The sequence below is a fragment of the Gymnodraco acuticeps genome, unplaced genomic scaffold, assembly GCF_902827175.1.
Source record: "Gymnodraco acuticeps unplaced genomic scaffold, fGymAcu1.1, whole genome shotgun sequence".
Lineage (NCBI taxonomy): Eukaryota > Metazoa > Chordata > Actinopteri > Perciformes > Bathydraconidae > Gymnodraco > Gymnodraco acuticeps.
The window spans coordinates 5,161,529-5,278,251 of record NW_022990441.1 but is presented as its reverse complement, the minus strand read 5'-3'; the positions used below and the strand labels follow the sequence as shown (position 1 = coordinate 5,278,251).

At 42.3% G+C, this 116,723-nt stretch overlaps 4 protein-coding genes across 4 annotated transcripts; 2 read left to right on the top strand and 2 right to left on the bottom strand.

Moving 5' to 3' along the window:
- Positions 1-13,789: 13,789 nt before the first annotated feature.
- npas1 (neuronal PAS domain protein 1) lies at positions 13,790-52,675 on the top strand. Its single transcript, XM_034225367.1, is given in 15 exon segments — positions 13,790-13,899; positions 22,801-22,968; positions 24,565-24,803; positions 35,487-35,554; positions 37,606-37,695; positions 45,373-45,547; positions 46,321-46,433; positions 46,799-46,903; positions 46,905-46,996; positions 47,090-47,196; positions 47,420-47,567; positions 49,150-49,262; positions 49,367-49,692; positions 49,694-49,945; positions 49,947-52,675. Coding segments are annotated over 14 exon segments (2,415 nt in total). The 5' UTR covers positions 13,790-13,899; positions 22,801-22,873; the 3' UTR covers positions 50,439-52,675.
- A 6,181-nt stretch (positions 52,676-58,856) lies between these two features.
- tmem160 (transmembrane protein 160) lies at positions 58,857-64,733 on the bottom strand. Its single transcript, XM_034225353.1, has 4 exons — positions 64,392-64,733; positions 63,644-63,668; positions 60,986-61,078; positions 58,857-60,148 (listed from the first exon to the last, which is right to left on the bottom strand). Exons 1-4 carry the CDS (start codon positions 64,611-64,613, stop codon positions 59,811-59,813), a joined length of 678 nt encoding a protein of 225 aa, XP_034081244.1. The 5' UTR covers positions 64,614-64,733; the 3' UTR covers positions 58,857-59,810.
- Positions 64,734-75,399: 10,666 nt separating this feature from the next.
- Positions 75,400-88,717, top strand: egln2 (egl-9 family hypoxia-inducible factor 2). Its single transcript, XM_034225615.1, has 6 exons — positions 75,400-75,666; positions 76,180-77,661; positions 85,615-85,734; positions 86,068-86,204; positions 86,997-87,064; positions 87,177-88,717. The coding sequence occupies exons 2-6, from the start codon at positions 76,408-76,410 to the stop codon at positions 87,227-87,229; spliced, it is 1,632 nt and encodes a 543-aa protein (XP_034081506.1). The 5' UTR covers positions 75,400-75,666; positions 76,180-76,407; the 3' UTR covers positions 87,230-88,717.
- Positions 88,718-96,208: 7,491 nt separating this feature from the next.
- LOC117552139 lies at positions 96,209-101,482 on the bottom strand. The gene has a single exon (XM_034225391.1). It carries the CDS (start codon positions 100,798-100,800, stop codon positions 98,071-98,073), a length of 2,730 nt encoding a protein of 909 aa, XP_034081282.1. The 5' UTR covers positions 100,801-101,482; the 3' UTR covers positions 96,209-98,070.
- Positions 101,483-116,723: the final 15,241 nt, after the last annotated feature.

Genomic DNA, 116,723 nt, shown 5'->3' with positions numbered 1-116,723 from the left:
CGGACGACTGGCGTGGTCATCTTCAGAGGACAGGAGGTTGGGGTGGGGTCTGGAGTTGAAGGTAGAGGTTTTAGAGGAGAAGAGATAAAAAAAAAAGGAAGGATATAAGCGAGATGAAAAGTGAGAAGAAAGCATTCGAGGTCCGTAAGTGGGTGGAGGTGAGAAGGGAGCACCGGGGTCTGAGGAGGTGGGGTGTAGATGTTAGATGCTCAATCAAGCTGTGTGAGGACAGTGTAATTAATCCATTGAAGATGTCTGATTGCAGATGACTTTGGGAATACCAGAGTGGTGGCTGGGCCGCGGGAAAGGGGGAGGGCAGGAACAAGATGGATGCAGGGATGCGGGGAGTGGAAAAGCGGAAGGGCAAACAGAGGGAGAGAGTGAGATTAATTGAGACAAGAGAGATACAGTACCTTTTTAAATGAGAGGAATGAGTTTCAGTGACAATGTAAGAAAAGGAAAGAACGGTGGAGAAAAAAGAAAGAATTGATCATGTATGGATTAGGTCCAAGCATCCCTCACAGCACTGTGGGGATAAAGACCTGCAGCAGATTTCACATGTATGTAAAGAAATAATCACAAGGCTTACTAATTCATCCCAGAGTTTCCCACTGCTAAAACACTCTCATAAGAGACAAATGAGTGTCTATCCTGTTCTAATGCTAATATGCTTTTAAGGCACTATAAGCTGGCAGAGTTTTGCTTTTATTTAATGGACTATTAATTTGTTTGAATGCATTTTGTCTCGGTGGCTACACTACAGAGTTGCCTTGGCTTTAGCTCAGCTCCTGAATGGCACATGATTTACTTACCCACAGCTATTTGGGCTAAGCCTTCATAATCTAATTAAATTTGATAAAGCAGAGTAATCATCAGAGTATTATGGCGAGTACTCATCATACTGATATGGTAATTTAGTTCTATCCTGATTGAATGTTTTCATTAAGTTTTTTTGCATTCATGTTTGAATGTGTTTTAAGAATCATTCACTTTGTTGCGCGTTGCGGTTGATAGTGGAGCAAATGTTCAAGAGAATTACAGTAAACTATGCTGGATATTCACAAGGCGCTACCTTGCACGCATACAGGTAGAAAATGCTGACAAAAGTTGAATCCTTTAAAGTGTTTTGACTTCTTTCATGGCAGAGAAAACAGACTGGATATTGACAAGTCAAAAAACACTGTTTTCTCTCCTAAAAATACGAGTCAAATGGATGCACACACCTGCGTCAAGTCATTGCGCAGTGACACGTTTTTAGTTTTCTTTGCTCCGAACTGGTTTAGTTTTTTATATCCTATAATATTTATTTATTTTCATATTGTGTCTATGTCTGTTATACAGTACGCCTTGCATTTTAATTATTAATGTAAAGCATCTTATGGCGTCTGCTCAATACAGGTGCTGTTTCAGATCAATTTACTTAATCCAACAAATTGGATTTTAAACGAAACTATTACTATCCGATCAAAGCGGCGTTCAACTATACAGTATGTATATATAAAATCATTATATTTGGGCCTGAATTGGACAGGGTCCCTCCTCTCCTTAATGTTAATCTTAATTGAATATATTTAGCAAATACATTAGACAGTTTTTGGACTGTGCTGCTTTGGTCTGAGATTGTGCCCCCGGTCTTTAAATCATGCCTTAAACAGCTGCCATGGTTCGGGCTTTGGTCATGCTCAGACAGAAACTGTGCAGGTTCATGACAGGTTGGTGACGGTCGGACGGTCCTGAGTTTGCATGACTCATCAGTCCACTCCAACTACCTCGCTGTGCAGACTCTTAGGGACTGTGATTAGAAATACAATATAAGAGATTAGAGAAACAATGTCGATTTGTTGTATAGGAACATCATTTTTAGGAGACCAGGCTGAAAACCAGCTTGACTTTGTGTCTGTTGGGGAGTTTCTGTCGATAATAGTCCACATGGCTAGCACCTTCAAATAAAGATAAGGTAGTACATTGTTCCAAACAGTTTGAGAGAAAACATATTGGTTCGGCTGCGCTCTTCCATTTTCCATCTTCTATTCATTTACAGAAGGAATTACATTAAATTATTAATGCAAAAAAAGCAACCTTTAATACATTCAATGAATAATTGAAAAAAGAACATGATACTATTTAATGGATTGCTTTTGATGTATCTGCATGCCTACAACGGTCAAGGTTTGTGTGTATTAAAATCACCATGGCAACAAAGAGGTGGTTTGCACTGAGGTGACATCCTGCAACACTGACCTGCATGCCTGCATTTACAGTGTGACGGAGAATTTAATTTTAAATTCACATGAATCCTCACAATTTGTCTACATTACATCCACCATTTTAATGGAATAATCTAATGACGTGATTACAGCAGAAATGTATTGCGAAACAGCATCTGTGCAAACGTGTTGTAGTGTTTGATAGCAGCAGAACAACTGTGCACAACATGCTTGTTTGTGCACGTGTTACGATGTATGTATTTACTGTATGTCTGCCATTATTGAAAGGTAAATCTGTTCCGTTACTAAGTGCACACACGTTCCTGCCAAAATCATTATAGACTACCCCGCTTCATGACTCACTTCTGGAAATCGAGGCTCATGATGGTTTCCTCAGGAGTGAACGGTATAACCAAGAGTGACACATGAGGTCTTGAATGAAAATAACGTGAACGGGGAGGCGGCGAGGAAAAAAAATTAGTGGGGAGAAAGATAAACAGAAAGATGACAGTCTGAGATAGAGTGATGGGGAGATCTGGGAAGACTGCAGAGAAAATTGTCCAGAGTGTAGAAAAACAGTGACAGACAGTGGCAGAGTGGAGGGAGAAATGTAACAGACAGACTCGGGGAGAGCGGGAGAGAGAGAGACAGACAGAGGGAGAGATAGACAGTGACAGAGGGAGAGATAGACGAGCTGTGTGAGGATGCAGAGTGTGTCCCCCTCTCTCGGCTGCTGCCAGAGGCAAACAGACAGCCTCTCTGCTGGTGGAATGCTAATGCAACAAGCTGCTGCTCTCTTGTCTCCCCCTCCTTCTTACCTTTCTTCTTCTTTAACTCTCCTCTGTGCAGAAAGTTTAGAGACACAAGCACATACTTTGATAATGGAGACTTTTTTATTTTATTTTATATAATTTGCTGTTCCGCCATGCACATGCTTGTTCTACAAATTACACACGCGGAGCATCTTTCCGAGGGGAAATAATGATCATTTAATGGGAGATTAGTTGTGAATGTGTGTGTTGAAGGGAGTCATAGGTGAGTTATTGTTTGACCTTTCCCCCGCACCTCCTCCACGTCTTATACTGACATCATGTTTGTCTGCAGCTCAGTAGCCATGGCTACCGTGGTGTCAGTGGGGGGGGGTCGCCATGACAGGGGCCAATAGCAGGTCAGTCGGGCGACCTGTCTGTGTCGCAGTCAGGTGACCTTTGACCCCCAGCCCAAAAGAGGGTGACGATAAAATGTCGCCTGGCGATCGTCCAGACAGGTTTGCAAACTTCCATCATTTCAGACATTCACACCACATCACACGGAGAAATGCCCGCAAGGAAATACGACAGTTCTTTTTTTCTTCTGATTTTCTTGCTGTGGCGACAGTCATCAGTTCTCAACTTCAGGCAGGACATAACCTTGAGTGGAGCAAGCCGGCTGAGACTGTCTGCCCCCCCCTGTCTGTCTGTCTGCCCCCCCTGTCTGTCTGTCTGCCTGCCTGCCTGCCTGCCTGCATGGAGATGGCAGCTTCTGAGAAATGGCGGCACACTCTGAAGTGTGATCCATTTAGATAGTGGCAAGGTTCTCTCCGTGCACACGCACACACGGTGCACACGCACACACGGTGCACACTTACGGTAAACACACACCGCGCAACAAACAAACATGGGTGCGCTCGCTAACACACTAACCTGTGTGCACACGGACTCAAAGAAACAGATCTCTCTTTTCCACACACACACACACACACACACACACACACACACACACACACACACACACACACAGAGACACACAGAGACACACAGAGACACACACCCACACACCCGTCTCTTGACACACACTTGCTTGGTTGACAAGTCGTCTCAGATAAGCGTGAGTGACAGGTAGGGAGTGTTGACTACTAGTGTGTGTAGAACACTCCTGGAGATATCACCACCTTATGATTATTGAATTATACAGTATTTCCTTAATCAGATTTAAGTTATTTACTTAAAAAACAACTGAAATAAATTCATAGCAGATTCATATTTTCTCTTTCTGTTGTGTTAATCCTGTATCAGACTTTTCTTTTAAGACGCTGCCTTCGTCCATTTCATTTTTGTTGTTAATTTCCCTGCCACCTTTTTCTATCTCTGTTCAAACATATTGCACTGCCTCCGTCATCTAGAGAGAATCTTGTCCCTTTTTTGGCAGCAGATGTATGTTCAAGCTATATTTTGAGGATTCAGGCCTTGTATACCCGCTCCCTTCCTCCACTGCCTCTATATCCCCAGGCCTCCCCATGCTCCATTCCTCTATTTTCTTATCTACTTTCTCCTCCTACTTGCTCCTCTATGTCATTGCCAAATCTCTCCTGTCTGCTTTTCTCTGTCTTCTCCTATCCTTCCTCTCCTACCTCTCTGTTTCTTTTACACACCCTCTTCTCTCTCTATCAGTCTCTCTATTCTGTGACTGCTCTGGCTGGTCCCCCTGTGGCACACCGTGTCGTGTCCCTAATTTATTTATAATTAGTGCTCTTTGTCGGGATGCGTGGGGAATGTTAAAGTACACGCCACCTCGCTCTGGGTACAAATGGGCTGGTGTTCCTCCATCCTCTCCGCCCGCCCCAACTGCCCAGCCGACACGGCCACTGGGATGGACAGACCTTACATCGCAAACCCAAACCCTTAAAATGATAACGACTCCAGGGAGAAGAAGGCTGTGCACTTCAAGAAATCTCCATCTCATGAAGTCTATAACAAAACTACTTTTTTTAGAATGTGCACAAATCATGTTATGAATAGTGTTATTTATTTTTTTAGAAGCGAGGGGCTGTATAACAGAAGGTTAGGCAGGTGTCTGCACTATAATCAAGATCAATGCAGTTTGATTTTTGAAAACACTTAGAGCAAAGTAAAAAATCTGTCAAAAAAATATATCTCCATCATCCGCACCTGCATCGTTTTCACCTGTTTAAAGAAAATAAGGTTTCAGGGCGAAAATAACTTAATAAACAAGAGTTTACACACTGACTGACACATCCTGAGATACAGATACACATTGTCAGTGTGCTCACCTGTGCAACGCCTGAATGCAAAACAGAATAACAAGATGGGACAACATTGTAATCTGAAAGTGTAATTTATTAAAACATCCTGTTGAATTGTTAATGGACATCACTTGTAAGTTGAGTTGTTTTGGGGGTTTGAGCTGCAGGAAAAAATTGTGTTTTTCTTTTCACACAACATTAATGTCAGCAATGTATTTAAACATAACGTAAATGACCAGAGATGACGGCGATGAAAGGGACTTGGTGTGTGTGTGTGTGTGGGTGTGTGTGTGTGTGTGTGGTGTGGTGTGTGTGTTGTGTTGTGTGGTGTGTGTGTGTGTGTAGTGTGTGTGTGTGTGTGTGTGTGTGGGTGTGTGTGTGTGTGTGTGTGTGTGTGTGTGTGTGTGTGTGTGTGTGTGTGTGTGTGTGTGTGTGTGTGTGTGTGTGTGTGTGTGTGTGTGTGTGTGTGTGTGTGTGTGTGTGTAGTGTGTGTGTGATGTGTTGTGTGTGTGTGTTGTGTGTGTGTGTGTGTGTGTGTGTGTGTGTAGTGTGTGTGTGTGTGTGTGTGTGTGTGTGTGTGTGTGTGTGTGTGTGTGTGTGTGTGTGTGTGTGTGTGTGTGTGTGTGTGTGTGTGTGTGTGTGTGTGTGTGTGTGTGTGTGTGTGTGTGTGTGAGATCAGCCAGGAAGAGCTTTTGTCCTTGGGCTGAGAGGGCACCTGGCTCCTCTTCCCGTCCTTGTGATCTCTCTGTTCCCTCTCTCTCGTGCCGCTCTATCCCTTCTCTATCTGTCTCTTCCTCTCTTCGCTCAGCGCCGATCCCTTCATCCCCCCATCTCGCGCTCTCCCTCTCCTCTGCCCAAGGCGATGCCGTCCTGCAGGCTTTGATCAGGGGGCCAGGGAGGAGAGAGGAAGTGGGTCAGAAAGTTGTGCTGGAGACTGCAGGAGAACAAGGCTGGAATATCGAGTAGGTGAGGGAGAGGGAGAGATGGGGTAATCTAGTGAGAAAGTGATAGAGTGAGAGAGGGGGAGATAGTGGGGGTAAAGAAGAGGGAGAGAGTAGGTAAAGAGGAAGAGAGGGGGGTGAAATGGGGCTACCGTGAGAGGTAGAGGCAGGGAGGAGGGGGGGGGGGCTGCCTGAACCAAAAGAGTAGAAGGAGATAAAAAGAAAATGAAGAGAGCAACAGGAGGAGATAGAGGAGAAAGATGTGGGAAAGGAGAGGTGTCTTCATTTACTGAGAGGAAAAAGAAGACAACACATTTGTCTTGAACGTGATGCTCGGCATTTAAACAGCAGGTTGGAGGATAAGGCCCTGTTTTAACTAATCTACACATTGCAGGACAGATAGTTCAGTCTGTGTGTGTGTGTGTCTGTGCGTGTGCCAGCAGTATAGCGCTCAACTGTGGCCCTTTGTTTTTTTTTAAGATCATTAAGATGCATGGTTTATTAATATTCAGATCAAACCATTAATATTCGCAGAGTGTTTCTGCTCTCCTTGTGTCGTCAGCTCACCTGGGACTGGGGAGGGCAGAGGGGGAGAGAATGGAGGAGTGCGGTGGGGGGGATATTTGTGAGTAAAAGGGAGTGGTGGGGGCAAAAGATAGAGTAATTTAGTGGGACTTCTGGAGAAGAGGGGAGCAGAAGGTACAGTAGAGGTGGTTGAGGTCCTGTGAGGGGTCGGGTGTATTGTGATGGACAATCTGGCGGGGAGGGGGGCTGAAGGCTTGGGTGTTTGGGGGGTCCACCGCTGGGACTGTGAGGTGAGGGGTGAGGGATTTTAGGGGGAAGCAGGGAAGCAGAGGGGTTTTGGTTCTAGAGTAATTGGGCCAATGGGAGGCTAATCATAAACACACACACATTAAATAACACAAAAAACACACATTCATATGCACTTTTAAGAACACACATGTACAGATTGTTATGCACAGTTACACAAATATATATTTTTTGTGATTATATATACACTTTCTTATATGTCTACCCACATGCAAATTTGAACATTCAAAAACACTAATTGCAACACACAAAACCTTAATATCCTCCATTTTGAGCCGGCAACTAATCAACATTTTCATTTTTAGTTAATTTTCTCAATTATAATTTCAATTCAGCAAACTCTTTCGTCTGGAATATGTCAAAAATATCATTTAAATTACATTTAAGGTAATATTTAAGTGGTAACAATCCTCCTTTGAGATGCTGTGACCAGTGACTGTAGATGACAATCTTTTTCATTTTCTGTCGATCTAATAAATTATAAACTCATTGTTTCACCTCCCCACACATTTATATGAACACACACTCTTCATTGTTCCTGTTTGCATACATGTGCCCACACACACACACACGCACACACACACACACACACACACACGCACACGCACACGCACACACACACAGCGAGCTCTCCAGCCGCAGATACACTCAGGCATGCACAAAAGCGGACAGCAAATTAAAGTGGTAATTACTTTTAAGCCCAGAAAGGTGAAGGATTGTATGGCAGGGAGCAATGGGTCACTGTTGAATAGAGAATAGCGGAGCAGGCAGACAGTGTGAAAGGCAGATATGCATCTCAATGAAATATGGAGGAGCATACTCAACAAAAGGCGAAATGGCTTCTTAATGGCCACATGCCCTCAAAGAATTATTGTCTGATAGATTTGGAATATTATCTACTCTATAGCAGTTCTCTTTAAACACCCTTTTATACTCATCATTTGTGTGAGCTGCTGAGGGGACGGTGAAAAAACCGCTGTGTTCTGCCATGCTACATTTTTATAGTCTTACATACTACACTGACAGCTAGAGTATTATGGTAAGCATTTCATTTTCGACTAACAGATGTCAGGTAAAAACAAGTCATTTTAATTGTTTAATTTCAACGACATCAATAGGTAAACATGATAAATAATAGCTATTATCGTGGTTACAGTTCCCTCTGATTTAAGGGTATTTTAGCCGGCTATCCTTGCTTTTTCTTCCCGGTATAGGTCCAACTGAATCCTAAATCTTTATATGATACAACTTGTTGATGTCTTGTCGAGCAAGCTCCTCCTAAGAATGCTAAACTGAGTTTGAGTCAAATTGGCTGACTACATCTCCATTTGGCCTCTGGGAAAATTAAGCAATTACTCGGTGACTTTCAAGGTCAAATCATCTCTTAACTATTCTAGAGTTTGAATAATATTGTGGAAAATTGGCCCATTTAAACTTGATGATAAGAAAACATGACGTGAGTACCCAGGTGATAAATCATTTTCCTCAGCATTCATTTTATTGTCAGTGTTATCCAAAGAAACATTATACAAAAGACAAAGGCTATATATTAATTAATTGTTTGTTGACTTTTCTTTTTCTTTGGGTCTTATGCATGTTTAGTTTACTGTTTGTTAAAATCAAATACCAATATAGTTAATCTGTGATTTAGCTTTGTCTCTTTTGGGAAGTATTTCAGCCGAGCAACTTCATTTTTCATTCACTGCACAAACACATTGTGTGTAAGCGTTAAAGAGTGTGCCAGTTTTCACCGTGTTTACTTCCCTCTGACACAGAAAGCAGTCTGTGGTAGTTCAGATCAGTAAATCTGATCGATCCTTAACATCAAACTTGTATATCTTATTACAGCTCTCAGTATTTGTTTCAGAAAATGCTAGTCATCTACTGTATGAACAATGAAAAAAGCTTTGCATGGATGTGACATAGAAAATCTTAACGCCAATTTATAGCGTCTATTTAAATCTCATGGTATAATGATCTTGCCAGTGTGGGTGTCAATTAAGACTGTTTTGTTAAACTGCTACTTTCAATACAAACAATGAACATTTATGCTTGATTTGTATTCATTCTTTCAAGCTCATTTACATTTTGAGCCTTCAGTCAGAGATAAACTACAGTATAACTTCCGGATATCTGTTTAATCTAGTTTATACTTCTTTTCCACTACATGTTGTAAGGATATATAGTAGTTTTTACTCTTCTACACATCCTATACATAATTCATATAATTGACAATTATAGGGCACTTTACAGTTTATATTGTACATACAAAACAAGTTATTGTCTTCGAATATATGATGATTGTTATGTATGGAATTACCTAACAGTATTTACAGCAGTGGAAATTAGCTATAGCTCATTCAACAACAAATACATTATTAATAATTCAAAAAAGGCTCACTTCACTTTTTAAGTGTATTTAGCTAGTACTAATGATATGCTTTTACCTGAATAAGATTTTAAAAGGTGCACTTTAGTGTACATTTGTATTGATCCTGAAGAAAAGATAATCTGAGTGTTTCTTGTATCGCTGTTCTCTTTGAACTGTGTTTTTGAAAAGGTAGTTTTTCTGTCACTATCAAACTGACCACAGCCGATAGCATGTGTAGACAGGCGGAGAAACAAGGCCAGACATGGGTGTGACTGTCTCGCTGACTGAAACAGCCGTCACACGCTACTCCACATGTACACACACAAACACACTGACTAAGGATTGTTACTCTCATTCACCCATCAATTCAATTACATTTCTCATCTATCAGGCCGGGTAACTTCTCCAGCCTGAGGTAGTAGTTTTTTTGTTACTTCCAAGAGCACCCTGAATTGTGACGGGAACACCTGTAATACTACTCCGTGAGGCAAGCCTCCGGTAAACTAAGACTGTGAGGGCTCAAACACACACTATATGACACACACACTCACACAGTCAGATATTCCCTGCAAGTCTCCTTCAAGGACGCCTGGGGAAGACTTGGAGGACAAAAACACACACTCCCTCTCCCAGTGTCTCAGACGTGCTGCACTTCTAATGCAGACAGAAAGCCTCCTCCAAAGAGACTAGGCACACACCAACTCTCTCCCACGCAGACACACTCTTACACTTACACTTTAAAACACAAATACCCTGAAAAACCCTTCCACCTTCCCATCCATGTGAGGAAAGCACGACAATTTCTGTCTGTGTTTTTTCTCTTGTTGTTGCTCCCTCCTGCTCTCAGCTGTTTCAATCTTGTGTGTGTGTGTGTGTGTGTGTGTGTGTGTGTGTGTGTGTGTGTGTGTGTGTGTGTGTGTGTGTGTGTGTGTGTGTGTGTGTGTGTGTGTGTGTGTGTGTGTGTGTGTGTGTGTGTGTGTGTGTGTGTGTGTGTGTGTGTGTGTGTGTGTGTGTGTGTGTGTGTGTGTGTGTGTGTGTGTGTGTGTGTGTGTGTGTGTGTGTGTGTGTGTGTGTGTGTGTGTGTGTGTGTGTGTGTGTGTGTGTGTGTGTGTGCACTGTAGGGGGCTCACTGGGACTCTTTGACGACCTCATTCACTCCCTTCTTCTCCCCCCCGGCCGCACTATGGCCGACATGCCCAACAATGAGGCGGGAGGGTGGGAGTCGGACAAAAACACTGAATGCGTCTTCATTTGCCTGAACTTTTCACACGTCTTTTTCCTTTTGTTGCCAGCCGCCCCTTCACTACAGTGCAGCGGGCCGCTCCGCTAGTTTCCGCTGGCAAGACAGCCAACCAAAGCAGCACTTCCCCCCCCCCCCACCTCTCTCCCCCCCCTCCCCTCCTTTCCACAATGTTAAGCCCATTTTTAGCTTGACATAATCTGAAATGGTGCTTAAGTGAATTTATGTCTACCTCACTGCATTAACTTCTGCTGTTTCCTCTTTTATGTTGCTGTTTTTTTGTAGTAGGCGCAGCGATTGGAGGGAGGAAGAGGGAGGGAGAGATTTGAAACTCAGACCACGGAGTAGACAGCCTATCAGTATTCAGTAGAGAAAGTGAGTGATGGAGGGAGAGAGACGGAGAGAGAGAGAGAGAAAAAGGAGGAGGGGTGATGTATCAATATTCTGAGTAGTGTTTGAGGGCAAGGGGAACGAACAGAGGAGAGGGGGAAGGAGGGAGCGAGATTGGTGGGAGAGAGAGTACTTGAGTGAGTCTCTGAGTGTGATTATTTGTTCACGTATACGCTCTCATGTGTGTGTGTGTGTGTCTGTCTGTGGGTGTGAGCACATGTTGACTATAGGTTGTACATACAGTACATACATACTTTATAGACTTCTTTGGAGATGGTACGCAGCAGAATTCAAACATCTATTAGCAGATTCCATGTTAAATTTAGACCATTCATTTGACACTCCCACCCCCATCACTAAGAGAGGCCAAACATTTTGTAATTCTTAAGTAAGGGCAGCACCCAGAAGATTTTGCCTCCGACAGCCTCATCTCATTATCCAATGTTTTTCCTTAAAATCGAAAGACGGCAGCTCATCTATTAAGATCATAATATTTCTAAATGTTTTAGATATGTTTGCAACAAGCAGTGGGAGGTTTTATGGTTTCTTTAGATGTGGAGAAACCTTTGACAATATCAAATTGCTAGGCCCCAATTCCCAGCAGCATGTTTAGAGTAAAATCTCAGCCTTTTACAACCGAACTAAGATGATCTTAGCCTTAAAGGTGCCCTGCGGAGTTTTCTTACAAACAATTATAAGTGAGAACACATTGTATCGCTGAAGTAAGTTCTGACAATTGTGTTGAAAATGTATTTCCTTCCTCGAAGTATTTTAAATTCAGCATTGTTTACATTTACTAGCTCAGTCGTCTTCCTTGCCTTTGTTGGGGCATTACTGCATATCTGAGAAAGTGTTACAAACAAAACAACCCACTAGTAAAAAAAACAAAGCGTTTTTAGAGGTGAACATCTCTGCAGGGTGCTTTAGGGAAAAGGTGTTTCTTTCTTTATCTTGGTGTCTTTGATTTAAACAGTACATTCATTAAGTTGTTTGATTTTACATAAATCAGATGGCAGTGATGAACGAACAAAGTGACAATCTAGTTAGCAGTGTTTATAACTTTTCTTTGGTTCTTAGAAACAAAGGCAGATGTAGTGTGATTAATATAATGCATGGGTAGGACAACACATGTTATAACTATGACCCAAGAGCCCACTAGTCACATCACATTCCCCACATGGCAGCCAAACAATTATTTACCCTCCTCTCATAAGTATCTGTTGTGCCTTAACCTAACCAAACCTTAACATTAGTGGTGACAGAGTAGATGGATTTAAAGGCACTGTAATTCACCGTGTTTTTATGGATGATGAATTGAACCTTAAAAAGATTTTTAAAAAACGGTTTATAAGAGTTATGACTGTTAAGTTCAGTACTAGTGACTGACAAACCTCAGACTTTGTTTGTTTTTTCAGTGGAACTTTGAGTATTTTTGATGAAAATGAAAGGCTACCCAAAAGGGTAAAACTTTTATATTTAAAACATGTTTTTTTGTTTAAGGGTAGGATAGGGTAGGTCTCCAGGAATGTCCTTGGTGTCCTCCTTACTGGCACGTTACTCTCTGTGTGTGTGTGTGTGTGTGTGTGTGTGTGTGTGTGTGTGTGTGTGTGTGTGTGTGTGTGTGTGTGTGTGTGTGTGTGTGTGTGTGTGTGTGTGTGTGTGTGTGTGTGTGTGTGTGTGTGTGTGTGTGTGTGTGTGTGTGTGTGTGTGTGTGTGTGTGTGTGTGTGTGTGTGTGTGTGTGTGTGTGTGTGTGTGTGTGTGTGTGTGTGTGTGTGTGTGTGTGTGTGTGTGTGTTTGCACGGGACAGGAGTCACAGTTTACAATGCGTGTGGATGTGATGGAATCTCCCACTTGTTTCAGTCATCCCTCCTCTCTCTCTCTCTCTCTCTCTCTCTCTCTCTCTCTCTCTCTCTCTCTCTCTCTCTCTCTCTCAGTCTTTTACTCCGGCTGCTAATCAGCATTTGAAAGGCAGCTTTGACAGTGAGAAAGAAAGTGAGGGGGGGCACAGGGAGGTGGGGGTAAACGAAAGCATGAGACACAGTGAGTTAGGGAGCGAGAGCCAGAGAGAGACTGAGGCGAGGGGCTGTACAAGCATGCCTTTTATATTTACTAGTGACTGAGAGAGAGAGGGAGAGAGAGAGGGATAGCGCAGCTGAAGGCAGAGACAACTGGTGTGCACGGCTTTCCCAAGAGGAAATGAAAAGAAAGAAGCTCAGCAAGGAGAGTGAATGAGTGAGCGGGAGAGAGGAGGGGTGGGAGGGAGGGAGCATGCCGGCTGGAGAGAGAGAGCCGTAGTGAGGGGAGAGAGAGCGAGAAAGAGATTCTCACACTGGCTGTGTCCTAATCCGAGTCCATCTCCAAGAAGCAGCGGAGCAGAGTGTTGGTGAAGTGAGTCTGAGAGCCAGGGAGAGCTACACCAGCTAGCTCCACTCACACACACTGACACACACACACACACACACACACACACACACACACACACACACACACACTCACTCTCACACTCACTCTCACACACACACACACACACCACACACACACACACACACACATACATACACGCACACACACAGAGACACACACTCTCTCTTGCAACGGGAGTCCGAGATGTGTCCGGCTGCACGGCCACCTCTTTTGTGAAAGTGAGGGGATTGACGCTGCCCCCGTCCCAGCCCCCTTGGCTCACACACACAGTGTTTGTTTGCTGTGTTTAAGCTCGAGGTGCTGGTGGAGGTGCTGGTGTGGTGGGGGGGCACCGCCAGGGCAGAGCAGGGGCTCCGGAGGGGAGAAGAAAAAGAAGAAGAAGAGGAGGAGGAGGAGGAGGAGGAGGAGGAGGGAGACAGACAAAGTGGATCAGATCAACAGCAGCACACTGAATGCTGGAAATGCCCGTCAGGTGAGTAGATAATGGATCTAACAACTTACGGTCATCATACACATACACACATGCATGAGTGTACACACACTTTCTCACTCTCTTGCTTGGTAATCTCACACACACGCTGGACACGCGCATATGTACGCATAGTCATAAAGTTGTCATCCTTTATCTGATTTTTGCTGTCAGCTCAGCAAATCTAGTGATATTTTAAATCTCAGTGTCGATGGAACCGTGTGGAAGACCGTTCTGTTGTAACTTTGTTTGAATTTAAACCTTGAGTCGTTTTTTTCCTTTTTCTCTGTGATTAGATATCAGCATGCAGCGCTGATAACTTTTTGCTGAGTCTTATAAGGGACAGAATAGAAATATTGCACAATTATTGCATTTATTCAACAAAATTAGCACAATAGTAAAAAGTCATTTTTTCTTATAAAAAACAAAAAAACGAAGAGCTTTGTTTTAAATGGATCAGTCCTACCTCTTTTTGTGACTTGAATGTAATAAGCATAAAAGCAAAATTGTTATAGAGTTAATGAACATTAATGTTGAACTTGTTTACCTAATTAGACTACATGTTGTTTTCTTCTTTAAAGAACCAGTCTTGCTTTTACACAAAGTATTAGATCCAAACATTTTAGCTGCAAATATTCCCATCTTTGCTTTTTCAGAAAGGACAAATAAATATGTTAATTTTTGCTCTTTTCTAAATGACGGCATTATTAATGACGCACCACTTTCTGATAAATTGTGTGTATTTGTGTGTGTTTGCATGTGTGGTGTAGTTTGAGATATGGAGGCAGAGTGAGCGCCTGCGTGTCCGTCTCCACCTGCAGAGGCAGAATTGGTCACAGTTTACTGGCTTGGTAACATTCGGTGCCTTCAGGGTGTTTGCAGCAGGTGGTCCAAATTGACAGAATGACTGTGACAAACACATAGTGTTCGTACTGCTTTAAAGTACATAACATCTCAACATCACATAGGATTTCTGCTTTTCTTTTTTGTAATTTGTAGATATTGTGGTCCGGCTTGTCACTTGTGGTTAGTCAGAATAGATTAACAGTTACTTAAAAAAGGAGAAAATGTGGGTGCAAATTAAGAGGTAATTTGCAAATATGTAAATATTTGTGTTCCATATGTTTCTCGAAAATCTGTGCTATAGTTATTGCTGTGTTTTGGGCACTTTCAGCAGCATCATTTGCACACACACCTGCTGAGATAGCAGGTGCTTCAGATACACCCAAACCAAATAGCTACCTGCAGTACAGACTCAGTCTTTTTTACACGTCAACCTGATTCTATTAGTAAAAAGTGTTACTGTCTATACTTTTGTGTAATTCAACAGTTTTTTTAGTAATTTACTCAAATCAAGCAAACCATTTATTTTTAGATCTTATTTTATTTGTATTTTATTTATCCTAAACCGTTGGCATTGCTTCAATAAAGATTGCATTCAGAAGCAACTTACATAGCAGCAGTGACACGAAAACAGGCTCCTCTCGTGTCATCAAATGTCCGTGGTACAGTTCATACCCGGCCCACTGAGCCTCTCCATCCGTTCCAGGTCCTGCATGTGCAGGGCGCTTTGGTCGTGACCCACGTTTAGGCCTTTTTATTGGACCCAGACGTGGGTTTCTTCTTCAGCTTTTGGGGTTTAAGGAGCTGTGGTCTGTGCCAGCAGGCAGCTGTGTGACAGAGCCTGACTTGGATTACTTTTGGAAATTGAGAATGTCGGCAAAAAAGTTTCCCCGTTTGAAGGCGGCAGACAAAACCAAGTTGAATGAATTTACAGTAATAAAAGGTAGTATAAAATACTTTTATATTGCTGCCCGTCACAGATGTGCGCTGATGTGTGTTTCTGATTATGCTGTTATTTTAACATCTGGTTTTCTTTACTAGTAGGTTATTTTTCTGTATCAATTTTTGCATGAATAATGCTCCCATGATAGTACATTCATATCAGTAATGTGTAAATGGTTGGTAGACAGAAGTAGTCACTTTTCCTGACTCATTGACAAGTTCTCAGGTAGACAAACTCCTCACATCTCCCTCCCTTCCTTCTTCCCTTCTTCTCTTGATATGTTTGTCTCTCTCTGTTGCTCTCTTGCACACACACTAAGGTGGTCAGTGTCTGGCGTATTGACAGACAGCCGCTCACACACGTCTTGCTCTGGCCGTGCGTGTGCGTGTGTGTGTGTGAGGAGTGTTGACAGACAGTGTGTGGGTCTGTGACAGAGGGTGTCAGCGCAGTGTCAGGGAGATGTGTTTAGTGTCACACTCTGCTGACCTGATCTCCGGTCGGACTGTCCACTCTGGCCCCGCTGTGGCTCCTTACATAACCCCCGCTGTCATTCACACGCCGGCCTGAAGGGATCCTCCAGGCTGCGTGCACGCACTCACACACCCACGCAGTCACTTTGTGGCGTGCACGTGATGTATAGGCATCCACACTCAGTCACTTTCCCTCTAAATCGAAAAATCAGGTGCAAGACTTCCTCACATTGACTCTTTATTCTTCTCCTCCTCTGTAATGTATGCCATGACATAAAGCAGAAGTTACACAAATGAACAGTATGTGTGGAAATAGTCAAAGTGTCAAGCTTTGAGTATTTTTGGATAAATAAATAATGCGGCCAGCGTGTATCCTTGTTTTTCCCCAGTGAGCTTCAAGACACCTACACAATTTGTACAACTTTTATGAAGAGTTTGACTGCTCTGAACTCTGACATTTGCACCATGCTAATTAATGTGTCTGTATTAGCATGTGGACATTTCTGTGCTGGTGTGCAGAGATAGTGTTCTTTCAAGACCTGCTATTCAGCACACACGTGTGTGTGTGTGTGTGTGTGTGTGTGGTGTGTGTGTGTGGTGTGTGGTGTGTGTGTGTGGTGTGTGTGTGGTGTGTGTGTGTGGTGTGTGTGTGTGTGTGTGTGTGTGTGTGTGTGTGTGTGTGTGTGTGTGTGTGTGTGTGTGTGTGTGTGTGTGTGTGTGTGTGTGTGTTGTAGAGAGTGAGTGAGTGACCCTGTGTGCTGTGCTTTGGCCTGTGGTTATTTGGAGGTCAGTGCTGATGTGGTCTCTGCCTGCGGGAGTGGATTTACCATCCTCTGCCTTATAGAGACCTGCATCCACTTAGCTGACTCTTCTGCAGTCAGAGGGAGAAGTTTCTGCCTTCCTTTTACTCTTTTTCTTTGTTCACCACTATTTTTGGGAACACTGTATATGAGTATTATCAGTATTCTCCGTACATACCACCACATCCGAGTTCTTTTGGTGAAAGCACTCAAAAAAAGAAGCTTTTATCAGTGACTTTCCTCTAAGACCTGCTTTAGTCACCTTTAGCCTATGCCTTACATGGAGGTTGGATATTTAACCTCAGGATAGATTGCAGTGCACTACATTTTATTTAGATTCTTAAAGTAATCTACTGTAAGATGTTTTACTTTTTTTTTTTAGTTGCTCTGGTTGAAGTTCTTCATATTGTAGTTTAAAGTATTCCCTATTATGCTATAACTCTTACTGTTGATTCTGCATCTCTATTTTCCTTTTTGAGTCAGTGGTAAACTATTTAAGATATTTGGAAATCACTTGTATTGCGTATTATTTAAATTACTTGACTGTTATTTTTAGTTTGTTTTATAGATGTGCTCCCTCCAAAAGCGACAAGAGCGGCATTTATGGTAAACAAAATATAATTGATGGGATAAAGCATGCATCCTTCTTGAAGTTATTATACTCTGTGTGCTGTCAAATCTTTTTTTAACTATTTTCAATATTGAAAGTGGAATACATCCAGTGAACCACTGGAGAGCACTCCTAAGAGAAAAGGGACTTTTCCTGATAAATATTTGGGAATCTTTTCACAGATACGATCAGCGTCCTGTTTCTTAGAGCCCATGGGAAGTGGAACATTTCTTTGGTGTATATACTGTAGGTTGAGGTAGATGGTTATTATGACAGGCACGGATTGAATTCTGCATAGCTCCACACCCGTGAGGAGTGGACATCAAAGCAATGCTCACCAAAGCCCTCTGTAATAAAAGAGGAGAAGGATATTGATTACCAAGGGTGAACATTAGCAAATCTCTTTCTCCCTCCTTTTTTTCATCTATGTCTTTATCTGTCCATCATTTCTCTCCCTCTCTTACCATCAGATTTGCCTCCCTCTGCCTCAACTTATGCTCTCTCCCTCCCCCATCCGCCCTCCATCCACCCCTCTCCCCCTCTCTAATCATTTATTTATTGCTGATCTCTTTATTCTCCATTCTTACAGTTTAAGGGACGGTCCACACTGTGACTGTCGGACGCTCCTACGCTCGCACAGGCTGTTATCATCATTCCTTTACACCCTTTGCCGAACCCTCCTCTTCCTCCTCATCACCGCGGAGATACCTGGGGGCGGGCGGGGTCACTCTGGTCCAATCTAACGCTGTATTGATTCCATTAGATAATTAATGACCCAGGCAAGGGCCAGGGGGAGCAAAGAGGGGGTGAGGATGATGGGAGAGGTGAAGGGGGTGGAGGAGGGAGAGGGGGAGAAGGCAGGGACACCAAGGCCCTTGAGAGTTAGAGAGAACCTTGGGTTGGGAATGATCCAGAGTAGTCAAGGTCAACCGCAGCCGGCGCTCCGATACGGAAGCAGAATGCCGAGCGAGTCAGAATATGGAATACTGATAGAAAGAGAGGGGGGGGGGGGGGGGGCGTGGGGGTCTTCATGTCCAGCAGCTGTCGATTGATCAGCGGCTGAAAAATTGTGCATTAAAAAGTCTTTTGACTTCCAAATCCTGAGGTCCAACCAGGGCCGTAATGCATGATAAGTAGTATTCAGCCCTCCAAGCAGAATACCAAACTTCATCTCCCTGGATGCATCAGACACTCATTTACAACTACTCAACAACATGAAAGGCAAAGATAGAAAACTAGCTACATCAAATATTCTGTCCGTGTTATTTCAAACCATGTTTTCTACATTTTCCATGATATCGAACGTTCTCAGTTTGATAAAATATTATTCACAGGAATAACTTACATCGCTGTTGGATTTGTTCTCCACTTTTACCTTTAGATAGAGTAAAGACTGGTGGGGGTTGGAAGGAGAGAAAGAGCTGTCTACAAACTGTTATCAGATGCGCTATCACTTGATTGAACACTGAAAAATGACCTGAGTGACTGCTTTATACAGTTTTGTTGTAAGGTGGAAGCTGATGCAAGATTTTTCAGCTGCACCAAACGTTCTTAACCATCCAAATCTGCTCTCACCTAGCAATTCTTTGTGAGAAATGCTACTTGATTGTGTATTGGAGGTGTGGCCGATTGATTATTATTAGCATAGATAAAAAGCAAATAAGAGATTAAATATCAGATATCTCCTTCTCCATGAGGCATTAACAGTGCCTTAAGGCATATTGCAAATGATGACAATATTATTCTATCAATCACTTGAGAAGCCTATGACAGTTTTAAGTATGGGTCCCAAGCATGAAGTTAGTTTCAATTAGTGACGCGTTATAATTATCAGGAGCGAAATTATTCAAAATGATTTGGCCCAAAGGACATTATGATATTAAATACGAAACAATTCCCACTGTATTTCTTCACACTGTTAACTGAAAGACAAAGTGGTATATGTTTGATATTCTTAAAATGACATTGTTAGATTTTTCTCAGATCAGTTATGCCTTAAAATGTGTCAAAATTCAGAAAAATCTTCCTTACTGAGACAAGTCTCTCACCTTCCCTCTGTTTTAAACTGAACATTGCGAAGGCCCCGCCCTGCTCTTCACCTCTGTATGATGGCTGTGTGCATATGGTCTCCAGTGGGCCATGAGAGCTCCTCTGCCTCCACATTCTCAGTCTTGGCCAGCCTCTCTATGAGCCCCAGGGGTTGGGGAGATGAGGCATAAAACAACCATGTCTCTACCTAGGGGAGCTGGTGGCATGGCACTGAGGCTATTGTCTGTATGCGTGCTGTTTGACTTAAATGTGTTCATTTGCCTGATGCCCCTGACTCCCTACGGGGAGGGGCGGCACGCGGAGAGGAGGGGCACGCTAACGAACCTCTGACAGCTGGAGGCCCTAATTAAACGTCCCTGCTGAAAATAAACAGAGTGAGAGCCAAGCATGCAGCCAGAGAAAAACGCACGGCAAACAGCGACTGCGAGCGCTCGACGCAGTGCCCTCCGCTCTGTTACTGCTGAGACCGTGCCAAGAGAGCACGGCTCTATAGGGTAGGGGTCTCAAGCACACACTCTTATACACACAACATACACCACACTTATGAATATGTAGCACTGCAGCAACACATTGCAAACACCTGCGGTCACACTTGATACAGGTTGATCCCTCCAGCTGTGGGCGCTGTATATTTTTACCCAAGTGCTTTCAAAAGTCACACTTTCCTTTCTCTATATATATTTCCCACTGTGCCGTTACAGAATAAGTCGACTCAGCTCTATTGAGCGAATTGTTTCACACTCTGTCTAGATGACACTTCTGACATTCAGTCTGTTGTGCTGCTAGCTAGCCGGAGCATTAGCAGTCAAAGTAACGGGGTCCATTTGGGTGAGTGCATTAATGGGCCGCCCAACCTGCGACAAGGTTATGAGGTTGATTGAATAATTACTGTGGAGGCCCCTGTCCATTACGCCCCTGTGTCTGCCCAGATAGAGGGAGACGCAGAGAGAGATGCCGAGATAGTTTGTGACCGAACGATGTAGGGAGAGATTAGATAAGCACAGATAGGGTCAATTAAGAGATAAACATTAAGGTATGGAACGAGAAAAAGGCTGTGCATGTGTGTGGGTTTGTAAGGCAGTGACAATTGAAGAGTAAATTGTTTCCTGCCTTGTTTCTCCCTTTGATCTCTCCGTTGGACTGTATGCAGCCTAATTTGGCATGTAGTGCATTTATCCAGGTGAGATAGAGAAGGTGACAAAGGTGAAGTTGTTAGACAGAGGTGAGCTGCCCTCTCCTCGACCCTGTCTTCTCTTCAGCAGACTCTCTGAAAAGAGGACTGTCAATGATGCGGGCTGCAAGCTTGAGAGGAAAAGATATAGGTTTCGTATAGTTGAGTGAAGCCTTAGTGTTAAACATAAACCTTGGACAAAATATTCTGTCAATGAGAGGATCATGGGAAGAGGTTAAATGTAAGGCTGGAATATTAACTAGATTGATCATGTATCTTACTGACTTAAGTGCGCAATCAATTGTTAAGTAAATCATCCGAATCCCATATAATACAACTTTAAAGAGCTACAACAACCTCTGATGTCTGGACATATATTAATCAACAACAGAGCAACCGTTTCAAAAGTCCAGTCTTTAATTAAGCCTCATGTAAATAATAAAATACTGGTGTTTTTTTGAAGAGAAGTTATATTTATCTATGACTGATTCTTTTTTATTTAGATTTTACTTTATTCATTGCCCTGCCCCAAATTTTGTTTTATGATTAAGTACTTTTCAAACTGATTTGGCTTGCAATTGTTAAAATGCTATCATGTAAAACTAAGATGTTGAACATGCTATATATTATACCTGCTAAGCATCAGCATGTTGTCATTGTGAGCATGTTTGCATTTTGCAATAAGCTGTCAGGTCTAAGCATCACTTTGTCTAACAGCCACACTGAGTTGCTACGTAGTGTAGTTTAGTGAGCATTGAGTACACTTTAAAGATCCATTGATGCATGTTTTCTGATCAAATGTTTAATTCTGGAAAGAGATATTGGCAGGAAGTTATTCATATTATAAACTCTTTGTCAGTTCCCATTGAGGCCAAACTTTTCCGCCTTAACTTCTGAAGATAATTGAATGACCCAATCTCTCCTTTCAACAACTATTCTGTCTGTGTCAAATCCCTCATTGACTCTGCTGCCTTTGAAATTGATCTAAGAAGTTTTCATGCATACATTTAATGTTTGCTGTTTTAGCTCAGATTTGTGAAATGATATCTGCCGAACCTGCGTAGCTTCTGCTGACCCCTCTTAGCCAAGGTCAGCATAGCCATGCTCAAACTCTAGACATAATCCATTTTCTACTGCCCCAGCAAAGCTCTGCCGACTTGATTGTGCTGACCCAGGCGGGCCAAAGAAAGAATGAGTTAAAGAGTGAGGGGCAGCTAGAGAGAGAGAGAGGGCATCTCAGGCCCAAGGGCATGACACTGCGGTGCTCGGGGCCACGCTAGCCCTTTAAATGTCAACACAGCACAGAGGAGAGGGAGGGAGGGAGAGAAACGGGTGAGGAGCAGCGCTCTGTTTGAGGACAGGGAGGAATATTGGCAACTTCCACTACAGGAGGGTAGTGCTGGAGGCTGGCAGGAGGCGGCCGTATGTGTGGAGGAGTATTCAGTGCTTTGTCTGTGGAGATGTTTGCTTCAACTTCCACTGCAGACAGGTTTAAATCCTCTCTCAGGGATAAGAGGAGATCTGGTGACTTTCATTTTAATTGTGACCTAATAGGAGGATCATGTTTTGTCTAATGTCTATTACCGTGGGAACAGTCTCTGACCTTTATGTGGGGAAGTACAGTACCTAATTGCTCTCTCTCAACCTCACCGCCTTCTTATTTCTTTATTTTTCTCTGTCTCTGATAGATGAATTAAGAAATCATAGGATGGGTTTTCATCCACGCATTTCAATGCAAATTGTATTCTTTCAAATGTAAAGCCCTTAATGGAAAGGAGATAACATTTCATAATGTTTTTGTTATTGAAAAAAGGCATAAGCTCACACCAAATTAAAAAAGTATTATGTCGTTAAATACATTTTGCTGGAAACATGTTTGATTATCAAAATGCCCCTTTAAACGTTATCATCAAAATGCCATGTGTGCTGCCCTTTTACTGTTTTATGGCCATTATTGGTGATCATTCACTAACACCTTTTCCTAACTTTTTTTTGTGTGTTTCTCCTCTGCTATCCAGGTCTGAGTCCGTCACTTCCTCAACCAATCAGAGCCTTCGTTAACAGCGGCGTCGGCACTTGATTGGGAGAAGGATGGCAACCATGCCGTTTGTCAGCGAAGGGAAGTGTGTGAGTGTGGAGTGGGATTTCCTACAAGGACTACTGGCCAAGCCTCCCACCCTTCCCTGGTGAGACAGGACACACACACACACACACACACACACACACACACACACACACACACACACACACACACACACACACACACTCACAACACACACACTGGCTGATACTGTATAAGCCTGCGTGCATGGCGATGAATTAATCTCCGCAAGGTGAAATCCATGCATTAACACTCTTGCTCACACTGACAGCCTGAAGAAGAATTTCCTATCAATGAAACACAATCCAGAAGACATAAGTCTGATCTCCTCAGTGCTACACATAACCTGTATTGTTGCCCACCTGCCAATCCTGTCAGCGCTGTGAATCCCCTCCCCTTAGTGGGAGATTAAGTACATTTGGCTGGAATTATTAATGGGCAGTCATTTATAGGCGGATATAAAAACTAAGCAGAATCAATGTGTGTGTATTGATTGTTCTCGGTGGCTGGGGTCGAGGCAGTATAATAATGAGATGTTACAGAGGGCTAGCAGCATGAGTCCACAACACACACACACACACACACACACACACACACACACACACGCACTGTTTTCACTTATTAGGAAATAGCAGGGAGAAACACAACAGCTGTGTCAGCTGATTAAGATATAAACATGTACACACACTATGTACATCCCTTTTCTTTGTTCTATTTTTTCTTTCACACACACACACACACACACACACACACACACACACACACACGCATACACACATACACACACACACACACACACACACACACACACGCATACACACATACACACACACACACACACACACACACACACACACACACATACATACCACTGGTGGTCTTTCTTAGGATGAGAATCAACAACACAGACATGAGGGAGAAAGAGTGGTTCTTCTTTCTCCTCTAGATCTCATTCTCACTCTCTCTCAAATGCAGACACACACACACACACACACACACACACACACACACACACACACACACACACACACACACACACACACACACACACACACTTTATTCCAGCGCAGCACCGGCACAAATTGTGAAGTGGCTGTGACAACATAATTCCACCACTCAGGCCCCATTGAAGAGAGTCAATACCCAATCAGAGAGACAGGCTACCTGAGCCCCGGCCCCCCTCTGTCACTCTGCCCCTCCCTCTCCTATTGATCCCTCAATCACGGCTTCAGCTCACTAGCCCGGGACCAGATGAGAGAGAGAGAGGGTGAGAGCGGGGGGTTTGAGGGAGAAAGGGGTGAAGAGGGAAAAATATACAGCGAGAGATCGTGTGTGTGTTCACATATGGATTGTGTTGCAAATTGTGTTGCAAAAGGACTTTTCCCTGCCATATAGAAGAAGGTGATCTGGCGGTAATTACCAGGCCAATCTGCAAGAGAGATTATTTCACTTGAATTGCAAGAGCCATTACTTTATACGTACTGTATTTATGAAATGAGTTTTCTGGATTGATGCTCAGGTGATTTAAACAGGGCATGAATCAATCAACAGGTGGTCAGTACTAGTTTCTCCCTCTACAGTGCTGATCCAGAGTATTTTCTCTGTCCTTCTCTTCTTTTCTCTCCACCCTTTGTTCATATATTTCTTCCATTAACACACCTTCCTCTTGTTCACCTCTCAGTCTCCAGAACTTGCGTAAAGAGAAGTCTCGCAATGCGGCTCGTTCGCGGCGGGGGAAGGAGAATTTTGAGTTCTTCGAGCTGGCTAAGATGCTGCCTCTGCCCGGGGCGATCACCAGCCAGCTGGACAAGGCCTCGGTCATCCGGCTGACCATCACCTACCTGCACATGCGCACCTTTGCCAACCAGGGAGACCCGCCCTGGATCTCTCGGATGGACGGAGACATAAACTGCAGCAAAGGTGAGCGAATGGGGAAAGTAAGACCACTGTAAAGCAATACTGCAAAGAAAACTGCATTTAAAGGTGGGGTAGGTAAGTTTGAGAAAACGGCTCGAGATACACTTTTTGTTATATTCCATGGAATGCTCTTAACATCCCGATAGCAATGTATATCTTAAGAGCTTTGACAAAAAATCCATAAAAAAATGTCATCTGTGGAAGCCGTAGTACTGTAAAAATCAGTTTTCCGGCTAAACGGATTGGATTGCCGCCCTGTCTGTCAGCCTTCCATCTCGTGCACGCACAAATGTATCTCGTGCCCTCATTGGGCATGCATTGCAGCAGTACTTCAATGACTCGCCAGCAACAGGCGGCCACTTTCACCAGTCTGCTGACGTCATGTGCGCGTTCATGTGTGTTGGAGGAGGTGCTCTGTAAGGAAGTCTGAAGGAAGGGGCGGATTCTTTTCGGCTGTGTACTTTCAAATTTTAGTGCACTCGAGCCGGTTTCTGAAACTTACCTACCCCACCTTTAATTGCATTGGAACCAAAGAAAACATGTCTTATTGAACAACTTTTTTAAAGATGGTGTTTAGAAAAATGGTGTCTGCACTTAACACTTTTTTGTTTCTTGCTTTACATTGACTTTGACTGCAGTCATGCGGCCCCTACATTGTATTTGAGCTCTGTCTAAACTATATGATGAAATATATGGTAGGAGACGGGTCGTAGCTACTGCTTAGGTCACTGAGGTTATGTCCTTGTTACATTCCTTGAGAATTTGAGGCTTTAGCAACCTAGGAAGTTAGCATTCTACATTTTATTGACTTGCATAAAAATCTAAATAATAAAATATATTCAGCCTTTTCTCTGGGTGAGGGAGACATGGACTTATCGCCAAAGTATTTTTTAAAAAAAATGTTGCTACAGAAAATTATTTGTCAAATATTTAAACCTTTAATTGACTTTGCAAATGGCTGTAAGTAAGTAGGTAAATGAAACACAACTCTAATTGATCACTTTCAGCTCAGGTTTTACACAGTTCAGCCCAGTAGTATAGGCAGAAATGTACTTTAGGGCGGGCCTGTATAAAATAGGGTGGGCCAGCTTTTTCCAGGGGGAAAAATGACTTTAAAGTAGGCCTGGCCTATAATAATAATATATAATAATGCCCATTGCCAAGCATCGTTGTAGCATTTCCCTCCGAATAATGGTCGAAGACTTGACTGATGATATGAATTTATTGAAATCTCCAATATCAACGTAAGAGCTATAAAGACACAAAAATAACAAATACATTTAGGCTCCATTCGTATTAGAATCACTTTAGCATACTACCAAAAGTGAACTGGAAACAGACAGCAAAGCTACAAAACAGCATACAAACGAATTAGGACAAAACCTACGTTTTTATATTATAGTTAATACCAACCTTGTTCCTCTTCGGGGGTGCTAAACTTAACATAAACTTTATCCTTTACTTTCTCCGTCTTTATATGTAGATTAATCTCCGCTCCTTTTCTCCGTCACGTTGTTTCCATAGCAACAACAACTTCCTGTCAACAGCGTAAACTCGCCTTCAAAATAAAAGCATCTAAATAACATAGGAAGTTAACCTAAATGACATTTAAGACATATTTACAACTGCAACGAAAGTAACAAAAACAATGTAATATCCTTTTCAGTTTCACAGAACACAAATTGGGTTATTTACAATCGTTATGTAACTCTTTTATTGCACTAGGTAACAGGAACAATAGGTTGTAGCATTCAAACCTGCTCATGGACTTGCCGTGGTCCTCGCTTTTTTTATGTCTCTCCAACGAGTTACGCAGGTGCTTCCAGTCTACATATCCATCCCTTGTAAATGTACCTTCAGCTCCTGGGCTGGGGAAATGTCTGCACATTTGACAGAAAAGCGCATCCCTGCAGGCAGCTCTCTGCCTCTCTCACGTTACTATGGCGCGCGCCGGAACCAACAACCAGTTTTTACCATAAATGAGTTCGGTTCAGAGGATAAAACACATACAACATTAATTCAACTCGATATTTGTTCACTTGAATTTCACTTTGAATGCTTGGATATTCTCAATGGTTGAATACATTTTTTTATAATAATAATAAAAAAATTAAAATGTACACCCAAGCTTTCTCAGCTTTTTTACCCAATTAGTAAACTGGGTGGGCCTGGGCCACCCTATGGTGGCTACGCCACTGGTTCAGCCTCTAATAAAATTATAAACTAGAGATAAATACGCTGATGTTTTTTGATAATTGACACAAACCACTGAAATCTATGCATCCATCTAACATCTCCAAACCCTCAGCAGTCTGATACACCCACTAACTCCCACCCACAGACACCCAATGCCACAAAAATCCTGTTCGGACCAGGACGATTATCCAGTCCTCTAATGGCGACGATAATTACATGTGCTGTGTATGTGATGTAAACATGTGTCACAAGCCTGTAAACATACATGTTCATATAATCATACAAAGACTTCCCATAGGCTACTGTGGGTTTGAATTCATGTGTTGCGTGTGAGTTTGTGTGTGTTGGATAGAGGATAAACAAAGAGGGAGGAAACTATTGGTGTGATTTGTAATTACGGAAATTAACTATATAACGAGGACAGTGTAATTATAGTGCCCGTCTAATTGCTACTATTACTGAGGGGAAACGATGCAGCTACAGTACAATTAGAGGTTTGTGTGTGTGTGTGTTCATGCCTGTTCTTGTCTAATTTGAGGAAATATGAGCAAAAAACATGTGGCTTGATGTACCACACAATCCTGTTAAGAATAATGGCTTGATATATGAGTTGGGATGGTATTACCAAAACAAAAGTCATTTTTTTAACAGACTACCCAGGTTTAAACTTGTGGTAGAGAGTTTGAAATACATGGTATTTACCAGATAGGGATTCTGTAGCGTAACATAAATTAAAAGTCAGAATATATGCTGCTTGGATTTCGACCAACATTTTTTAATCTTTCTTCTGTAAGCCATTCCAGTATGACCGCAGCTGTCGTGCACATGACCCCGAAACGGAAGCAGCTATAGGGAATTCAGCCACATTAGTTTTATTATTCACACATTTAAAAATGTCTGAATTGAAAAGTACACATGCACTGTATTGATTTATTTGCCAGGATCAAGTAAGGTAAATAGATTGTTTGCTTAATGCAAATATGACAAAATTGAATGTGTAGTATTAGTATACTTTAAAGGTGGGGTAGGTAATTTTGGAGAAACCAGCTCGAGTGCGCTAGAATTTGAGAATATACAGCCGGAACAAATCTGCCACTTCCTTACAGAGCCCCTCCTCCAACACACATGAACGCGCACATGACCAATGAGGGCACGAGATAAGTTTGTGCACAGATGGAAGGCTGACAGGCAGGTAGGCCATCCAGTTATTTTAGCCGGGCCGGCTAAAATGATTGGTCGTGCTTTTTACAGCGCCACGGCTTCCACAGATGACTTGTTTTTATGGATTTTTTGTCAAAGCACTTAAGATATTCATTGCTATCGGCATGTTAAGAGCATTCCGTGGAATATAACAAAAAGTGTATCTCGAGCCGGTTTCTCAAATTTACCTACCCCGCCTTTAAGTACAAAGTACACAATTAGTAGTTAAACTGGACCTGAGACAAAGTAAAACAAATCTCCTTAAGCTTTTGGTTTTTACATTATTTTTAAATATTTGGCATTTTTGAATATTCAGTGCTCCTTTCTCATTTCAGTCTTTGCTTAGAAATGATTGGGGTTTAATATCCAGCTATACATATCTGACCATTATAAGCAAGACCTCACTGTAAACCAAGAGCGTTTTTATATTGTATAACATTAACACGGTGAGCCCTGATCTTTAGCTACAGTATTTGAAAATATACATCATTAAGAGAGAATTCATTGAGATCCATCAATATTTAATTATCCATGCAGCACTGCACAATCTGGATGTTGGAGTGATATCTATGCACTATGCACTATCACACGTACGGACAGCCGCGGCCTTGACTGGGCTCTGCAAGTAGTGAATTGTTTTGCCTTGGTTTTCCACGCTTTGCTTTGGCCTTGATATAAAATATCTGTTTAGTAAAGAAGGTGTGCAGGTAGCCGTGCTGTCCTGTTGGTGCTAGAAAGACAATTGTGAGTTATGCTGCTTACACTACAATGACAAACACCTCTGGTACAAATGTGAACCATAACTGTAAATATATAGATTCCTGCAGCAGCCACGAGAAGGTCAAGGAAAATTCTGAGGTACTTGAAAAACACAACACATCTCTGCTCAGCTACAATAGCTATTACCGTCTGAATTATCCTCAACATTTCTTCCACTCGAGCGAGATCTGATATCTTGGAGTATTTTATGAAATGTTTGGTGATTTTTACAAGCAGGTCACACAGTCTCAGCGATGCCAAGGCTGAAAAATGCCATGCTAATTTGGACATCAGTTCGAACAAGTCTACCCAGAATGCATTGGCAGGGTTTTAAGTGTGATGCATGACTTTAATTCCGTTAGTGGAATTTGGTCAGAGATCCAGCTGAAAGAGAGAGGAGGAGGGAAAGGAGGGGAAGGGACAAATGCAGAAGGAATAAGGAATAGAAAGGAGGAGAGGAAGGAGAGGGGTGTGGGGAGAGAGGGGGTGGGGTGAGTTGCATTCCTCCGCTATCCCTCTTGTCCGAGGGTTTTTGGACGGGCGAGGGCCAGGAACGTGGAGGAGAGGGATGGAGGGCAGGGGAGGGGCCGGTGTGGCTTTTGTCTGCTTCCCACGTTTCAAAGCCAGTCTTGAAAAATGAATAGACAGAGGAAAATCAATTGCATGACCTTCACAGAGAGAAAGAGAGAGAGATTGAGAGAGCAGGAGAGGGGGAAGAAGGAGGAGAGAGAGGCAGATTATGGAAGGAGGGAGCAGACGGAAAGGAAAGGCTGAAGGGAGGAAAAGTAAAATGACCCATGATATTCATTCCGTGTGTGTGTGTGTGTGTGTGTGTGTGTGTGTGTGTGTGTGTGTGTGTGTGTGTGTGTGTGTGTGTGTGTGTGTGTGTGTGTGTGTGTGTGTGTGTGTGTGTGTGTGTGTGTGTGTGTGTGTGTGTGTGTGGTGTGTGTGTGTGTGTGTGTGTGTGTGTGTGTGTGTGTGTGTGTGTGTGTATACCTGTTTGCACAGCTCATGAAAGACTAAACACTTTTATTTGAAATCATTTATATTTCAAACCTCTCTATATTGAGTATACTTTGCTTCGGGGGATAGTTTTTTTTTACCCCACCTTTTTAAATGTCCCATTAAATGATTATTCCAGTGCATTTTCAACCGGATCCTTATTTTCAATTGGTTGTGATAAGATTACACTCACTACACTAATTGCTGAGATCTACTTAAGGCAGAAACACTGATGGTGGAAAAAACACAAGTGAGCGGAGGATCAGAGGGGTTTATTAGGTAACACTAATAACCCCTCATTACACAGCAAAACGGTGTTCACACAGAGACGCTAAGTACAGTCGGTAATGTGAATCAGTAAGTCAGTCTAGGTGTGATGTATATTAGCCTTTCTTTGCTTTTCCAAATACGTCAGAGGTTTGTCTTGAAAGTTTGCAGTATTACAACTGTGACCGCGCCCAACAGTGATGCGCTGACACGCCCTGGAGTACACTTCCACATCACTTCAGTCCTTTATATTTTTGGTTGCGTATATATCTCCCAAAAATCTATATCAACTCAACCTTTAACAGGTGCAATACGGCAGCTGGAGAAGCCCAAGGTACAGTGCAATGACAACTCACTGCCAGCAACAGGGCCAGCTCAAGTGTTTTACTGTCTCTCTTAGTGAGGTCAAACACACCTCTCTCCTCCCCAGCGTTGGTGACATTGACTTTCATTCCGCCTCCACTTGCTCCCTCTCTCCCTCGTCTCCCTTTCTTTCATTGCCTCTGTCTCCCTCCCCTACTCCTTCTGTCTCCCCCAACCTCTTCACGTTCTCCCTGCATCTGCCTCCCCTCTAATTCACGGCGTTTAAAGCAGCCGGGGCTTTTAAGGGAAGTTAATTGCACTCAAATTATGTTCGACCGCAAAAGGAGTGAGGGAGCAACGCAGGAGGGACAGAGAGATAGAGGAGAGATAGAGGGAAGAAGGGAGGGATGGATGTCAGAGTGAGGAGATAATTACGCCAGAGAGGGACGCTGCGATTAGGGTCACTCTTTCGCTCTCTGTCTGTCGAACAGCCCAAACATCACATTTGAATGGTAGTAAACAACTTGGCAGGTGATCAGGCTCTTGTTTTGAAAGGGTGAAACTACGGCCAGGAGCCAAACTTGAGAGAGGAAGACGGAGAAGAAGAGAGAGAGAGGAGAATAGACGGGAAAATGAGGGGTTCATTGCATCTGTTATCTGTTTGGTTTCCATGGTAACATCCTCACCTGGTTGAAAGGTTGACACTGTGGCGGTGGAAAGGAAGACGATGTGTCTATGTTTATGTATGGAGATGTTTAGGTGTGTGTGTGTGTGTGTGTGTGTGTGTGTGTGTGTGTGTGTGTGTGTGTGTGTGTGTGTGTGTGTGTGTGTTGTGTGTGTGTGTGTGTGTGTGTGTGTGTGTGTGTGTGTTGTGTGTGTGTGTGTGTGTGTGTGTGTGTGTGTTGTGTGTGTGTGTGTGTGTGTGTGTGTGTGTGTGTGTGTGTGTGTGTGTTGTGTGTGTGTGTGTGTGTGTGTGTGTGTGTGTGTGTGTGGTGTGTGTGTGTGTGTGTGTGTGTGTGTGTGTGTGTGTGTGGCCATTACTCTTGGACTTAACTGGGACTAAATTATGTATTAGACAGAGGTATAATTAAAATCATTCAAATGAAATTTCTATCTTTTCTTCTCGTAAAGCGCTGGGGAGACTCCGAGAATTGACCTGCGAGTCAGACTATAATTAACGTGTCCGATCGCGCCGCGTCCCATTCTGTCTCCTATTCCCACAATGAAATTAAACCTCGCTGCAGAGTCCTTGGAAGCTAATGAAAATGGGAGTGTTACAGAAAGGAGCCATCAAAGCCCTCATGTGCATACACAGGGCTGCATCCAGGCTTATACACCAGCATGTACATATGTCAGCCTGTCAGGAAGTACAACGGACAAATGTATATTCACATAAACCATTTGAAAGGATAGTTTCAGATTAATTGTTTTCTTGTACTTGTTTGCCACAACATAGTCGGACGGGCAGTCAATTATAGCTCATTAGTCGTTGTACAAAGTACTTTTCCACTTCAATCAATCAATCAATCAATGTTTATTTATATACCCCAATATCACAAATGTTACATTTGTCTCAGTGGACTTCACAGTTTGTACAACATATCAGTATGACAATACGACACCCTCTGTCCTTAGACCCTCACATCGTACAAGGAAAAACTTCAGAAGAAAACCCACAGTTTAAAGGGGAAAATGGGAGAAACCTCAGGGAGAGCAACAGAGGAGGGATCCCTCTCCCAGGACGGACAGACGTGCAATAGATGCCGTGTGTAAATTGAAAAGATAATACATTTGCAACATAGGTAGTCCACTTCTCAGTACAGTAACTTTTAAGCATTCAACCCTTACAGATACACGAAAACACATTGGTGCCCCCATTTTTTTTCACTTCATGCACTGCTCGTTGCTCGAGAGCTTTTTGCACAATCTTATGTTTCTTGTCTCATCTTAGTTTAAGTGATAATACAGTTTTCATTGAGCACAGCAATGAACTTGGTGACTATACATACAAAATGACATACATAGATTTATTTTCAAATAAGGAATTGTTTTGGGGTCACTCCCTTTTCAGATTTAGATAATATGGCAACACTATTGGTTTGTCAACATCCCTCTGGGTTTGTTCTGACATTTTTCAATCCATGTTGGTGAGGACAATGATAATATTCCAGAAAGGAAGGGGGTACAATTATGAAAATAAAACCCAGGTTAGATAATCTGAAAATGTTCCTTTTTAAATAATTTGGAATGATTAGTTATTGTTTACTCACTACATGAGTTTATAATTAGACGTTCAATATTATAAAGGTGACTCAATTTATTTATTTAAGGATACAAACAGAATCATGCAAGATCCTCCTCAAACACACACAGACACACACATATAGAATTTGGGGTTCACAGCACCACTACAGAAGGATCTTTGTTCTCAGAGTGAGGTACGATCACCGCTGTGAGACTCTCTCTTCACATGTGCACACATTTGTGCATGCACACACACACACACACACACACACACACACACACACACACACACACACACACACACACACACACACAGGTCCAGTGTTTTGGTTTCCTGGCTGCCCTATTGTACCCTGGCAGTCTTTAATAAATGGTCCTCTGTGTATTTGTGTGAGTGTGTAGACTCATCCGTCAGCCCTCCTGGCCTCATGTCACATCCAGCGTTTCCTTTGCCCCGTTGACACTACTCAGCACTACTGATCGCCCGCCGTCACCTTCACTCCTCTAGGGATCTGTGGCATCAAACTCACAGCCACATGCACACTCAATGTCTTTCTTCAAGGCGTGCACAAACTAACATCACAGTGTTTGTGCGTATCCCTTTTGATTCATCCTCATATGGTCAAGATGGGGGTTGCTTCCTCCAGAATCCCCAGCGCTGCAGCTCCATCGCTGCCCCACAAGGGACCCTGATAGGCAGGCAGAGAGCGAGAGAGCGCCCCATCCCCCTCCAGGCAGCGACTGGCTGGGCTGAAGGGTCCCAGCACCAGACCCCCTTTCATAGCCCTGAATGGACTAGCCTTATTTATATTCACACTCAGTCACACAGGGGGAGCCCAATCTCACAATGCCACTGTGGCTTTGTCCGACAACTCTATATTTGTGTGTGTGTGCATGTGTGTTTTCGTGTGTGTGTGAGGTTGTGTGTGTACTCGGGTATTTGTGTTGTTTAATCGGAGGGCATGTTGCCGCTGTGTAGTCTGTGCATGAGAATTCATTGCTGTGTGTATTCCTTAAGTGTGTGTGTTTGTGTGTGTGTTTTTGTGTGTCTATAGCACTAATGGAATGCCTCCCTCCTCTATTCACCGAACCCACATCACAAGCAGGCAGCTGGGAGATGTGTGTGTGTGTTTGTGTGTGTGTGTGGGTGGGTTCCGACCCTCCCTCTGTGTTCAGTTGTAACCCAGAGCAGCGCTTTCATTTTCCTGTCATAACGTGTATTGATTTCCCTTAGCCTCGCTGCGACACACACACACACACACACACACACACACACACACACACACACACACACACACACACACACACACACACACACAGATATCCAGTGATCCTTGGAGTTGCGCATACACATGCATACTTTCATGTGCCTTTGTACACACACATTTTGTGTACACACATCCATAGTTTTTCCCTGCTGAATAAAGAACATTGTGTTCAAAAGCAGCCCTGTTAGAGTAAGATTAATTCTCATGTATGGTCCCCACTTTTGCAATCACAAGCTTGCAGGTGCACACTCACACCGTCACATACTCTTTTAGACATAAAACAGTAAATACGGCTGATTACTAAATTAATCTTCCACGTCACCGCAGCCCCTCATGCTCAGGTTTGCTTGGGAGAAAGTGATCACTCTAGCCTTCCTTAGTGTTTTCTCATTTTCCCTGCCGTACCCTCTCTGCTTCTCCCGTCCCTATCTTCACCCCCCCTCCCCTACCTATCCACCTCAACTCTATTTGTATTGTAATTGCCTTGGTAAACAGCACCACTTTGGCACTGAAGCAGCTCTGATAGCTTGTGTTTGGGATGCATTAAGAGTGGCGATGCAGACGCCATGAGTGTGTGCGTGTTTGTGTGTGCGTGTGTGTATGTGCCTGGCGGTAATTGACTGGTGTGCGTCACACAGCACCCCCTCCTTATGCTGCTTTTTGACACAAACGTTTCAGTCATTTCCGTTTGCCAGACATGATTTGTTCAAGTTTTGCTTTTCATTTCACTTCAGATTTACAGACGACATAGAGATGCAATATTATTACAAAAACCCCAATAGGACACAAGTCATATTATCAGATATTGTTGTATAATTACTACTAATCCAAGCTTTAGTAAACAAATTTCAGTGGACTCAATCAACATGATCTGATACCTCGTCTTTGTAAATATTGAATATGTACCTTTTTCTTCTTAGAGTTTTCACCTCTTGTAGTTATTTTCCTTATCCATAAAAGTTAACAGATTGAAACAAAACAAAGACCCACATTATGAGTATGCAAACACATGAAACAAGACTCAATTTAGTTTAAGTATTTCATGATGTGATTGAATTGACTAGAGAAATAATAAATATTTGGGAGTGGCGGAGATGTCGAACAACAAAACTCCACAGTGGGACTCAATGTCAGTATGTTACAGGATCCCTAAACCTATAGGGCACTGCTAAAACACTCTTATACAACATTTAGCTGTACAGCATAGCAAAGTTATTCCTTAGAAATTGGATATTTTGTATTCAACATGCCTCTACAGTGCAACACATGCTAGATGGAGAGATATTGTCTCAAATATATACTGAAGATAGTACAATAACATGTGCATCTGAGAGATGATAGCGACTTTTTACAACAGTCTGTTTATAATAGCACTTTTTTTGTGGTATCAACGAAACATTGATGTCAGTCAGTGTCTCATGTGTGTTTGTCTACTTTCTCTCTGCAGTACGACGATCATCTCATTCTCTGGCTACTGACATGTTTGAGCTGCACCTCGGGGCGCACCTCCTGCAGGTAAGCACACACACACCTTCTTCTGTAAAGAATAATATGATATTATTTCATATCATAAAACTGTCTCCGAAAAGGTCAAACTGCCCTATTTTCAGTGATGTGATAGACCAATTGGTTTTGAAAGTAGTTGATTTAGCTTGAGAAATAGGATGATTGGACCACAAGGTTAGTTTGATTTAAAATGTACGTTGACAGACAAGCACATTGGTCTCTTAAGTGACTGCAGTGGACCACTGTGTGTCGGTGATGTGTGAGGTCACAGTTTGTACCAGCTCCAGTCTTCCTACCTCAGACTCTCAGACTTACATTTCCAGGCAAACTCCTATCACATGCTCTCACATCCACACACATGGACTCCCACACACCTCATATACCTCAGATGCTCGGACGATAGCATTGGCTGCCGAAGAATGCCTCTCTTTGCTCTGACAGATGAATGGAGCCTGAGGGGGTTTCGGGAGCAGGAGGGCTACAGGGATGACGAAATGCAGGATGTAGAAACAAAGAGGAAGTGTGAAGAAGGTAACACTTCAGGTTGTAGTTAGAATGAAGAGGGGGGTGAGGCAGGAGAGACTGTAGCTCCAAGCAGGGAGGGAGAAAGAAAAGCTTGAAGGAAATTAATATATTATGTCCTATGTAAAGCTCTTTGAATTGCCTTGTTGCTGAGAGGTGCTATACAAATACATTTGCTGAGTAGGAATCAGGACGGAGTGGGAACACGTAGAGAGAGAGAAAGAAAAACAGAGGCTGAGCATTTAGAAGTGATGAGGTTGGGGTAAAACAAAGAAACATTACATATGTCTGTTCTCCTCTGGCATTTTAAAGAGGAAGGGAGGCTTAGGGAAAGGCGCTGATAGAAATCAAATTAACGCTCCAGAAAAACTGTATGATTCTTTCCTCCCAGCCGTCCTCCTGCTGTAATAGCCTGATAATTGCACTTTAGTTCTCCGACATTCAGGCGGCTGGTTTCTCCTCGCCGCGACACACGACGCCCCACACCCCGGCCACACATTTGCATACTGGATGTGTCAGTTGCATAAATTACCACTGCCACTTTAAGCACGGGCCGCCAAAATAGCAATCATTCTTCTAGAGCAAAGTGGCCCTGGTGTGTGTCTATGTGTGTGTGTCTATGTGTGTGTGTGTGTGTGTGTGTGTGTGTGGTGTGTGTGTGTGTGTGTGTGTGTGTGTGTGTGTTTGTGTGTGTGAGGAAGAGAGAGAAGCTGACTTCTGGATGCTTGTTATGACGATTAATATTATTCTCTGAAGCAGTCCTCTCTAATGGTCTGGCTGTATACCTTTCACTTCTCATTAGAATCACTGCAGGCTGTAATGACTTTGGTTCTATCTTTCTGTGTGTGTGTGTGTGTGTGCGTGCGTGTGTGTGTGTGTGTGTGTGTGTGTGTGTGTGTGTTGTGTGTGTGTGTGTGTGTGTGTGTGTGTGTGTGTGTGTGTGTGTGTGTGTGTGTGTGTGTGTGTGTGTGTGTGTGTGTGTGTGTGTGTGTGTGTGTGTGTGTGTGTGTGTGTGTGTGTGTGTGTGTGTGTGTGTGTGTGTGTGTGTGTGTGTGTGTGTGTGAGATCCAGGAGGATGCTCTGGTTCTGACTTTGTTACAGTTGATTGAAACAGCTCTAGTCTATAAGCTCAGTTTCTCATGTCTCGTTGCCGTGTGTGTGTGCGTGTGAGAGAGTGCACACATATGTGGCAATTTTGTCTCTTCTGCTTTCTCTATGTTTAGTTATGAAGGCCTTTTTGACAGCTGTTGTTGTGTGTAGCTGCCGATTGCAATGGGAGTTGTTTCATGTCTGTTCATATTCATCCGTGTGTTTGTTTGGGCTCATGTGTGTGTGTGTGTGTGTGTGTGTGTGTGTGTGTGTGCGTGTGAATTGAGAAAAGAGGCCGAGGGGTGACGGGTTGTTTGTTCTCTAGCTCATTGTAATTTGTTCGATACACACTAATTGCTCTAATTTGTCTGTCTTGTTTCTGTTTGCCTTAATGTGTGTGTCCGTGTCGGTGTGTGTGATGTTTATTCTTTTTTTTTCTATATGCACAGTCCCTGGATGGCTTTGTGTTCGCGGTCAGTCAGGAGGGACGTTTCCTCTACATCTCAGAGACCGTTTCTATCTACCTGGGACTCTCACAGGTAAGACGACCTCCTTCCACACACACACACACACACACACATACACACACACACACACACACACACACACACACAGTTGAATAATCCTTCATATACAAGTGCATTTGCACATGTGTGCCTATCTTCTGCTTACGCTTTCATATCCCCTCCCAGGAGTGTGTGTGTTTGTGTGCGTGTGTGTGAGTGTGAATATCTTTGACTGCACTCTTCGCTCTCATCTCTGGAGTTCAACTCTCACGGGGACAATGCTACTCTCTCTCTCTTCCTCTCTCTACTGCCATGTCTCCCTCTCCAGGTGCTCACCTCTGCTGATTGCCTGTGGCCTCTTGTACTGTGAATGTTAAGTCCTGCCATTTTGCCCAGATGCATAAATAATAACAGTAATTACTGGCCCAGCAATCAAAGTGTCGCCCCAGCGCGCTGGGCCTGTCTCGGGGAACAAATCGATAGGCATCTTAAAAGCCACATTGATTGTAGGGAGGGGGAAAAACACCAAGGGGGATGGGAAGATAGATAGAGACAGCCGGAGAGAGAAAGAGAGGGGGAGGAAAGGAGGAGAGGTGTGATAAGAGACAGTTGTTTCGAAGTAAGAAGAATCGGTACAGCATGAGAGACAGAGAGAAAGAGGGAAGTTCGTGCTACAATAACAGAAGTAGCTGAGTGCTTTTTTTAAGTGATTGAAGTTCTGCCCTTAGCGGCTTTAAAGGATACGTTTTTGTACTCTGTCTTAGTAGAATAATCACATGCTACATGCACATTGAAGGAGTTATAGGTAATTGTCATAATTTACTGGCTATAAGGTGGCCACCTCCAAACATGACTACACTGTCAGAGATGTGGGACAAAATCCACAGACCTCGCTCTGTATGAATATAATATGGGACGTGCTTTTTGCTAATGAAAAGCCAAACAGATTCTTCCTTCTGGCTGTATGTCGTTTTGTTTCAGGACACCACACAGACATTATATGACTAATTGATTAAACCAACTCAGACTGCTGAAAACTGAAAACGTTCACCCATTGATGGCACCCTTGCAACACCAGATAGATTGTACAGACCGTGTGGTTTTTATACTGATATTCCCAGCTGTGATTGTGTTTGAAATGCTATGACACAGAGAAACAATGTAAGGTTTGCATTGTCTTATTGTAGGGCTGAACGATATTGAAAAAACAACTTATGATTAAAAACAACTTAACTTACGATTACTTTGACTGATATTGCAAAAGCAATATGATTTGCGATCTGAGAGGTCAGGATCATTATTGCATCATCATTCTGATTTTCAATAAAAAATATCTCTATGATTTGTGTGGGGATTTTTACTAAACAAAGAATTCTTAAGTCTGTAGAAAATGATATGTAGGCTAGCTAGGACACCTCCGCAGCGGTACAATAATTAACTTTAAATTGTATTTTAACACTCTTTTGCAATACAAAAGATTACTTCTTTCCTTTCATTTATTTTTTGACAAAAAGCAGTATTTGTTTGGATCGAGTTTGAGTGGGGATGTTTTTGGTTGAAATCTCTGAACACACCCAGGATCACTGATAATAATCTCACTATTTGCCTTCATTTCCTTTTCCAAAAATGTGGGAGTTTGTTCAAAGATTAATTTACAATGTTGTTGGGTGTGGTCAGAGATGTGCTCTGTTGCATCTTTAACCACACCCAACAGTGATGTCACAGTGTACTGACAAGTTTTCAGATGTTCCTGTCACTTTTTGTAGGTGATATAGCTCTGACATGCACTTTCTAAGGAGGGGTACAGCAGCGAAATGCATAGGTTCCTTATTAGAACAGGACACATCAGATAATATCTCCAAAGTCATTAAGGAGAGGAGAATACATCTTTATTTGTACATTTGGGATGTGTATAATTACATTATGCACAACAGGCTTCCTCTTCTGTTGGAGAGACCAGAACAAGAGTGGTTTGTTTGCACATGCCATATACCTTCTTAGGTCTTCACCTTGCCAAAGACAAATACATAAATAATGCATACATAAACTCACACATACAGTTGCAAGAAAAAGTATGTGAACCCTTTGGAATTACCTGGATTTCTGCATAAGTTGGTCATAAAATGTGTTCTGATCTTCATCTAAGTCACAACAATAGACAACCACAGTCTGCTTAAACTAATACCACACAAACAATTATATGTTTTCATGTTTTTATTGAACACACCATGTAAACATTCACAGTGCAGGGTGGAAAAAGTATGTGAACCCCTAGGCTAAAGACTTCTTCAAGAGCTAATTGGAGTCAGGAGTCAGCCAACCTGGAGTCCAATCAATGAGACGAGATTGGAGGTGTTGGTTAAAGCTGCCCTGCCCTATAAAAAATACACACCAGTTTTGAATTTGCTATTCTTAAGAAGCATTGCCAGATGTGAACCATGCCTCGCACAAAAGAGCTCTCAGAAGACCTACGATTAAGAATTGTTGACTTGCATAAAGCTGGAAAGGGTTAGAAAAGTATCTCTAAAAGCCTTGATGTTCATCAGTCCACGGTAAGACAAATTGTCTATAAATGGAGAAAGGTCAGCACTGTTTCTACTCTCCCTAGGAGTGGCCGTCCTGTAAAGATGACTGCAAGAGCACAGCGCAGAATGCTCAATGAGGTGAAGAAGAATCCTAGAGTGTCAGCTAGAGACTTAAAGAAATCTCTGGCACATGCTAACATCTCTGTTGACGAATCTACAATACGTAAAACACTGAACAAGAATGGAGTTCATGGGAGGACACCACGGAGGAAGCCACTACTGTCCAGAAAAAACTTTGCCGCACGTTTGAAGTTTGCAAAAGAGCACCTGGATGTTCCACAGCACTACTGGCAACATATTCTGTGGACAGATGAAACCAAAGTTGAGTTGTTTGGAAGGAACACACAACGCTATGTGTGGAGAATCCAAAGGGTTCACAGGGGTTTTTCACAGGGTTTTTCTTGCAACTGTATACACACACACACACACACACACACACACACACACACACACACACACACACACACACACACACACACACACACACACACAGATTACAACATATAAAGGCTAGAACTAAGATTGATTGTTGTAAGCCTGGAGCCAGAACCAAAGGACAATGCAGAGAGACACTTTTGCGCGAGAAAGAAAACAAAAGAGTGGAATAGGTGTGAGAATGAAAGACATTGGTAAAGAGGAGAGAGAGAGTCTGACTGTGTAAATAGAGTTTAAATGTGCGCTAGGAATGAAATTCGCCTTGGGATTGCCTAGGTAAACAAGACAGCCGAGGGTTTGGTGGAGATGCTAATAAAACAGAGCTGTTCTTATCAGCTGAGCAGATGGCCTAACCCATCACATCTACTCAAACAGGGCCTGAGCCATCAGCATTCTAATGAAATTATTTATGATCGAAGATTACGTTCAAAACCTTGAACATACAAAGCCAAGTTTACCTTCCTGAAAAGATGAGAGCGGACAGGGATGGGGGGGTTTATGATGAGAAAGAGAGACAGCCAGAAAGGGCAGCTAGGAGTTGAGAAGATGATTTAGTGGGAAACATGAGAACAAGTATACAGTGTGTTTATGGACATGAAGCAAGAAAAATATTTTTAAAAAAAAGAAAAGGCGGGAGGGAGAGGACAAAAACACTCCGATATACTTTGTTGGCGAGTGGAGGCAGACTCAGGGGAGAGAGGATGGACAGACAAACAAATGATGTTCTGAGTGAGAAAGTGTAACTGGTGGTTTGTTTTAGAGGGCATGTCGCCCCTGAGGACCGCCCCTGCCCTGCCGTCTCCTGTCCCCCCTGTCTGACCCCTCTGCCCTGGCTTACACACGGGGCTTCTCCCCTGACAGGGGGGTTGCTTAGCCGGCTTAGCCCAGGTCAGGCACCTTGACCAAGGGCACAGCCTGCCGCCCATTCCCCTGGTGCCGGCACGTATCATTTCTCTTCTCACCGGGTCTCCAGACAGGAAGCACAGGGATAAACCTGGGAATGCCACAACGCAGATCAGGGGTGGGGAGGAAGTAGAGGAGGAAAGAGATGGATGGATGGAGTTGAGGAAGAGAAGACAAAGGCTGGAGAAGATGAAGAATTGGGGGGGAGGAGAGATGGAAATGGGAGAGAAGGAAGGAAAGGGGCTGGAAGGAGAAAGAAAAGGGATAAATGGGGTAAAGAGAAGGGAGGACGGATGGTGGATTAAGGGAGGAGAGAATTGATCTGGGAATGGTTAGTATGCAGCTCCCCCTCCCCCTCTCCCCCTCTCCTCCTCCCTCCCTCCCTCTCTCCCTCCCTCTCTCCTCTCCCATCAGTCAGTGAGGGCTGAGGGCTGAGAGTGTGTTGTGGACCACTGCCCGGATGCCTCATACATATTAAAGCCCCTACTATTATTTATATCATGTCTCTCCTTCCCCTGCTTGCTGCCCTCCCCTTCAGCCCCACCACACTGCCATACATACGTGCACGTGCATGTCTGCGCACACACACACGCACACACACACGCAGGTTCACTGACGGACAACTAATCACACAAACAATGACACACAATGACACGTGGAGACACAAAAACAGACAGTCTAGTCACATACGCAGGGAAACAGAGGCGCCGTGTGCTTGCATACTCACAAACACACACACACACACACACACACACACACACTCAGAGAGATTTGAATGATCTCGGTCTCTCCTCACGTCTTCCCTTCGCGCCACATTCTATACCTGTTTTTATGTCTGAGCCTGACTCATCCTCTCAATCGCTCCGTCTCTTTCTCATCTTCTCCTTGCTGCCTGGTGTTTTTTTCAATCCCTCCCTCCTGCCTGTGATGGAGTGATTTTATACGGATAGGTCTTAAGCCCGTAAAGCCCATAAGGGCCTGTTTGTCTCTCCACCTTGTTTTCCAATACCACGGGGCCCTGGGATTGTGTCTCTTTTAGATGGCTGGTCCACTGTTCTGAGAGGTAAATGTAGCCCTTGCTTAAAAGACAACAAGAATTCCCTTCGCAGAGGAATCGCTATTCATAAATACAGACAGCTGGCCTACAGATAGACAGACAGACAGACAGTCAGACAGGCATATCTCGATATAAATCGTAATAACAGATGTCTAATGTAAGGTTCATCTCGAGTTTCACAAACCAGACCCAGTCCATTTACATGTCAAATGTAATTGACTTGTGCATCTACGCTTCTTCTATTGATGCAACATTTAAACATTAAAGAACGAGTCAGTTTTAATGTCAGAATCAAAGGGAATGCCGCAGAAAAATCCAGCACCTAATAATTACACTGCTGATGTTATATCTGCATAATTAAGAGAAGATGGATCAGAAAGATTTAAAAAAAACACTCATCCTGTAGATTTAAGGTGTTTGTAAAGCTTTCTACTTAACATATTTAATAAACCAGATTTTTTTTAAAAACATTATTGACCATTACATTTAAATGTTTTATGAAATTATAAATAATGTTCAGATACACTATATGTCAAAAGAGGGTTACAACTTTGATTTTGTCCTTTTTCTTACAACTGTTCATTTCAATTGATAATGCTATCTAATGGTTATCACAGTAATGACTGCCAAGACTTAATGCAATCAATATTTTACTATAACAATGCCAATATAAAAGTGGTCACTCATAGTAATGAAATCACCACTTGAATCTGCAGCTCCTCTCGGCTCTACAGAGTTTAGAAGTTTCAGCTCGATGTGTTGCTGTCCAGTCCGCAACTTCACTGTTTTCAATCACTCTCACGGCTCTCATAGTATCTTTTTTGCAGCAAAATCTATAGCTGTTTTCAATGTCAACCTCCAAAGAAAAACACTGCACACCACCTGCTCAGCGCCAAGCAGCATATTGAAATACTTAGCATCTACCTGGTGAACACATTGGAGCTAAGGAGACAATTATCTCCATCAGAAGTTGATAGGGACCAAAAACTGCTTAAAAGAGAGGCAATATTGGACTGAAATCACCCAGTTGGCACATCAACATCTTTTAGAAAAAGAGACATTATCAACAATAATGTCTCTTTTAGATTCTGCAATGACATCAGTTATTTCAAAAATGAAGAGCACTAAAGGAATTTAAATAAAATCTTGCTGATGTGAATGGATCACTGTCACTGCCAGCTATTACCACAGCCTCTATCAGTGGCTAATACTTCCTACAAGTGTATGTATCATATAACAAGAGATAACAGGATGATGATGACAACAAGGAAGTGTGTATTTTACTTTGCCTTTCATTACATGTCATTTGTTAGATGCTTTTATCCAAAGTGACTTACATACATTCAGTACTGTGGACACAACGACATGCTGACTGCAGTGGGACTTGAACTTGCTACCCACTGATTCAAAGTCCAGCACTCTATCCACTGAGCCACAGCCGCCCTTTCAAACAAGTAAACAGATCTCTGTGTCCAGTATTTGAATTGATGATGCTTTAAAGCGTCAGGGTGTCTAGTGGCGTACTGAAAAATACATACATTATGTTTGGAACTCTTTCCATGCGTTTCCTTTTTTCCTCTTTAAACAAAGAAATATGTATTATTTATATTTCCGCCTAAATAGATTGAGAGCCATTTTACAAATTAAAAATTCTGGTACTTTCTCTGTATGTTGGGATATTACTCAATATCATCAAATCAAGTATTTTGTTGTATATTTCCACATCCCTTAAGAGATAAGGCCCTGTAAGTCTGGGGAACCTTTATTTCTTGCCTTATTATCCCTTCCTCGCTGGGGTTTATTCCATCTTTAACCCTCTCTGTTCGCTCATCGCACACCTCATTCCTTCGCTCCCACCTTCCCTCTTCCCGCTCCTTCCTCTCCCCCGGCTGTGATGTCCTTGAGGGGCCTGCTGAAGCTCCCATAAAGCCTGCAGTAAATGGCTCTAATCCGGTAATAAATGGCTGTGTCCTACAGACAAGGGTGTGAGGCTGCTGCAGCCACAGCTTTATCAGATGGAATGGTATTGGCACACACATGCACAGACACACACACACACACACACACACACACACACACACACACACACACACATTCACATATGTAATAGAAGCTGCATGCATGTGTGTAAGCATGCATCCTCTTTCTCCCTCCTTCCTGTTTCTCTCTCACACACACTCATTTATACAGCTTCAGATGGAATCACACCTGCTCCAATTGTGCTGCTTTTATGGATGCCATGCAAGAGCAGCGCCATTATTACCTTTAAATGATTAGAGATGCAACGATGATGCATTATGATGATAGGATCATATAGAGCTGTATGAGCTGTTGCGCTGGGATACACAGTAACTGAATGAAGGAGCAGGGAGTGACGGGGGGAATAAGAAGAATAGTAATGTGACCTTTGGAGATACTTGGAGTTCAACTGTTTTTAATCAGCAAATACAATTGATTTTTTATCTCCCCTGGTTTTATTTGTGTAATACTGTAGTCACTTGGTCCTCTGAGATTCAACTTAAATGTATGTGTGTGTGTGGTGTGTGTGTGTGTGTGTGTGGGTAGGGATGTCTTACAACCGCTACACTCCTTGTAGAGTTGTAACCCAGAGCAGTGCTTTCATTTTCCTGTCATAACGTCTATTGATTTTCCCTCTGTGTGTGAGTGTGTGCGTACATGCAGGCATTTGTGCCTTAAGCTGTAGTTCCTGATCAGCGTGTTTCTCTTCAGGTGGAGCTGACCGGCAGCAGTGTGTTCGACTACATCCATCCGGCAGACCACGTGGAGATGGCTGAGCGTCTGGGAATCAAACCGCATCTGAGGGCCGAAGCCGGCTGCCACACGGGCCCCGAGAGCGCTTCCAGCTCCGCATCCACCTCCTCCCTGGCTGGTACCCCTGAACCCGGTACTGGTCTAAATGTCAATTAATTTTTTTTAAACAATATTTTTATTGAAGTTTTCAAATATAAGGAACATACATAAAACGGTCAGTCTAGGTGGCAGATACAGTGTACTATCAAATGAATAGGCATGTAAATAAACACAGTTCACAATACAGGGATAACAAAGTACAGACATTTTCAAGAAATCTGAAAGAATATGACGTGGGCTACTACACTTTATAATCGTATTCCCGTTGTCCCCCTCCCCGCCCCGGTCTTTGGTTTTATTGATCACTACCAACATTCTTTTTCAAAAACTCCATGAAGCTCCCCCAGATATTTTTCAAAACCTGCCAGCTTTCCTTTAGTAATGTATGTTAGTTTTTTTAAAGCAACAGATCCTTAATATATTTATTCATACTTGGTTTGTTCACAATTTTCCATTCTATAGCTATTACCCTCTTAGCTTGTAAAAGACACAAGTCTATAAGTGCACGCTCACTCTTCTTAGAGACAAAGTCTTTTGGATAAATACCCAGGATGCACAACTTTGTCTGACAAGGGATTTTCAGTTTCGTTATCTGGTTAATCATGTTGAGTGCCTCCTTCCAAAGACTATTGACCACATGACATTTCCACAAACAGTGAAAGAGTGATCCTTTAGCATCGTTACATTTAAAGCATGTGTCTGGGGTCTAAATGTCAATTTATAGGGAGGAAACCTGAAAGAAATAAAGGGAAAATTCAGCTTGTATATTTTCTATATATTTAGTTGTTCTTCTGTTATCCTCACCAGCTCCGTCTAGTCCTCATTCCCCTGCTGACGAACCTCCTGACCGCGGCTTCTTCATCCGCATGAAGTCCACGCTCACTAAAAGAGGCCTGCACGTCAAGAGTTCTGGATACAAGGTGCCTAAGGAAATAATTTCTCATCATCTGAAAACCTTGTATTATGCTCTCTTCCCTATTAACCTGCTTGTTATTGGGGCGGTGAAATAACAAGGGGTGTATTGTGTTTTGCTCGACTAGTGTTTCATAGCACTGTCAACTTGGTCATTTCAGTGTGTTTTATGGCTGTGACCTTATTTCACACTGGACCGCTGCACATAACAGATGCTGTAACACCAGAGCTGCTGCATTCTTGAGCTCAGATCTGACTTTTTATTGTGTTTGTGTTTCATGAATGTTATATTTCCTGTTGTTGTTAATGTTTTTTTCTACGTCCTTTGATGCAAATTAGTTGTGTGAAATGAATGATGTTTTCTTTTTGTCAGGTAATCCACGTGACAGGACGAATCCGTTACCGCCCTGCACTCGTGTCGAGCTCTGGGCGCACAGTGCGTCGACCGTTGGGTTTGGTTGCACTGGCACACACACTCCCCCCCCTCCTCGCTTAATGAAGTCCGCATGGAGAGCCAAATGTTTGTCTTCCGAGTGAACATGGACCTTCAGGTCACATATTGTGAGAACAGGTAAAGGATTGTTTCTGTGTTTTTGACATTAAGCTGTACTGACATATGAATACATTTGAATCAGTGTATCTATTCTGTTGCATTTATTTACAGGATCTCAGAGTATATGGATCTGACCCCAGCAGAGGTGGTGGGACACACCTGTTATCACTTCATCCATGTAGAAGACCTGGAAAGCCTCCGGCAGAGCCATGAAGACTGTAAGTGAAATGATGCATGTGCAGTAGATACAATCCAACCCCATCCCTGCTATTCTATAGTGTTTGAACTTGGGGAGCCTGTTGAAATGTCTTCCTGTCCTGTTGTGATAGGCGCCCTCTGCTGCCAACATCATGAACTGTCAAACCAATAACGGACTTATTTTCCCATCTCCTCTACCGTCTCCTGTTTTACATTATTTCTTTCCATCTTCTTTCCTCTCAGTGCTGAGGAAAGGCCAGGTGGTGACCAATTATTACCGTTGGCTCCAGAGGAGAGGAGGATACCTGTGGATCCAGTCCAGTGCCACCATCTCCATCAACCACAAAGCCCCGCATGAACGCAACGTCATCTGGGTCAACTACATCATAAGGTCAGTACAACCACAGCCTATGCTTCACTCCTGCTGATATGAACTACGTTTCTGTATGCAGGCACCATGCTGTGTACAGAGATCCTTTGAAGGGATGGCTGATGAAATGCAGAGGGATTATTGGAAGAGTTTCACTCGCTCCAACACATGAGAAAATTGAGGATACTTAATCCAAATAGTGACATCAAAGCAAAGCACATTAACGGCTATTTGACATTTTTTACATAAATATTAAAGATAACAACTTTATATTTTAAATGATGAGATGTCAAAAAATGTAGATCTCTTTATTTAATCGATGACCATGTCCTGTTGAAAGGATTATTAAAGAAAGCAGATTCTAATCATTTGAGGTTTTACAAGTTTTCACACTTCAAACTGTTATTATGGAAAGTATTTCTTTAATAAATGATATTAAAGAAATAAAATAAGAATTATTTATTGATATTGTAGGGTCTTAAATCATTAATAAAACTTAAGTGAAGTCATTACTCTTTCTGGAATGAGTTACGGCTGCCTGTCCCCACACTGCCAACTTTTAAATCCAGTCTTTGAACACATCTTTATTGCTTGGCTTTAAATTCACTTAAAGATTTGGTTCATTGCTTTTACTATTTTATTGTCTTTTTATATTTGATTGGAGTCTTGTTTTAGGGTTTTTATTGTGTTTTATTATACAGCACTTTGCTTAACTGTTGTTGTTTTCAAATTAGCTTTATAAATAAATTGGATTGGATTGGACTGCAGTCTGTAAACAGCAATCTAGCATTACTTACTCACTATTCAATGTCATTACTCTAAAGACATGATCTTATTACTCTTTGATTTAAAGGAAACATTTAAGGCTCTCTGCCTTTCTTTCTAGTTTGTTCCAATTGCCTTGTAAATGTAGTATTGCTTTTTTTATTCCACAGACACTGCAGTCACCTCGAAAAAATATGCTTTCTCTTTATTTCCCTCTTGAATACACACACGTATTCACCCAGACGCTGATGCAAATATACTCCGTAGATACATGCACACTTTGTACACACACGCACGAACACAGTGCATAACAACAGCCGAGCAGTCAGACAAAAACAAGAGGAGTAGGCTGAATTTCAATGCTAATTGGACTGAAGCTATATAATTACAACAAATGGATGTCAGAAATTTGGGGCTGAATGGTGTTTTAGTTAATTAGAGCTGTAATTACAAGAGCTCATTAACTTCTCCAACAGCCTCCTCCTTGTCTGAGCTTAACTATGTATAGGTGGGCTGCTGAGTGGGGCATAGTGTGTGTTTCTGTGTGTGTCTTATAGGGTGGGGTCTGCATATCTATCTGTTTGCGTGACAGTGTTTGTGAATGTGTGATTAAGAGCTGTTGTTTGGAGAATTGGATGGATGTGTTAGGAGGAGGTTAGAAGGGTTTGAGGCAGTTTGGCTATTGGAGGTTGTTATTAGGCTGATTATATGTTGTTTCCATCTCTAAGTATTCACTCAAATCAGCACGACACTAACGTTTTTAGCAATAAGTGGCTTCTAAGTGGTCTACATTTTCTCCCCCCCTCTCTTTTTTCTCTCTCTCTGTTCATCCATCCAGTCGAACAGAGTTTACAGACACTCCCCTGGATATTCTGCAGCTACCAGAGAACGTACGAGCAGAGCGGCTTCGAGTTAGCTCGTCCCCCACCGACAGCTCTCCGCAGGCCCGAGGTAGGACGCCGCGTACACATTAGCCCCTTCCCATGATGCTCACTGACACACACCAACACCTGCCTGTGCGTCATCTTATCATAAAAATCTCCCTTCTTCCTCAGGCCCGCAGCCAGCGAAGAACTCAGTGGGGAAGAGTGACCCCGACACTAAAGGCAGAGAGAAATTCACCGCAGCTGCCATCCAATCAGAGGACAGGAGGAAGCGCCTGCTGAGGTCCGAGCCCGAGGGTCCTCCTCCCGAAACCCGCCGCAGAATGGAGGAGCTCCGTCACGCGGAGGAGAGCGTATCGGCCTCATCTGACATGGCCAGCGAAAGTGAGGGGGATGAGGAGGAAGAGACAGAGACAGAGTGGGACCACAATGACAGATTGAAACAGGAAGATGGTGGAGGAGGTAAACAGAGTAGGGGGGGAGACGCCCCCTCTAGGGGGGGACAGGGGGAGCAGGGTGCACAACGGCCGGGCTGTGATCCAGCAGCTGAAGAGCGTAGTGACCCCGTCTCCCCTGCCCGGCAACCCCGGCATCAAGACTGAACACGAAGCCCTGACCACCGGGGGGCGCTGGGGGTCCCACACACACACCACCCAACAGCAGCCCTCACATGCACACACACCCTCCAGCAGCCTCAACGGTGACAGCCCCACCACCCCGATCCCCGACTCTTCTTCCAGCAGCGATGCCCCCCCCAAAAGGGTTGTTCACACCCCCGTCCCCGGCACTGTCCCCCGTCATGTCCGTGTCCTCCCCGCTGCCCCGCGAGGACAGGATTTTGTCGGGGGTGCTCAGTCGCAGCAGTGGGGGTGCAGGTTGCGCTCCTGACTTTGAGCTGCTCCAGAGACTGGCTGCAGGGGGCGCAGCGGGGAGGGTCCTCTTCCACCCCCTCGCCCTCAGCCCGCAGGGCCCTCAGAGCCTCTACGCCCCCAGCACTATCCGCTACGCTCCACCTGAGCTGCCCCCCTCCCACCACCACCACCACGGCGGTGGAATCAGCGATGGCCTGCAGCTACGCTCGGACCACCACAAGGGACCCCCGACAGCCTTCTTCCCCCACCTACAGCGGTTGGCTGGCCTGCCACCCTTCAGTGGTTTCTCCCCGTCTGACAACCCCTTCTCCTCCGGCCTGCCCTTCTGTATGAATGGACTGAGGGGGGCCGCGGGCTCCGAGGAGGACTGAGACTTAGAAGGGAGGAGGTGAGAGGGGAAGATGAAAATGAAGGATGGAGCAAAGTGACAGACCAGAAAGAGAGACATTGAAAAGGGCAGGAGAGACAGAAGTGGCAGGACATTAAGCCTCATTAAGCCTCTAAGGACCTTACTAATTGGACAATGAGTTGAATAACTGCGATATAAAATATGTGACAAGTCGTTGCCATAGGGAATTATTGTGTCCTCGCATTTTGGACAAGTGACAGTGACTCAGAGAAAACACGACATGGAAACTTTTGACTGGTTGTCCCTCAAGACTGTCCGTCTCTACAACAATAATGAACTCTGCTCTGTGTCTTTCTCTAGATGACTCTGTTAATTTCTGTGTCTCTTCCACTCAGAGAAGCCATATTGTACATAGAGACAAAACCATAAAGACCCTCAGCTCACATCCTCATCACTGTCCCTACAATTAACACAATTAACCCTAAAGCCAGTAGAAAGAGATGGACTGTACGAATGAAAGTAACTTTGGAATATACATTTTTATTATTGCAGTATTATACAAATCATCTGTTATGCTGAGATACAGGTGAGAGTTTGATTATTGGGTTTCTTTTAAAATAGACAAAGAAAGCCCTCTGGTGTTTTTGTATTGAGATTCAAAATGATAAGGATAAAAAAAATCTCAAGTATTCATCATTCAGCCATACTTAAAGCACACTGTTGGGATAAATATGAATAAAGTAGTCCCAGACATTCCATCATATATAAGGGAAGAAAATGCAATGCAGACAGGACGTTATTTCTGTTGTTTGTTTATAGGCCATTTGTTAACTGAGTATTCATTATAGTATATTATGTATGATGATGCGGTTGTGTTTGAAGCCATATTCTTGTTTTCATTTTTTTTTTTAAGTTTATTGATTTTTGTTTGTTTGGAAGGATCGTGTGAAAATGGTGTCTTGACAGACAAAATAACATAGTTTTATTGGATGTACAATGTCATCCAAATACCTTTTGTATTATTCTCTAAAAAATATATTTCTGAAAATGTTTTTAGGAGGGAAAATGGTGCTGGACACAAGTGTTTATTATCATTTAAACCTCTGTTTTTTATAAGCACTTACTGAAATTTGTTCTGGTGTGAACTCAAAGCACTTCATCACTTAACACTCCCTGTGTGGTCCTGTTAAAACAGACAACAATGCAAGAGTGGTCACTAATATCATAGCCCGACTGCACTCTAGTAGAGGTAGAGAAGATAATGGTCATTTGAAAGAGGCAGAAAGATAAACAGACCTGTGGTCATTAAAAGACGACCGTTAAAGGTCGATAAAAATAACCTGAATTATTCCGATGTTGGTTTTATTTTAATTCAGTCAACTTGAAGTCAAGTTTTAAATTAAAAAGTGGAAATATAAAACACTTTAAATTTCAGATGACACTTATTGACTGGAATTCTCAGGACTGAAAATCCCAAACAAATCGAAAACAGTTTTTGTATGAAAAATGTCCTTTTTTATTTTCTTTAATGTTTTGAAATGAAGTTACACACAGTTTGGGGTTGCCTAAAGAATACTTAAAAAAACGAGAATCTTTATTCCACAATGTAATATTTAAAATCTGAAAATGTTAGTCTTTTCAAAAAATGCTGGTTATAATACAGCCAATTGCATTATTGAAAAAAAAATGACAATAATACAAGCAAAGCTAAACATACAGGAAATATCAGATTGCTCTCTAGCACTTTGGAATGAAGTCATTTGAACGGATCTACCATGTAATGAAAATGCACCTAAACTTCAATCATTGTTGAAAACCAAGTCTTCAAAATGATGCCATATGTATTTTGTTTTTCTTCCAAAATTGAGATTACGGTCGACTGTCTGATCTGAGGGCTCAGTTTATGTGGAAATTATGATCTGATGTCTGACAAAAAAGAGAAGTGCACTACACACCCATACTGTAGCTGTCACACGTAAATATGTGTGAGCGCACACATTCTCGGGTGTTTAATGATATATTGTGTGTGTATGACTGCGTGCGTGTGTGTTTGCTTGTACAAGTGTGTTTGGTTTTCTTTTGTCTTTCTTTGCTGAGATAAATAGCTAACCCCTTGCCCATCACTGTGAATCTAACATTATTCCCCATCTTTGTGAATACTCCACCCACTCATCAAATAAAATGAACAAATGTAAAAAGAAAAACAGTGATACAGATGACGATAACAATAAAATATTCCAGTAGCGGAGCACAACTCAAGGTTTGGTTGTTTCTTTCTTGCTTCTTTTCAGCACATAACAATTCAGATATATGAATAGGCATGAAAGATACATGTTACATTGTTAAATGAGGCTTCATATTTGTTTGAAATAAATCACGTTGGACACATTTGAATGTAAACAGAGTTCTCTTCATATCAGCTGCTTAATGCATTTTACGAAACTTCAATATTTAGGCCAATCATAAATGAATGGACAGCCTTTAATTGTTTATGTAACATAAATTCAACGCATAGCCAAGAATAAAAAACACAAAGAACAAAACAGTGGTAGAATAAATAATAAAGATGTTTTGTATCATTGCAGACTTTTATGGGCAATCCTGCTTATCTCTGGAGTCGGCAAAGGGCAGTACAACACACAGTGAAATTAATGTCCTGTAATATTCAATAATATCCTTAATATATAAACTAAAGTGTGGAGCAGGTGAGAGCGACCCTTTCATGAAGCGTGACATCATTTGATTGTGTTTACATCTACAAAGACTTGAATTCTTCTGAAATGAACAAAAGCACAGCAAGTACATGGAGAGCATCTCACTTAGGAGAAACGATATGCGAGCGTGCATCTGTGTGTGTGTGTGTGTGTGTGTGAGGGTATGTGTGTGTGTGTACATTGGTAGTTTGCTTGTGTGTCTGTGTGTGCATCTCCAGAATTTGCAAGTGTGTGTTGTCTGAAGCAGCCCCAGGGAGGGGCTCTGACATTGAAGACGGGTTAAATCCTGTTTTACATTCAAGTGGCAGGCCCTAGTTCATTAGAGTGAGGATCATTCCTCCTCAAGACCAAAGGAAGCGCATACTAAACAAGAGCAGTTGTTGGGGAGAAAATGCCATTGTACGTGCAAAGCCGTGTGTGTGTGTGTGTGTGTGTGTGTGTGTGTGTGTGTGTGTGTGTGTGTGTGTGGTGTGTGTGTGTGTGTGTGTGTGGTGTGTGTGTGTGTGTGTGGTGTGTGTGTGTGTGTGTGTGTGTGTGTGTGTGTGTGTGTGTGTGTGTGTGTGTGTGTGTGTGTGTGTGTGTGTGTGTGTGTGTGTGTGTGTGTGTGTGTGTGTGTGTGTGTGTGTGTGTGTGTGTATGCTGAAGTGCTGCTGACGGAGCTACACAACAACCTCTGGTTTCTTCTTTATATCTTTCCTTTCTGCGGACTACAGTCTTTATGGCGTGGAGTGAACAGAGCACATTTTGTGTCAATGTGCATGTGCATATGTCTGTGTGTGTGTGTGTGTGTGTGTGTGTGTGTGTGTGTGTGTGTGTGTGTGTGTGTGTGTGTGTGTGTGTGTGTGTTCAGCACGCACAACTCATGGCAGCTCTCCTGACTGTCTTCTGCTCAGCCTGTCATTGAGTCACCCACATGCCCTTTCTGTCACTGACTTTGATGGCTTATCTTACCCCCTGAATTGGAGTCGTGCTCCCGGGGGAAATACCTTAGCACATGTAAATGCATTTGAAAGAGTAAAAATATGGGTAGGAATAATAGAGTGAGGAATGGAGGGAGACACAGAGACAGCTTCCACCTGACATGGGCTTACTGCACCTCTACCATTCCCTCTTTTCCTCCATCCTTTCCCTGCTGTTTTTGTGAATGTTTCCCAACAATGTCTTCTCCTCTCAGCCAGGAGAAGGCCAATCCATAAGTAATGCAGGTCTTAAGGCTGATGCTTTGATCCATACGTGTGGCATTTAACACCTCAGAGCAGATGAGCAAAATAAGCAGAGGTTATGGCTCCTACTTTCAGCGCTGGGAGTGTATATGTGCAGCACAGGTTGAGAGATGTATGAGCTTAGACCTGGACTTGGAGCTGTGGCTGGTGTTGTGGTTTCTATAGATGCTCGGGGTACGGGGGTGGATGGTGTTTGTTAGTGAGGGCGCGTCTCCTGCCTCTGGGCGCCCTGCCCTTTAGACGCGCCAGGCCTCAGGAGCCTCCTGCATGCCAAGCAGACCTGTGCAGTCAGATGCAGCCAGGGAGGAGAGACGAGGAGAGGAGGGAGGGGAGGAGAAGCGAACGTGAGTAGGAGTCCAGAAAGAAAAGGACTGGAGGGCGAAAGGGTAGAAGACGATCTTAAGGAGAGAGTAAAAGAGGGAGGAGAGGGGCTCGAGGGAAGGAGGTAGGGGTGCTGGTAACACTGCAGCAGCCACCTAGACACACCTTGCATGTGAAACACAACTGCACTGAGACGCCAAGGGAATCAGCCAAGGAGAGGAAGAGAGGGTGACTCTGAGGTGAGTCTCAACAGCAACACTATGTGTCGATGGCCGCCAGATATCACAGACCTTCGCCCTAACCCAGTCAGTGATTGTTATCACAGACAAAGCCCCCCCATCACCAAGACTCTCACACACACACATACACGCACACACACACACACACACACACACACACACACACACACACACACACACATACATACACATACACACATACACGTACACACATACACACACACACACACATACACACACACACACACACACACATACACACATACACATACACACATACACATACACATACACACACACACACACACACACACACACACCACACACACACACACACATACACATACACATACACAGACACCAACCACATGCTGCTCAGCTCAGCTCACATCTCCGTACATGCTCGCACAACAGCAGCTCATTAAAGGAATTATGCATGTACAGCATGTGTGTGAACAGTTTGTACATCTTTTGACGTCCCTTGCAAGGAGAGCTTCTACTACACATTAAGGTAAGCCTTGTTTACATAATGAAAAAAATAATAAAATAAATATCGGTACAGGTAGCGGTCTTAATATGTAGTGGTAAGGTGATGCATTTAAAGATGTATTCATTTTAACTATCTAGGAAAGAGAATAATCCACATTTTCGAATGACTTATTTATTATGAGAGCGTATTTAAATATAGAGTGTGTGATCTCAAATCTCCTTGATGTCCTCAGCTAATAGTGCAGATACCGAGGTCATGTCCGCTGTACTTTATCCACAGATTTAATGTTAACTCAATAAAACCATATAAATCATTGAAATCACTTTATCACACTAAAAATGTAAACCTCTTGTAGAAGGGGCCATGCCAAGAAATAATTCTTATAAATGTATTAAAAATAAATAACTGAATATCATATTGACATACGTTGTTAGACCCTGTTATGACCGTTATGATGTTAGACTCCCATTCCCCTACGTTTCTAAACATTGATTGAAGTGCACCTGTGGTCAATTCTATTGATTGGACAAGGTTTGGGAACACACCTGTCTACATAAGGCCTCCCAACTGATAATGTATATCAGAGTAAAAAAAACAAGCCATGAGGTTGAAGCCTGCTGAGGTCAGAGACAAGATTGTGTCGAGGCCAACCAAGTAGAAAACATTCAGGACCTCAGATTGGCCCGAAGGTCAACAGAACAATGAACTTAACACATAGACAGGACAATGCAAGAATGCCTTGGAACCAACTGTGTTAATGTCCTAAAGTGTTTCAAGCAGAGACTGGATGTCTAACTTCCCTGGAGAGGCCTGGAGAGGCCTGGAGAGGCCTGGAGAGGCCTGGAGAGGCCTGGAGAGGCCTGGAGAGGCCTGGAGAGGCCTGAAAATGGCGGTCCAACACTTGTCCTCAATCAGCCTGACAGCATGAGAGGATCTGCAGAGAACACTGCAGAACATCTCTAAATCAAGGTGAGCAAAGCTTGTCACGTCATACTGAAGATGACTCATCAGTTATTGCTGCTAAATTGCTTTGCTTGTACTGAGTTACCTTATGTCAATCTGATGGTTCATATTTTTTGCTAAACTTAAAGGGCCCATGTCATGCTTTTCCGGTTATTACCCGTCCCCTTGTGTGTTATGAAGGTTTTTATGAATGTGAACGGTCTGCAGAGTCAAAAACCCTCAAAGTACACCTTGTAGCGAGTAAAACTCTAACACAGTCTATGCTGCCCCAAAACGCCTCGTTGGAGATTTCTCTTTTTCCATTGTTTGCTTCCTGGGTTCTCTGACGTGTGAACACCCAAATCAACAACAAATGACCGGATTGGCCCAAATGGACCAATCCGCGGAGCACCTCACACACCAGGATCCCTTTGCTAACTAACAGGGAGGCCCATTCCCAAGCTGCCCCCTACACCCTACCCCTACACACTACCCCTCCATTTGCGCATTCACGCGGAGGGTCCGCTATATTGAGGGCTGTTCCAAACCAACGAGTGTGGAGCGGTGTGGAGGGGGAGTGGGCTATCAAGCCCTCAAACAGCGAGTCTGCATCGGTGCTGACTTGAGACCGGTCTCTACCTGACCAGTCTCAACGCTGTGTGTGTCCGTCAGGAAACACGCTGTTTACAAGTAGTTCCAGCAAACATCCACTGATAAACTGCGATGTTAACAACCTCATGATAACCTCATGTTTTAACTTAGGATCACCTGGACTACCTATGTTGCAAATGTATTATCTTTTCAATTTACACACGGCATCTATTGCACGTCTGTCCGTCCTGGGAGAGGGATCCCTCCTCTGTTGCTCTCCCTGAGGTTTCTCCCATTTTTTCCTTTAAACTGTGGGTTTTCTCTGGAAGTTTTTCCTTGTACGATGTGAGGGTCTAAGGACAGAGGGTGTCGTATTGTCATACTGATATTCTGTACAAACTGTGAAGTCCACTGAGACAAATGTAACATTTGTGATATTGGGCTATATAAATAAACATTGATTGATTGATTGATCTCATACCTGTCTAGAAAAAGGTAAATGTGTGCATTTTATTATAAAGTGTATATTTACAGACTGTTGCAAAAACTAGGAATCTTATAAACCTCAGGTTTAAAACTAAAAGAGCTTTACAAGGAAGAGGAACAACACAATGAAAGATGTTTGGAGTTTTATTTTAGTTATTAATTTAAATGTTTTGTCTAAGAGATGCTGATTTGAAACCGTTGTTACATACAGTTACGGCATTTTCTGCCGGAGAGAGGGGAGGCCGTCCCAAAGTTTGCTGCTGTATTTACTCCCTCCATCTGACAGGAGGGAGCCTCGTTGAGCTGCGAGTGGCTATACAGACGGAGTTCACTCCGTCACGGAGGGGTAGGGTCGAGGGAGTGGTTTGGGATTGGGCCGGAATCCCCATTGACTTGCATAGAGCTCCCTGAACGCTGGTAATAGACGAGTTGGGATCGCGAAGAAATGCTCTCTGGCCGCAGACCCATTCTCACAGCGTTATAAACATTTTTCTTACTCAATATCAAGCCACACTTATTGTTTTTACTTCGGCTGTGAGTGTTTGTGTGTGCTCAGGATGAGTTTAGCTTGTTCTCGCTGTATCGCCGACCCGGAAACCTGTCCGCTCCTCGCAACATCCCGACCAATCGGAGCACACTGGGCTCACAGGGAGGGGGGGCAGGAGCTCCAACAAGCCCTTTAGGACAGAGTGAATACACATACTATACAGAGATGCTGTATGAGAAACCAATGCGATTTTGGAAAATTGCACAATTTAAATCTATTCTAGTAGACCTCAACAATGGAAATATGATCAGTAGAAATGGCCATGACATGGGACCTTTAAAATCTTCTATATTAAATCATTTTTTCCTAAAAGCCTCTGAAAAGTTTATGAATGCAATGTTTTTGCGCTATTTACTCTAAATTCCCCATGACGCTCAATGCACATAGTGCGCTGAGAACGGCATCTCCAGCTAAAGACCAAGAAGCCAATTAGTACCACCCAGGAATACTACATGGCTCAAAAGGTTAATGTGTCAGTTTCTGTTAATTTCATTAAGCAGACAAATTTATTCAGGAATATGCACAATGTAAGCATAATATAAAGTTAATTCAGGGTGCACCTTAGTGGTGCAAATTCCCTGATTAATTTGGAATTAATCAAATACTAAAAAAAGGAAAATGCTTTTTGAACAGCTATTAACTTTTTGGCTCTATTGCACTTTAAACATGCTTGCTTGAAAAGGTTCTCTCATCCAGTATGCTAATATTAGAGACTTAAAAAAAATATATATATTATTTCAGGGAACAAATAACAAATGATGTATTTATCTTAACATCCCGCTAATCATTTCATAACCCCTCGGATTTATCTGGTAACTTAAGGGATCATCATCAACCTGTAGGGGAGAACCCACAGGTGTAGCGTGAAAGCAAAAAAAAAACACACACAGATTTCTTCTTGCTTTATTACTGTATGTACAGTAGGGTACACTATAATTAGTGCATACAGAAAGAAAAAGTAAACAAAATGAACCCAATTGTTGCACACCATTCAATATCTAGACCTTTAGCCATACTTCACATCCATAACAACAGCAATTATAGTAATCACCAGATGGTGAAAATCAACTCAAAAGGTATAATGGTTTGTTTCCATTTAGGTACAGTACATGTATATACCAATAGTATAACTACAGGAAAAGGCTGTGGCAAAAATACCTTTTTACTAAAAGTCTTAAGTTTCTATATAGCGACAAAAAAACTGACGAAAGTGCTTTTGCTCTATTAAAACACAACTGATAAACATAATTCACCTTTAAACCTCTGTAAAATAATATTGTAAGCCCTCATTGGTTTAGAAAAAAGAAAAACAGACCTGAAATATGCAGTATGACCCGTTCTTTCTAGATAACATGGCATATCAAAACCACCTTCAGTTCTTTTATGAAAACTTCAAGTATTCAGTAGTCAGAGTTAATAAGGTTGAACAAGATGAGACAAGAAGCCAAAGAAATGGCTAAAATAATATTGCATACAGTGAGTGAAAACTTAACTTATATATAATGTTCTCATTGAGTCTCTGGATTGATGATGAAAAAGAAGCAGCTTTGAATATATCTGATTATAAGAAATTGTACAAAAGGCTGATTTTTATTCACCAGAAGTCAAAGTAGTCAAACAACCAAGGTTTCAGCATGTTATGACCAGTTTTCTTAAAGGTCTTAAAGGATTTCTTCATCCAAACAATATTCTTTCCATCTAAATAACAATACACAAAGTCTGTATTGATTGACTTACACAGCCAACATATGGACATGTAAGCTGTTGCATGCACACACACACATACAAATAAGGGGAAGCCCTGAATCATAGCAACACACACTCCCGCTCGTTCCGAATGTCTACTTGTTCGGCCCCTTGCTGTCATTGTCCTCACTGTTGTGATGTCTGCCGTTGTGGGAGCCACTGGTTAACCACGGTGTTCTCGCCCTTTCGCGGCACTCCCGGCACTCGTCGTCATCCTCTTCGTCCTCTTCGTCCTCGTGGATGATCTCCACCTCCAGACGGCCGATGTAGAGCGATACCGCACAGAGCCAGAAGAGGGCGACGCTGACCACCGCAGCGCTCTGGAGCAGCAGCGCTGGCACAGACAGCAGCATCATCCTCCGCAGGGCCAACAGGCTGCCAAGGTATGAGGCCCCGCCAAACGACACACACACACCCCCCAGGATGAAGAAGGCTGAGGGGAAACAGATTGAAATGGTATTATTGTAAACATTCATTTTCTCACTATATAAATATGATATGGAGGCAGACTAGATCTATACATGTTCTTCAAGTTAATAAGATAAAATAATATCTGGTCGACAAAGTGATTTGAATAAAACACAATAAGCCCTCATCTCAACTGGTGTGCTTCTTCAAGAGCAGTCATACATTTATACTAACATGATTAATGTTAACCTCAACATTTTATTTACTACCATAGATGGCAAATGTAGTTTTCATGTTTTTTCCGACAATATTTTTTATCAAACTCAATGACTTTTTTATGATTTAATAAATGTTTTGTTTAATAAAAAGTGTAAAACATAAAACTGGCCTTTCTGGTAACCATGTTATTGGTTGGTTATTATGAAGGATCTCAGCTCATTATATTTACTCATGATGACTTTAACCTATCAAAGAGATCCTGGCAAAAAAGTATTTATTTGCTGAATGAAAAATGTAATTCCAATGCAAGGTTCACTTAGAAATGTATTTATCAAGGACAAAAAGAGCTAAGGAATATGGTTAAAGATGCTATAGTTTATTTAATTATTTCATGGACATTCATTGATTTTCAAGCCTTTTTAGTTTTCTTGAATCCTTTAGTTTAGAAGAATTTAGCCCTAGAGCCACTGTTTATTAACCTGTCTTCTATCTAATATATTTAAACTATTTATTTAAGGCATATATTTATGGAACTGAGGGGATTAAATAAATGTTTCAAATAAATTGAATCACAAGTTGATGTTTGTTATTGCACTAACATAGAGCCTTGGCTACAAGTGTTCTGATTCACATTAAAATGTACCATATCCTGCTTCTCGCCCCACATCGCTCTGGACAAATGCGATGACTCCTATCCCAGTCGACAGCAGACCGTTCCTGAACCACGAGAGGAATCCTGCAAAACAGAGAAAGCCTGAAAATAACAGCTGACACATTTCAGCCTGACCAGAAATCTGTCACTCTGTTTACATGCATGCAAGCATAAAATGACTGCCATAACAAATGCCTAAAACCTTAAGTACAGTGCTGATGTATGAGATTGTTTCAAAATGCACTGAAATGTACAATATGGCAATGAAATACAACTGGAACATTGCTAGATTGAGCTACATTAAGAGAAAAGGATATAGATATGTTTTATTTATTTTTGAAACTATGAGATTTGATGTTTATATGATTGAATGAAAAGCAGTCAGTCGTTTAAAAGCCCTGCACACATTCACAGGTGTTTTCACTTTTGATGATTTAGATCTCTGCTCAGGGCGTAGTTGGCTTATGTCAACAATATCAACATACTAATACAAATCAAGCTGACAAGTTGATTAGGTATCAAGTCAAAACTAAATGTAAGTTACCCCACCTTTTTAAACACAAAACTTGCAGTACATTTTACATAAATACCTAACCAATAAAGACACAATGTCAATATCATACAAAGTTCCCATATATTTAAATCTCAGGGTTATAAATACAGAAAAAACACAGCTATCCAGGTATCGAGACTTATCTGAGGTGCTGGAGCTACGGGACATATCATACTTATTGAAACAAAACCTCCACACATACACAATTACACAAAACAGTCAAAATCTCAATTTTAGGAATTTCTGACTAAACTCTTATCTCCCTGCTGCCTCTTCAGGGGCCTCATTTATAAAAGGGATATACGCTCAAAAAATAGCGTACGCCAGTTTCTACGCAATGTTTGCGATTTATAAAAATACTAACTTGACGGGAAAATGTGCGGTCCCTCCACGCAAACTCTAACCCATGCGTACGCACAAAGCACAAAAACGGGAGAGACGAGAAACTGCGACACCGTTGGCAGAAGGAAGAATGGAGAGAAATATGTGGAAATAATACCATAAACAAAATGTTACCTCTCATTTATCATATATGAAGAATTCATTTTCAAACATTGATTAAAGCCAATCTTAAAATGATTAAACAAACGCCTGTTTGCGACTCCTCAGTGCACACAAAAACATAACTTGGAAAAATAAATAAATACGGATATGTTATTTAAAACCACCTCGAATATGTTGTGTTAATGTTATGAAATGTTTTCTCATAAATGATGCGGTAAGCAGGAGGACAGAATTACGTCTAAACTGACGCCGTTTTGCATTTCTATTGGTTGTAGATACGAACATGGTTTTATGTAGGCAGCCTACTATCACGTTTAATCGTGTTTTATGCCGTTTGCCAAGACTTGATAAGTCGCTCGTAAAACACAGGAGGTATGGAAGCTAAGAAACACCATATGTGGTAAATTGTACAGCTAATATAACACAACACATTAGTTGTATTTCCTTTAAACTGGTGGATTATGGATATATAGTTGCTGATCGAAAGCTGGAACACAAACCACCAAATACAAACAAATAATTCAGATCCAGTCGTCATGACTCCACTCCGGAGAGATTCCCCTATCATTTCTTACAGTTTCTCATCAAGGGGGTGTCTCCTGTCCCCAGTGCAAAACACACTGCCTGAGGAAGGCTATGTGTATTGTTTTTGTCATTAACCTTTTTCGGACCACTTATTTATTTATTAGGTGACGATCCGACCTCCATGCTGCTACTCTGGTTCAAAACTGCATCCACCAAACAATATGATTTATCTCGACCTCCCCCAAAATAACCAAAATCTGACACGGTGTTGTGAGATGTCTTTTTTAGCTGTTCTCGTCGTCATTTTCCTGCAATCTTCTTCATAAAGTCAGTCAGAATGAATGAATGAATGGGCGTTTCTTTGACTATTTATAGGCAAATATGGGCGTTACGTGAAGCCCGCAAAAGCTGCACCGCATTTCGAGTCGATTGTGATTTATAAAAGGGAAACCGGCGTAGGAAGTGCCGTACGCACTTTCTTCGCCGGTACGCAATGTTTTGTGAATCTGAAAATGTCGGAACATTTCTGTACCTATTTATTGGATTTCTACTACGCAAGCAACCTTCCCACGTGAATCCTACGCACGGCGTTATAAATGAGGCCCCTGAGCTTTATTAAATAAACTTCTAGTTTTCCATTTCTGTGACAGACTGTTCAATCAAATAACAGCCCAATCATTCCCACGACTAAATACTGTGTAGTAATTTTTACTTTAGCCCCTTAAACCTTTCTGTCAGTACAAACCTTTTAATTGATTTGATGTTGTTATATAATTTAATTTAAAACTACTTGTTTCACCAAATGTTCGATATCTGGCTTCACCCACGTAATGATGTCAAATGAGGTGTCTTTACCAGCTGTCAGGGAAATGCCTGCTATATCTTCACTGACTGGGATGTGTTCAAAAAGACAGCATACTTTTTCACCCCCGGGCTAGTTGTTAATCTTATTGTACCACACCTACAGACAATTACTATATTGTCAACGATGATGTATAGCCTTCGCTTCAGGGTTAAATCTATGGTAAATTCTGGTCATTATTTCCAGCATGGATTAGGTCAGTTACCTGTCTCATGGGACTTTCGCAGCATCTGAAAAAAAGGAAACGGAACAATATTAGGACCACCTCTGATTTAACCATGTCATTATGAATTGGAGAGGTGGGAGAAGTACGTTGTACTTAAGTAGAAGTACCAGAGTAGAAATACTCTGTTACAAGTAAAAGTGCTGCATAATCCTGCATTCAAAATGTTACATATGTTAAATACAAAAGTATTTTCATCAAAATATACTTAAAGTCAAAGTAATCATTATGCAGATTGGCCCATTTCAGAATAATATATTATATGTTTTTTGATTATAATTATTAATGTGTTTATCAAAGCTGGTAAAGGTGCAGCTAGTTTTAATGACTTTGTATGCTGCAGGGTAGATTGTGAATTTACTCCAGCTGTATATAAAGTCTTATTTAAGTGTTGATTACATTCCACATAATTTATCCAAATCTGCAGAGTAACTAAAAGGTGTAAATGTAATGTAGTAGAGTAAATTGTAGTGGGGTAGAAGTACAGAAGTACGATGTAGAAAACAATGTAAATACTCAAGTAAAGTACTTGTATCTCAAAATGTACAGTACTTTGGTAAATGTACTGAGTGTCCTCAGTAGTAGGCCTACTAGTGATTTGTCAAAACTATAATCTATGAAAGATTTGCAGTGAGTACCTGAGTGGGGTACAGCTTCTCAAAACAGCATTGACATTTCACAGTTTAAGAAAAAGCACTCTTTATGTTCTCATTAGACAACATTTCCATACCAAAGCGTCGGCCTTGTCGAGGTCTGAGAGCTGGTGCTGCTCCGGGCCCCGGCTCTTCAGCCACGGCTCCTTCTCTCCGAGCCGCAGCCGAGGAGAGCCGTGCAGCCGCCGGAGGAGCGGGGCTCTGGCGGCGGGAGGGTGGGCCAGACTCCTCACCGTCCGGGCGAAGTGCGACAAGGCCGGCGGCAACTGCCTTCTCATGAACAAAGTGAGAAAAGCCATCACATCACGAATCTAAGCTGATTAAACAAATTGCATGCGAGTTGAAAGCAAAAGCATAATACGATCTTTGCCCTGTGAACTCTCACACGAACAACGACAAACCCGGAAGAGACTCCTCCATGTATACATCACATCCATGATACATCACGATGCCGAGAAAAGGTAAGAGGAATGAACTCAGCGCCATCATGCGACTCGACTGACGGGAAATAAACCAACCATGCTTCAGAACAGTGTCATTGTATTGACTTCAAGGCACAGCTAACTGTTCGTTTTATTGTGTTTATTGTACGTTCGTTTATATCGAATATCGATATTTCCTCTTCAAATATAAACAACATGCACTTGTAAGTGAACGTCACACGAGGGCGTCAGAGCACAAGGCTGTGACATGCTCAGATTTATTATATAATATGTATTACAAAAAGTTGAATAAAACGGGAGAAAAAAAAACACCAATACTTTTTTTGTAAACGTAATGTATTCAGAAAAAGAAAGGATTGTAAAAAAAGTTAAAATATTTTTAAATGCAATAGAGAGGCGAAGTCCCTCCCCTTCCGGGAGCCTCCATGGGACCCCGGAAGCGGAAAATGATACATTGAAGTCAATGGAGAGAGAAAGGTTATCTTTTGATCCCGTTTGAATTGTGCCACGAATGACACATATGATGTTTGTCAATTTAAAAGAACATTTTTCAAGTCAAAAAAATAAAAATGTGTCGTAAAACTGTGAAGTTACACTTTTTTTTGTGTGAAACCGCTCAGTGAACTACAGGTCTCTGGTCTAGCACAATACGCGTCACCATCACAAAGACGGCCGTCACTTTAGCAGATTTCACCTGTTTCTTTCAGAATGATGCGGAAAGTATAAAACGAGGTGAACATCACTACAAGTCTGGGCATGTTGAGAGCTGTACATACACGAAAGTTGTTAGTCGGTTCTGTAAGAGCCAGCATGCGGGACCGGCTTTACAAGGTTTCGGTGAGTAACATGAGTGCAATGTGTAACGTTAATGTCAGCTAGCTAACATTAACTAACAAGGTACACTAACGTGTTTTGTTTTAGTAACTAGTTTTCTCCTTAAGAACTTCGTGGTCTCTGTGTATGCTGTGGATAACATTAGTGTTCACAAGAACAAGGTACACTCCCGTGTTTTGTTTGAGTTGCTCTTCAGATTATTGAAGCAGCCAGTTTTATATCGACTATACTGTATGTGTGATCTCCTTTTTCTCGTTGTGTCATTTGAGTTTATTTGCTGTGTGTAGATTCAAGGATTGTGGTTATCTAGGCACAGCTGTGTGTGACTCCCTCTGGTACACTGGTATGTGTTTTCCTAATGTAGAGAGCATTGATTAATTAATAAACTACACACTGAGTCTAGATCCTGACCAAATCCTTTTTTATTGTTGATCAAATGTTTTTCAAAAATGTATTCATACACATTTAGAAAAATACAATGTACAATCACAACCAATACAACACAAATTACAAAAAATACAGAAAAAACAAACAATAACAACAATCAGACAAGAGGACAAAACTATGGAAAAATAAACCCTCCCACCCCCAGATCCGGACCATCCTTGTATTATTGCTCATTCAATCTATTATAGCATGCTAACAAATGGTACTTACTTTATTTTTACAGATCTGCATGGGAGACGATGGCGCGATGCAGAGCGCTGTCTGTGATTGTGCACAGGGGATGTACAAATGCAGCCACGCTGCAGCATTGGCAATATTTGCCATGTGGCAGATCAGCTCCACAGATGTTGAGTGCCAGTGGAGGAAGCCTGGCACTTAAAAAGTAGTCCAGCCGGTGTCTCAACTTTGCCAACAGCGAGAGGAGACATACAACCCACTGGCCAGAGACATCGCCAACTGTCAACTGGGGGGTTGTAAACAAGGCCGAAGGGGTGAAGGCTTTTGTGCAGGCCTATCGGGTGACAGTGTTCGAGTCTGGTCTCTTTGTGAGTGAGTCGGGTGTTTTGGGAGCATCACCCGATGGACTTGTGCAGCCATCTGCCCTGCTGGAGGTGAAGTGTCCACACAGCCAGAGGAACATGACCATCGCGGAGGCAGTCCAGTTACCATCCTTCTGTCTCCGTGAGGAGGGTGGGTCATATATTCTCAAGGAGAATCACCCATACTGGCACCAGGTCCAAGGGCAGCTGCACATCACAGACCGGAGTCTCTGCTACTTTGTTGTGTGGACCACGAAGGAGGCGATCATCATCCCCATCCCCAAAGACCCTGCATGGCATGGAAATCTCCTCCTCCTGGAAAGATTCTACACCCAGCATATGCTCCCTGTGTTGGCCAGTAGAGAGGAGGACATTTAAATAAACATACTCTTAACACCCTCGGACTCTGCGTTGTGTTTCGTATGTGTGATGGGGTGTTATGCAGAGGGGAGGAAAACAGGACACAGCAGATTGGAATTGTGGTGGAGATGCTGAGCAGTTATTTAATTGTTGCATGTAATTATTATTATACTGCGTGCTTCTTAGTTATTCCATCTTTTGCTGTAACATGGATCTGTATGTAACTCTATATTTACTTGTTATCTACCACACTTCCTTCTACATCATACACCATCATTATACATGATGGTGTATATAGGATATATATATTTGTATACATATCTGTAAATTGTATAATTTTATTTAAACGTATTTTTGATCTCTCTGTCTATAAACACAAACTGAGTAAGATTGACGATAAAGTTGACTTTGAAAAATATATATTCTTTATGAAAATAGTTGACTGTTGTCAAATGAATCCAAATGAAACGTTGGACTGAACTACAACTACGCCTTTAAATCTCTACGGACTGTTTTTCAGTGGGATGGCAAGTTCCTATCTTTAAACATTTATTAGTTTTTTCTCAGAACAGATTTGATTTTCTGAAGTTCATTTAACTTTGCCGACCATGTAAGGTCATTATTAAAAAGGTACAATCAATTTGTTTAGGGTTGACTAAAATAATGAAAAACATTCATTTGGATAATTTACTGACAGAATAAGAAACTCAATGATGCTCTACTCACCTGTTCCCTTTATATAAAGTGAAACAGTTGATTTTAGTAAACTTAAAAACAACCTTCAAAAGCTATCAAGGAATATACCGAATACTTGTTTGAGAACTTTATTACATATTTTTATATAAATAGTTTGAATGATCCATAATTGACAGAAGCTTGTGTTTACACTGACCTGTTACTCATATATTAATGTCTTTGTAACTTCAGTAAACCACTACCTCACTAATTTATTTCATTCATCACGGTTCAGTAAACTAAGTGATACATGAACCAGTTTAATCATTATAATAACGTAGGATTGCAACTCTTTGAAACTGTAGGTGGCTCTTAAAAGAGCCGTTGTGTTTGGGTGTGCTGGTCTCAGGTCAGTCTAAGCCCTCTCTCCGCGGATGCGGCGGGCCAGCTGGATGTCCTTGGGCATGATGGTGACCCTCTTTGCTTGGTTCATCTTACTGGGGGGCAGCTACATGGATGTCGGTGCAGTCCACAATCATTGTGCAGTTGAAGGCAGAATGAATTTATTATTGACTCCGAATGAAGCACAACTTCATGTCATACAATACAATGACTTTATTTGTAATTGTGTAAAAAAATATGAGCATTGATTAGCAAGCAGGACCTGCAGGACCTGCAGGAACAGAGAATGGTGATGGATGGAGCTGGGAAGAGAGAAGAATAAAGAAAACAGATCAACTTTATTATCGGATATTAAAAATTCAATTTCAAAACAAGTTGCCGCTCCTACAGTTTTCTAGTATGTAAAGATGATTTCACATGACCTATGCAAAATATCACACTCAATACATGTGTGTCTCTGGGGGGTGCATTGTGCCTTTGATGTATATAAATAATATACCATAACCAAATACTATTACGTACAGTGGAAATCAGGTTGCCAGAGCAGGTCAGTGTGCATGTTCCTCAACGTCTCAGCAGTTACAGGTGAGGTAAAGAAAATAAAAGAGAAAAAGGTCAGTAACAACACTTTGAATAATTATCTCTTCTAACAATTTTCTCTCAGTAAGCACACAACGACTGTCTTTCCAACAAACATATTGACTCACCCTCACTGTTATCACAATGAAACACGTCCAGAAGAATGTCATGCAAAGCTCCATGCCTGCCTTCGACTCTCCCTGAACTGCTTCCTTAGCACCCGGTGGAGGGCGCAGTAGGCTACTCTTCAAATGTTTCACGAAATACTTACCATCATGTTTGGTTACTGTTTAACATTTTGGTTTACTTCATGTAATAAAATAATAACTTCATGGTAAGGCTACTAAAAATGACAAGGCTAAGTAATGTAATGCTAACTAACGTGCTCGCTACTCGTCGCTACTAGCTAGGTAGCTAACTTGACTATGTTCCATGCACAACATGTATATTACCTATGATATTACCTGATATGTCTGATCCAGCGACTCCTGGTCCTTTCATCAGACGGGAAGCGATAGAACGAGCAAGTGGTATGATCACTTTTGTGATTACAACCTAGTACAAAGCACACAGGCATCTTGTAAAAGTGAACCAACCACTTGGAGCATTATCGCCAATGACATCACTTACGCGACCCAGAATGGGATTTGTAGTCTTTGTAGTCGCGTATTTTTCATAGTCTTATATTTCAACAGTTTTACAACAAAATGTGACCTTTTTGACATGGAAATGATTGTTTAAGATCGACAAACATCATATGTGTAGTTCGTGGCGCAATTCAAACGGGATCAAAAGATACGTTTTCTCTCTCCATTGAATTCAATGTATAATCTTTCGCTTCCGGGGTCCCATGGACCGGAAGTAGAGCACATCTGATTTTGAATTGTAATCGTTCTTGTTACTGTCTACCCTTAAACAAAGCAGATCAAGAGTTGTGTTACATAACATACCAAAATATATTTTGAAGACTATTTCAATATAAAGGAAGTGTAACAATGGCATCCTGTAGCCTACAATGAAGCTGATAGTGAAAATTCTGTACAGATGTGACAGTGTCAAAGTGCACCAAACATCGTAGAAGAGGAACTCAAACAGGACACTCAGGAGTTTGTGATTAATGTGAAAAGGAATTCTAATAATTTAAAACATGCACAGCTATTTCCTCCTCCTTCCTTTGCAAAACACATCAGATGCACACACCTACAAGTACAATAACACCTTAGCATACCCAATGAACTCTTGATGTCACGTCTGTGTCCCTGTCAGTAAGGATTATAGGACAGCCTCTCCCTGAGTGTCTTTTGTCTTTTGGTCCACACAGTAAGGCGACGCCTGTAATATATGATGTGTGTGCGCGTGTTTGAACAGTGGGGTATTTTACAAACAGCTCAATCTTTGATGTGATGTGCAGCTGACCCTGTGGTCGCTCTCACGCTACTGTCCCCAACACAATGGGAGAATGGGAGACTGATCTTTACACACACACACACACACACACACACACACACACACACACACACACACACACACACACACACACACACACACACACACACACACACACACACACACACACACACACACACACACACACACACACACACACACACACACACACACACACTGTCATCAGTCCTGCACTGCTGCTGTGTGACAGTGGATGTTTAACAGCAGGGTTTGGCTACACACTGACTCGCTGAGGTTACTTCCTGAACAGAGAAAACAAATGATCACAATTATTTACAGAGTAAGACACACCTCTCTAAAGGCCAATGGATCGTAGGGTGTACAAATGAAAACCACTTCCATTCCCTGCTGTGTGGTATGATCTTTCAGTGAGCTGTGTGTGAGGTCCTGTCACCCATCCTCCATGTGAACTCTGACACTCTCTAAAGACTATGAATATTTGTTAGTTCATCTCTTTAACACTGTCACCAAGACATATCAAGCTTGAAATTACACTTCAGTGCTTTAAAAAAACAAAACACTTTTGAAGTATAAATATGCCAAATGAATGAGGTGCCCTTTACTTCTGCTGAACTACAACCAGCAAAAAGATCGGTGTAGTGGTTAATGTAAAAACATTTAACAAAATGATTACTGAAATATATCATATAGTGAAACAATTAATGAATGTGTGTGGCACCTTCTAGGGGAATAAAACCCCATCAAATGATTTGGATTAGCAATATAAAGTATTGTTTTACAGCCAAATTCCCCAAACATGCATTCTTGGAATTCTATGTGATTGCCTTTATGTACCGAAATATATACTTTTTTTCAACCTGTGTGGTAGCAAATTGCTAGCTTGAATGAAATCCACTAACATGTGGTCGCAAATTGATTTCTCACCTAGCTTGAATCAAATTCACTGACATGTGGTGTAAACAGATTGGTTTAAGGAGGCAATTGATATTTTGAAGTAAAAAGAAATTAAAAGATTGCAAAAATGTAACAGAGAGATGGGGTCCAGTGTTTAAACATATGACATTACTCAGTGTTGTGTAATTAACTGGTGATAAGATTACTGAATTACACAAGCATGCTTGTTCACACACACACACACACACACACACACACACACACACACACACACACACACACACACACACACACACACACACACACATGCACACACAAAAACAAACACAGAGTCACTGGGTTTGGTCCATACTTTCCAGGATGCTGTCAAGGACAAACTAAATGTGGCAGTGTATAGGTTCAACGTGTCTTTTTGCACATTGTGTTCCCATCTGTTCTGCACGCTCATGTACGCAGAGGCAGTATATCTACATGACATGCATCTACAAATGATAGTTGGATCCAAAGATAAAAGATATTTGAAATACCTATAGAAACTATATATATATAGATCATATGTTTTACATTATACGTTATGTGAGTGAACGCAGGAGATATTTACACTGACAGAGGTCTCCTTATGGAGACATTGCCTGTCGCATCTCAACCTTGATGAACAGATCGAAATTAGCTGCTATCTGCTGGACTTTGCATTTGTATCATATCTGAATGTGGTGGCAACTTATTACTCAGATTGTTTTGTTGATTTTATTTCTGTAGTTTAGTTTGGACATAGTGATTACATTCTGCATTGAAACAGTTTCAACAGAGCTTTTATGTTTCTCAACGTTTTCAATATTGCTTATTTTGTTTTTTGCAAATCTGCCCTTTTGAGATCAACTGAATTGTTGTGGTTTCTCCATTACTTGCTTAAACCCTGTCCTTTCTATTATGTTTAGCTTTTTACAGTTTTCCCCATCCCTATTTTTAGGATCTGTCTTCCAACCTTTTACAAAAATATTTCTTCCTCTCTCTGTCTCTCTCTGGTTGTCCATTCTTCTTCTTTAACAAACCAAAAACATTGCAAGTGCTACAATCTATTTCTGATGTTTTTAAATGTTGAGAATCAAAGATTTAATCGAAACAGGGAAACAACGTATACATTTATATAAGAATTGTTGAATGATTTAGGCCATATTGGGATTTCAAAACAAAGAAAGCATGGTACAACCAAAGTTAAGCAAGTATTTTATAGGCCTCAACTGTCTGTTAACAAGTAATACATTAGTAAACATGTCTTATCCTCTCTGCTTGATTCATGCAACGTCAACAGTAAAGAGGGAGGAGTGAGACAGAGATAGATAGAGAGGAGGAGGAGAAGGAGGAGGAGATGTGTATACGTGCAGAACTGCACTAGTCTGTGTTACACAGCCTGGGGGATCCCAGTCAGCTGTGTTAGGAGCATTGACCTTGGCAAAGTGTACACTGTTTTTCAGTCTCCGGGACAAACAAGTGTCTAATACACGTGTCAAATGTTCAGCAGACAAATGATTTATTGACATTAATTAAAGAAGGAGTGTTGCTAAAGAGTGAAGAATACAAATAGTAAACCATCCATAATGGTTTATAAGCAAAGATATAGTGTATTTATGTAAGGTTTGTCATATTGTATTACGTAAACTGTGCTTTGTAAGTTATTTTGAGGGACGACCCCATAATGTACAACCAGTACAGGATACAGGATGGAAAGCTGTCAGGGTTATTTAATGTTGCAGGTGCGTGAGTGTGTGTGTGCCTCCAAGTTTGTTTTTTCCTTTCATTATGGTACAGCTTTTGTTTTCATCTCCTGGTATGTGGGAGCCCCTCATTTATATTGAGGCGCCTTGTTTTCTCTGAAGATAACTTGTGTCCTTTACATTGTTGGAGCTTACATCGCAGGCCAATGGTTTGACGTGTTTATGCCTGAATGTGTGTGTTATATTTCCACCTATGTCTGCTGTTATCAGAAATGTATTATGTTCTGGGTTCCCACTTGTGGGGCAATGTGGAAACTTGGTACATATTCACCACCGTAGTTATAGCCAAACAATGCATCATGTGTTATCTCTCATTGTATTAAAACAATGGTATCAGTCTTATAGTAATATTTGACCGTCTGGTTGCTTAGCAGTGGCAACACTTTGAGTGCTAGTGTTATTTCTTGTCAGTCAACTCACTTGCGTAAGCTGTATGACTTCAGAATGAACTAATTCGCCCATTGGTGGTGAGAATGTTCTATGTTTTTTTCAAGCACACTGCCTTTCCTAATTTATTTGCTCTTAATTAAAGGTCAGCCTTTGGGCATCTGTGAACTCCCTATGTAGTCACAACTTGTGTGTTTGTGTTTGCCAATTAGCAAAAAAGTGTGTGTAAGAGTGGCTACAGCAAAGGTGCGGAACTTCTAAATCGAATAACACGAGTTGGCCAAACTCATGATCCGTTTGTTGTAGACTCTTGTGGGAGGTGTCATTACCGTAAGTAGATTGTGTTTTTGCGTTTTTTTTGTGGTAATGCCTGGAATCGTGTGTGTATGTGGTTGCAGCTTTTGGACATTATTTGCTTAGGTTAAAGATTTTCCCAAAAAATGACAATACAATCTTTAATCTATAAACTGCTTGAATTGCATGATGATTGCAGCCTTCATTAATGTTGCCTGTTGACGTCTTGAGGCTACTGACCACCGATTTCCTATTCCCTGAAGGCAATGTGTTGTTCTTCACATTCGTCAATTGAAATGTACCTAGACTGTACAAAAAAACAACCTAGAATTATACTTTTGATCACTGACTGACAACTATCTTTTGCTTGGTGGAGTTCAATTAACCGACAGGCATGCAGGTCTGGAATTCATTTAATCCCATTTTCTCTTCACCTCAACTAAAAGGAATGCAACATTTTGTTCATTTGTTTCTTGCCGAGAGTTAAAAAGAGTAACACCCCAATTTTACAGTGAATATGAAGCTAATGCTAATAAGCAGCATAAGCCTTGTTCTGTCTAAACACATTCTGCCTACCATCCCCTCTAAAGCTCACCAATTTACCAGATTTCTCTCATACTGTATATCATTTTTGTGAGGGCTATGTGCCAGTGTTCCTTTTTGTTGAAATCGGCTGAAGTAGAGCTAATTGACGATAGCTGTTAACATGGATTGCATTATTGTTAGTTCCAGCTCTATTCTGTGAATTAAAGTGAATTATGACGTTATCATGATGAGTCTAAATGTGATCTTGTAATATTTAGTTTTTGTTTGTGGTGTGCTGTAATGCCTTATTGTGACAGACTGCTTATGTTGAATATGATAACCTCTCAACCTGTATTTTGAGCTCTTATGTGCATTTAAATAGCCATACTTTTATGATGAGTAGTATGCCCGCAGCATTTCACATGCTGCTCTTAATGTCTATATACAGGCTGTACTACAAAGAAGTAGGACAGTATAGGCAATAACAAAGCACCAGTTGTGCGTTAAAACAAAAACACAAGTGTCAATAACTTCACAGACGGGGCTGCCCTGGAAGCGGCAGATGGATGTGGCATGCCAGTGTGTCAATACACTCTGTCCCTAATCCCTCAGGGTGAGTAGCTAAATCCACAACCCTAACCCCAGGCCTGGCTTTATAAAAGCACATTACCTCACTTCCTCCTGCTAGACAAATGCAGAAGTGGACAATAATGCCAAGCAGAGTAATGAAAATGTAAGCAAAGTTTAGCAAGCCTACAGTTTATCATGGGTCAGCAACAGGAACTCAGTCAGTTCCAATACTGAAAAGGCTACTAACTATACAACAGCTGACTATCACTCTAATTAATATCCTATAGGATGGGGTATTGAGGCAATAGGAGACAATATATTTTGTGAAATGTCAGGCATTCACAGAATGATCACTAAGAATTCTGGATTTACTACACTACGCTACAGATATTACAAGTTACACGGGCAGAAGAAATGCAACAGATTAGGTAACATATAAATCATCTAGTTGGGACTACTTAAGTAGTTCACTGCATGACTTTTACTTTAGACATTACTTAATTGCTACTTTTATCAAAGCAAAGGATGTAAATAGTTGTAGGGGGACAGCATATGGATATACATTGGGTAGGAGGGTAGGTACACTATGTTCACACTTGACTATATTCCATTTATTGTATTTTTTGCAGACACATGCTGGTAAGGGAGCCCTTCATGTAGCCTAAGTTATATTAATAGAAAAAGTATACATTTTTAAAGACAAGGCTTGATGATAATATCCCAGCATTACTATAACATATATTTATTTTATAATTAAGTGGTTTTCTGTCAGTGCAGCTGAAAGTTGTATAGCAGCCAGGTTCCACATGGCTTTTTGTGCATCTTAATGACAGAGAGAGAGAGAGCTTTTTGTGCATCTTAATGACAGAGAGAGAGAGAGAGAGAGAGAGAGAGAGAGAGAGAGAGAGAGAGAGAGGAGGAGGAGGAGCGGAGGGTTGACAGGCTGAAAGTGGGTGCACTCTATGCACTTTTTAGGAGGTTTAGGCAACCTCGTGTGACTCCGAGCATCCCCCTCCGTCCTTCGGTTGAGTCTAACGTGTCAGGCCGGCGATGGTGTTCTCATCTCCCTGCATTTTATTTTTAACCGACAAGAAAATTGGATGGGACCGGCACACAGGCAAGACAATCCCGGAAATAACATGCGTACTCACAGCCTGTCACGTACGCTCACTGGATTTGCATTGCTGTAGGCTGCCGAAGGTAAGCAGTGGACTACTGCAGGGATGTTTTACAATACATTTATTCAATGTGAAATATGTTGCTTATTTTTAAGAGAGGGACATGATCACTAGGCTGCTCAATGGGTAATCAATAGCGGATAAAAACGAAGTAGCCTATAGGCTTTAGTTATTTGAAGGGTGTTTCTTAGCAGCCTGATATTCTTCTAATTTTAGAAGCATGTATTTAAGAACACCTTTTGAATTGTATGACCCATTTCGTAATTAAGTCTTATTTCAGTGTAAATGTCAGTAATGTGTGAATTTGTGTTAGCCTTTATTGCTCTTCATTTCCTCTTCTTTGGGAATATAACTCAGCTGCAATATCCTAACGTCATGAAGAAACATGCGATTTATTATGTTATTTTGTTTATTGTCCTACTTTAAATATTATGGCTGTATAAATAGTGCAGCATATATAGCTTGATTAAAGCTACTTAATCTAAGTCTGCAATGTGCTATTAATAAGACTAAAGTATAATTTCCCTCTCCACAGATATCTTGCACAAAAACAAAATGTGAATAAAACGGATACGAACAAGTTCGCAGTTCGACAGTATTAAATGAGAGTTATTGCTGAAAACAAAGAAAGGAGAAGAAGACTTGGACATGAAACTTCTGGTGGCTGTGGCAAAAATCCTCTCGGTCAGGGAAAGCAGCGGCTCAGCTGGAAAATGAAGCGAGGACGTGGGCTACGTGCGCATCCAGCTGATGACGAGGTGAAATGGAGAGTTTGGGACACACGGACCTTTTAAAAAGCTCTTACCGCGGATGCGTCGATGTTTCAGCCTCACAAGAGAGAAGGACGACCTGCCAGCAGCTGGGCTTTGGAGAGGCGGAGATTCACCACACCTACCGGGTAGACATGGGGCTAGACGGCTCCTACGCGGCCCCGGTCGGTAGTCCAACAGCGGCCGAGTTACTTGCGGGTCTGGCCTCTCAGACCGACTCCCCTGCAATCACCACCCCGACTAAGCTGTCCAAAACCGGCGTTCCGCTCTACAACGGCGGGGTGGTGTCTCCATCAGCTACGGTGGAGGGGAGCCACGCAGGCGTTCTGGCTCACACACCAAACGGTTACCCAGCACATACCAAGGGGGTGGCGGGGGTAGGCAGCCCTATGCACCAACTTACCAGCAGAGCCTGTCTGGTGGAAAGCGGGGACCAGACAGACCATGAGAAGTGCCCTTTAGTGATGAGGAGGATCAATTGTGACCTGAGAGCCAGACAGGTGCAGCAACAGAAAAGGAGATGTGGGGAGAACCGGGGCATGGGGTCAGGAACTCTTAACACTCACATAATGGGTTCACCAGGCTTAGGAAGTTCTGTTGACCCGGTTTTTACCCCCTGGGACTCAGACTTTAAGCGGAGAAGGCTGGTGGATGGAAGTGTTGCTCCCAATCCTTCAGAGGCCTCCAGATTGGCCCCAGTAGTCGCCCCGCTCACAGCCAACTGCAGCAACAGTTCCCATAGCAACCAAATGACTATCAATAATGTGCACTGTGCTCAATTTCCCTTTACTCCTCATAATAACCAGCACAATGGACATCAAGTGGCCTCCTCAGGCCGGCCAGATGCACCCTGCCAAACCTCCCTTGTCGTGGCTAACTGCATCCCGACCCCTGAACCTGCAGAGGGGGGCTGGTCAGCAGAGCACATAGCCCAGCAGTACATCGTCCCCTGCATGAAATACTATGGCATCTGTGTGAAGGACAACTTCCTTGGTCTTCAGCTAGGCAACAGGGTCCTGGAGGAGGTGGAAGCCCTAAACCGCAGTGGGAGATTTCGGGGCGGTCAGCTTGTGAGCCAGAAAAACATTCCTTCTAGAAGCATACGGGGCGACCAGATCGCCTGGGTGGAGGGACGAGAGCCTGGGTGCGAGGGCATCGGGACGCTGATGGCTTACATCGATGAGGCTGTCATGTACAGTGCCGCCAATGGAAAGCTGGGGGACTGTGTCATCAACGGACGCACTAAGGTGAGAAGGAGGGACGGGGTAGCGTCAGGTGAGAGGAAGTTAGGTTCAGGCAGGGTTTGTTATCTTAAAGTCAGACAAAAACACAGGCAACCAACAAGACAGTCAGCCTGATGACATAACATTTTGTGGTTGGTTGTGTCATGTCTGCTCTGCTGTCTGTTTCTCTAATGCTGACATGCAGGCAGGCCAACAGCGTCAGGTAGGATGTCAGGATGGGCCCTGCTGTGTTTCTGGCCCACGTGAGCTTGATAAGGTGGGCTGCGGGCCGAGCTTTCCCCCTAAACTGGCCGTGTGCCTAGGTCTAGATCTTGGACTTAATACCATTGGTACCCAGAAGGAAAAATAACACTTTATCTCTTCTGCCATCACTGCCTTTTAAGTCATTTTTTTTGTATAACCACCACTTTCACCCATGCAGCACACTGTGCTGATGTTGTAGCAGAGTTGTGGTGTTCCTTTGTGTCTAACCTCGTGGCAAAGTGAGTCGCCTGTTTTCTTTTTAATTTTCCGTGACTACACTGCATGCCCCATCTTCTCTTTTCCAATGATATTTTTCAAATGCCATGCACATTCACCAAAGAACAACACTTGATAGTTTTCTAAACACCAAGAACTTAACAACAGCCTTCACTTAAATTCCATTCATAGTAAATTCACAGATGGCCAGTCAGGCAGTTGTTTTCTCTGTCCTGCACAAAGCCATGGACATGGTGTGCTGGACAGGAAGCCCCTCCCCGCCCCCCACCCTGTAGTGACGCAGTAATGGTTTATCTGACACAGGTAAAGTCAGTGACCCGTTATGACTGATGCCTGTTTAATTCTCCACCCTGAATCTATTTGTACACTATACTCTCCACATTGCTTACCCTGTAACATGGAAAATTAGAATCACCTTCTCCTTCCATATTTTCTTGTGTAGGCTACTCTGTAACTATGATGATGTTTTTAGAATCCAGTGTCATCGTGTATTTTCCTATCAGTTGCTAGTAAACCATTACATGGCAGTCGACTCTAGACTGTAACCAAACACGTTCTTAGTGTTCCAGCCACCCCCTTGTTCAGTCAAGATTTACAATATAACAGTTCCAGACTATTCAGATTGGAGTTGTTTGAAACACTTATCAATATCAGGTCTTAATAAACGTTGATACAGGTTTCAGTAAGTTGAAACTTTTTTTAATGAAAAACAAGAAAAAGATGGTGAGATATTAGTATCTTAATGCAACACTCTAACATATCAGTTTTACATTCAAACTGTCCCATGCAGAAACTAAATCCAGCAGGGTTGTTGATGTATGCAGTCTCAAAAGGCAAAAGGCTGGGTCTACCTCACAGCCCAGCAGCTTTGCTCTATTAAAGAGCAACTTGCAGGTTGCTTTTTTTAACGTCATACGTCAAACGCGTCATATTACGTCACATAGGGGAGCAACTTTCTCGGACTCCTTCTCTGCCCAATTCACGGTAGTAGTTGGTAGTTGGTTTAAGCGGTTGTGATTTAGTCAGCTGGTATTTTTTCGGTAATTTTACATTGTATTTCACCCTTTTTAATCATGGTGAGCTATTGTGTTTATGCAGGTTGCACAAACACACATACGGCTGATAATTGCGCATTAGTTTCTGTTATGGATCAGTATCAACAGTCCTGCCAGTAACGTTACTATATTATCAATACTACTTTAGTTATAGCCTGATATATGATAGCTAACTTCACAATGTTGTGATGTGACCGACGTTAGCTAACATTAACTGTAGCTAACGCCGGTCACTCACCAAGACAGCTGCCCAGTTCTCCACTGGTTCTCCTCACACCACAGCTCCATTTCTCTCCGATGGCCGTTATTTCTTCTAATCCTTTGTTGCTCCTGGTCTCTTAGACGCCTAGCAGGCTCATAATTATAAGGTTGTGGTCCGTCATATGCATACGAATATTCATTTTCAACCTCTTCTGTGTCAAAAACTAGCATTGTGAGTGTGAACCCATGTTTATTAATACGTTAGACCGGCCGCTCTCCCTGATGTGACGTCACACGCGGGTGGTCTTTTTTTATGTAGAAGTAAAAATGTCTTACAAAAACGACGCCAGTAGTCACTGTAATGTATATTTCTGTATATTTAAAAAAAAAATCTAATACATCATTTTCCTACACATTTATTCACTGGGGTCTCTAACCTGCAAGTTGCTCTTTAAAATATTGGCTGATGGAGCTGTTTAAGAGCAAGTCCGTAGTCTGCAGCATAATGACAGCAAACAAAAAAAATGATATGAATATAATGGACTCTGCAAGCTAACATATTGTCATGTTTAAGATTTGCATTTGATATTGCAAAATACATTGGGCTTCTGCCGAGTTGCTTTCTACTGTGCAATAACAGTGTCTAAATTACCAAAATATTTAAAAGCTCTCTTTATCTCTTGACATTTCAAGCTCTAATTTCAATTCATGACTCAAGTGGACTTTTTCGTGAAATCGACAACACATCAAATCTGTTGAACTGATTCCCCTACCTGCTCAAGAAGAGGCAGCCTCATTTAACGTTATAAAACACTTGGGTGTTGCAGCTCATTCCATTTATTCTACAGTACTCTTTTTATTATTTGGCATGGCATGAGTTAGTGATTCCCAGGTAGGAAAACGCTAACTGTTCCCTGGCTAGATCCCTCTTTACCCTTTTGTAGATTAAAAAAAAAAGTTCAATGGTGCACAGTACAAAATGTTCCAGCTGGATGTTCTTGTAATGGGGTGGTGGATTAAGCAAGGATGGACTATGCACGAGACAGAGGAAGTGATAGGAAACGCAAAGAGGAGGATCAGGAAGGAGGATCCAGATAGAAGGTCACTGCGTCTCTTCCCTCCTCCTTATCCGCAAAATGTACATTGTTCCTTCATTTCTTCTTCTTTCCTTTTTATCTTTTCTCCTGACCTTTCCCCTGTCCTTAACTTCACTCCATATCTCCTTAAACTCTCTTGTTTGCGTCATGGACAAAATATTTCCTAGCTGTTACCTTAGTAACCGGCCCATACAGAGTAGAGCTCTGCATTGTGTATGAAAAAGATGAGGAGAGAGAGTGAGAGATAATAACGGCTCACCAGCAGTGGGTAATATCTCTGACTCCTGTTAGTCAGCAGGAGCTTCCGGTAAGACTTAGACAATGGTAGGGATAACAGTGTCATCAATGGGATGGCTATTCAGTTAAACAGGGAAGGGTGAAGATGGGAACATCTCTGCAACATCGGGATGAGACAAAAAAGGGAACGAGGCAAATTAAGGGGGAGGGGATAGACTGGAAGTGAGAGTGGAAGGAGCGGGGGGATTTTGAGCAAGGAGTGGGATGATAGCGCTGAGCGAGTTATAAGGGGTAATGCAGCACAATCTTCGGCATAATGAAAACGTCTGCTGCAGCAACGTGTCCTCAAACGCCCCTCCTAGAGTTCAGCAGTGCCACCATGCAGGCAGCTACAGATCTAGCTTTTTGGAGTGATGGATAGACGGATACATTTGCCATTTAAGTATTAATTTGGTCTCTTTTCAGGCAAACCAAGACTGTCATCATCATTACCAGATAATATTGCTTCATGGTAAATGGTATATTTCACATGATTTGTTTTTATCTGGTGTTCCCTTGCTGCAGCACCAACCAACGTACTATAGCAGAAATCATAGTGTTTTAAGATGAAATATGGTACCACCAGTCCTTGTGATATCTTGTTCATTTAGAATTATGAAAGACATTTACTATTTTCTGACATTTTACAGAGAAAATAATTCATCAATAATTGTCAGATAATCAATAAATCATTACTTACACTTTCTCTCAATCTAACACACACACACACACACACACACACACACACACACACACACACACACACACACACACACACACACACACACACAACACACACACAGACAAAACCACCAACATACTCAAATGTTTCCTTTCCGACATTCAGAGGTGACACATGCATAATGAGAGCCATTGGGTCCACAGCAGAGTCATAAGAGCTGAGCACATTTTTCATACTTTTTTGTTTGTTTTATGTGTTCACATAAAACATTTGCAGCATAATATAACAATGACATGACAATTGATTTCATCATGCTTCTAACGCTTCCTTGTATTCTTCCTTAAAGTACGGAAAGAAGCTTCTTCTCCAAATAATGTGCAAATAAAGTAATAATAATAATAATTTTTCTCACGTATCAGTTTAAATCTATGCACATCCAACCTGTGGAGGTTACAGAAACACACTAACTGTAATACACACACACACACACACACACACACACACACACACACACACACACACACACACACACACCACACAAACACAAACAGAAGAATATATTACTGTAGCTCTGCTGAGATGACATGACTCAGCATTACCTAGAGGCTGATACTTTGTAACCTTAGTGAAAAATCACCCTAACAGTAAAGAGTACATCTTCCTTCCAAATACCCACACAGACCAGTTTTAACCCTGGAAGTTGAAACCAGTCCAGCGTTATAGTTTAAATTCCAGTTAATCTATCAATTGTGAAGAGCTGGGGCACTTCTTCATTTAGCAGATGTAACTAATGTAGAGTATGAGTGTGGCACTCATTTGGATCAAAGGTTATTATGTCCTCAGACTCCATTATCCAGCCTATGGAAGCGGTGACTCAAAGAGGTGAATTTAGCTTCTAATGAGTCATGATATAAGCCAGGAAATACAGCACGTATAAAAGATGGGAGTGACATAGCAGTTTATTATATTTCAGTTAATTTCACCCTCATCTGTTTCCTTCATTTTTCCAATCAAATCCAATTGGGTGGAAACTATTTGTAATAGCTGATCCTTATTTGCATCATAGACTGTGTCATCCAGGGTGTGGGTGCGAGAAATCGGATTTCGAAATTAAGATTACATTTACGAAGGAAGGAAATAAAGAAGAATCAAGATTGCAGTACGGCTCAACAGTTAGTGAATCAAGTGGTTTCAACCCCAGTGATAGACAACATTTGTTGTGCTGAAGTGTCCTTGAGAATGACCTTGAACCACTCACAAACATGGAGTAACATACTGTAATGTGCATTTTGATAAGGGCACAACGATATCCCTATATATAGTTTTATATTAAAAAAAAGATCAATAAACACTCTTAAAACTGTATTAATGTGGACACTGGAATACCAGCTTTAGAGCAGCTGGCCTGTAGCTGACCTTTCACTGTAAGATAAGGATAGATTGGAAGAGAATTTAGGTTAACTATAAAAGTTAGTATAGTATAGCAACATTTAAAAAGCTTGTCCATAGAAATCATTGTCAATCATGCTAGATATTGTGAGTAACCAAATGGTATGTACATTAAGTCCCCTATCCTTTTCTCTCTTTCAGTATTTGCATTTCTTACATTAAGAGGATTTCCTTCTCTCTACTGAATGCACATGTAAAGCTAGCACACATGCTATACATTATATATAGCCTCTTTGTCATTGTAATAACCTTAATTATGTCATGGCAATCCCTGGCTTCATACAAATACAAATGGTGCCAATGGGTTTAACACAACTCGGCATAGAGATGTTTGTGTACACCCAAAAGAGCACTCAACTCAGACTGGAGATTGGATATCCACAAATGCATTGGAATTATAAGGAGAAAAAAACGACCAACAAAACATTTTTCAAAATTCCCGCACTGTTTATGGTGATCACAGTGTACCAGCACCCCTCACTGTTTCTCCTTTACAGCCAGTACTCTCAGTGTTTGTTCAAGCTTATCTATCCCCTCAGCCCTCTTTCCACAATCACTCTTCTTATCAGAATTTGCGTGCAGCATTGGAGTTTATTTTTGTCCTTGTCCATGGCAGCATGTTCTGCCCGTCCAGCCGTCACCTTGACATCTACGCAGTCATGCCATTAGGACATTAAAGTAATGTGCCATGGTTGTGGTGCCAATTACAAGTTAACTCACTGTAGACACAGATCTTGGCAGAGATGAAGGTTCTGTGTCATGCTGTGTGAATGAATCAATTGTGTGTGTTTATGTGTGTGTGCAGCTACTGACAGAAGGTTATTAACCCTGAAGATGTTAAACTGGTTTAAATAGTAGCAATGTGTACTAATGTCCGTGGTAAATTTAGAATAAATTACATAATCCTCCTCCTTAATTATACGCCTGTCTTGTGAAAGCTTTGATGTAGGGTTAGGGTTAGGCAAGGGCTGAGCTGGCTGGTGTGGCATATGAACTGTTAATCATGGTTGATTACAGTTGTTAAGATTATTACCAGTTTGATCATTACTGTGTACTTGGAAGACGCACTTCCTTGGCCTGCGTGCACACCCAAAATGATCACTGTGCTCTTTATCTTGAGAGAAAATCCATCCTTGAACCCTCTTAATTTAATTTCATAAAAGACTTATGTTCATACATGCATGCATGTGCATTCCTCTTTCACATCCCTGAGATACAAACGTACAAGACCCACTTATAACATTGCTCAACAGCTATTGGTCAAAACTCTATACTGGAGGTTACCTTTACCTACTGTAAACTGTTTCTATAATATGCAAAAGAAACACACAGAAATAAAATAATAATAATAATAAATGCAATCTTTAAACTCTATCATTGAAAAAACATGCCTGATTTAATAAGCTGCTATTATGGGACAAGTCTTAATTACTCTAGATCACATTCAGTTGACATTCCTGTTTGAAATAATCATAAGAAATTCATATTTGATCATTTTCATCTTGACGCAGCAGGTCTGCTCCCGGAATAAAAGGTCTGGAGGGTAATGAGCTCTGACTGTGAGAGTTGGTCGGTAATGAGAGCTGACAATGGTCCGATTAACAGACTGAAACCCGCGGCAGCCAAGCTTTCTTGGCTGTGAACGAGGAGGGAAAGAGAGTGTGCTCTCTGACTGAAACCCTCATACACACAATGTTACTTATATACTGTACTATACTATATACTAACTCTATGGGTGTCACAAACAACAAAACAAAAGGTGTGTTTGTGTTAGAAATCTATTCGAGCGCTGTTTGATATCAAGGTTGAGACTCTCTTTCTGTTGTACGAGAACTTAAATGATAGCGTCAGGCGAGTTAAATCGATACTTCAGCGGTGCAGAGCCCGCTAGTCATGACTGATAGTGTCACAGAACAGAGCTGAAGCAAAGCAGTGACTCCTGATATTGTAACGTTAGCGTCTCATGCAGAACAATATAAGTCAAGCCAGTGACAGTATCTTCATAGTAGTCAGCCTGGAGAGATAAAAGAGAAGTTATTACTCTACACGCCGCCAACTATCATCACCTAGAATCTCTCTCTGCGAGCAAGAGCTGATGTCAGTCTGTGAAAGACATTTCCTCCTCCTCCTCCTTAGTAGAGCAGACAAAGCGCTTGCTAAAGTCACTGCAGTCAGTTTGTAAATTATTCACACTGCCTGCAACATGAGCTGATGATGTGTCATATTGACACAGGTTCTGCTCAATTTCACCCTGAACCAGTGCATTTACAGTCCTATGGTCCTGTAGTGGTCGTGGTCTGGAATGCTCATCGATTGAAGGGCTCTCACGAAGGTCTCTGTTCCCTCAAACTCCCCAGAGAAAGAGCGCTCGCCTGCTTCACAGCCTCCAACACATAGACGTCAAGCAGGGGAAATACCAGCGCAAGACCATTGTTTGAGCATACACTCTATCTGCAGATCATTTGCTGGGAACAGCAGCCGAACTCTGACACATGCCGGCGCTACTTCTCCCTCTCGTGACTGTGTGTTTCATAAATCACATCATTAGGAAAAGGTCCACCTGGAAAACAGTTTAGGAGTGAGCAGTGTGAGAGCCAAATGGCGAAAGAGGTTAATCAAGTCACTGCCTTCTTAACCAGCATGTTTTTTATGATGCAGTACTGTTTTTGTGTATTGTTTAAGGTGGACGCACACAGCTAACGGTCTTCTGTTTTAGGCGATGGTTGCATGTTACCCAGGGAACGGTGCGGGGTATGTCCGCCATGTTGACAACCCTAACGGTGACGGACGCTGCATCACGTGTATCTACTATCTCAACAAGGACTGGGATGTCAAGGTATAGTCATGATTGAGCTGCAGAGATTATTACATTTTAGTAATTTTGCAAGAAAAACAAGTTTAATATTTCCCGATCCAGCCTCTTAAATGTGAATATGTTCTGGTTTCTTTACTCTTACATGATATTCAATAATATATATTTCAATTGGGAAATTGAAAATGTAATTGTTTTCTGATTGTTAGAGAAAACTAATTGGGAAAATATTAAACTTGTTGTTCAACTATGAAAATATCAAACATTGAAACATTACGGTATGCCGGAGTAAATTAGGACCATCTTAAAATAATGTCAACAACTTGTGTGACTGTGTTTGTGTGTGCTTGTTTGTAGAAACAAGGAGGGCTGCTGCAGATCTACCCTGAAGGCAAAAATGTGGTAGCAAACATCAAACCTCTGTTTGACCGGCTGCTCATCTTCTGGTCTGACCGCAGGAACCCACATGAAGTCAAGCCAGCCTACGCCACTCGGTCAGTAAAATGATGCCAAACACAAACCCATGTGTAGTTCTGTCACTATTGATATTGTATGGGAAGACACAGGGCGCACTAATGTATAAATCATCTTTATATATTAACAATACCATTAACACATTTTTATTTATTCAAATTAACAAAAAATGAGTTGATGAATTACTTCCTTTTGCTTTCCCTTGGTAATGGGAGGTTTGTCTTCTAATGCATTTAAATCAGTTGGAAAGTGCCTCAAATAAATGATGCTGACATAATTAGACAGAAGTTAATTAAAAGCACTTGCACACTTACAGTTATTTACATACTAGCACCAAGTATTTGTGTACATCGGGGGAACATGATACTCTTTCACTCCTCTCTCTCCTCTCCATCTTGCTGCTGGTGGGCGAGGTGGGGCTGAAGGCAGGAAGTATGTATTTCCTGAGGGGGTCGGTGGGAGGGGAGGGGAGGAAGGTTCGATTGCAGGACTCGTGCTGAAGAGGCACAGACACAAGAGACAGGAATAAACAAAACAGCCCCACCGGAGGGGCTTAAAACTGTCGAAATTAACCCTCTGCTGCCCTGGACATCTGCTGCAGTGTGCTGTTCTCGTTCATACAAGATATCGTTTTTTGTTATCTAGCTGGGTAAAAAAGACCTATCAAAGAACATCTTTTGTCCTTTTGATTTGATTTTTGTGCTTTAACTTAATCCTTGTTAATGTTCTAAAGCAGTTATATATTTTACTGACAAAATGGACAAGCTCTTGTGTTATTATTAAGAACTCTTTTTCTTTCTTGTGTTTTACAGCTATGCCATCACAGTCTGGTACTTTGATGCAAAAGAGAGAGCTGAAGCTAAAGAGAAGTACAGATTGGGTAAGCTTCTGTAGTCCTAGCTTTTATCTGCACTGGATCACCTTGTGTTGCATTTTGTACAACTTTATATTGTATTTGACTAATATTCTCTTTCTCTATCTCGCTTGTGTAGCAACAGGACAGAAAGGTGTTCAAGTGCCTGTCACCCAAAACAGCAGGACATAAATCTCAGCGTATCACTGGAGAGAAGTCTAAAAGTATTATGTGCCTTCTGAACTGCTAATGGACGTTGCAATCAAAAAGGGAGACACCGTTAAATTGTGCGTCATCATAGCAGCTCCATGCCGGTCTACAGTGTCAGCTGTCAGACTGGCTGCGATGTGATCGGGCTGCAGAACAGGGAAAGGGCAAATATGGAGCACAAAAGGAGAAGAGAAAGATGTTGATGTCTCGCTGAATCTTGTATAAAGCCAACAAACTGGAAGAAAAAAAACAGACTCCTTAATTTTATTTAGTTATTTTCCCTGTTTGGTTTTCTGTGATGTTTTGATAAATCAATACCTTTTCTCTGCTCTAGTGTCATTTTCAAATTAAAACAAAAGATGGTGAATCAATAGGGAGAAAAGGGGGCCCTAGGAGTTGTCCCTGAATTCTTTCCCCCTTGCCTGGGTTTTGTCTACTTGTCTCATGATGTTGGCAAGTGGACAACAAGAGTGTAAAAACAGAGGCACGGGAAAAAGAAAACAATCAGAAGACTCTCTGCCACTCATTCAGTCAGACCATCCTAAAGCACCAACATTACAGGGATGCACTTAAAAATAGCATGAAGACAACTTTACACTGTAGTTTTACTCTATATAGCACACTCAGTAGAGTTCAAGTATTTCTGGACTTTACTCCAATATCAGGCTAGGACTGAAGAATATATTGCCTGAAAATCTTGGTGCAACAAAATCACTGATGTCCCAGCATGAATGTTTCTTTTTTTGTAGTTGCAATGTGTGAAGCTGATTGTCTAGACTGCACCTAGACAACACAACAAGTTTTCTACATGACTGATGTGAAATGATAACTATTTGACATGGCTCACACTTTAAAGAAGAGGCAATCTTTCCTTTGGTTGGGGGCAACACACAGGTGTGTGTGTGTGTGTGTGTGTGTGTGTGTGTGTGTGTGTGTGTGTGTGTGTGTGTGTGTGTGTGTGTGTGTGTGTGTGTGTGTGTGTGTGTGTGTGTGTGTGTGTGTGTGTGTGTGTGTGTGTGTGTGTGTGTGTGTGTGTGTGTGTGTGTGTGTGTGTGGCTTGACTATTACCTGTTCTTAAACAGTATGTATATGCAGTGTGGAGATCAGTATAAGCACATAGTTAAACTATACACTGTATGTGAACTGCAGGGTCAAACTACTGCCTGCTCATGTGCGGGATCGGCTGTTTGTGTGTAAAAAAAAATGTACCTGCACATGTATGTGGCAATTTACCGTGTATTTTAGATAGGTTAAAGAGAAGGTTATTTTAAAATGCACTTTATTGTTTGAAATGCTATGGGTGAATGATAGAAAAAGTATACTTAAAAATGTAGGTTAATGCCTTTATGCTGTGGATAATACGGCCATTTTAATGCAATAGAAACTAAAATGATGAGAACAAATGGAAATTGTTTGCCGTTTTTTAAATTTTGAAGTTATTAATTAAAACCTGTCTGTTTTGTACACAAAGATTTTGGTATTGATTTACTTCAAAAATCCCATTTTTTTTTCAAATAGTGAAATGAGACCAAGTAAGCAGCAACACACACATTTTCAAAAACGAGCAAGTTTGTTCTTTAGTTACAGCAACAACAAGAGTTTATGGTTTTTAATAAACTGTCTGCTTTGAGAGCACACGGATACACTTGGTTGGAGGCCTGTTAAACATCATCATAATCAAATACCGTCATACAAGATCATCTTTTTTCTGTCTTTAAATGACATGAATTGAAACATAAATGCAGATAAAAAAATTAAAGTACACCATGTACATATTGTGCTCTTTATAGTTAAAGGGGTGTCGCAATATTTTGGCAGTATACCTGTCATATTTAAAAATCACACATACAATTGTTGTGTACATAATCTGGTGCCTCCTAACTCATTTATGTTCAATTATTTGTGTTCTCTTTTTACAGCCACGCTCACTTTCTCATTCATTACATTACATTACATTACATTGCATTTAGCTGACGCTTTTATCCAAAGCGACTTACAATAAGTACATTCGACCAGGAAGACACAACCTTGAAGAAAACAGAATCATATAAGTATATCAGGTTTCATAGAGCCAAACATTTCAAGTGCTACTCAACTGGCTTTAGGTAATCCAGTCCTTTATTAGTATAAAAGTGCTTCGTTAATCGTTCTAACGCTCGAAGTGGAGTCGAAAGAGATGAGTTTTCAGTTTGCGCCGGAAGATGTGCAAGCTATCTGCCGTCCTGATGTCAATGGGGAGCTCATTCCACCATCTTGGAGCCAGGACAGCAAACCCACGTGTTTTCGCCGATGGGAACTTGGATCCCCCTCGCAGCGAGGGCGCAACGAGTCGTTTGGCTGATGCAGAGCGTAGTGCACGCGCTGGGGTGTACGGTTTAACCATGTCCTGGATGTAGGAAGGGCCAGATCCATTCGCAGCACGGTAAGCAAGTACCAGTGTCTTGAAGTGGATTCTAGCAGTTACCGGAAGCCAGTGAAGGGAGCGGAGGAGCGGAGTGGTGTGGGAGAATTTAGGAAGATTGAAAACCAGACGAGCCGCTGCATTCTGGATGAGCTGCAGAGGTCGGATGGCACATGCAGGTAGACCAGCCAGGAGGGAGTTGCAGTAGTCTAGGCGTGAGATGACGAGAGCCTGGACCAGAACCTGAGTCGCTTTCTGAGTCAGCTGGGGACGTATCTTCCTGATGTTGTAAAGCGTGTATCTGCAGCAACGGGTTGTAGCAGCGATGTTTGCAGTGAAGGACAGGTTGTTATCTAGGGTCACACCCAGATTCCTTGCAGTCTGAGTCGGGGAAACAACTGAGGTGCCGATGTTGATTGTCAGGTCAAGAGTTGGACAATCTTTTCCCGGGAGGAAGAGCAGCTCAGTCTTGTCAAGGTTGAGCTTGAGGTGGTGAGCAGACATCCACTGAGAGATGTCAGCTAGACAAGCAGAGATGCGTGCAACGACCTGGGTCTCTGAGCGGGGAAAGGACAGAATTAATTGGGTGTCGTCAGCGTAGCAGTGGTAAGAAAAACCATGCGGGCTAATGACTGATCCGAGCGAGTTTGTGTACAAGGAGAAGAGGAGGGGACCAAGAACAGAGCCCTGAGGGACCCCCGTAGTTAATTGACAAGGGTCGGACTCAGACCCTCTCCAAGTCACCCTGTAGGTACGGTCTTTCAGGTATGAGGTGAGGAGGGAAAGTGCAGAGCCTGAAACTCCAAGTTTTTGGAGAGTGCGAAGGAGGATCTGATGATTCACCGTGTCGAATGCAGCAGACAGGTCCAACAGGATGATGACAGAGGAGAGGGATGCAGTTTTGGCAGTGTGCAGTTCCTCCGTGACAGCAATGAGAGCAGTTTCTGTGGAGTGACCTGCCTTGAAACCAGACTGGTGCGGATCCAGAAGGTTGTTCTGATTGAGATAACAGGAGAGTTGTTTAAAGACAGCGCGTTCAAGTGATTTAGACAGGAACGGGAGGAGAGAGACAGGCCTGTAGTTTATAACATCAGACGGGTTGAGAGTGGGTTTCTTTAGGAGAGGGTTTACTCTTGCCTCCTTGAGACTGTTTGGAAAGTGACCAGAAGTTAGAGAAGTGTTGATGAAATGGGTGAGAAACGGTAGAATATCAGGAGCGATAGTCTGAAGGAGGTTTGAAGGGATAGGGTCCAGAGGACAGGTGGTAGGGCGGGCAGAAGTAATGAAGGTAAGAACCTCACTTGGAGAGAGAGGGGAAAAGGAGGTTAGTGTGTTGGTGGAAGGAAGGTCTGGTGACCCAGCGGTGAGTAAAGGTGAGTCAGAAAAAGAAGAGCGAATATCATTAACCTTTTTTTCAAAGTGGGTAACAAAGTCGCTTGACAGAAGTGAGGAGGGGGGAGGAGCTTTTGGAGGGTCCAAGAGGGTGGAGAAGATGGAAAATAGTTTTTTAGGATTGGAATAGGAAGATTGGATCTTATCTTGAAAGAAAGTGCTTTTTGCCTGAGAGATTGAAGCAGAGAAAGAGGAGAGGAGAGCTTGATAGGTTAGGAGGTCGTCACGGTGTTTGGATTTCCACCATTTCCGCTCTGCTGCCCTAAGGACGGTTCTATTAGCACGCAGTGCATCATTTAGCCAGGGAGCCGGAGGGGACTGACGAGCCTGCTGAGATGTCAGAGGACAGAGCGAGTCCAGAGTGGATGAGAGAGTAGAGAGGAGTGTTTCTGCAGCAGAGTTTGGAGGCAGTAGTTGGAACGAATCAGAGGAAGGGAGGGCTGAGAGCACCGACGAAGCAAAGGTAGAGGGAGAGAGGGAGCGAAGGTTACGGCGGACAAGTGTAGGATGGGAAGAGATTAGTTTGTTATGTTTGGAAAGGGATAGAGAGAATGAAATGAAGAAGTGATCGGATGTGTGGAGCGGGTTTACAGAGAGGTTAGAAGTAGCGCAGTTCCTTGAGAATATGAGATCAAGGACATTGCCAGCATTCATCACAATAACATCAACGCTACAGACAATTATGCACAAAGAAAAGGTCCATCAGAACACATGCACAGTCACAGAAGTTGTTCATTGGTGTATTTACATACATACTGTACATACTGAACACATAAACAAACTATCCCAAAGGAGTAAATTCCCTCAGTGTAACATAGTCTGGTGGAACAGTCCCACTTTCTCCCTAAACAAAAACTCATGTATGAATGATCAAGTTAACAGAAAATTGTAAATATAAACTGCACAGTGAACAAAATAAACACATTCTGATGCACCTTGTGATTGGCTACTGTTTTGGCAGCACTCTTCAAATTTCCATCTCTACTTTGCACACTCCTGGAGTATGACCGGAAATATGACCCATACAAAAACGCTTTGTCATAGTCCAAAGGGAATTCAAATGTCACCTGAGGGACTTATATGCCCCTGTTTTATGCTACGTTGTAGTTCCTATAATGTGGTCATTTGTGTGTTGGTTTATTGAAGTACAGTATAGTCAAGATTTGACAATACTAGGTCTGAAAATATACATAAACGTTTAATACTGAACAATACTTTTTTAATACCTTACTTTTGAAATTAAGAACACGTTTTCTGCTTTTTTTTCTTTATTGAACTAACAGGATCAAACTTCTCAAGCATCATACGAGAGCTTTGCCTACTAAAAGGTCTACAATTGGGTAAAATGTTGATGCAAATCCTGAGTTACTGTATCTTAACAAAGAACACATAAACAACACCTTTCATTTTAGATACTCAATAGCTATGGACACATTTAAATACCAAAAATCCCTTACAATGGCTGTTCCTCCATTATATTCCTCAGTCAAAATGTTCCAGATCAACTGTGGAAACAAGTTTGATTGTGCTGAATAAACATTATAATAATGCGCTTTGGTCTAATCCTTCCTGTAGTGTCATGTGAAACCAGCAGAGGTCAGAACATAACATACACAGTCTCCATGGGTGAAATACTCTTTGTGAATGGTGCTCATTGTACAGTGTGTCTGAATGTAAACTATGCACACCATGTCTCCCTCTCTATGGATGTAGGGAGTGTGTTTTCCCAGTACAAAGATTTCATCCAACTGGTAATCGTCTTAACAACTGAAATTAACAGCAATTAACATTTCATATGCCACACCGGACAGCTCAGCCCATAGCCTGCCCTACAGCATAAACATCACACATAAACAAAAACACAAAATACAACACACACAATGTCTATATCAAAGCTTGCACAAGACAGGGAGGAAGGTTATGTTATGTTTCTAACTAGGAACAATTTGAGGAAAAATAAATACAACAAATATTTTTAGAAAAGACAGATGAGAGAAAAGTACGCAGCATTTTACCACCTCACTGTGTCTGGCCACAGCTCCCCATCAACCTGCAGAAGAGTCATCCATATATCCATTGTTGTTTTTTATAAATGTCTTACATGAAGCCTTTTTCTAGTACTTACATCCTGAATTATGAGTCAACAATAAAGCAGTTTGGTGTTTATGTATATACATATAAATATATTTAGAGAACTGTGTGCAGTGTTTTGCAAAAAGTGCCAAGTTGAATTGCAAATTGGATGCATAGCTGAAAATGTGTTTTTGAGATTTGAGTAAAACCATACATCTTCAGGGTTGAAAATCGACTTTTGACACACACACACACACACACACACACACACACACACACACACACACACACACACACACACACACACACACACACACACACACACACACACACACACACACACACACACACACACACACACACACACACACACACACACACACACACACACGAGATGTAGCAGGTGCAGTCACAGTATGTGCACTCATATAATGGAAACATGTGCCCTATAACTTGTTATTTTTGGCATCTTGCCTTCTCAGTCAATAAGCATGACATCACATGAGAACATATTTTCTCCTCATTGGGGTCTCAAATGTTTTGGCACTCTAGTCACTCTGATGCAACCCTTCCAAACTGTTTCTCTTACTTGTAGACCATGACTGTAGAGCACCTGTAACGTCGCTCTCTAATTTCTAATACAATATTTGCATGACTCCTTCACCCCGCAATGTTCCTATATGTTAAAGCTTTCCTTTTTATTTTTGTGAGTCACCATTCTGTGGTAGCCTGAATTGTTCAACACTTTTTTTTTATTAGGTCTAGTTTCCCCCAAAAAGTTTAGTTTCCATTTTTTAAGGTTTCAATATGTCTTTATCCCTATTTTCGTATGAATTTGCAGTGTAATACACTTTGTTGCAGTCTCACAATGATGCAACCCTTCCAAACATATTACTCTTACTATAGAAAGTAGACCATGACCTAACTATTCAGTGCCTGTACCGTTGCTCTCTGACATGAAACAAGTTTTTCCTGAGTCTGTCACCCCTTATGCAACAGTTTGCCTATAAATGTTAACTCTTTCCTCTTTTTTGTCTTTTCCATAATGCTCAGCAATGGTTTATAATTGTTCTTTTGGACACTTTTCAAACAACTTCTCAGAAGGTGTGAGTTTCTAAATGACATCCTCTGAATCATCATTGTAGCCTCAATGTTTGAAACATTTCTTTTAACTAGTCATGTTCCAGATATTCTAACACTATTTTCCATTAATTAAAAAGAGTTTAATTATGTATTTTCTTGTCTTTATCCCTATTTTCTTATTATTTGGCCTTGTAATACACTTTCTTTCATGTCAATAGACAAACAAGAAGGGAACCTAGCAACAAAGCTCATTAAAAACAAAACCAACCAAAGCATGAGCTATAATGCTTTTTACCAAAACTGATAGGTCAAGCTGCCACATTGCAACATTTAGAAAGGTAAATACTTCCTAACAGCAACTTTGAGTTCTACCATCTCTATGTTAGACATCAGTATTGCGCTCCCAGGCCAGCGAAGAGATATAATCCCTCCACCTGGTCCTAGGTCTACCCCTTGGTCTCTTCCCAGCTGGACGTGCCTGGAACACCTCCCTAGGGAGGCGCCCAGGTGACATCCTTACTAGGTGCCCGAACCACCTCAACTGGCTCCTTTCGACGCGAAGGAGGAGCGGTTCAACTCCGAGTCCCTCCCGGATGACCGAACTTCTCACCTTATCCCTAAGGGAGACACCAGCCACCCTGCGGAGAAAACCCATCTCGGCCGCTTGTATCCGCGATCTCGTTCTTTCGGTCATGACCCATCCGTCATGACCATAGGTGAGGGTAGGAACGAAAATGGCCCGGAAGACAGAGAGCTTTGCCTTCTGGCTCAGCTCCCCTTTCGTCACAACGGTGCGGTAAAGCGACTGCAGTACCACTCCCGCTGCTCCGATTTTCCGGCCCATCTCACGCTCCATTGTTCCCTCACTCGAGAACAAGACCCCGAGATACTTGAACTCCTTCACTTGGGGTAAGGACTCATTCCCTACTTGGAGTGGACAGTCCATCGGTTTCTTGCTGAGAACCATGGCCTCAGATTTAGAGGTGCTGATCCTCATCCCAGCCGCTTCACACTCGGTTGCGAACCGATCCAGTGAGTGCTGAAGGTCGCAGACCGATGAAGCCATTAGAACAACAGTTTTACTATAAATGTAAATGTTTTCTTCTTTTTGGTAAGTTTCAAGATGTCATCCTTCGACTCATCACCATGTTGTGGTAGCTTGAATGTTTCAAACTTTTATTTAACAAACAAAACCAACCAAAGCATGAGCTATAATGCTATTTACCATCCACATCATCATTTAAAAAGGTTAATAATTCCTTACCGCAACTTCTTTAGTTCCTCGCTTACAAAACCTTTATTTAAGTTATACCATCTCTATGTTAGATAGAATTTGTGCACTCTGATGCAACCCTTCCAAACTGTTTCTCTTACTATAGATAGTAGACCATGACTGTACTATTCAGCACCTGTAACGTCGCTGTCTGATTTCTAATACAATATTTGCATGACTTCTTTACCCTGCTTTCCTCTTTATTTTGTGAGTCACCATTCTCTGGTAGCCTGAATGTTTCAAACCTTTCTTTTATTTGGTCTAGGCCCAAAACTGTTTTCCTTCAACTTTTTAAGGTTTGAATATGTATTTTATTGTCTTTATCCCAATTACGTATTCATTGACAGTGTAATACACTTTGTTGCAGTCTCACAAACAATGATACAACCCTTCCAAATTATAACTCTTACTATAGAAAGTAGACCACAACCTTACTATTCAGTGCCTGTTTCATCGCTCTCTGATTTCTAAAACAAGTTCTCATTCATAACACTCCGTTCGATGTCTCACTATGGGATGCGCCTCATCGCGGAGCAAACAGAAGCATCAATCTCATTACGCCAATCCTGATTGGCTGGTGATCTTGACGTCAGCATCAGGGAATCCACCCCCTATAAGTAGCTTGCGCTACGTCGCATGCGTCATTCAAACACCTCTTCTCGCTTCAGAGCACATCTCGATGGTAGCCGGGCTAGCTTAACAGTCCACAGACTGAACCCAAAGCTAACTTTCGGTCGACGGGCGCTCACCGGCTACTCTTCTGCTTCGCAAGAAGACTGTTAATGCTAACACACCAGTTAGTATTACAATCGACCTCGCCGTTTCTTTCCTCGGAAATTAAGGTAAGTGTAGCTCTTTTCACGACACAGACACAGGTCGGTTCTTTAAAACGGGCGTTTATTTCTTGGGAGTTTTCATCCTGTAGCCTTCCCTCTTCCGTTACGCCGTGAGAACTCCGTGTTACTCCTTTTAATTAAGGCAACTTCGTTACGTCATTTACACTCCCACCAAATCACTCATTAACTCAAATGTGGGATTTCGTTCAAACAAAATGCAAAGAAACAGTCAAGTGTTTTCAGTGTGTATGACTATACTCTCATGTATGGGACTTAAGTGGCCTGAAGTAAGGTGACTACCTTATGAATAGGTCTTTCGAGGTAGACTAGTCTAGTGTGTGGTTTTCCTTTATCAAGTGTAGTGTTACTGACTAGTAACTTTAGCTTTCGCACCAAGCCGTCTGTTCCAGGGTGAGTTTCTACAACTCTGGCGAGCTTCCACTCATTTCTTGGTAGGTTGTCGTCTCGCAGAATGACAATGTCATCTACTTGTGAATTTTGTGATGCCTTTGGCCATTTCTGCCGCTGTTGGAGGTTTAGCAGGTATTCTCGTTTCCATCTTCGCCAGAACTCATTGGCTAAGAACTGCACTCTTCTCCATCTCTTGCGCAGATAGAGGTCTTCTTTACAGAACTCTCCAGGAGGGGGCAGAATAACTGATGACTTCATGGTTATTATGTGGTTGGGAGTGAGAGGCTCTGGACCAGTAGGATCGTGGAGGTGTTCAACACTTAACGGCCTGCTGTTAATTATTGCCATTGTTTCGTAAAGGAATGTTCTCAGAGTTGTGGTGTCTAGTCTGCTTGCAGACTTGTCTAACATGACTGTCAGAATGCTTCGAATCGTTCTGATTTGGCGTTCCCAGACTCCTCCCATATGGCTTGCTGAAGGAACATTCATTACAAATTCGCAACCAATTGCTCGTTGACGTTCCTGATCCATTCCTTTGAGCAACTCAGAAAACTCCCTCTTGGCACCAATGAAGTTTGTTCCTTGGTCTCATCGTAATTGGCGCACAGGTCCTCTGATTGCTACCATTGTTCGAAGTGCATTCATGAAGGCATCTGTCGTCAAATCGTCTAGCGTCTCTATATGCACCGCTCTGGAGCATAGGCAGGTAAACAACAATCCATATCGTTTTACCTCCTTTCTTCCTTCCTTCACAATAAAGGGACCAAAACAATCTATACCGCAGTAAGTAAACGGAGGGGATGTCTCGGTTCTGTCCTCTGGCAGATCGGCCATTTGTTGAGTCTCTGTGGTTCTTCTGTATTTCCTACATTTTACACACTTGTAGATGTGTGATGAAACTACATTTCCACATCCCAGGATCCATATTCCATTCGCACGTACCTCATTCATTGTCATGCCTCTTCCTTGGGGATGTACACGCTCATGATGATGTTTGACGAGCAAGGTGGACACATGAGCTTTCTTCGGAAGTATTGCAGGATGTTTTATGTCATGATGTAAGGCTGATTGAGATAGCCGTCCTCCCACCCTAAGAACATTGTTCTTGTCCAGGAAGGCATTCAACAGGTGTAGCTTGTTGTGCTTGTTCAAGGTGCTTCCCTTTTGAAGCTGAACTGTTTTAATTTCTTCGGTGAAGGCCTCTTCTTGCACCAGCTTGATAATAAAGATTTCTGCTTCTCTTCTTTCTGCAAGGTTAGTTGCTTCATTAGTTCTTGGCTGAAGTCTCCTGGATTCTCTGACAAATCTCTTGAGTCTTGCGACAGCTCTCACTGTCCTGAACCAGTCAAAAAACTTAGAGAAGCGGTTCAACAGTGAATTTTCTTCCTGTGTGAACATGAACTTTGCGAAGTTCAGGATCGTCTGTTTCCACTGCTCTCACCTTCTCTTCACATGGAAGGTTCAGCTGGAAAAGAAAGTCAGGTCCTTTTAGCCAGTTAGACTCTTTGAGCTGAACTGCGCTCAGCCCCCTTGAGGCGTAGTCGGCTGGGTTATTTTCAGAGCTAACATGTCGCCATTGTTCAGGGTTGGTGCTAGATCTTATGCGCTGGATACGGTTGGCAACAAACGTGTGGAACCTCTTGGCATCGTTGTTCAAGTAACCAAGGACTACCTTTGAGTCAGTCCAGTAATATTCTTGCAGGTTTTCAATCTCCAGCTCGCGTTTGATGACATCACCATTGCGTACTGAAGTCACAGCTGACGACAACTCAAGTCTTGGGATAGTCGTTAGTTTGGTAGGGGCTACTCTTGCCTTCCCCATGATGAGTGAGCAATTGATCTGACCTGTTTTGCTTATAGCTCTGAGGTAAGAGCATGCACCGTAGCCGTTGGTACTTGCATCTGAAAAGTTGTGCAGTTCATATTGTTTGACCTCGCCAAAGCTTGATGGAAGATAACATCTTGGAATTTTTAGGGTTGCCAAGTGAGATAAACCTCTAAGCCATGACTCCCATTGTGGCAGGATATGAGCAGGGAGAGCTTCGTCCCAGCTCATTCTGTCCCGACATAGAGTCTGAAGGATTTGTTTTCCGAGGAGCACAAAGGGGGCCACAAATCCAAGAGGATCAAAGAGAGAGGCAACGGTTGAGAGAACTCCCCTCCTTGTCAGTGGATTTTCCTTAACCACAACTCTGAATTGGAATTCATCTGCTTCAACACACCACTGAACTCCAAGTGCTCGCTCAATATGAAGTTCTCCAAGAGTTAAGTCTAGATCCTTGTTTTTGGCAAGTTCTTCAGGTGGTATTGCGGCAATCACCTCTTTGTCGTTGGATACGAACTTGTGAAGATGAAGATTTCCTGTTCTGCACAAGGCTCTTGACTCTTCAACAAGACAGATGGCTTCAGCCGGTGACCTTACACTTATTAGGCCATCGTCCACATAGAAGCTTCTCTGTATAAACTTGATGGACTCTTCACTGAACTTCCCATGACCCTGGGATGCCAGGTGTTTGAATCCAAAGTTGGAACAGCCAGGGGATGACGCTGCTCCAAACAGGTGCACTCTCATCCTATATACTGAAGGTTTTGAGTCCAGGTCGCCTTTGTCCCACCAGAGAAACCTTAGGTAGTTTTGATGTTCCTTTGTGACATGAAATTGGTGGAACATCCGTTCAACATCGCACATTATGGCTACCGGACCCTTTCTAAATCTACATAACACTCCAATGAGCGTGTTTGTCAGGTCGGGACCAGTCAAGAGATGATCGTTTAGAGAGGTTTCTTGGAAACGTGCTGAACAATCAAAAACCACACGGATTTTTCCGGGTTTGTGGGGGTGGTAGACTCCGTGGTGCGGAATGTACCATGATATTTGGTTGTTGAGTTCAGACTCTGGAACCTTCTCAGCATCGCCTCTGGTTATTATGTCATTCATGAAATGAACGTAATCCTTGTAATACTGTTCATTTCTCCTTAGTCGTCTTTCCAATGAGATCAGTCTGTGAACTGCAGATCGTTTATTGTCAGGGAGATGAGGGTTATCCGATTTGAAGGGAAGAGGGAGTTCATAGTGGCCGTCTTCTCTTTGGCGGATACCTTCCTTCACTTTAGACAAGAAGAGAAGGTCCTCCTGAGACACTTGGTTATCATCTGTAGTGTGTTCAGTGAAATCCGACTCGAGAACCTTGAGTATGTCTGTTGGATGGATCTCTTTGACTTGAGTTCTGCACACAAAGTGTACTTCTCTCTTCAGCTGAATTGCTGGCTGGACAGCAGGTGTTACTTGTCGCACTACGATTCTGTGACTAGTTCCTATTGTGTCACAGTAATCCTTTGCTGGATTCGAGCAACCGACGATACTCCAGCCAAGATCCGTCCGCTGTGCATATGGATAATTGTCTTTACCGGATAAGATCTCTCTTGGAAGAAGGGCTTGCTGACAGTTATATCCGATTAAAAGACCTACTTCGCAATCCAATGGTGGTGGAATCTTGTCTGCCAACTGTTCCAAATGTGGCCATTTTAGAGCTGTCTCTGAGGTAGGAATGTGTGACCTGTCAACTGGAATGAACTCTCTTGTGAAAAGAGGTGGCAAAGGAATCATTTTTTCCAGGTCGTATCCCCTCACTTGAAGTTCTGTCAGTTTCTGACAGGGTATGACTGTTGACTTTGTTGACATTGTAGATAGCCGCAAACGAACATTTTCTTTGTTTGTGTCAAGATTTTGGGCCACTTCATCTAGAATGAAAGTCGTGTCACTCTGTGTGTCCAAGAGTGCGTAGACAAGAACTTCTTGTTCTGGCTGTTTTGTGGATGAGACCCAGACTGGTATGATTGCGGACGTTTGTGTGCTTGGGCCTTCTTGTATGACTCTGTTGGTGGTTGCAGCGATTTCTTTGGTGTCTGTTTTGTCCTTTGAGATGTCGTCTCCATTAAAAGGTTGTTGACATTTTGCCTTTGAACTTGTCGTCATGCAAACACGTTGGATGTCTCCTCTGACACTTTTCACATGTGCTTTTGTCATTGCACGCCTTTGACTGATGACCAGTATGCAAACATCCAAAGCATAGCCTTTCTGCATACACAAACTTGATGCGATCTTCAACTGTCTTTTCTACAAACTTTCTACACTTTGGGAGGACATGTCCTGTTCCTTTGCAGAAGATGCATGTTGGGATGCTACTTTGTGTTGTGTTTGTGGACAGTGTCTTTGCTTGAATAGTTTGGCTTCTTGGATTCTTTGTTTTTTCACTTTCGACACTCCTGATAGCTTGTATCGAGGATATGGGATCACATGCGAGATCTGCTTCCTTTGATATGAAATCTACAAACACTTTGAATGGTGGGTAACCACCATTTGCCTCCATTGCTTTTCGGTTCCAGCCGGATACCAACCAATCTGGCAGTTTCATCAATATTTGTTGACTCTCGTTGCAGTCATTCAGTACTTCTAATGTCTTAATGTGGGGCATTGCAGCCTCACAGCTCTTAAGGAAGTCTGCAAATTCTCTTAGTTCGCTGCCATCTTTAGAGCTTATCTTTGGCCATCCATGTAGCTTGTCTCTGAAGGACTTCCCAATAATAAATGGGTCTCCAAAACGTTTTTCTAACAGCTGCCAGGCAGAGTCATATGCTGCTTCGGTGCCTAACAGGAAGAATCCTTCTACTGCTTTCTTTGCAGCACCTCCTATATACTTTCTAAGGTAATACAGTTTTTCATTCTTTGGAATGTTTTTCCTGTCTATTAAAGTTTCAAAGGATAGTTGCCAGTCTTTGAATTTCAAAGGATCTCCTGTGAATAATGCAGGCTCTGGTGTTGGAAGGTGATTTGCAAAGAATAGATTTCAAAATACTGCTGCTGGTTTATAAAGCACTGAATGGTTTAGGCCCAAAATACATTTCTGACCTCCTGCTAAATTATGAACCATCCAGATCTCTCAGGTCTTCAGGGACTGGTCAGCTTTCTGTCCCCAGAGTCAGAACTAAACATGGTAAAGCAGCGTTCAGTTATTATGCTCCAAATATCTGGAACAAACTCCCAGAAACCTGCAGGTCCGCTGCAACTCTTACTACTTTTAAATCCAGGCTGAAGACTTTTCTTTTTGTCGCTGCTTTTAATTGAACTATTCATATCTTAGACTGCACTGTAACTTTTATCCATGTACTTTTTTCTTTTAATGTTTAATTGCACTGTAACTTTTATCCATGTATTTTTTCTTTTAATGTTTATTTTATTAGCTTTTCTTTTTAATGACTGATTTTAAATGCCATTTTCTTAATCTCTTTCATTTTTTGTAAAGCACTTTGAATTGCCTTGTGTTGAAAAGTGCTATATAAATAAACTTGCCTTGCCTTGCCTTGCCTATTGCTTCTGCTAGTATTTTAACCAAGTCAGCACTATTCTGCATCTGAGCTAAGGGCATTGAGGTTGGTAGAGCTTGTTGTACTTGCTGTGGACTGTGGAGACTATAAGCTTGACTTGCAGGTTGTAGAGGTTGAGGTATGAACGGAGGACTTGAAGCATTGATGACTTGTGCTGTTACTGGCTGAGACTGATAAACGAATGGTGGAGTTGTGGAGTACAGAGCTTGGGTTTCTCTAGCTGGTTCAACATCATACAGTGAGTCGATTGCTTCATAATTTTCTTCCATTCGATTGTACACCTTGACTCGAGCTCTTGCGGCTTTCAGCTTTTTAACCTCTTCTAGGCGTTCAAGCTTTCTGCGTTTTTCTTGCATTGCCTGAAGTCTGGCTTGCCTTTCGAACTCAAATTGTGCCATCTGTTTTTTATCTTCAGTCTCCAGCCTTTGAAGTTCTGTTGCTTCCTTTTCTTGTTCACCTAAAACTGCTAGGACTTCCTGAGATGCAGTGGCTTCAGCTGCAGCTTCAAATCTTTTGAGAAGACTAGAATGAGCGGAGCTACACTTTGATCGACAAGACAGTGGAGATAATGAAGAGTCAGTTGAGTTTAGAACAGATCCAACATCGGGCCAAGATTCTTCCTTTAAGTCTGCTGTATTCTCTTCAAGCTGTCTCTCTGCCTTTCGAATAATGAATCCTGAGAGTGATATGCATGTATCAACTCTGCGTCGCAGGTTCGGTTCAGGAGTATGTATGAGACGTAACTCTTCATACAAGGCTTTTACATCTGAGCAAGAGCTTTTTATATTTGCAATAAGCTCTCTCAATTCATCCTTGGAGGCGTCATCATTCAGTATTTCTTTGCCTATTCTCACATGGTACCTCCATTTCTCATAGACGATTCTGTAGTGATGTTGTACACTTTTCAACTTTTCAGCTTGGAGTTCTTTTCCTTTTTCTGTTAGTGTTCGATTTCTTTCACTTCTTCGTAGCTCTTCCACTTCTTCTGCCAACTCTGTTTCTGTTGTTTCAAGTTGAGCAGATGATTTGGCATTTTTGTGGCAGGTCTCAGTCCCTGCTTCTGACATTTTGAGATGACTTAATAACTTATAACCGACTGTAATAGAGCATGTGTAACTACTAAGCTTGAATTGGATCTCTGAATGTATACATAAGTAATCAGTGAGGTTATCAAATGTATGCACTCATTAACAAGTTTAACTTGACCTCAGCTTTACAACAAAATAACAATAACAAGAATAAGATTTAGCTTGTTACTAATAAACCTTAAATGTAGTGAAATATGCTTAGAAAGGCATTACATCACTTATACTTTACAAAGAAAATGTTGTTGTCAGTGGAATGACGCTTTAAAGCTCAAGTAAATTGTCCTTTAAGTGTAATACCTTTCATAAAATGTGAAAACGTTCTTCTTTTTTAACTTGAACTTATAAATAATATATTCTTTCTTTAATATTAACTTATAATTTCTTTACTTTCTTATATGATTAATTTTCGTCTTTAAACCCTTTGACATGTACCATTCATGAACACCAACACATTAGCTTCATCACCAGCATAGGCTTAGCATAGATGATAGACCTGAGTCCTTATTTGCAATTTCCAGATTAACCACTTCTCACACCACCTTTAACTTGAAGGATGTGGTAGAGCACTTCCTGGCTTTATCCTGAAATGTTGCGACTTTGACAGTCTAATCACAGTAGTTTGCGGTCGTCATGCCGACAGTGCACCGCTGGCGTTGCTTCTCTGATGTGCTGGATGGTCCTTGAACGCAGCGTCGTCTCTCGCTCCAGTCTCGTTGTCTTTCCCACCCGCGCTGAGCAGGCGAGTTCTCACTGTAGCTCTTTTCACGCAACCCTGTCTCCTAAAAATTACGTTCCCACAGAACTAAACTGCATTCTGAATTACGTTTAGCTAGAAACGTATTTACTCCCACGTTACGTTCGTTATGAACGTATCTCAAATACGTTTATTTTCTACATATCTTCTAGAAACATATTTTCTCCACGTTACGTTCCTTATGAACGTATCTTAAATACGTTTATTTTCTACATATCTTTGCCATTTATTGTCTTGCTTAATAAGCAAGACAATTATAATAATGATAATAGTCATTTATAAATATCATTTTAGAGCACACCGTTGAAATCGACAATCGGGCTCGATATATGGTTAAATTAAAATCAGTAGGCGAGGCTGTCATTTCGCCAGCTGTTACTCTCATGAGCGAGGCAGAAAATAATAGTTTTAACATGACAAAAAGCTGCTGTGTCGTTTATTGCACCTCAAACATTAAAACAAATCCAGATTTACGTGTTTCTGTACTTCCTCTAAGAAGAAAGGACAGTAACAGAAGAGCTCTGTGGCTTCAGGCTTGATCGCTGTTCAAATGACAGCGTTGGTTTCCCCAAAAGTGGGCGTGGCTGTAAAGTGAAGTAGATTTTACTCTCATCTATTATTCAAAACCATTCTATTTATTCTAACGTAAATTACATGCCAGTGTTTTATCTTTTTATTTATTTGTTTTTATTTTAAATCGTATAATGTCGGACTTTTTTTGTCGTCTTTGAGGAAAATAAATGGGGTTTAGAGCCTCAAAATACTGAAATCTGTATTTTTTAAAATCTTTTCCTTCTAATTTGTTATTCTTTTCTAAATAACACACTGTTATTTACTCAACAATAACACACAATTATCCTTGTTTTTATTTATTCGTTTAATTCTATAATCTTGGGCTTTTTAGCCGTAAATAAAGTCACCAGAAACAGACGGGACATTTCGAGATTTAGGATGGCCGAAGAGACTACACTACCCATAATCCCCAGATCCCCAGCTATCGTTTGGGACTACAGTCCCGTTGACAAACCCCGTGATGTTGGAGTGGCAGTGCGCCAAGGTTACGCCGAGCGTCAAGCTCTTTGAAATGGAACGAAACCACGGCAGACTATTCAAAACTGGACTCGAACGCCCCCCGAGAACTACACATGCATTGTGTTTCGCAACATGTTCTCTATGGCACGTCTCTACTGGGAATTGTAGTTTTAAAAGACGTTTTTCCCAAATTTAGAAGTTGACAGTATTAAACTGTGTACAGCCCTGGAGGTTTAGGCGATAGGAAACACATTGGTGTGTACACATTTAAAACATGTAATTACTAAATGGGTGAAAATCGCTTGTATCCATAATGGGCAGCATTAATATATACCCACACGACAACTCATTGTTACTTTGTAATTCTACTCCACTACAATTCAGAGGTTAACCTGGTATTTTTACTTCACTACATTTAGTTTAGTTACTTTGCAGATTCTGATTAATGATGTGGAATATAAACAACCCTTAAAGCAGACTTTAGTTACACCTGAGTAAAATTCAGGGAAGGTGATTGTCAAGTGCCAACAATCAGGAGAGATATTTGATAGTTGGTGCTTGAGAAGACTAAACATTTATCTGCAGATCTTTATAAAGTATTCATTACTCGTTATTCTCTACTAATAGTTAATTAAAAACTGTATAATGGCTATTTTGCACATCCCTTTCAAGATTTCAAGATTTTCTAAGGTGTATTGATCTTATACACAACTTGGGTCGCAGGTTCCTCAACAGCGCATTACAAGACATCTATCAATATATGTGTATACCTCCACCATTAAACTGTCATATTCTGCACATTTCTTATACTATCTACATACATAAGAGTATAATTAATGTGTATAATATCAGTTAAAATAAGTGCTTCAACATAGTTAACATTGCAGGAAAGCAATATTTTAGACGTTAAGTACTTTGTCAGGCTTAATATTCATCGGTAGATAGATACCCCCAAAGTTTTTTTCTTGTTTAAAAGAAGACCTTAACCTAAAGTATTCTTTAATGTGTTAATAAAGGTTAATTCGTTTTTCTGTTTTGCACATCCTCCTATTAATATCTTTGTACATCCGGCACTAAACTGTTTTATTGTAGAGATCACTTAGTATCTTCTTGAATTTTTATATTCTATATTTCTATCATTGACCTTCTACTTTCCCCCTATGAAAGTATGTACTCTTAATATTGTTTTAATCAAAAAAACATTATTCAACAAAAATAATTTAATAACATGCTTTAACCACTAGGCGGTGCACACAAGGTACACACAGCATACTAATAATAACTTTGTATTATTAGTGTAGAACACTTATAACATCTAAAGATGTGTAGTTTTATTCATGTTTTTACATAATTTTACAGGATATTGCTATACTATTTCTCTTGTTTTACTTCTACACATTAATATCTGATTTGTAAAACATCACAGACAGAAAGGCATATCCGTCATTTAATGGTAAGCTATTGAAATTGTGATTCCATAGATGTGTCTGCCATCACCCAAAACCCCTGACTATTCTCTCAACTCAGTATTTACATTCTGATATTCAAAGAAAATCAGTAATATCTTTAAAAACTACAAGTCCTTTTCTATCAGCTCTGCACCGTTATGGTGTAAATATAACCTCAATTGGATCAAATATAAAAGTCAGCCGAATTACTATTGATACTGCAAGGAGACGTATTTTGTGAAAATAAATTGAAGATGTTGTTTAATTGTTGATATATTTATGATCCACCTCACGTATTCAGTTTTGGCAGCAGTTCTCCTGTTTGTCCAGAAGTCTTCTCATCAGGGCTCTATAAATAAAGAACTACGGCAGATGTGTAATATTTAATGCAGCCGAACCGTGTATTACAATGCCGTTATGTGATGACTTCCAAAGAGAAAAGCAAGAACACTCTGAATTAGGTATTATTTTATTTTTCGTTGTCGGATATCATATCTTATTAACACCATATCCCAGCGTGCATTGCGGCTAAAACATCCAATCAACGAGCTTCAAGCTGAGGATCTTGGGTAATCAGTTTGGTGGGTTTGTGGTGTATATCGCTCGAAATGTCCCGTCTGTTTCCGGTGACTTTATTTACGGCTAAAAAGCCCAAGATTATAGAATTAAATGAATAAATAAAAACAAGGATAATTGTGTGTTATTGTTGAGTAAATAACAGTGTGTTATTTAGAAAAGAATAACAAATTAGAAGGAAAATATTTGAAAAAATACAGATTTCAGTATTTTGAGGCTCTAAGCCCCATTTATTTTCCTCACAGACGGAAAAAAAGTCCGACATTATACGATTTAAAATAAAAACAAATAAATAAAAAGATAAAACACTGGCATGTAATTTACGTTAGAATAAATAGAATGGTTTTGAATAATAGATGAGAGTAAAATCTACTTCACTTTACAGCCCCGCCCACTTTTGGGGAAACCAACGCTGTCATTTGAACGGCGATCAAGCCTGAAGCCACAGAGCTCTTCTTTTACTGTCCTTTCTTCTTAGAGGAAGTACAGAAACACGTAACTCTGGATTTGTTTTAATGTTTGAGGTGCAATAAACGACACAGCAACTTTTTGGCATGTTAAAACTATTATGTTCCGCCTCGCGCATGAGAGTAACAGCTGGCGAAATTACAGCCTCGCCTACTGATTTTAATTTAACCATATATCGAGCCCGATTCTCGATTTCAAATGTGTGCTCTAAAATTATATTTATAAATAACTATTTTCATTATTATAAGCAAGACAATAAATGGCAAAGATATGTAAAAAAATAACGTATTTAAGATACGTTCATAACAAACGTAACGTGGGAGAAAATACGTTTCTAGCTAAACGTAATTGAGAATGCAGTTTAGTTCTGTGGGAACGTAATTTTTAGGAGACAGGGTTGTTTCACGACACAGACACAGGTCGGTTCTTTAAAACGGGCGTTTATTTCTTGGGAGTTTTCATCCTGTAGCCTTCCCTCTTCCGTTACGCCGTGAGAACTACAACACCGAAATGACACGCATACATAGCCAAACACATTAGCATATTGTGCTACACATATGAATGAAAACAAGAAAATGAAAACACAAAACAAATACCTCGTTGGCCGCTTGTCGTGAAAGGAGATTAATTTAGTTCCTTTTCTGCATAACTTCGTCACAGACCTCCCGTCACACTAAACTTTATCACAGACCTCAGCAGAGCTTCAAAAAGACGTCAACCCACATGGAGTTGTACAGTGTAACAGCAAAACACGCAGTACCAGCACATGAACAAACATTAGTTCCTAGGCACAAGAAACACATACGCATATCGGCCCAAGATGTAAAACAAACTGTATTAAATCATGCCATATTTAACGATTATAAATAACATGAAATAAAGTATTCATTTATCCAATTGAACTATGACATTAACCGTGTTACTCCTTTTAATTAAGGCAACTTCGTTACGTCATTTACAGTAAGGTTTTGATTTTTTCAAGCTAGCAACACACCTGTTGCTAGCTTGCTTTCCCTCACTACCGACACCACGGTAGCGAGGCTACGTACCTGTTACGAGCGGGTCCTCTCCACGCCACGCGGCGAACAAGATGGACGCCTCTCTCCCTCACACTAGAGGAGTCAGGGACTCGGAGGCTCGGCTCTGCGGCTGCGGGTTGAAAATATCAGGCACAGACTCACACCAGGTCTGCTCGTCCTGCCTCGGGCTGGAACACGCCCAGGAGGCTATTGACAACCCCGGCTCGTGCGGGCATTGTGCCCGCTTCACCGTAAAGAGCCTCCGCCGACGGTTAGCACGCCAAGCTAGGGACAGGACCCCCTCATGTCCGCTGATTTGCCGGCTGGAAATCAAGACGCGGGGGCGTCCGCCGCAGAGATTGAGCCCCGCACTGTGTCGGTCTGGGGCTCATCAACAGCGGCAGCTGCGGAACCGGAGTCCCGCGCCGTGTCAGGCTGGGACCCGGTGGCGGCAAGAGACGCGAGAACGGAGCCCCACGCTTTACCAAGCTGGGGCTCCCGGCTGGACCTCACCATGGTTTCGCCCGTGGAGGATGTCCTGGAATAGGATTATATGGAGGGCAAAGAGGGTGCCTCTGAGTTCCTCCTGTCTGATTCGGATGAGCAAGAAGACGATATCTTCGTGTCATCGGCTCAGGCTGCAAAGCCGGGAGCGATGGCTGCTCTCCCGGGCGATAGCACACCAGCTTCGCCCTGTCTGAGCATGGACCTGCAGGCCGTGTGTCAGCGTGCCGTCCAGACTAGACATCCCGTGGCCCGAAATGGCCAAGGAGACCTCCAGGTCCCGTTACGAGGGGAAACATTTTCCCCAAGCAACGAGGACAAAGAGGCAACTCCTTCCGGTCTTCCCGGAGATGTTGGATGAGGTGTCGGTCTCGTGGAGAGACCGGCCCTTTAGCAACAAGGCCCCAATCCAGGGTGCCTCCTCCCTAGACTGTGACGGTATGGAGAGGCTCGGCCTGCTCCGCATACCGCCTATGGAACCTCTGGTGGCAGCCCACCTCCTACCGAGGCTGGTCCCGTCACCAAGCAGGAACCCCACGCTGCCAGCGAAGGCGGACCGATTCCAGTCGACCATGACTGAACGGTCCTACAGAGCAGCAGCATTGTCCGCCAGGGCTTTGAACGTTTCCTGCTAACCGCATACCAAGCGGAGCTCTGCGAGGATCTGTCAAGCAATCCTGGACCGGCCGTTCTGGACGAGATGGCCGCGATCACAGACATTTGTCTCCGTGTTCAACGCTGCGCCGTCCAGGCCACGGGCAAGGCAATGGGGATCATGGTGGTGCAGGAAAGAGCTAGATAGCTCAACCTCACCAACCTCCCAGACCGGGAAAAGGAGGATGTGCTAGACATGCGCATCGTTCCCGAGGGGATTTTCGGCTCCGCTCTCGCCTCCATGCAGAGGAGATGCGAGTCGAAAAAGAAAAGGACGAGGCCCTCCACCTCTGTCTCCCTCGAAGGGTCCAGCATTATTGTATTCACAAGCCCGAGGAGAGTCAGCCCATATTCTAGAGAGAGAGATCCTCTCACTTCTAGAAAAGAGGGCTATATCTATAGTACCCGCCGAGCAGAGTCAGGGCGGCTTCTATTCCAAGTACTTCCTCGTTCCCAAATGGGGAGGGTTAGGGTTAGGCCAATACTTGATTTGAGGGCTCTGAACAAATATCTAAAAAGATATAAGTTCAGAATGCTCACTCACACATCTCTGCTGCGGCTCGTGCGACAAGACGACTGGTTTACATCAGTCGACCTGAAACATGCGTATTTCCACATCCCAGTATATTACCCACACAGGAAATATCTGAGGTTCGCATTTCAGGGGATCTGTTACGAATACAGAGTACTCCCCTTCGGTCTGTCTCTCAGTCCAAGAGTGTTTGTACGATGTACGGAAGCCGCGATAGCCCCGTTAAGACAACAGGGTATTCGCCTGGCGACCTACCTAGACGACTGGCTGCTTCTCGCACAGTCGGAGCAGGAGGCTATTACGCAGACAAATGTCCTCGTAAAGCACCTGCTCAACCTGGGTTTCATAATAAACACAGAGAAGAGCATGTTGTGCCCAGCACAGACTGTACTCTTCCTGGGTTTACACCTGAACTCGGTGCCCTTTACAGCCCACCTGTCAGCGGAAAGAGTGAAAGCTTTCAGAGCTTGTCTCGCTCATTTACAGCTGCACAAACATGTTCTCTTCAGATCATGCCTGCGGTTACTGGGGCTCATGGCGTCAGCCATCCTGGTCGTACGACTGGGACGCTTACACATGAGGGAGTTTCAGCGCTGGGTAGCCGCTCTAAAACTAAACCCTGCGCGTCATGGCGCGCGGAGAGTAATGGTTACTGTGAAATGCGTAAGGGCACTGCGCCACTGGCTGCACCCGACTTTTCTAGTACGAGGTGTGCCTATGGGTGCTGTCCTTTCACGGAAGGTGGTCACCACGGACGCATGTCTGACAGGCTGGGGAGGTATTTACGAAGGTCGTCCGGTGAGGGGTCTCTGGAGCAGAGACCTCCAGCGGGTGCACATAAATTACCTGGAGCTTTTAGCGGTGTTCCTCACCCTAAAACGCTTTCTGCCTTTTCTCAGAGGACATCATGTCCTCGTGAGGACAGACAACACGACCACAATATCGTATATAAACCGCCAAGGGGGTTTGCGTTCTCTCCAGTCATGCTGGCATGCAAACTGATCTTATGGAGCGGCAGACGTCTCCTCTCTCTGAGAGCGACGCACGTACCAGGAGTGATGAACCTCGGGGCGGATCTGTCCAGAGGTGCACCACTATATGCAGACTGGACTCTACATCCAAGGATTGTGAGTCAGCTGTGGGTGCGTTACGGCAGAGCCGCGGTAGATCTGTTCGCATCAAAAGAAAATGCTCAATGTCAGCTATTCTTTTCAATGCGCGATTTAAACGCACCGTTAGGCGTGGACGCGCTCGCGCACGTTTGGCCTCCGGGCCTTCTGTACGCGTTCCCACCCCTGGCTTTGATACCCCCAACTCTGGCCAGAGTGAGGGAACAACGCCACACACTTATCCTGATAGCTCCGCACTAGCCCGCAATGTACTGGCTGGCGGAGATATATCAGCTGCTGTGCGGGCAGCCATGGCAGCTCCCACTACGCAGGGACACACTGTCTCAGGCGGGGGGGGGGGGGGCGATCTTTCACCCACACCCAGAGCGCTTGGCACTATGGGCCTGGCCCGTGAGTGGTACAATCTGAATACAGTGGGACTCCCTCAGAAGGTGATAAACACTATTCAGAGTGCGAGAGCTTCCAGCACCAGGTCTCTCTATGACTGTAAGTGGAGGGTGTTTGAGGAGTGGTGCCTTCAAAAAGGACACATCTCTTTTCAATGTCCTGTCGGGGTGATTTTATCATTTTTACAGGACTTAATTGATAAACACAGAGCTTTCTCTACGATCAAAGTGTACCTGGCTGCTATTGCTGCATGCCATGTGGGCTTTGAGGGAAAGACGGCTAGCCAACATCCTTTGGTCTGCCGTTTTATGAAAGGGGCTCACAGGCTCCTCCCTGTTTCCAGGTCACTGGTGCCCTTATGGGACTTGGCAGTGGTTTTAGATGGGCTCACTCTAACCCCATTTGAACCCCTTGAAGAAGCTGACATGAAGCACTTGTCACTCAAGACAGTGCTGTTACTGGCCCTGGCATCCGCCAAGCGAGTCAGTGACATTCATGCGCTATCTGTACATCTGCACTCAGTTCGCCCCAGGGCAAATGAGAGTGTTGTTGAAGCCCAACCCTGCCTTTATACCTAAGGTGGTTGCATGGTTCATGTACCCCAATTGACATTGAGGCATTTCCTCCGCCGCTGTGTTCCTCCGGGGAACAGCAGCCGGATTTGCTGTGTTCAGTCCGTGCTTTACGTACCTATATGGACAGATCAAAAGAGTTTCGTCATAATGACCAACTCTTTGTGTCCTGGGCTAACCCTCAGAAGGGCAAGCCCGTTACTAAGCAATGGCTCTCCCACTGGATTGTGGAGGCAATTGCTTTGGCCTATACGAATCAGGGTTTGCAGGCAGGGGTTAAGTTGGGATTTGATATGTGGGGGGACTCTGTGTGGAGGTGCAAGAGGGGGGCGGAGGTCGAGGATCTCATTATTTGACCTTAAGGGATATACACTGTGGCCCTAAAGCAACTGCTCCATTATCTGTATCAAATGCACACATTGATGCCACCAAATATCACAGTCAAAATAGAAAGTACTACAAATAAACTGGAATTCATTTACATCTTAAATTATTAATATATATACACAAAAAAAGGTTCACAAATATCCAACCTTCAAATTGGTTTTTTAAATCAACACTACTCTGCACACTTGCTAAAGAACATTTGTCTGGAAATCTCAATTCATTTGTAGGGCTGCGTGAGTATGGCCAAAAGTATGGGAGTAAATCTCACTGTAAACTATTTAATCATCAACAAATTCTGTGTTATTATGACCGATCATAACTCAGCTTTATGCAGACATACATTTAGCATGGTATACAGGGCCGGTTTTTGGCATAGGCAACATAAGCGGTCGCCTAGGGAGGCAGATCTGGGGGGGCGCTGCGGTGGCAGCTCTGGGAGGGAAAAAAACATTTTTGACTGTTAGAGCTCATCCTAATTTTCGGCCTTGATGTAAAAACATTCATAATTAAGTAAATGTAACACCCTTTTCACCCCAGTTACACTTTTCATTTGCCCTGTACGATGGGCGCTGTAAGTGATGAAAGTGCAGGGGTGTTGGCTTATCAGGCGCCCGCAGTTCAAAGCCAAAGTGGGCGTGGGAGCGAGCGAGAGAGATAAATGCAATACACATATTTCCAAGGCACTCCTTTATAATTATTGGGATGAACAGGTTTGAAATCATTTCAATGTATACTATAGGACAGTAAACCAAAAATATCGTTTAAAACCTGAGAGATACAAAAATATGCATAAATAAATGTTAACTAGGTAAAATAAGATATGAATGAACACCAAAAATAAAATAAGTTACATTGATTTGTTATTGGCTATGGTATGTTATTGGTTATGTTCACAAACCGCTGCAGACTCTCTGCACGAAGGAGCCGCAGTGCTGCAGCTCCTGATCGGAGCAGAGACACACGTTCACTAAGCAGAAAAACGATATCCTATTTTAAGTAAAGTCAACCAGGGCCGTATTCATGGAGTCAACATTGGGGGGGGACAAAAAATTCAATACAAATTGGAATACTAATTTCCTGCCATTCTAAAGGAAAATACATAAAAAAATCACTAACACATTGGATACTTTAAAACCTGTTAAACCCCATGCCCCTGCCCGTGGGGGCAAAACACAACAATAGTCACGAAACTGTGTCTCAGGCATGGGTGTAGGAAGCATCCTCAATGTGAGTGGGACAATTTGACGGGGGGTGTGGGCGGGCGGGGGACCTAACCTCCTCTAGGGGGGTCCGGGGGCATGCACCCCCGGGAAGATTTTTTTTTAAATGGTGAAGTTAAAAGCATCAATCTGGTGCACTTTGAGAGCAACATTAGGGACTAAATCTATGGATACATCTCAACAACACCCATGTGAAACAGAACTGAACAGATTTACTTTTTCTTTATGCATATTTTACAAATCACTCCCTTTTTGTAGTATGAGTTGGAATGATTTCATACCTGTTATTCTCTTATTTTGTATAACTATAATGATCATATAAAGGTGTGCCTTGGAAATACTTGTTTTGCATCAATCTTGATACAGGATACTTATTATATGTTATAGTTTGGATTCCTAAAGCTTTTAGTCTACTATCCCATCATTCAAGGGTGGTTTTCACAATAAGTAATGGTTTATTTTTTGCACGGACACTATCATTTACATTTTTTTACTATGTTCAATCTGAATTTACTTAAAAAATTTCTATATTGATTCTGACTTTTTCTACATCCAACTCACAGGTTTATCATTGCTTTGAGAAAAAAGATTATTCATTTAACCATTTTTAGAAGTGAAGATAGTCAATTGTTCTGGGAATGTCATTTTCAAACCTGAGACCTGAAAAACAGGCTTGGGGCTTAACTGGTTAAAATGTTTTACCATAATGTCTAATTGTGCATTGTATTACATCGCCCTATTTTATCGAGTTTAGCTTTTCTTGTTTTGTTGTTTGTAATGGCAGAGATTAGGGATGAATAAAGTACAACTATAACCATAATCACATTAAAGCATTTCAATCCATAGAAAGGTCTGTGCCACGCAATTTCAGTAGAAACAGGAACACTTTATTGCCCTTTTGTTTTACAGCCACGACTCGCACTAGCTGCTTGCCGCTCATTCAAAATCAAAAAGACCCCCAACTTCCTCCCGGACACCCGCCCAAAAAGCCCAACCCTCAAGTAAAGGACCCAAAAGCCTTTTTGCGCTCATCGTTGGCACTGATAAAAGACTGGCATATTCCTTCAAGGTCCAGTCTGTCCAGTTTCTTCTGGTGCACATGACATATGGCCACATTATTCAGCCTCGTTTGACTCATCGATGATCTAAGCCATGTCTTAAGCCTCCTCAGGGCACTAAAACTCCTCTCAGCCTCTGCAGAAGAGGCAGGGACGACCAACAGAAGCCTTACTAAAGCATCCACCTGACCGAAGAGACCTCTCACCTCTGGCCCCATTTTCCGAATAATGCTAGCAACATCTGAGCTTGTTTCATAGGTGTAATTAGCCCCAAACATGGTCAGCTGCACCTGCAGTAGTCTTGAATTCAATTCAGGATACTCTTCTACCACCTTGTCCATGTCTCCGTGTAGCAGCACATTTTCAAGCTGCTGCAGCTTGTGGAATCCAGCTTGTTCAAACCTCTCTATGAATTGAGTATTCACTGTGTCCAAGGCATTGTAGAATTGGACTCTGTACAAGGACTGGGCTGGATGGATATGGGCTGCAGCCTGACCGGTGTAATGCTTTGTAGGTTTGCGGACATGAGGGATCTGAATTGGTTGTAGGTCCAACTTTGTTGCCACAGCAGTTGCTTTCGAGAACAATACATCAAAATGCTCCTCCGTTCGTTTGACCTGCATGCTTGTTTTGACATGGTCTACAGCCTCCAACATGCCTGAAACGGTCTGTTTCCTAAGCTGCAGGGAGGTGTTCAGGCACTCCAAATCCCCCATCAGGTCTTCAGCTATTAAAAGGCCGAGCACAGTGTTCCCTTTAAGAAATGTTCCATGAAGACCATTGGCCTTGGCTGAAGTTTCAGGTGAGCTGCATGATGCCATTTCTTCAAGGGCCATCAGCACTGACTCATACTGCTTGAGAACTGAGCGGATGGCAGGGGTACGTACAGTCCACCTGGTGGGACAGAGAGGCTTCAATGAGGTGAAAGTTGAACCATGCTCTGATTTTGCGATATTCTGGAAAATCAACTTGAACTTGCCAGATTGATTAAAGAAGCCCCCCAATTCATGGACCAGACCCATTGCATCTCTTACTAGTGTAGAGGCTCCACAGGCAGCCTGCGTAATTAAGTTCACGCAGTGGGGACCACAGTGACAATACACAGCCAGCGGTTGTTCTTTCCTTAAAATGGCTTGTACTCCCTGCAATCGTCCAGCCATGTTTGCGGCACCATCATAAGTTTGTCCTCGGAGTTGAGACAGAGGAAGCTGTAGGCGCGTCATCACATCACATGCCATCTTGGCTATATTTTGCCCTGTTGTTGATGACACTTGGTAGATTCCCTGGAATTCTTCCTTTGGTTGTAGATCTGTATCTACAGAGCACACACATATTGACTCCTGCTCAACTCCTGATATATCTTAAGTGCCATCAATGATAATTGCGAACTGGACCACTGGCATTGATGTTATTTCCGACACAATTTCTTTGATGATTGTATTGGCCATCACCTTCAACAGTTCGTTCTGCAATTCCGGACTGGTGAAATCGAGGGGACCTTTTAGCCAGGAGGTCAGCTCTGCATCGCCCGTTGCCTTGTACTTTAGAAGCTGGCTTAAATTCCCACTCTCCTTCTGATCGCCTCGAAAAGCCAGACCTTGCCGCGCCAAGTACCTCACACCCTCAACAATCTTCATCAGATTTCGTCTTGCTTGTTGCTGCCGTCTTTCAAGCTCACGTGAAAGTTGCACATTAACAGGCTCTGGCTCCTGAAGCCTAGTCATCACAGCTAATTTGTGACACTGGCTGTTATGCACACTACATTTCTCCAGTGCCTTCTTCCAATTGTTAAA

What these genes read in the sequence shown, in the direction of transcription:
- tmem160 (XM_034225353.1), bottom strand. Translation starts at nt 64,613, where the DNA reads ATGGCTTTTCTCACTTTGTTCATGAGAAGGCAGTTGCCGCCGGCCTTG. An exon ending in TCGACAAGGCCGACGCTTTG is followed by an intron (nt 63,669 to 64,391) that starts GTATGGAAATGT and finishes CCTTTTTTTCAG; the next exon opens with ATGCTGCGAAAGTCCCATGA. An exon ending in GCGAAAGTCCCATGAGACAG is followed by an intron (nt 61,079 to 63,643) that starts GTAACTGACCTA and finishes TCTGTTTTGCAG; the next exon opens with GATTCCTCTCGTGGTTCAGG.
- egln2 (XM_034225615.1), top strand. Translation starts at nt 76,408, where the DNA reads ATGGAGAGTTTGGGACACACGGACCTTTTAAAAAGCTCTTACCGCGGA. An exon ending in TCATCAACGGACGCACTAAG is followed by an intron (nt 77,662 to 85,614) that starts GTGAGAAGGAGG and finishes CTTCTGTTTTAG; the next exon opens with GCGATGGTTGCATGTTACCC. An exon ending in ACAAGGACTGGGATGTCAAG is followed by an intron (nt 85,735 to 86,067) that starts GTATAGTCATGA and finishes GCTTGTTTGTAG; the next exon opens with AAACAAGGAGGGCTGCTGCA.
- LOC117552139 (XM_034225391.1), bottom strand. Translation starts at nt 100,800, where the DNA reads ATGCAGAAAGGCTATGCTTTGGATGTTTGCATACTGGTCATCAGTCAA.